This window comes from Puma concolor, chromosome C1 (genome assembly GCF_028749965.1).
Source record: "Puma concolor isolate L17-30 chromosome C1, mPumCon1.1.hap2, whole genome shotgun sequence".
NCBI classification, from domain to species: domain Eukaryota; kingdom Metazoa; phylum Chordata; class Mammalia; order Carnivora; family Felidae; genus Puma; species Puma concolor.
The window spans coordinates 220,955,679-221,098,053 of record NC_141674.1 but is presented as its reverse complement, the minus strand read 5'-3'; the positions used below and the strand labels follow the sequence as shown (position 1 = coordinate 221,098,053).

The 142,375-nt window shown below is 52.9% G+C and overlaps 1 protein-coding gene across 2 annotated transcripts; it reads right to left on the bottom strand.

The window, feature by feature from the left end:
- Positions 1-56,012: 56,012 nt before the first annotated feature.
- Positions 56,013-105,834, bottom strand: TWIST2 (twist family bHLH transcription factor 2). 2 transcript variants are annotated; one of them, XM_086720105.1, is made up of 2 exons: positions 105,113-105,833; positions 56,013-56,707 (listed from the first exon to the last, which is right to left on the bottom strand). In XM_086720105.1, exon 1 carries the CDS (start codon positions 105,628-105,630, stop codon positions 105,148-105,150), a length of 483 nt encoding a protein of 160 aa, XP_086576231.1. In that variant the 5' UTR covers positions 105,631-105,833; the 3' UTR covers positions 56,013-56,707; positions 105,113-105,147. The 2 variants fall into 2 exon arrangements, with proteins under 2 accessions (XP_086576231.1, XP_086576232.1); XM_086720106.1 differs by lacking the exon at positions 56,013-56,707 and adding an exon at positions 83,908-85,721 and having other exon boundaries at positions 105,113-105,834.
- Between the last annotated feature and the right edge of the window lie 36,541 nt (positions 105,835-142,375).

Below are 142,375 nucleotides of genomic sequence, written 5' to 3'. Positions count from 1 at the left end.
AGGAGAAATACACACATGCACACACATTTTTATTTTATTATTTTTTAATGTTTATTTATTGATTGAAAGAGAGAGAGGGTGTGTGCAAGTGGGGGAGAGGGGCAGAGAGAGGGGAAGGCAGAGAATCTCAAGCGGGCTCCGTGCTGTCAGCGCAGAGCCCAATGCAGAGCTCGTCCATGAACCATGAGATCAGGATCTGAGTTGAAATCAAGAGTTAGACGCTTAACCAACTGAACCACCCAGGAGCCCCACCACACACATTAAAAAAAAGCTTTTTAAAAATGTTTTATTCATTTTTTTTTGAGAGAGAGAGAAACAGAGTGTGAGTGGGGGGAGGGACAGAGAGAGAGAGAGAGTGAGAGAGAGAGACACAGAATCTGAAGCAGGCTCCAGGCTCTGACTAAGCCACCCAGCTACTCCCCCAACACACACTTTTGGTTTTTTTTGCTGGTAGGGATATATGTCTGTGTGTGTGTGTGTGTGTGTGTGTGTATACATACACGTGTTATGAAATCTCTCTTCTGCACATGCCGACCACAGCAGCGAGTTTGGAGGGTGGGCACACACACACACACACACACACACACACACACACATATATATCTACACATATATATATATACATATACACATATATGTATATGTGTATATGTATATGTGTATATATATGTATATATAAGTGTATATATGTGTATATATATGTATATATAAGCATATGTGTATATATGTATGTAATTTGGAAGTTATATGCTGAGACAAAAAATATAACATTTAAAAATCAAATTTCTACATATGCTTTTTAAAAAATTTTTTAAGTTTTTAAATTTACATCCAAGTTAGTTAGCATATAGTGCAACAATGATTTCAGGAGTAGATTCCTCAATACCCCTTACCCATTTAGCCCATCCCCCCCCCCACAACCCCTCTAGTAACTCTCTGTTCTTCATATTTAAGAGTCTCTTATGGTTTGTCCCCCTCCCTGTTTTTATATTATTTTTGCTTCCCTTCCCTTATATTCATCTGTTCTGTGTCTTAAAGTCCTCATATGAGTGAAGTCATATGATATTTATCTTTCTCTGACTGACTAATTTCACTTAGCATAATACCCTCCAGTTCCATCCACGTAGTTGCCAATGGCAAGATTTAATTTTTTTGATTGCCGAGTAATACTCCATTGTATATATATACCACATCTTATTTATCCATTCATTTGGGCTCTTTCCATACTTTGGCTATTGTCGATAGTGCTGCTATAAACATTGGGGTGCATGTGTCCCTTTGAAACAGCATAGCTGTATCCCTTGGATAAATACCTAGTTGTGCAATTGCTGGCTTATAGGGTAATTCTATTTTTAATTTTTTGAGGAACCTCCACACTGTTCTCCAGAGTGGCTGCACCAGTTTGCATTCCCACCAGCAGTGCAAAAGAGATCCTCTCTCTCCTCATCCTCGTCAACATCTGTTGTTGCCTGAGTTGTTAATGTTAGCCATTCTGGAGGGGTGAGTTGGTATCTCATTGTGGTTTTGATTTGTATTTCCCTGATGATGAGTGATGTTGAGAATTTTTTCATGTGTCTGTTGGCCACCTGAATGTCTTCTTTGGAGAAGTGTCTGTTCATGTATTTTGCCCATTTCTTCACTGGATTGTTTATCTTTTGGGTGTGGAGTTTGATAAGTTCTTTATAGATTTTGGATACTGACCCTTTATCTGATATGTTGCTTGTAAATATCTTCTCCTATTCCATCGATTGCCTTTTAGTCTTGCTGATTGTTTCCTTCGTGTGCAGACTTTTCTTTTGATGAGGTCCCAGTAGTTCATTTTTGCTTTTGTTTCCCTTGCCTCTGGAGACATGTTGAGTAAGAAGTTTCTGCGGCTGAGGTCAAAGAGGTTTTTGTCTGCTTTCTCCTTGAGGATTTTGATGGCTTCCTGCCTTACTTTTAGGTCTTTCACCAACTCACTCACTTTTAAAGTTTGTACTGACACGTCTCATGTAGGCCCAGCGCCACCGAGTTCTTCCTTGTCTTCTGCTACTCCACATTTATTTCTCCGGTTCCCCAAAACATAAGTACAATTACTCATTTACACAATCATAGACAAACACACATTCAAAATAGTTTCATAATAAATGGACTAAGTAATGTTCAAGATTTATACCCAGCAAAAATATCTTTTTTCTCTTTAGACTGAGGTTATCCTCAAAAGTTACTTAAACAAGTTCTTTTTCTTCCATGTGGTTATTGTTCTGAGTATATGTGGCTATGTAACAAGGCACTCAAACTTGAGGCTTAAAGATTTTTATTATTGGGGCACCTGGGTGGTTCAGTTGGTTAAGCGTCTGACTTCGGCTCAGGTCATGATCTCACGGCTTGTGAATTCGAGCCCTGTGTCAGGCTCTGTGCTGACAGCTCAGAGCCTGGAACCTCTTCAGATTCTGTGTCTTTCTCTCTCTCTCTGCCCTTCCCCCGCTCACACTCTGTCTCTCTCTGTCTCTCAAAAATAAACATTAAAAAAAATTTTTTTTAAAGATTTTTATTATTATCCCTGACCGTTCTGTGGGCTGGTGGTGCTCAGCTGAGTGATTCTTGCTCAAGGTCTCCTCTGGATGCAGATGAGGCTAAAGTCATCTGAAGACTCAACAGGACTGGCCATCCAAAATGGCTCCAGTGATCTTGCTGGACATATGAAAGTCCTCTACTGGCCTCTCTCCATTAGGGGAGACTGGGATTCTTACATGGAGGCTCTGGGCTCTGAGAGAGGAGGTAGACACTGCCAGATGAATTGGGGCATATTCTTTGAGCTGGCCGAGTATCACTTCTGCCATATTGGGTTCATCCAAGCCATCACAGGAACCTCTCTGATTCAAGAGGGTGGACATATAGATGCTACCTCTTGATAGGGGGCATGTCAAGGTTCATTGCAGAAGAATTTGTGGGTCAGAGATAAGGTCACAGTCGTCTTTGGAAAACACAATCTGCCACAGTTATGCCAACCACTTGATGTGGAGATGGGTTCATTTTTTTCTGTTTGTATACAATTTTAGCTTTTCTCCTTCCTTCTTTGTTGACCTAATTTAGTGTTTTGAATATGTAAAAAAAAAATTAACTTGATTCCAAAAGTCAAAAGCTAAGCAAAAGTGATATGGTATACTCAGAGAAGTATCAACCCCCCAAAACCCCCTGATCCCCACCCCAATGCCACCCCTAAGGATGTTGATTTCATTAGTTTCTGGTTTATCATGGTTTCTTTCTGCAAAATGAATATACATATTTTTTTTATTTCCCTTCATTTTTTTTTTACAAAAGTTAGCATACTACATACTAAGTATGTATATAAACATACTACACTTATTCTAAGTTTTAGACAATATTCTAAGTTTTAGACAAAAAACTTATTCTAAGTTTTAATGTTTATCTGTTTTGAGAGAGACAGAGACAGATAGAATGTGAGTGGAGAAGGGGCAGAGAGAGAGAGAGAGAGAGAGAGAGAGAATCCCAAGCAGGCTCCTTGCTGCCAGTGCAGAGCCTGACTCGGGGCTTGAACCCATGAAGCCGTGCGTTCATGACCTGAGCTGAAACCAAGAGTCAGATGCTTCACTGACTGAGCCCCACAGGTGCCCCTTCCATGTGAGTTCTTCATGACCTTCCTTACCCCACAGCTGCATGGTACCCCACTGTGCAGATTTCTATTCAAAACATTTATGTGTGGGCATGTAGGTTGTTTCCAATGTTTTGTAATTAAAAAAAAAGCCGCCGCCCACCCCCCCCTCCGCAATTTGAAATAACTCTGTATAAATGTGTATATGTATAGTTGGGGTATCTTTGCAGTAAATTCCTGGAATAGGGATTGCTGGCTCAAAGGGCAGGTGGGTACACAGTCTTGTTAGCTGGTGCTGCTTTGCCCTGCAGAAGAATGCCTGTTTTGCATTCTCACCAACAACGTGGAATGCCTGCTTCTCCACGGTCTCACCAATGCTGTGTGTTATTAAGCTCTTGACTTTTTTCTTTGCCAATCTGATAGAAAACAGATGGTAACTAGTCTCATTTTAATGATTGTTTTAATTGTCGTGAGTGAAACTGAACAGCTTTTCATATGATTCAGGGCCGCGTATTTTATCTTGAGTGAACCGTTACTGCCTTTACCCACTGTTCCACCAGATCTGTGGATCTTTTTTCTCTTGGATTTTGACGAGCTCTTTACATATGAAGGATGCTGGTCTGTTAGCTGGGATGCATGGGGCAATTTCCTTCAGTTAGCTGTTTATCTTTTCAACTTTTCTTTAATTGCATCTGGATTTTTTAAATGTTTATTTTTGAGAGAGACAGACAGAGAGACAGAGCTCAAGCAGGGGAGGGGCAGAGAGACAGAGAAGGAGACACAGAATCCGAAGCAGGCTCCTGGCTCTGAGCTGTCAGCACAGAGCCCGAGGTGGGGCTCGAACCCACGAACTGCGAGATCACGACCTGAGACGAAGTCGTCGGACGCTCAACCGAATGAGGCCCCCAGGTGGCCCCGCATCTGGATTTTTAGTCATGGTTAAGAAGCCTTCCCTCACCCATGGTTATAAAGGAAGCCACATGGAGTTTTTTCTAAGACATTCAGATCTTTGCTGATTTCATTCCTTTTCTCCATCTCCCTTCCCAGGGTGAAGACAGAAGTTTGAGGACACCTCCCCCTGGGACCCTCAGGAAGTGGGAAAGGCCCTTGGAAAGGTGTGACGCAGTTCCTGCACCAAGAGCCCACGCCTCCTTGGACAGAGCCCGTGGCCCTGGCTGTGTGTGGGACACTGGCGGGCCTGAGTCTCTGGACGGACGGCTCCTCGTGGAGAAGCAGCGAGCTGGAAGGAAGTGTGCTGGAATCAGCAGCAAGCAGCGTCTGACCACCTGACGCCCACGTTCCCCCTTGACGGCAGGAAAAGACACCCAAAACAGGGAAAATAATCAGAAGTGTATCATGAACATTCCCAAACCCATGTAGAAATAGAGAATGCCACGAACCTGCACGTACCTACCGCCCAGCTGCGGCAGACGTCAGCACTCTGCTGGCCTGTCTCCCAGAGAGGATCTGTCCCCCGAGGGCTCCAGAAAACCCCCATCGGTCACTCAGCGCCGTGCCTCAGTCCAACGGAGCACTGGGGTTCCGGCTGGTGACCTCAGAGAGGTGTTCGGTTCACTTCCTTAAGTGGGAAATAAAGATTCCGACCACAATGCATCAAAGTCTTGGCGCTGACAGCGGTGGCTGACGTCCAGTGCAGAAGGTGCACAACTGAGGCATCCCCTAGCTGGTCCCCTGCAGGTGCAGGAGTGGCTAGAGCTGTGACATCCAGTCCGCCTGGCATTACGGGTTTTGCATTAACGTCGGTTTTCCGGGCTAGCCTCTGACAAACCTAAGGTTTGAATTGAACAATAAATGACACCAGAAAACAAACAAGAAAGAAACCAAAGCCAGTGTTGACATCAGAGAGAACAATGCTCGCCAGTTCCAGAATTAAAGCCCCGAGAGACAGAGGCGCTATGCTCCATTTTCACTTTTGTGCGAACAGCAGTATGACGATTCCAGGCACTGGACGTCGGAACCTTCCGTCTCCGCCCCCCCCCCCCCCCGCCCCCGTCAGCTGCTAGAAAAGAATACCACCGACTGGGTCGTTTGTAAACAACCGAATTTATTGCTCATGGCCCCGGAGGCCGAGGACCTGAGATCACGGGGCCAGCACGGCCAGGTCCAGAGGAGGACCCACGCCCTGGTTCATCGTCAGTGGCTCTTGTGGTGCCCTCACGTGGTGCAAGGGGGCGGGGGTCCCTCTGAAACCACCATAAGGGCACTAGTCTCATTCCTGGGGGGCTCCAACCTCATGGCTTAAGTGTCACAATGGCCCCGCCCACTAATACCCTCACACTGGGCACTGGGCCGCTAGGATTTCAGCATATGAATTTGGGGGGGACACAAACAGTCAGACCAGAGCACGCTCACTGAACTGCTTTCACGTGTTCTCCCAATTCCTGTCCCCACGAGCACAGGACCTTTACGTCACGGGCACCACATAAAGGCCGTGGCGTTCCCCACTCTCTCTGGGCCCGGCCTCTCCGCTGCCATCCAAGTCCCCACGAGGCGGCCACAGTCTGCACGTGTATTACCCCTGGGACCTCCCCTGGCTTCAGGCAGGGAGCAGAGGGTGACCGTCTCCAATGCAGGGGCTCCAGAGCCACCACCCCAGGGGGACAGTGTTGCAGAGGGAAAATGTGAAAACGCTGGTGTCTAGGAGGGGCGGTGGGAACGTGTCCCTCCCTCTCAGGTCCGAGGAGGAGAGGGGGAAGGAGCTGCCCGAGCCATGGAAATCTGATCCCCAAAGCCAGGGTGTCCCCACCGCCAGGGACCACGCACGTGGCCAGGGCGGGTGACCTCGGTAGGACCTATCCCAAGACCTACGGAATTGCTGACTTGAACCAACATGAGGGCCCGGTGTCTCCAGCTCCGGGGCTCCATGCCTTCCAGGGCTGGAGAGCATGTGATGGCGGCTGACACTGGGTGCAGTTAAGGCCCACGGGTGGCCGAGGGCGAGGGCGTGAGCAGATAGGACGGGGCCAGTCTGTGGGAGCCTGGGGGGCAGGATGAGGGGTCTTACTGAGTCGCGGGCTCTGCACGCACGGGGGCTCCCGCGGGGACCCGTTCCTGTGCCTGCAGCTCTGCCTTCCAAAGGGACAGACCCTGAACTTCCAATCAAGGCGGCAGCAGCCTGCCCTTGGCTTTTCCGTTACTTGTAAATCCTGCCGACGCGGGATCTGCTGATAGGAGTTGATGCTCTGGTTTCTTCTTTGAGCTTCTACAACTTCTTGAGCCTGACTGGACCTCGCAGAAGAGGGACACAAAGGAAAGGGGGAGACAGAGGACCCGAAGCAGCTTTCCTGCTGGAACGCCCCCGGCGCAGGCCAGCCTGGGGGCCCAGCGTGGGGCAGGGCCGGCCCTCGGGTGCTGCCCCCCGGGGAGCGGGCTCCTGGCTCCTTCTTGCATTTTGCTTGATGACAGACCTCGGAGAGTTTCTGGAGCGGAGGAAAAGAGCATAATAAGCTTAATTTCGGAATCGTGAACGTTATTATTATAATCACTTCCCTCTGAAGAATTGTAAATAATTCATTTGCAAAACCCCAGTCGAGGCCTCTAATTAGACCCGTGTTGGGCACTAACGAAGCTCACTTCCTCCTGCAGTCGCGAAGTATATTTTGTTTGGGGTTTTTTGTTTGGTTTTGACCCCCTCTCCACTCCACAGGCTAAGAAATCAGCTTCGCATAGATTTTTATGTTTGCAAATTATGTTTCAGTAGGGACCCTGCCTCTCCCCGCACCGCTCCCTCGGGGTGGGGGGGCCCTACTGGGGAGGGGGGGGACCCTATTAATCCAGCTTTTTGCCCTTCTCACATGGAAGACATAATTGCACAGGGTCAGGGGGACACGGGCACAGCTTCTCACAGTGACTCCAGGCGAGGAGGCATTGGGCCTCCAATGAGACATAAAGTCCCGCCCAGGTGACTGTCCCCAGGCACACTTGGGGAATGACACAGGTGATGCCGCACTGGGGGTGGGGGGGAGACCTCCTCAGGTGTGCCCCACCGCCACCAGCTCCAGCTCCAAACGTCACCACCTGAGCCTCGGGCCGGGGGCACTGGAAGGAGGTGACACACAGGACAGTCTTGCTTCCAACCAAAGAGGACGCACGTGGAACAGGCCCTGCTGACCCCAAGGCACAGGAGTCCCAAAGGGGCTCTTGGAGGGCCTTCCAGGGACACTACCCATCCTGGGGGGCCAAGCACCCTCGGTGTCACCTCTGTCCTCGCCCCGCACCCCCTACCAGGTACCCCCTGACGGCGCCCCACACTGACCCACCCCACCCCTGACCCCATCGCTGTCTACCCTTCATCCTGGCTTTGCCCCTCCTCTGACCCAGCCCTCCTCTGGCCCCAGCCCACCCTGACCCCAGCCTTCCTCTGACCTCACGGCTGAGAGGGCAGGGGAGGAGCGAGTGGGGTCCTCCCAGGTGCCTTCTGTTCTCAAGTGGAGAGTTAGAGCTGGTGGGGACCGGCCGGCGGAGGGTGGGGCGGCAGAAGGGCCGTGGGGAGGACTGGCGTTTCCAGCCTGGCCGCAAGGCTGCGGACCGCGTCCCGGGTCCCGGGAGCCTCTCAGGAACACTGTCCCTAATGGCCGCTTTTGGGCTGGCGTGCGGTGAGACCCTGTGGCAGACGGGGACTCCCTGGGACCCTGCAGGTCCACTGGCAGCAGCTCAAGGACCCCACTACTGCCCTGCAGGCTGCTGAGCTCGCCCGTGTGCAAGGGACGGCCTTGCCCGGAGCTGCTCTCTTCGTGGCGGAGGGAGGGGCCGCCATCCCGGGCGCCCCAGCCCGAGCTTCTGTGTGACGCGGGTGACTTTAGACAATCGCCCAGGAGACAGCCGTGGGAGGACCACGGTCTTCCAAACACAGGCCGGCAGGGGGCCGCTGGATTCTAGCATCGGTGGCAGTGACAGTGGATCAGAAGCCTCGGATCTGGTGGAAAAGGTGCTGCCCCCGGAGGAACCTTCCAGGACTACGTGTGGACAGCAGCGTCTCCTAGAGCCTGGCCCTGGGCGTCCCTCGGTGGGCTCCTTGGGGACAGGCTCCAGGGTCCCTTCGTGCGGTGGGGGTGGTGGAGGAACCGGGGCCTGGGCCTCCGTCAGTGGAGATGGGGAGGACCCTCACCCCGGAGCGGGTGGGGACAACCTGGGGTAACATGTGGGCTGAGGGCTGGGCCCCGGCTCCGTGGTGGGGCCTCGTGCCCGCAGGCGGGGGGGAGCGGGCGGCCCAGATCCCCTGTGTGCTGCCCCGTGTCTGCCTGGACACTTGTCCTGGTGTGTTTCTCACGAGGTACCCTCGACCGGACAGCCCGCTTCAGGCCAGGACTGGCTGCGGGGCTGACATTCAGAAGCTCCATATCTTTCGGTACGAAGGCAGTGGCTTGTGGGGTGGAAAGCACGTACACCTGGCCCTACAAACTCCGGCCACTCCACGTTCCTCACGTGGTGTCACCTCTGTGTATGCACATCTGCCTGAAGTCACATACACAGAAACAGCCCCCAGGCAGCTGCCGTGCAGGGGAGTAAAGGCCCCTCCGGGAAGCGTGCTCGTCTGCTGCGAGGAGGGATGACGGTGCCCGCTCTGGAAGTTGCTCTGGCTGTCCAGCTCTCTAATGACCCGTGTCCCTGATCACTGTTCTGGAGGTCCCTCGGAGGAGTTCTGGAGGGACTGCTCTGGGCCGATGAGCTCCAGGAAAGTTCGATGAAAGCTAACGTGAAGGAACTCAAGCTAGACTTGTAGACAAAATGTCGTGTGATGTGTAGAGAAAAGCAGATGATGAGAGTTGTCAGCACAACTCAAAAGATGTATTTTTGAAGTGATGGTTAAGTACATCCTCATTTGCTTGGATTGTGGCCGTCTCAAGGTTCCTGTCCGTGTGTTCTTAGGAAAACTAGTCTTTTACTTGTTTTGCTCAAAAGTGAATGCTTGTGTCGTGCATTAGATGTGCCACATTCGAGCCGGCTGTGAGACGGGCGACAGGCCTTCAGGACCGGTTTCCTCAAACTATGGTCTACGCTATCCTAAAATATCTTCTCCCCAAACAAACAAACTTCCTCTCTTCAAATCACGCAGACCCCTTCTTGGAAGCCACGTGAGAAACCTCTAAACAAATCTGGATCCTTTAGGAATTACCTTCTCCTTCCCCATCTCTGAATCAGATGCCTGGTCCCGGCTTACTTTTACGGCTTAAAACACATCAGCCAGGTTAGGAACCGTGTGGGCCTCAGGCTTTAGTTTCTTGCTGCGGCACGACAGGCTGAATGTGCAAAGGGCCAGTGGCCAGAACCCTGGCCCACAACCCGCAGGGGACCGCCCCCTCATCCACGGTGACCAGCCCGGGAAGCCCGCCTGCTCTCCAGGAGTCGGACGTGTGCTACGGTGGTGGGGGTGGGACCTCCGTCTCCAGCGCCCATCCAGGAAGCCAGCAGTGTCCCCGCGACGGTCGGTCCCGAACGACCAGGACGTGATTAGCGCCCCCCAGCTTCCCTGAGGCCTGTCCCCACTTCCGACTCAGGACAGAGCCCAGAAAGCCGAATGCGCGCCCCGGGGCTGCCCCACTCCAGCCCCCAGGCCGCGGCCCCCACGCAGGGCACAGCCGGGGCCTCCCCTCCGTCCACCGCCAGGCTGCCCCGGGCCTCTGGCGGCCTCAGAGTCCCAGCAGACATGAGCGATGGAGGCTGACGCCCTCGGCAGAGCACGATCTCGGAGGGCGGCCTACGCTGTTCTCACGGTTGGTCCGTGTTTATTTCTGCAGGAAACAGTGCTCTGAGGGAACAGGGACCCGCTGGTGACAGCAGTGTTACCTGGTTCCGTAAGAGAAGAGTGGACGAGTTAGAAAGGAATTGCAGGAAAAATGCCTGTGCCGAGTCTGGTGCTTCATTTTACAGATCAGGTGTGCTGGGCCCAGGGCTCCCAGATGCGTGTTTGAGCAAAAATTATCCTGTTTCTGGGAGGGTGTTCTGGGCGAGATGAACATTTAAAAACCGAGAGACGAAATAAAGCAGACCGCCCTCCCTAATGTGGGCTGGAGGGGCTCGTCCAGTCAGTTGAAGGTCTGAAGAGAAAAAGACGCCTGACGCTCTCCCAGGGAAGAGGGATTCCTCTTGCCTGACTGCTGTTGAACTGGAGCATTATTCCCCCCACCCCCCCTGCCCCCAGGCCTTTGGACGAAAACACTGGCTCTTCCTGGGACTCGGACCCCCGGCCTGCAGACTAGAACTTGCATCACTGGCTCCCGGGTCTCCAGCTTACTGACTCGCCCTGCAGATCTCAGGACTTGCCATCATCCAAGAGGCAATTCCTTATCACAAATCTCTCATGTGCACACACAGGCACATCCTTCTGGGGGATTCTCTGCAGAACCCTGGCAGGAGTACCGAGGCATATCTTGGAGAGCATCCCCAGGCAGGCCGAGGCGGTCACAGGGGAAGGCGGGTAGGCACGGCGTCATCCACGGTTTCATGAGGGGCCACTCTTACGAGATGGGAATACCAAGGTGGGTTTATCTCAGGAAGGTAAATTTGTATTGATGTTAGCAGTTTAAAGGGGACGATGACCGCGTCATAGACTAGAGAGCAGTCGTGGTAAAATCCAACAGCCGCCTAAAACCGTTAGCAAACTCCAAGTCGGGGGGAATTTATTTTACCACGACAGCAGATTGGCCTGCATTTAAACACCATTCTTATTGGTGGAGAAACGAAAGCCTTTTCCTTAAGATCGGGAAGTAGGCAAAAACACTGTCACCACTCCCGGTGGCCCCGTCCTGGGGGCCCAGCTGGTCTGGTGAAGCCGGAAGCAGACAAACCACGGCTGGGCGGGAAGACAGAACCACGAGGCCCCACGAGCATCGTGATTGTGCCCAACAGCGCACGAGAAAGTGTCGGGTGGACTTATTAGAATTAATACGACTCAGACAAAGTCGGGTATAGAATCAGCAGAGAGGGGTGCCTGGTGGCTCGGTCTCCGTTGAGCGTCCAGCTGAGGTCATGATCTCACAGCTGTGGGACTGAGCCCCGCGTAGAGCTCTGCACTGAGCTTGGAGCCTGCTTGGGATTCTCTCTCTCTCTCTCTCTCTCTCTCTCTCTCAAATAAGAACAAAATAAGATAAAATCAACATACAGAAATCAATTACATTTCTACACTCATACGTTTCTGAAAAGACAAACAGAAAAAATATATTTTAAAGTAACATGGGGCGCCTGGGTGGCGCAGTCGGTTAAGCGTCCGACTTCAGCCAGGTCACGATCTCACGGTCCGTGAGTTCGAGCCCCGCATCAGGCTCTGGGCTGATGGCTCAGAGCCTGGAGCCTGTTTCCGATTCTGTGTCTCCCTCTCTCTCTGCCCCTCCCCCGTTCATGCTCTGTCTCTCTCTGTCCCAAAAATAAAATAAACGTTGAAAAAAAAATTTAAAAAAAAAAATAAAATAAAGTAACATAAAAAAAAGGCATTCCCAGGAGGAAGATAAAACAAAATGGGTAAGAATTCTATGGAAGGAAAACAGAAACTTTTACAAGGATATTTTTTCAACAGACACAAGTAAGTGGAAGGATACTTTATATTCATGGATCTGAAATACCTAACATGTAACGATGTAAATTCTTCCCAAATGCGTATGTAGATTTTATGCAATCTCCGTCAAGATGCCCACAGGTGTTTTTTTTTTGGGGGGGGGGAGGATGCGGAATTTGACACCAAATGCCACTGAAATGTATGTGAAAACATGAAGAGCCACGTAGATAAAGACGTTTTGAAAAGCAACCACACAGTAGGGACTTGCCTTCTGAAACCCCTGTACTCACCATCATGCTGTCATAATTAAGACAGTGAGGGGCGTCTGGGTGGCTCAGTCAGTTAAGTGTTCAACTCCCGATTTCAGCTCAGGTTATGATGTCACGGTTCATGAGATTAAGCCCCATGTCGGGGTCTGCACTGTCAGCACAGAGCCCGAGGTGGGGCTCGATCTCACAAACTGTGAGATCACGACCTGAGCCGAATCGAAGAGTTGGATGCTTAACCAGCTGAGCCACCCAGGTGCCCCAGGAGTGGTAGTTTAGATCACAGAGCAAAGATGAACCACAGTGGGTTGTATTTTTCAAAGGTGCTGTACCTCTGTATCTCCCAACTCCCATCCTTCCTCCAGGGTAGCACGGGTGCTCTTGGCTGGGTCCGTGTTCTCCTTCTGTGCGCCAACATATGCAGAAGTGACTCGGGGTGACTGCCGAGGCCGGGGCATAAAAGCCCTCACCACCTCCACCAGCCTGTCACTCTCTCTCAGAGTGTCTGCCCCCAAAACCCAGCTGCCAGCACACACGAAGTCAGAACCACCCCTCGGGAGAGAGCCACCCCACGCGAAGGGACAGACCCCCACCTCACAGCTGGCATCAGATGCCAGATATTTGAGGGAGCGCCCGCAGACGGTTCTTCAAAACCCAGACACTTCAGGACATCAGCCAAACCCACCGACAAGCCATCAAACAGAAACCCCTTCCCTGCTGTGCCCTTTCTGAGCCCCTCACCCACACCATCTGTGAGCACGATGTATGGCTGTTTTATGCCACAAAGTGTTGAGATAACTTGTCACATGGCCCTAGTAACAGGATAGACTCCTACCCCACATCACACACAAAATTCAGTTCCGGGAAGATCCGAAGCCAAAATCCAAGGTCAGAGTATTGGGGCTCCCGGGTGGTTCAGTCGGTTGAGCGTCTCACTTCAGCTCAGGTCATGATCTCACAGTGCATGGGTTCAAACCCCGCTTCGGGCTCTGTGCTGACAGCTCAGGTTCTGGAGCTGCTTCGGATTCTGTGTCTCCCTCTCTCTACCCTTCCCCCGCTCATGCCCTGTCTCTCAAAAATAAATCAACATTGAAAACAAAATAAACACGAAAACAGAAAATAAGGTCAGACTATAAAGTTTCCAGAAGGGTACATGGGAGATAACTTTCATGACCTTTGAGTAGGAAGTAATTCCTTGAATAAGATGCAGAGAGAATTACGCATTAAGGAAAAGGCAGTTCTATCAATCAGTCTACAATAAACGTAGGGCCCTTAAGCTCATCACAAGGTTTCACTACGGGAAGGAAAACACAAGCTACAAAGCGAAAGGTGGTATTTGCCACACGTGTGTGCACACACACGTTACAAAGGACTTATGCCTCAGATATACAAAGCACCTCTACAAAGTAATAATCACAAACACCAGAGGACAGAAATAGATGATGGCACTTGGTGAAGGAAGACATTCAAATGGCCAATAATGAGAATGTGGCCAGAGAAATGCAGATGAAGCCACAGGAAGACACGGCCGCACGCCCGCCAGACTGGCCAGCATAAAAAAGTGTGACACCACCAAGGGGCGCTGAGGGCGGGGCCCAGAAGGGGCTCTCGTGCACAGCTGAGGGAGCGCAAATGGTTGCACACCCTTGGGAGATGGTGGCATTGTCCAGTAAGGTGCGGACGTGCATCCCCATGAGCTTGTGCCCAGGGGCGCTGGAGGGCTGCGGGGGTCTTCCCAGAAGTACCCCTCACCATCCCCCCAGCCGCATTCCAGCGCGTAGTGGACGCATTGTGGTCTATTTATTCAAGGGATAAAGAACTTACCCAAGTACAGTTGCCGTTGAAAAGAGGGGGCCTTGCTGGGGCGCCTGGGTGGCTCAGTCGGTTAAGCTTCCAACTTTGGCTCAGGTCACGATCTCACGGTTCGTGGGTTCGAGCCCCGCGTCGGGCTCTGTGCTGATGGCTCAGAGCCTGGAGCCTGCTTCGCATTATGTGTCTCCCTCTCTCTCTGCCCCTCCCCTGCTCATGCTCTGTCTCTCTCCCTCTCAAAAATAAATACACATTAAAAGGAAGAAAAGAAAAGAGGGGGGCTTGCAAACATGTTGAGTAAAAGGGGCGGGATCCTAACAGTAGAGTTCCACTAACGTACATTCAGAACCAGGTGCACTGTACGTGTTTAGGGATAAACACGGAATGTATTCGAATACAGAAAGCAAGGGATGGGCAGTACCAAAGTTAAGGCAGCGGCCTCCCTAGAGGGTGGGTGGAAGGGGAAGGATGTAACCAGGAAAGGCTTCTGGGGGCTGATGGTGTTCTAGTTCTTGGTTGCACGGAATTAGCTTTGCAATTTTTTTTTTTTTTTTGCGATTACATTCATTTTATTTTTTTATTTTTTTAATGTTTATTTTTGAGACAGAGAGAGACAGAGCATGAACGGGGGAGGGTCAGAGAGAGAGGGAGGCACAGAATCCCAAGCAGGCTTCAGGGTCTGAGCTGTCAGCACAGAGCCCGATACGGGGCTCAAACTCATGGACCATGAGATCATGACCTGAGCCGAAGTCGGATGCTTAACCGACTGAGCCACCCAGGCACCCCGAAATTACATTCATTTTTAATGACAATTAGCCTTTGATTTTTTTTTTACAAGAGCACTATATGCTCATTATAGAAAATTAGTAACAAAAAATAAATGGAAATGTCGTATCCCATCACCTAGAGACTGCCACTGTTAACATAGTGTATCATATATCTTTCCAGATTTTTTTTTCTAAATATATGTCACACACAAATGCACTTTCTACCAAAACGAAACTATACTGTACATAATGTTTTCGCCCATTGAAGCGTACGATTCTGTGGTTCTTAGTATATCCGTGAAACTGTGCAGACATCACAACTATCCGCTTCCAGAAAGGAGCCTCATGGCCATTAGCAGCTGCCATCATCCTCTCTGCCCCCAGCCCCTGGCCACCATCCCCTTGGGTTCTGTCTCTATGGACTCTCCTGTTCTGGTGATTTCATACGAATGGCACCACAGTTTGTGGCCTCTTGTGTCTGGCTCATTTCACTCTGCATAGTGTTTTCAAGGCTCCTCCATCCATACTATGGCAGATGTCGTTGCTTCATCCGTTTTATGGCTGGCTAATGTTCCACTGTATGGGCAGATTACAGCTTACTTATCCATTCCCCAAATGGTGGAGAGTTGAGTGTTTCCCTGCTTGGCTGTTATGAATAATGCTGCTATGAACATACACGTACGAATTTGTGCGTGGACACGGGTTCCCATTGCTCTTGGGTATACACGTGTGAGTGAATTTGTCTGGGTCATATGGTAACCGTATCTGTAACATTTCGAGGAACTTCCAACCTGTTTTCCAAAGTATTGGCACCGTTTTATATCCCTGTCACAACATACAAAGATTTCTCTGCATCTTCATGGACACTTGTCATTGGCCATCTTTTTTTATACAGCCATCGTAGTAAGTGTGGTATCTCGTGGTTTTGTCTTGTAACTCCTAAAGGGCCAATGATGTTGAGCATCTTTTCATGTACTTATTGGTCATTTGTACATCTTCCTTGGAGAAACATCTATTCAGATCCTTTCCCCATTTTTAAACTGGGCTATTTATCTTTTCATTGTTGAGTTGTAAACATTCCTTATATATCCTAGATACTGGTTCCTTATGAGATAAGTGATTTGCTAATATTTTCTCCCAACTTGTGGTTTGCCTTTTTACTTTCTTTTTTTTTTAAGTTTACTTATTATTTTGATAGACAGAGCAAGCAGGGGGTGGGGTAGAGACAGAGGGAGACAGAGAGAGAATCCCAAGCAACGTGGGGCTCGATCTCACTACCTCTAGATCAGATCTGAGCCGAAATCAAGAGTCAGATGCTTAACCGACTGAGCACCCCAGCCTTTTTAATTGCTTAATAGTGTGCTTTAAATTGAAAAAGTTTTAAATCAAGTCCAATTATCTATTGTTTTCTTTGATTGCTTGTGCTTTTGGCGGTAATAGCTAAGAAACCATTGCCTAATGCAAAGTCATGAAGGATTCTCACCTACATTTTTTCTAAATGCTTTATAGTTTTAGCTTTTACACTTAGGTTAATTTATTTTCAGTTAATTTTTTTATATGGTGTGAGGTAGGGGTACAACTTTATTCTTTTGCGTGTGGCTATCTGATTGTCTCAGAACCTGCTGTTGAAATGACTGTTCCTTCCCTGTGGAATTGTACCCTTTTTTTGTATCCTTTTGGAACTCTCTATACATCTTATGCCTTTTTTGTGTCTCTATTCCTGCCATCTTTCACATATTTAACAGGTATTTCCCAGTGTGCTATTTTAGTTCCTCTGTCATTTCTTTTACAATGTATTTTTGAGGTCTCTTATTAAAGTGATCACCCTGAGAATTACAATTAACCTCTTTTTTTAACTAAAAATTTTTTTTAAGTTATTTATTGATTTTGAGAGAGACAGAGAGAGTGTGAGGAGAGGAGGGGCAGAGAGAAAAGGAGAATCTCAAGCAGGCTCCATGCTGTGAGCACAGAGCCCGACGCAGGGCACGATCTCATGAAACTGTGAGATCATGACCTGAGCTGAAATCAAGAGTCAGACGCTCAACTGACTGTGCCACCCAGGTGCCCCCTATTAACCTCTTAAAGTACAGCAGTCTTGTTCAGGTTACTAGACACTTCATTTCAAAAGTGTACAAAACTGGGGCGCCTGGGGGGGGGGGCTCGGCTAAGCGTCCGACTTCGGCTCAGGTCATGATCTTGCAGTTCGTGAGTTCGAGCCCCGTGTCGGGCTCTGTGCTGACAGCACGGAGCCTGGAGTCTGCTTGGGATCCTGTGTCCCCCTCTCTCTCTGCCCCTCCCCCGTTCATGCTCTGTCTCTCTGTCTCAAAAATAAAATAAAACATTAAAAAAAATTTTTTTAAGTGTACAAAACTGTTCTTAAATAGAAGTGTTACTTTCTCCTGCCTTTGTGCTAGTATTGTCATACAAATTATGTATTTCTACAGTGCAAACTCAATGACACAGATTTATAATTGTTGTTTTGTGCAGTTATTTTAACAATCAGAAAAAAAAAGAGTTACAAAGATACACACCCACTGTCTCTTATATTTACCAATAGGGTTACCTTTATGGGGGTTCTGTATTGTTTCACATGGATCCCAATTACTGTGTGTGGTCCTGACATTTTAGCCTGAAGGGTTTCCTTCAGTATTTCTTGTAAGGCAGTCGTGCTGTGGCCAAATTCTCTGAACGTTTTCTATCTAGAAATGTCTTAATTCCTCCTCATTTTTGCAGGCTGTTTTCGTTGCACGTGGAGTTCTTGGTTGGCAGTGTTTTCTTTCAGCACCGTGAGTATATGTCCTCTTGCTGTCTTCTGGCCTCCATGGATTCTGATGAGAAGCCAGCCACCAACCTCACTGAGGATCCCGTGTTTGTGATGAGTGGGTTCTTTCCTACTGTTTTCAAGATTTCTCTTGAAATGAGGACTTTGATTATGATGCATCTGCTTGTGGATCTCGTCCAGGATAATCTACTTGGAGTTAATTAAGGGTTTTCGCCAAGTATAGGAGTTTGGCCCATTATTTTTTAAATGTCCTCTGTTTCTTGCTCTTTCTTGGGACTCCCACTACGTACATGGTGCTCTATAGGGGCCTCTGAGGCTCTGTCCCCTTTTCTTCCTTCTTTTTTCTTTCTGTCCCTCAGCCTCGAAGAAGTCCATTAACGCATCCCCAAGCTTGTTGTTTCTTTCTGCTTCCAGCCCAAATGTGCTGGGTCCCTCTGGGGAAGCTTTTATTTCCGTTTCCGTACTTTGCAACTGCAGAATTTTGTATGCAGCTCTTCCTTTGAAATAATGTCTGTCTCCTTGTTTTTCTTCTCTGTTTGGTGAGACCCAGTTCTCATATTTACCTTTCGATCTTTAGATGTGGTTTCCTCTGGGTCTTTAAACATCTTTAAAATAGCTGACTGGAAGTCTTTGTCTAGTAGGTCCAACATCTGGGCTTCCTTGGGGATAGTTTCTACTGACTGCTTTCATTCCTTTCTCTGGGTCATCCTTTCTTTGCTGGCCTCATGCTTCTTTGTTGCAAACTGAACATTTAAAGTAATTTAATACGTCAACTCTGGAAATCAGACTCTGCTCCTTAGGATCTGTTGCAACCATTACCGGCTTGCGTAGTGACTCTTCTGAACCAAATCTGTATTCTCCGCCACGTGTGACCACCGCAGTCTGTGCTCAGTTAGTGGGCAGATCATGCCTGGAACCCCCCGGAACCAGCAAGTCCCCCTTCCTCTGCCAGGCGCTCTGTCCGTGTTGATGGCGATCCTGCGGGCCTCAGGCAAGCAGGTCACAACGCCGTGAAAGCCCCAGCTCCCCGCTTCCACAGAGCCTCAGTTCAGCCAGTGGTGAGACCCACGGCCTCGTCGGTCTTCCCTGTGAGCGAACCCACAGCCTCACACTTGCGCACAGCCTTCCGGATTCCGGGGAGTATGCCGGAGCGTTTTCAAAGCCCCCTCTAGACATCGCTTTCTCCAGCATTTCCTTTTAAGGGTTTTGGTCATCTTGTTGTTTGCCCTAATTGTCATGACCATCCCGGGCTGCTGCAATGATCCACAATTGTCCAGGGAACTGGAATGAGCAGGCCAAGTGATGACAATTCTCCGGCAACGGGGCTTTGGAGGGGCTCCAACTCAATGCTGCGGCTCGCAGCGGCTGCCAGCCGGTCTCCGCCGTGGTCGTGGGACCGTTGACTTTCAAGGCTGCTGCAGAACTGGGGGGCAGGGGGATGGGGTAAGGCCGGTGACAATGCCACAGCGCTCAGGGTTCTAACTGAGATCCAGCCCTTTCTTCTGGAAGAAACGCTCCCGGGATCGCCGCAAGCCTCTGGTTAATTTCCAGAGTTCTGAAAAAGTTGATTTTGACCATTGTGGCCAGTGTTCTCATTGCTTACACAGAGAAGGTTTTTAGAGGCCTTTACTCTGCCATTCTCACTGACATCACCCTGCAATTATTCTTAATTTTACATATGGTTTATGTAGTCATCTGTATTTATAAAAGGAAGAACAAAAACAAAATCAGCATTGTGTACTCCTGTGCCAGCCACGGTAATAAAGCGCGTCTTCTTGCCCTTGGAGTGTCCAAGTGAGTCTGAAATGTCACACGGTAGTCGATCCAAATTTCATCATTAGATACTTACGCCAATAAGTAACCCAGACGGACAAAAGGCCGTGTGTACAAAGATGCTCATTACGATACTGGTCATGAGGTAAAACATTACAATCAATCTTAAATCTGAATTAGGGAAAGGGTAGCTAATGACTGTGCATTCCCTCCCTGGTACGCAGCCGTTCTCGGAAATAATTACAAAGACTAAGAATTAACACGGAGAACTTTTTAAGATGCATTTATTGGAAAAAACAAAGCACAGCCTTCCATCTGCACCGTGGTTCCAACTGTGGAACAATTATATAGAAGCTTGTACAAGAGCCAGGAGGGAAGAGAGAAAAATGAACACAATTTGTTAGGGTGGAGAGAATTGTGGCTGTTTTTAAATCGGATTTTTTTCCATCTTATTGTTATGCTATGAGTACAATAAATTGAATGTTTACAAAAATAGGCCAATGTGTCTAACAGGAAAGACGAATTCCCCACGGCCCCTGTGTGCCAGCCATGGCACAGGTCAGAGGCACCCGTGGCAGAGGTTGACGGCAAGAGCCCAGGGTGAGTCCTTGTGATGTCACCTGGGGACAGATCTCTGCCTCGTGAGTCACAGACATGGGCTCCAGGGGCCTGGGAGGGGGATGGAATACAGCTCCCTGCCAAGCTTCTTGGAGACAGGGAGGAGGAGGAGGAGGAGGAGGAGGAGGGGGAGGAGGAGGAGGAGGGGGAGGAGGAGGAGGGGGAGAAAGGCCCTCTTCCCTTCCCCTCCTAGTAGAAAAGATATTTTTCCAATAAATAACTGTGGAATCTCAGCTGAAATATAAGCCTCATGAATTATTTGGCCCTTTCGGGATCCAAGAAACTTTCAGTGTCTGGACAGGGTCACAGAGGCTTCTGACGGATGCCCGCATCTCCCCCGGGGGGCACTCCCTTCCTGATGATAATGAAGTGACCACCCCATTCCACCCCTACTCCCGTCCCACTCCCTGCCCCTGAACTGGAGGGCTCATAGCTTGGCTCGGTTCTCCAGCAGCTCTCATCCTGAGTTTTTTTTTTTTTCCTGTTTTGTGTTTTGCCTCCTTGAAGCAGCTGAGGGAAGGAAGAATTAAGTGGAAGTAATTTATCAGAGCAGTTTTCCCAAAGTGGGTTGCGTGCAGCTTGACCAACCGTCCTGGCTTGCATGGGGCTGGAGTTTCCTGGGATGCAGGACTTTCACTGCCAAAGCCAGCAATGTCCTGGGCAAGTCTTAGGCAAATCCCAGGGTAAGTTGGGCACGGTAGTTCCATGAACCTCTAATTTATTTTTATTTATTTATTTTTTAAAAGTTTATTTAATTGAGAGAGAGAGAGAGAGAGAGAGCACATGTGCGTGAGCAGGGGAGAGGTAGACAGAGAGGGAGAGAGAGAGAATCCCAAGCAGGGTCTGAGCTGTCACTGCAGAGCCTGATGCAGGACTCCATCCCACAAAACGTGAGGTCAGGACCTGAGCCAAAATCGAGAGTTGGACGCTTAACCAACTGAGCCCCCAGGAGCCCCTGAATCTCTAGTTTAGTAGGATGCTCATAAGTATTGTACGAAAATTGTTCCATGATCGCATAGGCCGAACACATTGATTGAATCCATGAATCACATGGACTGAACAAAATGAAGTAGATATATTTGTTGTAGGACTTGTCAGAGCCTTTATATGTTAACATGGTATGAGCCCATACCTCCAAGACTCAGTGCTAATATAGGCACAGGCCCACACGTACTCGAGGCAAGGTGGCTCTGGTGTGACGGAGCTTAAAATCTCTCTCTTTGTGAATTGAAGACAGCAAACGCTGATCTGAGGAACTTCAAGGCTGCTGGGGCTGAGCTGCAGACATCTCGTGGAAGCAAGGGAATCAATACCCTATCGCCCCCTTCGCAGGAGTCAATACAGGCAACCTGCCAAGTGCCAGGATGGTCAAAGTGCTGTTAGGGGAGAGGAAGTCCTAGGGTTAGCAGACGTAAGGGCTCATTCCACTTCTGCGTGGGAGGGGCGTGCCAGGGGTGAGGCTCCAGGTCTCTGATGCCCAGAAATGTGTCCTGACGGCCCCCCTCAACCCAGCCCATCAGACGCAGGGAAAGGGTGTGCTCCTGGAGGGAGCAAAGCCGGCCCGGGTCTCCTAGAGTGGGCTCGGGAGAGGCACCCGCCGCCGGAGTGCCTGGGGGCTTTCGGTGGTCATCGTTGCACAATATCCCTACAGAGATGTGCCTACACGCACCTTCACAGGGTGGGGGTCCCCTGACTGACCACGCGTCCTCTCCTGTCTGCGGAAGACATGGTAATCCCTTCTCTCCAGGGGTCAGGCAGGAGCTGGGGAGGAGCCCCGGCAGAGGCCCAGGCACAGCCCCCCTTTGGCCCCCACGTTTCTGCACCTGGAGCCCACGTGGGGGTCTGGGGACTGGGCAGCAATCTGATTTCAGCTCCCAGAGGCAGGGCTGGGTGAAGGGGGCCCTCCCCAGACGAGGAACTCAGCCCTGCAAGGTTAAGGGATCCACAGGGGTTTCTGGGGTGATTATTTCTAGGCAGCCGCCGGGCTACCCCTGCCCTGCCCTGTCATTCTCCTTCTCCTGCGTCGGGGGTTCTGGAAACTGCTCAGGAACAGGCTGAGGTTTGCGCACTCCTCCCGCGGCTCCCGCCGCAGAGACATACACCAAGAGGCAGCTGACGGCCTCACGGAAGGCTCGTGGGCCCTGAGGAAGGAGCAGATTCCTGGGGCTTTGGGGACCCCAGCCTGGCCTGCGGGGGGCAGGGGACAGCTATGGGACAGCAAACGGCTACCACCAGGCTCTGGCCTGTGAGCCTCGGGGCTTCGCAGCCTCCAGCTATAGGGAGGAGACCTGCCTCTGCCCTAACTCCGCTGAGCCCTCCCCGGTCCTTGCTAAGTGGCCGGTGATGCCCGATGTCCTGGAGGGGGTTGCTGGGACTTAGGGTTCCAGCCCTAAAAGGAAGGCGGGGCCGAGTGGAGGACTGGTTCAGGCAGCCTTACAGGAGGGGCTCGCTGCCAGCGGCGGGGGCCCCGGGGGGAGTGCAGCGCGTGGCCCACGAGTCCCTGAAACACCGGGCCATGCGGTGATGACCTTCGAAGGCCACGGCACTTGAGGGGACTCCTGTGTCAAGAATTCTGCCCTTGGGGGCATTCGATGGCCCTTGCAGGACCCGTGTGATGGCGTCCTGGGGCTGCCGTCTGGAACTAAGATTTTCGAGGAAAGCAGAGTAGAAATCACTGGCCTCTCGGGGCCTTCCTGGGTGGGTTGGGGGCCCCAGGGGCACAGGCACCAGCTGTCCCTAGAGGTGGTCCGGGTGATAGGGGCCGAAGGTGTGCACTGGGAGCCAGGAACTTGTCTCCAATTTGTCAGCAGGAAGTCCTGAGACACACGAAGCACTCAGTAGGACAGGGCACCCCAGGGGCTGGGCACCGACAGTGGAAAGGGCGAGGAGCATCTTTTTGGGCCGACAGGACAGCGTTAACATCAAGGACAAGAGCCCCCCTTCCCCAATCCAAATCCGGGCACGGCGGGGGGGGGGGGGGGGGGGGCGGACACAAAAGCAGACAACCTCTGTCGGCAGCTGAGGAGAGGCCGGCAAAGTTTCACAAAGCTTCACAGCTGGGGTGAGCAGAGAGCTCCCCAGGGTCAGCCTCGGGGACCTGAAGGTGGCTCCCGGGGTCAGCCCCTTGGGCAGAGGGCGAGGCCTGCCGCAGTTGCAGATGGCAGCCACCAGGTGGCACAGGAGAGTCCAGCACCAGCCCGGGTTTCCAGGGCGGGCCCTGGAGGACTGGAGAGCCCCGAACCCCAGGTGACCCGCAGGGAGGAGGTGTGGCAGGCACCGGTAATGATCTGCAACAGGCATACGGACCCAGGCAGGGGTGGGCCTGGCCCCCCACCTGGCGAGGCCAGTCGTGCCCCGCAGTGAAGCCTAGCTAGGCGCTGGCTTAGGGGGCAAGCGGCAGCCAGGGCTCCAGGGACCGGGACGCCCAGCGTGGCACAGTGCACCCGGAGCAAGGACCCACCCGACCCTCAGCCTGCTGCATTCTGGGGGTGCAGAGTCAGGGAAGCCCCGCGTGGGTGCCCTTGCCCCACCCCACCCTGCCTCAGGTCATGCTCCCCAGCCCCAGACCCGCAGGGACTCGGGTCACCCTGTGGCCCCGGCTGCTCTGGGGAGGGACCTCTGCTTGTGCGCCCCTCCCTGGGGTGCCACTTCTGTAGCACCCCAACTTCCCCCAAGCGCTTTCTGCCTCCTCCCTTTCCCGCCTGCCCCTCCCGTGTGCTGACGCAGGGAAGGTCTGTGGGGATAGGGTGGATTCCAGGTCAGCGTGCCCCACTGGAGGTTCCTGGGGGCCCCAGGCTGGGGTCAACAGGGGCGGGCAGCAGGTGGCCGTGAGGTTTAGCAACTGTCAGTGTGCAGGTGGGAAGTCACCAGGCGGGGAGGGTGGGGAGCGCTGGGCAGGTAGAAAGACACTGAGCAGGTGGGGGTCAGTGTGCAGGGGGGGATCTGTGTCCCTGTCCCTCTGGACGCAAGTGGACTGTGGCACAGGACAACCAGTGGCTGCACCCGGTTGACATCGACAATAACCATGACGTGATCTGGTCGTCGTGTTCGTGGACCGTGTGCCAGGCGTCCCCTTCTGGTGTCATGTCATTTGATGACCGTAATGACCTATGAGGAAGGTGCTGTCGTGCCCGCGTCACAGGTGAGGAAACAGGGACTGTTCTTGTCTAAGGTCCGGACACAAGTGGAGACCCAATGCGTGAGCCCGAGACACCTTGAAAGGCACCTGGGGTTGAGGGTGGCCACGCCGGCCCGGTGGGTGCCCCAGGAGCCCTCCCCGGAACCCCGGGGCACCTGCCACAGAGCAGGAGGCCGGGGACACTGCCTGGCTCACAGGGGTTTGTTCCCAGCTCCTGTCTCCCCTGGTGACCAGCCACACGTGGGGTCTCAGGCAGCAGGGACACCCTCCTTGGGGTCCCAGGTGCAAACCATGTTATCCTCCTGTCCTGCGTGCAGGGAGGGGTCAGAGGAGTCCGTTCCCCTTTGACATTGACCTTCAACCTTTTTTGTTCATGCCCTTGGCCTGGGGCTCGGCCCTCTGGCTTGGCCTGGGAAACCCACGGCCTGAGCGTCAACTCCTGTGAGCCCTGAGTGTGCCAGGACGACCTGGAGCCCCTCCTCCACTTGACCCTGACACTCACCCTGACACACAGCCCACACTCACCACACTACCCCCCACACACGCATGCACACCACAGACACGCTCACCGCACACACTGGCCTTCCCTCCCCCACCTCCTGCCTCGGGCTGACTCAGGTCCGTCTCCCCCATTTCTGTGCCCACCTAAACCATCACTCGGAGGCCCAAAGCCCTGCCGGGACCCCCCAGTCCTGGGGCTCCAGACCTCATTCCCCTGCCCTCACCCACCCCACGCCAAGGTCCGGGTGAGGTGAGGCCACCCACCCTGGGCACCTGGGTGCCTTCTGGGGGCGTCTGATTGATTCTGGGCGCTGGCATCCTGGGGGGCTAAGGAATTGGTGAACGCAAATGTTTTGGAGGGACGGCGTGGGGTCCTGAGACGTGGATGGGCCTGAGCCCCCCGCCTCCTCTCACATGGCACCAGAGTGACACAGAAACCCCCAAAGGGAAAGGGAAAGAAAAGGGGGGCAACCTGGGACGCTCCTTCCAGGTGTCTATATCCCGCACCCGTGTTCTGGCCGCTTGGACGAGTCCTGCGGAGTCCTTTCCCGATTTTCCACATTGTTCTAAGTAAGTTATTGGACATTTTTCACTTATCAAAGAGGCATGGCACATGTGGGCACAAACTGTCAATTCTGATCTTGGCTCCAGCCTGAAAAGTCACCACATGGGCCACACGCCTGAGGAGGACGCCTTCTGTGAGGGAAAGGTCTGGGGCGGCAGGGCCGGACGGGCAGGAACGCAGGAAGGGATCCGGGAAGCAGCCCGGGACCTTGGCCGGAAGCCCGGGGAGGGTCCCACCTCTGCTCTGGGGGCCCGAGCCTGGACCAGCTCACATACCCCCCCTTTGGGCCAGCTCAGTGGAGGCGGCCGGTCAGGCCCGATTCCCTGGAAGGCCCGGTCGCATAAATTTTCATCTAGTGCCACTGCATTTTCATCCAGGGAGCTGTCAGGGGGTATTTTGAGAAGGAACAGAGAGGTCAAATGGTCACGCTTCAGCGGCAGCACAGAGGGCGGCTCGGGGCCGGGTGCCAGACTTGGCCGGGACCTCAGGGCCCTGTTCCTGCAGGTCCTCGAGACTGTGCTCCCCGAGCTCCAGCCGCCGCACTGGGTGGAGAGCCCCGGGCTGGACCCAGGCCACTGCGGGCTCCAATCACACCCCTCTTTTGTCTACGGCCCGCAGATAGGAGCCCAGATGAAGGACGCCTCCTATTCCTATGAACGTCCTATTGTCAAAGCATCTCCTCACACCGTGTCTTTGGGTCTCACGGCCACCCTGCGAATGAAATAGGAGAGGACAGACGTCCCCTTTGTACAGATCTGGAGGCTGAGGCTTCCTGGAGCTGGGAGAGCCCCCAGGGTCATGTGATGGACAGGAGCCAGAAGCTTCCAGCTGCCCCCTCACCTGTCTACAAGAATTTTCTCAGGGTGGGGCACCTGGGGGGCTGTCGGTCTAGCGTCCGACTTCGGCTCAGGTCATGATCTCGTGGTTAGTGAGTTCGAGCCCCACGTCAGGCTCTGTGCTGACAGCTCAGAGCCCGGAGCCTGCTTCAGATTCTGTGTCTCCCTCTCTCTCTGCCCCTCCCCTGCTCGTGCTCTGTCTCTGTCTCTCAAAAATGAATAAATGTTAAAAAAAATTAAAAAAAAAAAGAGTGATGCTCACCCAAAGTCACTGTTTCACGTACATCGGTAAAACTGGACAGCAGTCTGCAAGACGGGCTCATTTCTCTGCAGGATGGTGAGGCAGCCACAGGCTGGAGGGAGTCCTCCCTTTCTCCTTGGGGCCCACGGCCACCTCATTAATGAGGGAGGGTTCCCTAAGCCGCCACGGCGCTGGCTCTCTCTACGACACCCCACCAGCCCTCGTGCTATTTGATGTTGGGGTCTGTGCTTGCCTGGAATGCTGGGTTTGTTCTAGAACAGGGAGTCACATGCTGTGCCTCTTCCACACAGGAGATTAAATTCACCAAACTGTATGGACGTGAACTTGCCGGACGGGCTGGGGTTAGAGCTGGATGGAAACGCCCTGTGACGGGGAGACGGAGGCTGAGGGAGCGTCTGCCCCGAGGAACCCAGGAGGGTCTCACGGAGGAGGCGTCCCAGGAGCCATGCAGGGAGCCTGGGCCGCGGCCGGCGGAGGTGCTGGGGAGGGCTGGGCTGAGTGTAGCGCAGAGAGCGGACGCCGTGAGAAGCCGTGTTTTTGTTGGCAGAAATGCTACTAAAGCCATTTTCAATTTGGACGGCTGCATGATAGGGGAATGTAGGTCAGTGGGTTTAAAAAAACACTTCCCCGGACTCTGTGTATATGTGAGTGTGTGAAGAGAGACTAATTGGCTTGTCTAAGAGTCGATGGGGATAACATTGTCTCTGCTTAGAACGAGTGGAACCGTCCAGGCCTCTCGGCCGTCCTGGCGGGGTGGAGACGGATGGAACTGCAGAATCAGACGCCTGCACCTGGAAGCCACAGGCTCAGCGCTCCGACCCAGGAGCGAGGTGGTGTGGACGTAACGCTCCTGGCTCAGGCAGCAGCTCAGGACGCCTCGGAAGGAAGGGAATGTCCCGGGTGAGCACATACAAACAACAGAAGGGCAGAGTCCCCGGGTATGGAGGGCAGGAGAAGGCAGGGGCGGGGGGTCACGGACCACGGAGAGCCCCAAACCCGGCCACAGGCACAGAACCGCACGGCAGAGCCACGTGGGCCTGCGTCAGAGGACGAGCGGCCGGCACCGCCAGTTTTAGGCGAAGACAGAAGAGACGTCTGGACAGAGAGCCCAGCCACGCGCTTAACAGAGAGATCTGGGCGTCCTTTCAATTCGGGTGAACTTTCTAGTCCTGTCCTGGCACCAGCTGTCTCACTGTCAAAATGCGCCCCCTGGAACCGAAGGCTCGAAGCCCCTGGCGGCCTCGGAACCCGTGATCAAACAGCCGGGCCAAGCGCCCCGACCTCCACGGTCAGCGAGCGAGGGAGACAACCCTGCCTGTCCAGGACTCCGGGCCCAGTGGACACTGGTGACCTTATGATCCCTGCAAAGTGGGGTCGCAGGGAGCCGATCCCGGCCGGGCCACCCACCATGCAAGCCAGCCTCTGTCTCCTCACCTTACGTCGGGGTCACGGGGGTCCCCTCCCGGGGGCCCCGAGAGGAGGACTCAGCACAGAGCCTGGCTCTGAGGGGCGGGACCGGTGCCAGATGCTCACTCTGCCTCTGGGACACGAGGCCACTTCCCCGCCCCAGACGTGGCTCTGCCCTCCGTCCCCGGCCTTCCCCTTCAGAGGAATTTCTCGGCTTCGGATGGGAGATGCCGTAGATAAGAAACACGCCTCCCCGAATACCGCGAATAACCCTGCGAGTTAAATCACCTTGGTGGGAGTGCCGCCCCGGCTTCCCCGCTGAAGTAATTAATGGGATGGGGAGAGGAGCGCAGCGAGCCAGACCCCCGCGGCCGCGAGCACCGGCGATTTACAACACATTATTTCAGCCGTGAGGAGCCCTCGGGGCCCTTCTACTGCAGGTCAGCTGGCACGGATGCCGATCCCGGCCCGGCACCGTATTTACTGAGAAAATATCACATGCCTCCCCATCTGCTATTACGCTTAATATCTGAAACCGATCCACGCAAAAACAAGGGGATATTCAGTAACGGGGGCGGGCTTTCCTCCGCACGCAAAGGGTGTCTGATCTGCGGTTCCAGGAGCCTCCCGCGGCCGATTCCTTCCCCTCCAAGGAGGCGGGAGGGGCGGCCAGGGAGCGCGCGGGGGGCTTCTCCCCCACCCAGCCCACCCGCACCTCCAGCCCTGGCCGCTCGGCTGCCCTCCTCTCTGTCTGGCACCCTCGCCCACGAGCCTGCTTTCTGCCCTCGGACTTCTCGTTCGTTCGTTCGTTCGTTCGCTCGCTCGCCGATAGTTACTGTGCGCCTACCTACAAGCTGGCCTTTGTTCCAGAAACTAAAATAGACCAAGACCCCTGGCCTGGTGGACTTTACGTTCTGGCGGAAGAAGGGGGGAGGCTAATAAGCAAGAAAGTCAGTGAACCACAGGCTGTGTTACAAGGTAGGGGGTGGGCACGGTGGCGGCCTGGGGCTCCGGGGAAGGTGACGTCTGAGGAGAGAAAGTTCTTCCTTCCGCCTGGAAGGAAGGCCCCGGGTGGACCTCTGAGAGCAGCATTCGGGCTGGACACTGGCTCTGCCTGGAGGAAGAAGCGGGAGCTGGAGACGGGGAAGACTAGGACCACGAAGGGCCTGTGTGTTCCTTTCCTGGGGCTGCCGTAACAAATTACCACAAACCGGGTGGCTTAAAACAACAGAACTTTATTTTCTCACAGTGCCGGAGGCCAGAAGTTCAAACTCAAAGTGTCGGCAGGGCCTTGACCCCTCCAGAGGCTCCAGGAAAGAGCGCTGCGCTGTCTCTCTCCAGCTTCTGGGGCTGCGAGAAATCGTCGCGGACACGCGGCCCAGGCTCGGCCCCCTGCTCGCGGCCTCCATCCTGGTCTCTCCTCCGTTGCGTCTCCTCTTGTAAAGACTCTCGTCCCTGAGCTTAGCCCCCCCCCCCCCCAGTTAATCCAGGACGATTAAGATTCTTAACCCACATCTGCAAAGACCCCCTTTTCCAAATATGGTCACATTCACACACACCAGGGATTAGGACTTGCACACATCTTTCTGGGGGCCCAGGACACGGGATACACAGTCTCCTGGAATGAATGGGATTGGAAATCTGTGTGTCCGGGTTGGTTGGAGGTGTTCCGGGGCAGCAAGGTGGGAATCCTCGATTCTCAGACGGGCTGTAGTCCAAAATGTTACAAGCCCACCCTAATCGGATCTTTGGATGAGCGTGGGTGCCGAGTCCTGTCTTGGCCTCCCCTACCTGCTGGACAGGTGCACTCAGGATACAAGGGGGGCCTGTGCCAGCCACCTCCCATCCTCAGACACCCCTGGAGGCTTCTGTGCAGTGAGATCACCCGTTCACACGCTCAACAGACAGCAGCAATGGCGGCCACGTGTGGGCACTTCGATTATCAGAACGGGTGGAGAAGCCCCGTCCGACAGGACAGGAGAGCCCACACTCCACAGGGGCGGTGATGGGGAGGGCTTGGGGCAATGAGGGGAGTGGGCTGAGCCTGCAGAAGGTTGGGTGGGGGCTCAGCACGGCCCCACACAGGGGTCCAAGGAATGGAGTTTGGCCTTGTGTGGGGCACAGAGGTGAGAGTGGTGTTGGGGGTGAGGCTGGAGAGAGGAGCAGGGGCTGGTCTCAGGGAGCAGGCCCGGCAGGGCTGGGGTGGCCCTACCCTGGAGCCATGGATGGGCTCCAAGGGGGCGGCGGTGATGTGGTCAGGTTCGCTGCTTAAGAGTATGGTCGCCAGCAAGGACTGTGCAACATGCATCTGAGGTTAAGGGCACCCGAGGTCCGTGGTCACATCAGGAGTTTCGAATCACAGTACGATGCAGCATGGCTGATGTCCAAAGCGCTTTCCCACTGTGGTCTGACCTTCCCTCTGAAGCCGTGCTGGGAAGTGAGGAGGGCTCCATGCTCTTCACGGGAAGTGGGGAAAGGAGAGGGGTCAGAGGAGTATTTTTTCATTTTCCTGCTCAGACACCTGGGTGTTCCGACCACGGGCAGAATGTCAAGAAGTTGGAAGTCCCATCCGTGTTTGTGGCCAAGTGGCTGAATGGAAAGTGGGGTCAGGAGGCTCCCAGGAAAGGCCCAAGGCCTGGAGGTTGGCACAAAGGCCTGTCTTGGGCAAAGTGCAGATTTACTTCCTAACAGCTGAAGAAACAAACGTGAAGGAGACAGAGGAGAAAAGTCCACGGGTGGCCAAGAAGCACCGAGCAAAGAGCTTCCTGTCGTCATCTTACACGAAGCCAGGACAGAGAACGACCGCTCATTGTGTCCTTTTCCGTCAAGTTCTTCAAGCAAGTGGATGAACCGTGTCTTTCCTGCTTCCTGCAGGGCAAGAATCAGTTGATGAAGTGGGAAAATTTCTCAGGGGTCACCCAGTGCCAAGTGTGGAATAGGACCTATCACCTCACCTGTGGACCTGGGGACCATCAGGACAGGTAGCCAGGATCCTCAGCTGGCTCAGAACCCCAACTCACCAGTCCCAACACCTTGGGCACCTCACGCACCTTGAATCTTGGTTTCCCCCTCGGTAGGAGCACCACCTTCTCAGGGTTGTTTTGGAGACTAAATGAGACAACGCATGTAACAGTTGTAGTGTGTTGTCTGGAAAGCACTGAACAAAGGCCATTATTATTATTACTACCATTACTATTTATATGCCAGTCACCGTGTCAAGGGTTTAAGGCACACCAATGACCCAAACTTCCCCCCGAGAGTTTCGAAATTTAGTGAGGTGGACAGACATGAAATAAATGAGTACATTCATGCACAAGTCACTCTGGGCTTTCAGATGAGGAAATATTGAATTCCTTACCGTGAGGCCAAGAAAAGGCTCTGTTGCAGGCTATTGAAAGAATAATGAGGTGAGAACAGCACAATCATTTAGGCATGGCACGTATATAAATGAGCCAACTATGACCCTGAATCCTCAAATTCACTATTCCCTGCTGGGGTCAAAGCTGCAAACAGAGGAAAATTCATAGACTTAAATACTTTATATATGAAATAAGGAGGATGATGATCTAATACAAAGAAATTGAACATTGGAATGAAAAGAAGACCAAATATGTAAAAAGTAAGGAAAGAAAAATAAAAGAATTTAAAAATCCCGAACAGGAAAAAAAACAAAAAAAACAAAACAGAATTGATAGATAAAATTCAAGAGCTTGTTCTTTCAAGTAAAACCAACAAAATTGATAGAATTGCTGGCTAGACCTATTTTAAAAACGAGAAAAAAGGGTCACTTGGGTGCCTCAGTAGGTTAAGCAACTGACTCTTGATTTCAGCTCAGATCATGATCTCACAGTTCATGGCTTCAAGCCCTGAGCTTGGGACCTCTCTCTCCCTCTCTCTCTCTCTGCCCCTCCCCTGCTCTCTCACTCTCAAAAAAAGTAATTAATTAATTAATTAATTAATGAACTTTTTTTAAAAAGAGCAAAAAATCCAAGATAAGAAAAATTAAGAATGAAGGAAACAATGAATTCTTTTAAAAAGTGGAAAATGGTATGCTAAAAAAATTAAATCTTTATGAAATGGATGATTTTAAAGGAATACACAAATTAAAACATCAATTTCAGAAACAGCAAAATTCTAAGTAAACCAAAAGCATTAAGATCAGAAAACATCGTGAAAATGTTATCTCCAAAATAGGTACCAAGTTCAAGTGGTTCAAGGGAGAATCATTTCAAATAGTAATTAGACATACATAATTCCCGTGTTACACACGATGAAACATTAGCAACAGACAAAACCTTCCCCAATATATTTTACAAGCCCATATAATGTTACTCCTCAAAATTGACAAGGATAGTGCAAGAAACAAGACTACGTCGCTAGTGACGGGAAGCCCAAGCATATGAAACCAAATATCTGCCAACCAACGTCTCAGTGCGTGAAACAAATATCACACCCTCAGCAGGAAAGGTGTGTGGTGCAGAAATGCAGGATGATTTTACAGTGGAAAACCTGCCTGCTTCCCTTTATTAAAAAGTCAAGGAAGAAAAAAATGCAATAAGGAATCGGTTCACCATGGACAGAAAAAGCCAAGAATAAAAATAAGAAGAAATGTGCGCAACCTTGGCCAATAGGACCTCAGCTCTTTATTGTGAGATAAAAGAATGGGGGGTACCCTTGTCCTTGAATGGGAAGACTCCATTTTGAACACATTAAAAGTTCCCCCCAAATTAACCAATAGAGTGTTTGCTATTTGAATTTAGGTCCCAGTGCATTTGGGGAGAAAGAGAAAAGGAGAAATTTGATAATCATGTGAAAGTTCATTCATCAATTCCCGCCCCCCCCGCCAGAAAGGGCTCACCGCACATCAAGAGCTGAGGGGTTTTGCTAAAGGAGCGTGGGGACTGGGACCACGGGTCTCTGGGGCAGGGAGAGGGCAGGCTGTGGAAAGCGGTCAGGTGGTGCCCAGGAGCTCTGCGGGCGGTCGGTGACCATGGTACCCGCCGTCTGGCCCTCCACCCAGAGGAGCTGGTCTCTGCCCGCACCTGCCCCTCACTCCTGTCTGCACAGCCTCACCCCCACCCCCCAGGCTGTGTATCTCTGCTTTCCCGCTTCGCTGACCCCCGTGTGAATGTGTGTGGTTAATGTCTACGGCCAAGGCTGTGAGGATCAGCAAAGCACCGTCAGAAAGGGGCTCATTGTCACCTGTTGGAATGAGCACTGGGCATTGTGTGGAAACCAATTTGACAATAAATTTCATATTAAAAAAAATATATATATATCGTTAGATTTTTAAAAAATAAAAAAAAATAAAAGAATCATCATGTCTCCTCCATACCCTAGCATAAAAATATAAAACGCCGTGAATAAGTTTAACAAAAAATGTACAACACTGTTGTGCTGAAAAGCACAAAATATTCAGAAGTTAAAGGAGCTCTACCTTTTGGAATATTATACTAGGTTCATAAACCCGAAGATTCAATACTATTGAGGTGGAGATTCTCTTCAAACTGATCTATGATTTAATGCAATCTCAATAAAAATTCTAGCAGCTTTTTTTGAAATCACGGAGCTGATTTTATATTTCTTTTTTTTTTTTTATTTTTTTTAACGTTTATTTATTTTTGAGACAGAGAGAGACAGAGCATGAACGGGGGAGGGTCAGAGAGAGGGAGACACAGAATCCGAAACAGGCTCCAGGCTCTGAGCTGTCAGCACAGAGCCCGATGCGGGGCTCGAACTCATGGACCGTGAGATCATGACCTGAGCCGAAGTCGGATGCTCAGCCGACTGAGCCACCCAGGTGCCCCCCCAAATTTTTTTTTTAACGTTTATTTATTTTTGAGACAGAGAGAGACAGAGCATGAACGGGGAAGGGGCAGAGAGAGAGGGAGACACAGAATCGGAAGCAGGCTCTAGGCTCTGAGCCATCAGCCCAGAGCCCGACGCGGGGCTCGAACTCACCGACCGCGAGATTGTGACCCGAGCTGAAGTCGAGCCGAAGTCGGCCGCTTAACCGACTGAGCCACCCAGGCGCCCCTGATTTTATATTTCTATAAAAAGTACAAAGACCTTCAATAGCCAAAATAATCTTGAAAAAAAAAAGAGTGAAAAGAACAAACTTGGAGGACTTACACCACATGATTTCAGGGCTTTCTATAAAAACACAGAAATTAAAATGCAACATTGGCATAAGGTAACCATACGGATACAGAGAACAGAATAGAGAACCCAGAAAAGGCTCAAGCAGAAACGGTCGCAATTCTTAAGAGACACCAAGACAACTCGTTGGAAGAAAGGGCGGCCTTTTGGCAACGGTGCTGCATAATTGGATCTCTCCATCTAAAGAGGAGCCGTCCCCTTACCTCACACCATACACAAAGTTTCTAGCGTGACCAGCCAGGTGTTGTGCCTTTGAGTATTTCCATCTCTATTTCAGTGGGATGCCTGAGGAAGTCCTCCCGCAGGTTAACCCTGGGTTTCACCCCGTGCCCTGGATGAGGAGGCTGACGATCAGTGAGGTCAATGCACTTGTCTAAAGGGGAGATACCCCACTGGACGTTCAGTGTCCAGCTTCCCGCCTCCAGGGTCAGCAGGCTTTCCGATGGGTCATTTTGCTTTCTGGGACCCTTGCAGTTCAAAGATGACCTCCCGGGGGGCCAACGGGGGCCAGAGTCCAAGGGGAGTCAGTGAGAAGATCTGCTGACATGGTGTCTCAGGGACCAGCAGGCCACGAGGCCTGGAGTGCCAGAGGGGAGAGTGTCTGCTGTCCCAGGCAGGTGGGCACGGGGGGCCAAGAGGAGGCAAGATGCGGGGAGGGGCCGATTCTGAAACTCGGCCGTGGAGACTGCTGGTGGGGCCTGCGACCTGGGGCCCTTGCGTCAGACCCCGGACGATGCACCCTGATAACTCTAGTAAAGAGATCTTCAGAGCCCAGGCTGGGGGCCAGCATCTTCACCCCCAGGGGACCCTCAGTGTCCCAGCACACGCCTGCAGACCCCAGCGAAGCCTGGACAGGCCGGAAGGGGACACTGTTCTCAGGGCTTTGCGGGGCTCCAGGGACCAGGTCATGGCAGACCTGCGAAGCCAAGTGTGTGTGCGTGTTCCTGAGCTGTCGTGCCTCTTGGAGGAGACATTTATCCACCCTAGGAGGAGAGGGGAGGGTAGACATGTTCCAAAAGAGCTGAGTGCCTTCTCCCTGGTGGGAATTTAGGGCTGATTTTCCATCTTGGGTTTTTTTTGTTTTTTTTTTTAAAGGAAGGTACTTTTTTATTGTGTTCTTTGAACATCGCAGTCAGCTGGGGAAAAAAGAAACAAAGTTTGCACTAAAAGCAGGAATGTCTTTTATGACAGGAAGAGGACCCGAGAGAAGTGGCCGCCAAGGATTTCTGCCGCAGGGCGGAGCTGAGGACCAGAGACGAAGGAAAAGCCAGCGGCCGGGCCGGTGTGGAGGCTGGAGAGGTGCGGGGTGGGGGACACGGCTCCTGGTCCTGCATACGGAGCCTCCGGTGGACGACTGGCCCACAGGCTGGCGTCCTCGGTCCGGTGCCCGAGGGGCAAACATGCCTGGGTCGGCACAGATCGGCATGAAGAGTCCCTCTGCCAGAAAGACGGCCAACATTCCCGAGAAGCCTTATGGTTTTCAAAGTGTTTTTAGTAGCCACATAGAGTTGGAGAGAAAGGGTTTCACGTGAAACCTTACCCGGGGTGTCAGTGGGGGGAAGGAGGGTAGGAGTGGGCCAGGTGGTGGGAGGGGTGGGGAGGTTTGTGGACCAACCCAGGAAGTAGCCATTGAATAGCTGAGGCTGAGTAATCTGGAAGGTTCTCTGGGGGCAGTGCTGGCCTGCCTCAAGCCGGCAGAGCAACAGCCTCCAGGGACCGTCCCTTCCTTGGTGCTTCTGTAGAGGGCACCTGCCGGGCATGACCTGGGTGCTGGTTGCCAGGGACCCAGAGTTAAATCTGCAGACACCTGAGACCTGGGTGGTTTAGTCAGTTAAGCATCTGACTTCGGCTCAGGTCATGATCTCACAGTTCACGAGTTCAAGCCCTGTGTGAGGCTCTGTGCTGTCAGTGCAGAGCCCGCTTCAGATCCTCTGTCCCCCACTCTCTGCCCCTCTCCCCCCCTCGAAAATAAATAAACTTAAAAAAAAACCCTGCAGACATTTGGTTGGCAGTGAAGGGCACAGTCTGAGAACTATCACAATCACAGAGAAGGATCGATTTCCCACGTCAGTGCTGACAGAAGGTGATCGTCAGTCCATTGGGAGACAGTTTGGATTCATGAGCGTCACCAAACATAGGGGGTAAAGCTGGGACATCAACCACACCAGCAAAGAGGACCCTGGCAAGGCAGGTGTCTTAGTGGCACTGCTGTTCCGTTTGTCCGTTTCATGTGCGTGCGTGGATGTCAGGGTCCGGGGGTCGCCGTGATGAGTGACCGCAAGCCGCACGACTTACAACGAGAGAAACTCATTCTCTCGAAGTTCTGGAAGTCAGAAGTACAAAATCAAGGTGTTGCCAGGGCCACGCTCCCTCCAAAGGCTCTGGGGGAGCACACATTGGATGTAGAGCCCAACATATACTCAACGTGATCTCACCTTAGGATTCTTACCTTAATCACATCTGCAAAGATCCTATTTCGAGATACAGGCATAGTATTCTGGGTGAATATGAATTTGGCGGCGCGGGGACGGGGACGCTATTATTCAACCCATTGCAACAAGATCCCTGAGTTTGCTGAGTATCTGTCTCGCCTATATTTGTACCAAGACAGAGAAAGTGGTATATACCCAACCTTTCCTCTGGGCCGTGTTCATGAGGGCTGGACGGTAAGATTCTTGGGCCATATTCATCATCAGTAAACAGTAACAATAAACTGCTGGTTTAAGGGGGGCTGGTGAGGCTTTCTCCAGGGTTTTGCGGGGCTGAGGTCAGAACCCTATCCCAGGGCCAAGGAAGCAGTGAATGGCAGGATCAGGGAGGGAGGGCTGGGAAGGGCCCGCCTGGTGGTGGCACCAGAGAGCAAGTCGGGAGCGGGGATTCCCTGCGCTTGCCCCCGGAAAGGAGCTCAGGAGTTTGCAACCTGCACCCAGGCGTGGGGTGCACGCAGGGGTGGGGTGGAGGGGAGGGGTCAATCCCTGCCAACCTGTAGCCCTCACATTAACATAAAAAATACGCAAGGGGCCTTTGGTCCCTGAGAGGCAAGATCTGTGAGCTGCCCAAGCCCATGAGATCTGCAGGCGGGATGCTGGTGGGATCTGTCCCCGTCCTGGGGTGTCACATCACAGCACCATTGAGAACTGAATGTGCTTGTGGCAACAGCTGTCTAGGGAAGGTGGGCGGTGGTTTTTATCGCCCCAGTACTCCGATGAGAGCGCTGAGGCTGTGGGCCCCAGCGCAGCCCAGTCGGGAGCGGTGGGGCCAGATTACGTGGGATCTGCCTCCTCTTGCTTTTGAGTTCTCTGATTCTGCATCTGGAGCTGTTTCCACGCTGGTGCAACGTGCTCCCTGCCTCATGGACGCGGGGCGAGGGATGGTGGCTTGCGTGGGGAGCCCGCCTGCTTTGCCCCCGAGGCGCCGTGTTCTCTTAACCACTAAAGCTCCCAGTGGGACAGGCCAGTCCCCACATACCTGTGCCCACCTAGCTTCTAACGCTCCAGGACTCTGCTGTCCCCACTGCTGTGGGCAGGCCCCCGTCCGTAATGGTGTCTCCTCCTACCACCCCTGGCCCACAGGGGACAGCCACCACGGAGCCTCCGGGATGCTGGGCCCTCCCCGGCACGTGCACATGGCTGTGGTAAATGCCGCGTGGTCGTGGCCTTCTTGCTTCTTCCAGACTCTCGATGCCCTTTCTCTGTCCACCACAACTTTCCTCACCTTCCCCCTCTCGTGTGGACCAAGATTTCTCCAAGCTTCCGGAGGGCACATCCGTGGTCACTCCTGAGTGAACACACGCCCCCTTCGCAGACCTCCCCTCCCCACCCCCATCTGGGCCCGCAGGGCCCTGCCGCTCCTGTGGGAACGTGTGGGCGAGGTTCAGACCCCCGCCGGGCGACGCTGTGACTTGGCCGCGTTTATTGCACTGGTGGCAGGAGGGAGGAGGTGGGTTCTGGGACGCACGTTGTCCCCCAAGGAGAAGTCTGTGCGTCCCCCTCAGGCAGGGAGACGGCTTTGGTTGTCCAGGAGGAGGGCGGGCCACTTGTGCAGGCCCAGAGCTTCAGGGGAACCCAGCCGCCACGTTTTCTAGGGCGTCCACTTGGCTGTCCCCGTGCACGTCTAAGAGTCCCAGTGCTTTGCTCCAATCAGGGCCCCGACCTCAGTTGACAGGAGGGATGGCCTAGGTCTAGGCCGGTTGGACCGGGCACATGACATGTCCCGGGAAGGACTCAGTCACGGTGGGAGCCTTGGCACGGGGAGAGGGGTGAGGGTCTGAAAAGTTTTGTCTCTGCCCACTGACATACAGTCTCATGAATTCTAAACTAAAACAACCGCCAGAGTGGAATGACTGACATTTGAGGGAAACGAAACAGGACAGGAACAGAGGACCCCGGGATGGCCACATGCGAGGACACACCGACACCGGCAGGCAGAAGGGCCACAGCCCTCGTCACTTTCTCTGGTCACCAAGCAGCAAAATGTGCGTTAGTGACAAAAATGTGAACTCGGCGCCCGGCCGCTTGGTGACAGAAGACACGTCCCCTGGCAACAAGTGGATGGAGGAGGAAATGGCGACCACGGCAAAACACGTCTGGAGTCAGGAAACGGGGAAGAAATTGCAGAGAGGTAGAGGGACCGTGGCTACGGCAGCACCAGGGAGCATTTTCAGGATTTGAAACGCCTCCTTTACCAAAACGGGAAGTTGAGCAATTGGGTCCCCGATGTCCGATGTCAAGAAGGCCTGAGGAAATTGGAAGGAAAAATAATAAAAGTGGAACTAGGTGGCATTGGCAGGTCACATGAACAGCAGACATAAATGCATTTAAATATGAAAAGAGTCGGGGCCCCTGTGGCTCAGTGGGTTGGGCATCCGACTTCGGCTCAGGCCATGATCTCGCGGTTCGTAAGAAAAAAAAAATCTACTTTTGTTTAAAACAAAAATCGAATAGGGGCGCCTGGGGGGCTCCGTCGGTTAAGCGTCCAACTTCCACTCAGGTCACAATCTCGCGGTTTGTGAGGTCGAGCCCCGCGTCGGGCTCTGTGCTGACAGCTCAGAGCCTGGAGCCTGCTTCAGATTCTGTGTCTCTCCCTCTCTCTGCCCCTCCCCTGCTCATGCTCTGTCTCTGTCTCAAAAATAAATAAACATTAAAAAAAATTTTTTTAATATGAAAAGAGTTGAAGCCAAGAGCACATCCAAACAAAATAAGTTAGAGGCACGTTTGGAATTCATCCAAAGCATCTCTCAGCCTCGGCACTCCTGACATTTGGAACTGGATCATTATTTGTGGTGGGAGCTGTCCTCTGTGTTATGGGGGTGTGGCCACGTTCCTGCTAACACCCATCCCCAGACGTGATCACCAAAACTGTCCCCAGGTATCACCAGATGTGCCTGGGGAGACATGGCCCCTGGCTGAGGGCCACTGCTCTAGAAAACACAGAACTGAAGCCCACAGACCCTTGCATCTGATGGGTTCCTGATCGATCTTAGCCTCTCAAGGAACACATCATTTCTGTGGTAGGTAATTTGCTTCTGAAAATTCTTTGTGCATCTCACGTGATAAGAGAAACTGAATGAGTTTAAGGTACAACATTTTTATGTGGGGACATAGAGACAGCAAAGGCCGGCTGGTAAAATATGCTTCATTTCCAAGCAGGAAAGGACCCAAAGCTTTGGGATAAGCAAGCTGGGAAGAGTGGTTTCTTGTTAATGAGTAAAGACAATAGAAGTACTGCTAACACAACATCTTCTAATTGATCACATTTGGAGGGAAACACCATAAAAATGTCACCCAAACGAGGCCAGGAGTGAGTGCCCTTGGGCCCCAACAGAACCACATTACTGTGAGTGGCACCAAGTTCCTGCACTCGCCCTGCTCTGCAGGGGGACCCGTGACTCTTTCCGGAGAGACCCTGTCTGGTCCAGGCGCCCGTGGCGTCTGTCTACCACGGTTGTTATCTTCTGCTCTGGCTCCTTCGTTGGAGGGACCTCCTTCCCCATAGCTGGGAGGGCTTCCCAGTCCGTGCTGATGCACTGAGAAGAGCTTTGCCTCCTGTGTCCACGGAGCTCTAAATCCTGCCACCTCCAGGAAGCCATCCCCAGAGCCCGGCTGTGCTGGGCAGAAGTGGGAATAAAGAGCTCCCTGACTAAGCTAGAGCGGCTACAAGCTCTCGGGACCGGGGTTTCCCAGTCCATATAAGTCCATCAGAAGGGACCTCAGCAGGTGACAGGCAGGGGAGGCCCCCTGACCTTTTCTGCACCCTGCCCCATCCGTGTGGCCCTGTCACAGCACTGCCAACAGGCAGATGCCAACCTCACCGGCTGTTCTGCACCCTCTGCAGCCAATGTCAAGGCGTCAGCCTCCCTTTAAAGGAAAGTCGTTTGTTCGTTTGTTGTAACCATCCTCATAATTAGTTTAACTGCACAAGCAGCAGTTCAGCTCTTACTGGGAGCATCAGATAGGTAGGGACCGTGACTTTGGTCTATGTCCCGTCCTGGTGTGATCGTTAGTACCGTCACTCTTAAGAGTGTCTTGCTTTGTTCGATCCTCTGTGCCCACCCTTACCACTCGTGTGGACACACACGTATGTCACCGGCTGCCGAAACCCTTTCAACACATCTAGCAAACTTGGTCCTTTTAAACACCAAATCATGCAGGCGGTTTAGGGACATTTGGGGTAGAAATCCAAAGGTCGCATGGAGTCAATCTTTCTAAAGGGAGCACCTTTAAGAGGCACGACCTTGATGACCCCGGATCCTCAACCTTCCTCTGCGCCATTCCAGCCCTGATCTTCCTCTGCCCCATTCTAGCCCCTGCAGCTCACCTGGGTCATTGCAAGAATGTCTTTTCCTCCAATATACTGCCTGCGTCCAACTCCTCCATCCACCACACCTGCCAGAGTAACTTGCAAAGCAGATTATATCAAGCATCTCCCTGTGTAAAGCCGCGGCGTCTTCCTTGGCTGGGCGGGCAGGTCCCGCGTTGTTCCACCTCCCACCCCCAGCAGGTGCCTCACAGTTCCACGCCCCCCACAGTGGGTCTTATGTGGCTCCACGCCCCCAGCAAGCCTTAGGTGGCTCCACCCGAGCCGTTCCCACGTGGCTCCACCCCGCAGGAGGTCCCGCGTGGCTCCACCCCCAGCAAGTCCTCTGTGGCTCCACCCCCAGCAGGTCCCGCGTGGCTCCACCCCCAGCAAGTCCTCTGTGGCTCCACACCCAGCAGGTCCTCTGTGGCCCCACCCCCAGGAGGTCCCACGTGGCTCCACCCCCAGCAAGTCCTCTGTGGCTCCACCTCCAGCAGGTCCTCTGTGGCTCCACCCCCAGCAGGTCCCACGTGGCTCCACCCCCAGGAGGTCCTGCGTGGCTCCACCCGCCCCCAGCACAGATGCCAGCTGGCCCTGAAGACACGGGCTCCCGGGATGGGCGACCCTTGCCGGGGAGGGCTTCAGGAGGGGCTCTGTGCCCAGAGGCAGGAGTGGACAGGGCCTCGTGGGGACCCACCAAGCTCAGGCAGGCTTTCTGGGTGGAGGCGGCAAAGCACCGCTAGTCTTGGAAGGTGCGGGGAGTGGCCAGGCAAGAAAGTGCCTGAGGAGGGACCGACGGAGCACAGCCAGGTGAAAGCAGGGTGCGTTGGGCACGCGTATGGGAGGGGCCGGCCGGGGCTGGAGGCTGGGACTGGGGCTGGGGTCAGATGTCCCCACTCTCTGGTCCCATGCCACCAAGTCCGGTTTCCCATAAAGCCACAGATTGCTTTCCGAGAACGTTGCGGACTAGGGTAGAGTGGCCCGCCCAAGGCAGGGCCCTCCCAGCCTGAGACACAGGACGGCTTCCAGACGGGGTCTGGGGGCTACCGAGGAGCATTGTGGGGCAGCAGCCAGAGTGGCCCGTCCTGAGGGGCGCCTGGCGCTGGCTGTGTCCTGAAGAAATGGGGCTCATTCGGACGCGAAGCCACTACAGGAGGAAAACCAGCGTTCGCCACGCCAAGGGGGTCGGCCACGGCCACTCACAGTTTCCTTGGTTCTGAGTTGGCAGCCGAGACAGGTAGGCAGGCAGTCAGTTCTGAATCCATAATCCCGTCCTGGTTGTTGGAGGCCGATGGTTACAGGCGATGTGTGGCTTTCTGGGCTGTTACCAAGAGATGCTGGTCTATCTGCGGGCTGGCTCCCCGACTGCTTTGGGCAGGGCGTGGTCCAGGCTGCTATTTGTGCTTATGGTCTGACCACTGCCCGTTTGTATTTCAGTCTTTCAAGTGAAATTGGGGGGCGCGGTATTTTGGACATGATGACCTTCACACCAGAGACACCGGTACAGAGCACCCTGTGTTTCCGCACCTGCTAGGCTGGGGTTGGCTCGGAGCCAACAGGGGGCAGGTCTAGCTCAGCGGCGGGCAGAAACCCTGTCTTGGATGCAGCACAGCCACGTATCAGGGCGGCACGGGTGCACGGGACCGTGCCAAGAGAGGCATGCGCCCGGGTCCCCCCGGGCCCAGGTTCCGTGAGAACCGTTTTATTGAGACAGATGGTATGCAGTGGATTGAGAAACTGCCACAGTTGGGGAAACGGCGAGAAAACCTTCCAGAAGAAAACACTGAAGAGGCAAGTGCCAGATCGAGGGAGGAAGGCAAGTCTGGAGCATGTGGGAAATTGCAAACTAATTTAAAACAATGTGAGAGGTGGGGAGGCTTGCGCGGTCCCAGCGCCAGTGCCGGGGGATCTGGCCGGATGGTGGTTCTGACTGCGTTTCAAGTGTAAGATATACTTTGATTAATTTCTCTAGACTTCACCAGAGTTACACCAGCAAGTCCCAGAACACTAATTAAGGCGAAGAGGCGGACAGTGACTCACGCTGGAAAGAGCCCAACTGACGAAACCCTCCCAGCCCTCGGAAAGCATCCACGGTCCTCATGCGATGGGAATTGCCTTGATCAAGACAGCTCTGGCACGAGGTCAGCACGATAATGGAGACAGAGCTCTGATTAATGGGCGTGTGTGTGTGAGAGTGCGTGCACGCATGCGTGTGCACACACACATGTGCACAGGCTCTGGGTGTGTGTTCCTGGGAAACGCTGGCAGGGCCATCTGGCCGGCGCTTCCTCGCGGGGTCACCCCGCAGGAGACTGATGGGATGGCCGGGCGCTCTGGGGTTTGGATTCCCGGGAAAACAGCGGAAGCCCGTGCAGAGGGAGATGCGGGGCTCCCCGGGGCATCACCTCCTCCAGCTGGACGCCACCACCCAAGGCCCCCGCTGGCTGACCAGACTCTCGCTTCAAGGCTCGAGTGGTGGAGGACGGATCGGCTTTCACCCCCCGGAGCACGGTGGGGAAAGCGGACGAGAAAGCATCCGTATCCTGGCACAGAAGTGGGTGTGTAAGAAAACAGAAGGGCACCCAAGCAGGTATTTTCTCTCCAGAGGCTTCAGGCTCTGCCGTGACCGGCCACTGTGGCTGCGGGGCTGAGGGCCACCCGGCGGGGCCACCAAGAGCCCACGGGCTGGGGGTCACCCACGTTCATTGTTCTCAGTACAGAGTGGGAGGAGACACGTGGCGAGATGCCGTGAAGGGCACCTCGCGTGCAGACGGCCCAGCGGAGCTCCGCACGGGCAGTCCGTGGGTGTGCACAGGAACCCACGGCCCTCCGTGTGGATCTTAATACCCGATGCATTATGCCTGCGCGAGGCAATTTATCTTCACCCTGGGTCCACGTGCAACGGTTTGAGGGCAGATAAAAACCAGCTCGCTATCCCGAGGTAACTTCTTCTCCAAACCTGTGAAGGCCCGAAAATGGTGGGTGCGTCTTTCACAGCTGCAGGGTGTGTGCGTGTTAAAAACGGAGGCAGGAAAGCCTGCGGGTCAAGAGCAAGAACTCTGAATCTCTCTTCTGCCTGTCCTGCAACTTCGGGCTGGTCACAAGCTGTGTGGGTGGCCTCAGTTCCTCTGCCAGAGGACAGCGAGTGAGAGCACCTGGGCCAGGGGCCACGGGAGCCACCGCAGGAAACGGATGAGAGAAGGCACAGCCCAGAGCACTGAGCCATCACTCCGGGATGTAGTCGGGCTGGCGGGACGCAGCAGGGCGGACGGCTGGGGGCGGCAAAGTGTCACAGCGCACAGGGCTCGAGGAAGCCCCAGGGGCGCGTGGCCCGGATTCAGGAACCTTTTCCAGTTTGTAACCAGAGCACCGACACAGGAATAAAAAACGCTAGCACAGCTCCTGGGGCGCCTGGGTGGCTCGGTCCATTAAGCGTCTGACCCTTGATTTCAGCTCAGGTCATGATCTCGTGGGATCGAGCCCCGTGTCAGGCCCCTCGCTGAGCATGGAGCCTGCTTGGGATTCTCTCTCTCCCTCTGTCCCTCCCCCCTGCTCATGTTCTCTCTCTCTCTTAAAATAAATAAACCTTTAAAAAGTATTTTAAAAACCACTAGTACGGTTACAAAGACATCTTAAATTCTCAACCTGTGGAGAGGTTGTGAGAGTTGATTTTATGTGTCAACTTGATTGGGTGAAAGGATGCACAGTGACCTGCAAAAAGCAGGATTTCTGGTTGGGTCTGGTTGTGTATCCTGAGGAGATCGGCTCTGGAATCAGCGGACTGAGTAAATGGCCCTCACCAATGCAGGCGGATACCATCCCATCCCTTTAGGGCCCAAATAAAACCAAAAGGCAGAGGACCGGTGAGTTCCTCTGTTTGAGCCGGGACAGCTGTCCCCTCCCGCTCTCAGACACTGATGCTTCTGGGTCTCTGGCCTCGATTTGCGTGGAGTGACACCCCCAGCTTTCCCGGGTCTCCAGGTTGCGGACGCAGACCGTGGAACTTCTCAGCCTTCACAATCACGTAAGCCAGTTCCTGTAACTATGTCTCCGGACGTGTCCCATCGGTTCTGTTTCTCTGGAGAACCCTCATGCAGAAATACTACGGTAAATAAAGGAGTTCGCCTTAAAAAGGGAAGGCGGCTGGATGGGAACGGTCTGAGAAATGTGGACACCCGTTGAATGATGGGCACAGGACCAAGACGGAGAACACAGAGGAAGCACTCCTAAGGCGACACCTGTGGATCCTGGGTCGCGACGGGGACGTTAGAGTGCAAGGTCGTGACCTGTGCCTCCGTGTTCCCCCAGGCCTCACTCGGTACCCCTGTGCGCATGCGCTTTGAATTCAGCCGATTTGATCTTGTTGGTGCAAAACTCTACAACCTGGCGTGAGTGTAACAGAGGGGCACGCACTGGTTGTGCAGGCAGAGCAAATGCACGCTCGGCCCACCGCCCGCGGTCAGCTCTCCCGGGAGAGGTCGAGCCCCTCCCTTGCATTGGGAGCGCCCGCCGGCACACCCGGCCGGGTCACACGTGCATGTGAGCCCACGGAGTCACCCCTCACGAGCGGATCCTAGATGCCAAGGGCTGTGCCAGGGCCTGGAGGGCCGGGGGGGGAGCAAGGTGACAATGGCCCGGCCCTTGCGGAGCTTAAGCCGCACTTCGGAGACAAATCAGGCAGAAGAGCAAACTCAAGCTCCACCCCTCGTCCCTTGTGCCCCACGAAGGAATGTTTCTAGTAAAGAAACATTGCTGTGACGTCACCAGCGCCGACCCTGACGTCACCAAGCACAGATGCCTAAACTGTGCTTCCAACGTGGCGGAAAAACAACTGAAAAACGTTGGAGGTTTTTAAACTCGTGATGTCTTTCACGTCTCGCACAGAAAGGGGGTCACCCAGACTATGACAGTGACCAGCTGAGGGCCGTCCCCAGGGTGCAGCCGTGGCACACACAGGGCACGCCCGCTTGCCCGCGTCAGCCTCTCTGCAGCCTGCTGAGGGCTCTCGGCCGCCCCACCCCTCCTGAGCCCCCACCGGGGCTGCGGAAACACATCCTTCTGGCTCTACCCGCCCCCCCTGCCCCGGCCAGTGAGATCAGGCTCCACGCGCCCCCACCCCCAAGGGGACCCCGCTCGGCCCAGCTCCTCGTGCCAAGGCCACCCGGGCCACGGCCGCGGCAGCTCAGAGGTTGGCTGCGTTGGGTCCGGCATCCACCCCCCTCCGGCCGGCCGGGGAGGGGGACGGGGTGGCTGTGCGGAGACCAGGCTGTTTACTCGGAAGAGCCGTGGGCAGGAAGATACTATCGACACGGAAGACATAAAACTGAAGGCGGGGAGATTTTCCTTTTGTTCCTTGTGAATCCTTACAAGTCCCCGAATGGACAGTGGGAGGGGCTGGGTCCTCAGGGTCAGCAGGACCATCCAACAAACAGCATGCGCAGCTTTTTCCAAAGTGATTGGCTTTGCGGTCTTTCTCTCTCTCTCTTTCTTTCTTTCTTTCTTTCTCTTTCTTTTTCTCTTTCTTTCTTTTTCTTTCTTCCTTTTTCTTTCTTTCCCTTTCTTTTTCTTTTTCTCTTTCTTTCTTTCTCTCTTCCTTCCTTCCTTTCTTTTTCTCTTTCTTTTCCTTTCTTTCTTTCTTTCTTTCTCTTTCTTTCTTTCTTCCTTCTTTCCTTTCTTTCTTTCCCTTTTTTCTTCCTTCCTTCCTTCCTTCCTTCCTTCCTTCTTTTCTTTCTTTTCTTTTCTTTCTTTCTCTTCTTTCTTTCTTTCTCTTTCTTTTTCTTTCTTTCTCTCTCTCTTTCTTCCTTCCTTCCCTCCTTCCTTCCCTTATTTCTTTTTCTTCCTTCCTTCCTTCCTTCTTTCCTTTCTTTCTTTCTCTTTCTTTCTTTCTTTCTTTCTTCCTTCTTTCCTTTCTTTCTTTCCCTTTTTTCTTCCTTCCTTCTTTCTTTTCTTTCTTTCTTTCTTTCTTTCTTTCTCTTCTTTCTTTCTCTTTCTTTGTTTCTTTCTCTTTCTTTTTCTCTCTTTCTCTCTCTCTTTCTTCCTTCCTTCCCTCCTTCCTTCCCTTATTTCTTTTTCTTTCTTCCTTCCTTCCTTCCTTCCTTCCTTCCTTCCTTCCTTCTTTCTTTCCTTTCTTTCTTTCTTTCTCTTTCTTTCTTTCTTTCTTTCTTTCTTTCTTTCTTTCTTTCCTTCTTTCTCTTTCTTTCTTTCTAATCTGTGAATTGTTGGGTCAATACCAACATCATAAAGAGGCAGCTTTTGTTAATCTTGGCATCAAAATGATGTGTTTTCAAAATCTGAACCAAACCAAAGAAGTAACAAGTTAGAGAAGTAAGCCTGAAGAAGCAGCATACTGTTTTGTGGGGAGTCTGCAAAAGAAAACAAACAAACCACAACCATAATCGGGGGAAAAAGCAGTCTGCTGCGGGCTGAGTAAATGTCTAGCCCCACACTGTGGGAAGCTTGAAGGCTTTCGTCCGAGCTGAGCATGGGAAGACGTGGGTTTTAAGACGGATGCATCAGCCAAGGTTCTGGCCCGGCCGCGCTCTCCTCGTCTGGGATGTGGTTCCCACCCTCCCAACAGAGGGCTGCTGTAGGGTAGTGTTGCCCACCCACAGATCAAGAGAAGTGTGGGAACAGCCTTCGAGGACCTTGACCCCGAAGAATGTTTGAGCGTGTCCATCAGAAATGGAAGACCTGTCCACCTGTCAGTGGACGACCCCAAGCCACATGACCTAAGCTGGGACATTTGAATCCAGGAGCACGGAGATTGCAGTTAGCTTTTGACACCCATCTGACGTTTCTTCCCATCTCTGGGGATCGAAAAGGGGGCACATCAACACAGCCCCAGGAATGACGGCCAACGTCTGACTTGCTCCTGTGTCATCACATGTACGTTTCTCGAGAGCCCTGCACGTGTTTTTCTTCTTTGATTCCTTCCTCGCAGAGGGGGAAACAGAGGGAAAACAGGTCATTTGTTGTGGTTTTTTCTTGTGCTGGGTTGTGTCAAGTCGGAAAACTGTCTCTCTGTTCTTCTTCCAGCAGTGGAACAGGAAGACAGGGAGGCCTTTTCAGCCCCGGTGGCTGTGAAGGTGGCCCTCGTGGTCACCTGGATTCCTAGAATGTTACGTCTGGCGGTTTCCGTTTTCCTCAATGTCATTGTAAAGGTGACTGTTTGAACGTGGGTTGTTATGATGTCAACATATCAGAAAAGGTTTCCCTCTCCTCTCATAAAGTTCTGCACGCGTGACAATTGTTAGCAAACAATGATCTAATTCCTGTTTTGGTGGAAGTTTTGAGCGCATTATCTCAGGGCTTTTTACATCATGAATGGACAGGCAATCCAGTTTAAATGGATGTAAACGACTAGGACAGAGTACTTTGGGGAGGGTTCGGGAACCTTCAGGAGAAGTTTGGTCCAGCAGCTCTGTGATGCAGAGGGACAGAGCTCCCTCAGGCCCCCGGCTCCTCCTGCATGGCAGGCGGAACCACAGGCTGGCCGCCCCCTGCTCTGAAGGAAGGGAGTCGTCCCCAGCTGGATTCCTGAGGCTCACTGAGCCACCTCTGTGTCTTTCTTGACCCTGTGCTATTTTCTTCAAGTGTCCTGGGGCCCCCAGGTGATGGGCTCTGGTGGGGCCACGCATCAGAAGGCACCTGTCTGGAAAGCCACTTGCTGAAGGGCTCCCTGGGAAGACCCCGGGGTGGATGGCTCTGAAGAGGCATGCGCCCCGCAAGCCATTCCCCTCTGGGCCTGGAAGATTCCCAGAGAGTCCCGAGCAGGGACACCTCCAGGCCAGCTGCTGTTTCCAACCCCATGGGCCCGCTGACCCCATCCTCAAGTCACCAGGTCTCCACCCTGGCCAGCTCAGCCACCCACAGCCCCCCGTGCTCAAGCCCAGCGCTCTCATCGGTCTTTCTACGGCGCCCTCCGAGCTCTTCAGGCCCAGACGATGGACGACAGAGAACTGTCCACTCTCCTCTTGGCGGAGCTCTGTGCCTTCCCCTCCCCTTACCTGTCTGTCCTCCTCCCATGCCTCCCCTGTCCGCTCTCGTGCACCACACAGCACAGCCGGGGGCTCCCAGTCCCCCCGCCACTGGCCGCACACGGACTTCCCTGCGGCCCCCACCCACCCCTCCTGGGGTCAGGCCGCCTGCCCTCTGCCCTCCACATCCCAGCGGCAGGTGGGTTCTCCGGGGGTCACAAAGCCCCCACTCCTCTTCAGCCACGCACCCTGCCCTGCGGCACGGTGGCCGCTCCTCCGTGTCTGTCCTGTGCTGCCACTGCCTCGGCGGCCTCTTTTGAGCACAGCCCCAGGTTGCTCGCTTGTGTAGACATTCATCTGAGCTGCGGGCTTTGTGGCCCTGGAGCCTCAGCCCTGCCCGCTCCCAGCAGTGAAACCACCCTTGGGGAGGCTTGTGGGCTGTTTCCCTGAATATGGGGGTGCCAGAAAGGTGAGGGAGAGGAGGGGAGGGCAGTGGAGGAAGCTGAGAGGCATGGGAAGAGGAGGGGTCTCTGCTGGCCTTTCCTGTCTTCATCACTTTGAGGACCGAGGACGCTTGGCTTAGCTGAGCTTCTGCTAACAGCACGCTCACTCTTTTAAAACAGAAACCAGTTTGGGAGTTGGGGTGTGCCCAGAGAAAACATCGCCCCTGGATCTCCGCGCTGCATGGGTGGGTAGCCTCGTGAAGGGGGGCCGTGAGGCTGGCGGCCCTGGTGTAGCCCCAAAACCAGCCACAGGGAGCCCTCGGCATGTGTCATCCACCGTCCCTTGACCCCAAGCCACCGCAGGCTGTGTGGTGCGCTCGGACAAGCAGGCGGGTCTCCCCTTCTGCGCGCAGCCTGTGCGGACGGCCCTACTGTGCGACGACCCTATTAGGAGTCAAGCCACGATGACACTATGAGAAAACGCAAATATGCAGATTACCTTCCTGTCATGAAACCCCGGGAGAAAGGCCCGACGGGGGTTTCGTCCCATTTTACAGCAGAAGAAATCCAGACCACAAACCCAGCTTCTGACGGGACCCTGCCCCGGCTCGTTCCAGGAACATGATGTGACACAAAGCACAGACGACAGTTGCACCAAGAGGGCAGGAAGAAACCGCTGGTAAAAACAGAACGGAAACCAAGCCACGTCTCTTCAAGGCCCAAACTGCTGGCAGCTTGGGATGCGGCAGGAGAACGTTTCTGATGCTCGAAGGGAAGGCCGTAGGGGGGTGAGGCCGGCTGGGTCCTTCAGGGACGAGGGTCCTGCCTCCTCTGTGGCCTCTCTGTCCGCCCCGCCGAGTGTGCATCCGGCCCAGAGTGGGAGGGCTAAGATGTTCTGGGACCCAGACGGGCCACGCCCCTGGCCCTGGCCGGCGGTGCCCTCCCCGCTGGGGAGCCCAGGATATCTGGAGGGGTTCCCTGCCATTGCCCCAGTGCCTGTCACTGGCCTGGTTCACCTTGCAGGGCTTCCCCGCCGCCCACGTGGGAGGCACGCCGATGCCAGGGAACAGCCCCAAGCCCCTGGCCAAAGCACGCGGAGTCCTGCCCGCGGCAAGCAAGTGAGGAGCGTGGCCTGGCGTAGAGTTTGCCTCTGTCGTGCAAGGTCCAGGTGCCCGCAGCCCAGCGAGGAGCGGTGATCTGGTCCTTGTCCACCATGTTGGATGCTGTCCTCAAGGCCACGTCAGTACCTCTCTGGGTTGACCCTCCTGAGCGCCGAGGCCAGGCCGTGGCTGGTGGAGGGGCCAGGAGGTGGGTTTGGAACGGCCGGTGGGACGGACCCACCTCCATCTTCAGGAACACCTGCTGACGCTTTTCGTTCTCACACTGAGGGGTGCCTAGCCAGGCCCTCAGAGGGTTTCCCAGCCCAGGCCCGTCTGGCTCACCACCCTGAGCCTCTTCTCTGCGAGTGGTGTCTGAAACCTCTCAGGACTGAGCCCCAAATGGGAAGCTGCACCCGACATCCAGTCCAGAGAGAAGTTCAGGTGGCTGGCGCTTCCCCCCCCCCCCCGCCCCGCCCCGAGCGTTCCTGGGGCTGCGGCGGGGAAAGTTCGCGCACAAGGAAGGGGGAGGATTAGCGTCCAAGAGCTCACGGGTCACAGGGGACACCACACAGGCAGGCGGGTGGGGACCGCAGCCTCCTTCCTCCTCCTCTGACGTGGGGCCTCGGGACTCCGGCAGGCTGCTCTCCGAGTGCCTTTCGATTTTGGAGAGGGACCCAATCTGCCTCATTCCAACTAGAAACATCGCGAGTGTAAAAATACCTGAAGGCAGGGTGGGGTCTGATGCTACTGGACCCGCAGCTAAAGCTGGCCAGCTCCCTCCCACCGGTCAGCCTGCGTTAAGCCCCGTACTTTGAGAAGCCCTGAGTTTCTGCGGCCCCTGCAACCACAAACCTTGATTCTGAAGCCCGAGATGAATAGATTTAATCGACCCGAAGGGGCCAAGAAACCAGTCAGAAAGGCCAGCAGTCCTCCACCGCGGCTCTGAACACACAGCGGTCAAGGCTCAGATGGCTCACGCCATCTGCCACCCCCAGAAAGGAACTCCGAGCCGCGGTGACCTTTCCAGAAGACTTGAGAAGCAGGAGCCCTAGCGGGCGGGGGTAGGACTGTGCCTTTTGCCCCCAGTGGCGCATCGTTAAGTAGAAGCCCGGCTTGTGGAGGGTTTGTACGTACGCCTGGCTTGTGTTTGCTCTGAGCTGGGCAGCTCGCTTCTACAGGAGCGGGGAGCAGTCAGGTGGCGGCTCGTCCGGCTGGGCGCAGCATCCCAGGTAGACACCCAGACAGAGGCCCTGTCCTTTGGGCCGTAAATCGGCAATTAGCCGAGAGCCCCGCACTCTTTCCGTCCGGTCTCTGTGGAGGGTGGCGGTCTGCAGGCAGAGGGCTCCCAGGAGGGGCCTGCCCCTTCCTTCCCACAGGCGGAGGGGGGAGGGGCAAGAGGAGGGGCCGCGCGTGCCACCGTCCCTTGTGTCCCCGGGTAATTGTGTCCCCGGGGTCGGCACCACCGGGGAGACCGAGAAACCGCCTCCCCATCATCCGTTCTCATCACCGACGTCATTGTGCCGTCCTGTCCCCGTCTGCACCTTCCCTCCTTCGCTCCTGTGGGGAAGCCGGCCACGGGCAGTGACTGGTAGAACCCGAGAGTTCTGCCCACCCTGCGTTTTTAAGCTTGGGAAGTAAGGCCAGCCCCCCTGGCTTCTGGCGTTTCTGGTCTCACTTCACTTTCCCATTTTATTCTCAACAAAGCAAACACGGGGGCAGGGAGCTTTCCAGCTTCGTCTAGGGCTGCCCTAACACATGGGGCAGCTTAAACACTGGAGACGCGCCCTGTCTCTCTGTTCTGGGGCGGGGAGGTCCCAGACCAAGGTGTGTGTGGGGTTGTTCGTTCTCAGGCCACGAGGGAGAACCTGTTCCAGGCCCCTGTCCTTGGTTTATTGATGGCCATCTTCTCCCTTCCTAACTTCCTCTTCTTACAAGGACACCTGTCATATGGGATTGAGCTCACCCTAATGACCTTTTACCTGATTACCTCTGCAAAGACCCCAGCTCCAAGTAGAGAGTCACCTTCTGAAATCCTGGGGGCCAGGACTCCAACGTATGATTGTAGGGGACATAATTCAACCCGTAACAAACCGGAATGGCTTTTACAGGGCACCCCGTCCACCTCTGTGGTTTATAGAAGGAGAAACTGAGGCAGAGAGAGAGAGAAAGTGACCACCACCAACAGCTCTCCTTCCGGATGATCGCTGGGTGCCAGGAAGCATGTTGGGTGTCGTTCACGTGTGGCCCCACCCAAGCCCACCCTGGAAGCACGTGTGTTGGCTCCCGGATGCAGATTATCTGGGGCACCGGCATCTGGAACAGCGGCGAGCAGAAATGCATCTATGTTTCCTATCGTGAGTTCTCATTTCTATTGTTATGGGAATCTTTGTCTCTTTGTTCCTTTTTAAAAAACGTTTATGGGGGCGCCTGGGTGGCGCAGTCGGTTGAGCGTCTGACTTCAGCCAGGTCACGATCTTGCGGTCCGGGAATTCGAGCCCCGCGTCGGGCTCTGGGCTGATGGCTCGGAGCCTGGAGCCTGTTTCCGATTCTGTGTCTCCCTCTCTCTCTCTGCCCCTCCCCCGTTCATGCTCTGTCTCTCTCTGTCCCAAAAATAAATAAAAAACGTTGAAAAAAAAAATTAAAAAAAAAAAAAACGTTTATGTCCTTATTTTGAAAGAATGGGAAAGAAGAGAACAAGCATGGATGGGCAGAGAGAGAGAGAGACAGAGAGAGGCGAGCCCAAGCAGGCTCTGAGACGTCAGCAGAGAACCTGGCACAGGGTTTGAACTCACGAACCATGAGATCACGACCTGAGCCGAGATCAAGAGTCAGACGCTTAACCGACTGAGCCACCCAGGCGCCCCTCTTTGTTCCTGAACATCACTTATCACTTGCTTGTCTCCTCATTTGGTAAAGTCTTCTGTGGGGTGACAGCTCCCTGAGGCCTTCCCTGGGTCCCAGCCTGGCTTGTGTTTTTCACGTGCACCCCCAGAGTCGCAAGATGTCTGTCACGGCCCCTGCGCATGCCCCTGGCCTAGCACCTGCCCGCTGTCTCCGGGACTTACCTGTGATGGGAGAGTCATGTCTTAATAAAGAAACCACCTCACGCCAAAATAATCCAGGTGGCCAGTAGAGTTCCGGGAAGCTCGTGGCAGGGAGCTGTCTCCCCAACGCGTGGCAAGAATCTTGACGCTTCCCTGTCCACAGCCGCTCTCGGTGTCCTTGGCAATGACTGCCACTGCTGCCCCGAACTCGGTGCCCCTTCCTCAGCCCTCCATCCCAGGCCGTGTCTCCCCACTGCCCCATCCCTGACGCTCTGCCACGAAGTGTAGGCACTGACAACACCCGGGACTTTAACTCCAGACATTTCTACGTCCCAGACAAGGAAACAGAGGCTCCGTTGCTCTACTCGGCTTGGGTGGGTCACGGAGTCAGGACGGCCTGAGGTTCTCAGGACTCCCAAGTCGGGCCCTCCCACCACCCTCAGGCTGGGAAGGAGGGGATCGGGCAGGGTTTCTGATTCTCCTGGGCCACAGTCCAAGGCAGACCGCATGTCGACAAACGGAGTATTCAAGCGGATGGACCGAGAGCACACGGTCAGTGAACAAAACACGAATGGAGTCAACGTGCTGACCCCAAGCTAAAACGCACAAAGTGTAAAGGTGAGTATGTTGGCTGGAAAGAAGTCCGTGGCCACACTGCTCCTCAGTATTAACGATTGTTTCTGGTCAGTAGGGGAGGAGTTAATCCAATGGGCTCTATTCCTTGCGCGAGGCCAGAGCAGTTGGAAGAGGAGTTCTCCGCTCATTTTTAAATGAGACCTGGGGGCACCCGGGTGGCTCAGTCGGTTGGGCGCCCGACTTCGGCTCAGGTCATGATCTCACAGTTCGTGAGTTCGAGCCCCGCGTTGGGCTCTTTGCCGACAGCTTGGCGGAGCCTGGAGTCTGCTTCAGATTCTATGTCTCCCCCTCTTTGCCCCTCCCCTGCGTGTGCTCTCTCTCTGTCTCAAAAATACATAAAAACATTAACAAAAAATTTTTTTAAATAAATGAGACCTGGGAACATAAATGCTTTATTCAGGGCCTTATGGGGTCCAGGGACACAGCGGGGTGTCCCAGGTCCCAGGATATGACTTCGGTCCTTTCCTGGGGTGCCCTGCCGAGACCCTGAGCTCCATCCCCGACTCTCCCACGACAGGCAAGGTGTCTTCTCTGGTCTTCCCTCGGTCCCAGCACCCTGCTGTGGTCACGCCCGGCCAAGCCCTCTGCCCCGCATCGGAGGCAGCACAAATTTTGCAATTTGGAAGTCAAGAAAGAAACTCTTTGTGGCCACCCCATCTGCACATTTGATGTGATAGCATTTGCTATTGTTTTCCTCTTGAATCCCTTCAAGGCAAGGTGCCGGAGTATCTAATGGCCTCTGCTGGACCCGGCAGGACAGCGAGAGGCAGTTCTGGACTCTCACTGCCAGGGCCCCAGCTGCCCAGCTCTGTCTTCCCGAAACCTCTACAAGGGATATAGTTTTGTGTGTGTGTGTGTGTGTGTGTGTGCACGTGCACGTACACGTGTCCACTCTTGTCTGTGATCAGTGCTGGGGCTCATGCTGCAGGGACCAGGCCCCCAGACAGGTGCACAGGACCCCTCTAGTTGGTGCCAGTCCTGGCGGAAGCTGGTGCTGCCTCAGGGTCACTGCAAGGAGCCAGCCAGGTGATGGACGTTGAGGTCTGGCTGGTGTTCTGAGGGTCTGCCCTTCTAGTGGCCCCGGGCAGTGGCAGAAAGGGAGGAAGAAGATTCACAGGCCGCCACAGCCCTGCTCCCGAGAATCCTGTCCGGGCGCTGGGTGGCCTCCGGGTGGCGCCGTGTCCTCAGACAGCTCTGTCCAGCAGACCTCGTATCAGTGTCCCCCCGACCCATGCCACTGGTGGTGCAGGGAGGTGACCTGGTGACGTGCGGCTGCCCAGCTGGAAGCCCTTAACCTGGGGCTACCCACACCCGCCCTGGTGCCCCCAGACATGGCGAAAGGCTCAAAAGGCCAGCACATGGGGTGCGGGGCTCCCCGCCCCTCCCGGCGATATGTCTCCCCAGTTACCCCGCCCACCTGGACCGGACCCCGGCCAGACTCGCCTTCTTAGCTGCAGACTGTGACCCTTCTGGGGTTTCTGGGCAAGGGCTCCGAGCTCCCCTGTAGATACAGGTGTTCCTTCCTTAACCTCCCCCTGCTGGGTGCACAAGGCTCTGGGGGGCCGGACAGCTGCACGCGGGGCCCAGGGTTAGACGTATTCAGAGCAGTATGGGTGTGGGGCTGAGGCTGTGGGGAAGGCTCTGCAGAGCCAGGGGTGGGGGGGGGGTAAGGGGGAGGCTGGCCTCGGCCTCGGAACGGGGATGGACACAGGATGCACAGTCTCCACGTCACAGGCAGGAGGAGGTCTGGACAGCGGTGCTGTGTAGCCCCGGGGGCTTCGGGGGAGGCCAGACGCACGGAGGGGCCCAGGTCAGCCTCACCCGCTTTCCCAGGCCTGCGTCCATAGCCCTCTGCACCGCGTCAGGGACGGCAGCTTCTAGAAAGTTGTACGACTACCCATGGCACACTGCCTCACACCCTCTCTTATCCCTTCTAAAGCAAAGCAGTGGTCAACTCTGTGACCTGGTTCACGTTTCTCGGGCCGATTCCTTGCTGTGAAGTACAGAAGAGGAGAGGGAAGGCCGGGCTGCAGGGACATCTTTATTATTCCTGGGAGGGGGCAGGGTACACAGCCACGTTGCAGTCACCGAGCTTGTTAAAAACATCTCAATAAATAAAACAAATAAGCAACATATACACTGAAACAGAAAATATTTTAAAAAATGGTTAGCTGAGCAAATCACAAGAGAGAGAGAGAGAGGCGAGGGGTGAGAAGGAGTCCAGGCTTGCTTGGAACGATCATGCAGAGGCTGGGGTGGGGGACGGGGGGGGGGCATGCGAGGTTCTTTGTCTGAGAGCCTTGGTCCAGTTTAAACAGAGTTGTACAGGAATGCATTTCTGTTTTATTAAAAAAATATACATTAAAAAGGCACTTAGAGGGAAATACAAATCCAAAATTTAAATCCTCGTAAATGTTCCTGAATCTAGAGATTTTCAGAAAGAACAAATCCCCCCTCCCCGCCAAAAAACAAAAAAAAAACAAAAAAAAAACCCAGAAGGAAAATCCAAACAGTGGCAAGGACGATAATGACCATGTCACCAGCAGGGACCGTCTCGGGGGAGGAGGTGTGCGGCCCGGGGTCCTCTATCCAAGCCGCTGCTGTCCCCGTGTCTGGACGCTGTGCCGGGAGCAGAGCTGGGCCCCTTGAGGTTGCACAGGTGTCAGAAGTGACAGACGTGGAGGTGCCCCGATTCCACTTGGGCCTCGGCCCCGCAGGACAGCCTGGAAGACAAGGGAGAGGGAGCGTGAGCCCTCACTGCATGCAGGTGTGCATGTGTGTGTGTGTGTGTGTGTGTGTGTGTGTGTGTGTGTGTGTCTGTGATGTGTGTGTGCGGTCCTAGGCCCTCTCATCACGCGTGGATCCCGGCACCCCCCACCGTGATCAGGGCACACAACCGTCCCGTCTCTGAGGGCTCACAAGCGCGTGTAAAGGTCTGCCGGAGCGTGCGTGTGACGTGCACAGCGTCCTGTTGAAAGAGTGTGTCCAGGGGCCACCCAGGGCACCCCCTCCCAGCCCCCCTGCCTGACCGTGGGACCGGCCGGCGAGGCGCCAGGTCAGGAGCCCAGCCCATGGACGAGGGGCCACGCTCTCCCAGAACCGCCACGGCCTTCCTGTGAGGAAGGTGGGCTCACCCAGGGGGCCTCGTCGCCTGGAACGTGGCGGGGTTAGGACAGCGGTGGGGTCCCCAGACCGCGCCCACGAGTCCCGCTCGAGAAGATGTGCTTCCCGGAAAGAAGCTCAGGTGGGGTGTGATCTCCAGACTGTAGACAGACGTGGCCGCTGTGAGCCACGGTCACCAGTCACGGTAGTGGGAAGCCCAGGAAGACGGGGGTCCTGCTGCTGGGCATGGGCGTCTGCTCAGGGCCTGTCCGCCTGTTGCAAAGGTGCTGCAGGTGCCAAGGGCGAGGACGGCTGGGCCCCACACCTCGCTCCAGGGGGCAGCTCGCGGCTAGGGCCACTTCCAGCCCGTCGCCGGCTGTTCTGGGGCCGAGGGCTGCTGATGGCCTCGTCCCGCAGGACCCCCGTCCCACAGAACGCTTGGCAGCTTGCAACCAATCCCGACCTATGTCATCCTTCCCAGGAGCCCCTGAACTTTGTTAGGGATTCTTTAGACTGGCTGGTGGGCACTCCGGCTCCCCGTGATCTTTACCGCCTACCCCAGGGCCCGGTGCGCACAGCACGCACCTCCTCATCTGGAGAACAAACAAAGAAATAACCAGATCAACTTCATAACCAAAGGAGGCAAGTCCATTCATCAGAGTCGTCTATGTGCTGGGGCCACCTGGTCCTGGGGCAAAACGATGCTTGAGGCAGGCCTTTCCCCTGCCCCCGATGCGCCGTGGCCGGGGGTGGGGTGGGGGGCTGCCGGACCCAAGTGCTGAGACAGAAGGATGAGGTTTGCAATGAGGCCGGCAGGGCCTGGGGGTGGGGAGGAGACAGGAATGGCTTTACCAAGGAGAAGCCTGAGAGGAGGGTCACTGTAGGAACTTCCCTCCAGGATAAGAAGTCAAGGATGGGCACCCCAGGTCCTGGGACCGTGATGTGTAAGGGTACAAAAATACAGAAGGATTTTTGATCCGGTGATGGGTGACAACTTCCACAGTGTGTTGTGGGTGTGCATGTGAGTGTGAGTGTGTGTCCCTCATACTACTGGGCAGTTGCAAGCAGGAAGCTTACCCCTCTCCCTGCACCCCCAACTCCCTTCCCCCAGATCCCTAGAGAATTCTAGAAAGCCCCACTGGGCCAAGACAAAGGGCTCAGAAGTTTAAGACACATTTTCCCTGAGAGAAACTCATGTGTGTGAAAACATGCACACACACACACACACACACACACACACACACACACACACACACTTCTTTTCTTTCGAGCCCAGAGCACTCCAAATATGTACGCCTTTCTAAGTGGTCCTGGGCAGAAAGTCAAAGGCTGCTCTCTCTTGGAGAATGTGGTTGTAATTAGATAATTAATAAGGGGGGCAGCTAGAGAAAGGTAAATGGAAGCCGTCCTCAGAGGGAGGAAATAATTACAACAGTTTTTGATATATGAGCCGCACCAACCCTCCAAGGGGAAATACAGTATCATCCATGAAAAGCCAAAAATGACAGAGGCCGTCCCCCAGTAGTGGTGAGTTTCAGGGCTGCTTCGTGTACCCGCGGGGCCCAGGGCTCAGGCAGAAATGAGCAGGTTCATTCGTCTTCTTGACCGAGAGCCTGTGGGCCTGGCCCCCCTGATGTCACCCTGACCCCGGCCATGTCTGCTGACATGGGCAGCGTTCTCAGCAACAAATGTAAAACATGTGGGGCCCAGGACTGCCTCCCGCGTGTAACAGCCACCTGAAACCGTATGCGTGTGCCCTGTCTGTAGTTCACTCCCCACATCTGTCTGCCTTGCAGAGATTGGGGGGGGGGGTGGTGACGGGCAGAGCGGCGGGGCAGCGGCTACACTGAGAGGGTGACTTTGCTTCTCTCTGCCACACCAGACCCTTGGGCACAAATATGCAGTAAAGGGTCTTAGTTGACTATTAATTCCAGGACTTAACCCAGGGAGTGAAACAACAATAAAAATTCTCCAAAAGGTGAGGCAGGGGCTTCAGGGGGAAGATTTTATTAAAAGGCCTTCCATCCATCCACCCATGTACTCACCATCCATCCATCCGTCCATCCACCTTTCACATATCTACCCCCCACCCTTCCTTCCCTCCATCCACCCACTCATCTATCCACCCACCCACCCATCCATCCATCCATCTATCCACCTACCATCCACATATCTACCCCCCACCCTTCCTTCCCTCCACCCACCCACTCATCTATCCACCCACCCACCCATCCATCCATCCGTCTATTCACCCACCTACCATCCATCCATCCATCCATCTGTCCATCCACCTACCATCCACATATCTACCCCCCACCCTTCCTTCCCTCCACCCACCCACTCATCTATCCACCCACCCACCCATCCATCCATCCGTCTATTCACCCACCTACCATCCATCCATCCATCCATCCATCAATCATCCATCCATCATCCATCTTCTTAACATGTATGGAGCTTCTATCATGTGCCAGAAATGCTAGTAGTTATTTAAAAAGCCCAGAAATGAAACAGAGAAATCTAACAGGGGAGAAGAAACCTGTTTGTAAGCAACTAGAACACACAGTAGACAGTGGCAACTTTTTAAAGAAAGTAAAGGCAGACTGTGCAGCCAGAAAGGGAAGGGACAAAGTACCTTGAACTTTGTGGGACACTGCCAACAAAAGGCAGGGTAGGGAGTAAGGGTGGAGGGGAAATGGGCACAGATGTGTGATCTCTAATCAGTACAGCACACGCACACGCGCACACACACACACACACACACACACACGCTCCTGAGATTTTGCCAGTGGAGATGGGGGGGGGGTTGAATGTGAGTCTCAGGAAGGCAGGAACTGCGCACAGAAACCCCGGAGCATGGCCACCTTGCAGAGCGTGGAGCAGATGCCCTGAGCCTCACCCAGGCCCTCGTCGCCCCCTTCGGCCTGAAAAGGGGAGGAGTCTGCCTCCCTCAGACCCGACATTGCCCAGCTCACTCGAAGGAGCCACCACCGGCCAGTCCGCACTTGCTGCCACTTGTTGTTTCTCCCCTCCCAGTCACTATGCCAAAAACAAAGACCCCCAGCTCCTGGGCTCCAGAACACCGGGACTGGGGGGATGTGCCCTATGCAGATGGACAGTAATGAACCCAGCGGTGGAGCTGATGGCTGCCACCTCCCTGGAGGGTCTTGCCCATCCCACATGGGCCAGTCCCCCTGCTTGGGCACTCATCGAGCACCGTTGTTCAGCTGGGGCCCGCCGTGCCCTCGCCAAGCCTGGACGCAGCCTTCTGACCATTTGAACATGGCTCCTCGGGGTTGGCTGGGGGCATAGAACCCACTTACTAACACCAATCAGACGTGCCATAAATACGAGTGGAAACCATGTGATGCCTCACATCGGGCAACTGGGGACCACGGCGGGGAGATTAGCAAGCCAGGCGCCTCACAAGTGGCCCAGAGCACGAGGATCAAACTTTCCGGACGGTGGAATTTACCATTTGGAGAGAAGCCACGGGGAGTCTGCACGGAGAAAGTAAGGCTGCTCTGCTTTCAGAGAGAAGGAGCAACCAGGAAGTAAGAAAAGGGCTCTTGGAAATCGCAAAACGTCTGGAAGTGGAGTATTTCTCAAGTAATGGAAGCAAACTAGCAAAACAGACCTGATAAAAAACGATCAATAAATCAGAGACTGACTCATGGAGGTCTCCAGCATCTGAGCAAAAAACAAGGAATGTGGAAGGAGGGAGGAGAGGCGGCCACGAAAGAGATATGGGGGAAGACGTCCCCAGGCTCAAGGAAGATTGACGGTCCCAGACTAAAGGGACATAGAGTTCTGGAAAGAAGAGCTGACAACACGGGTAAGCATGCCACATCACAAGGAAAGTTCTGGATTCTGAGTACAGAAAGCCTCCTACAGGCTTCCAGACAGAAAAAGAAACGAAAAAGCACCCGACGAAGGCCACCCGCTGACAGCCAATCCCAGGATGTCCCGTGTTCCTGCGGAAAGGGGTCCATGGACCACATCGGGGAGCAGAAGAAATGTTGAGGCATATACGGCTCCCCCCCTCCTCCTCCAGGAGCCACTTCTGGGCAAATACTACTTGAAAAGGTCTTTCCACCCAGATGAAGAGTCACTAGGGCTTCTGTCTCCGCAAGTACAGCAGCAAATAACGCGACAATCGTCCCACCGCAAAATGAGCAGGCAAACAGGAACTGGGGGAGGAAAGCCTCAGAGGTCAAAGGTAAAGCAGAGGCCACATCTGTGGGTCCCCAGCCAGCCCGAGCTCCCGCCCAGCCAAGGCCACAGGACCGCACACCAGACAGCCCCATTCATTCATAACCACCACACCCTCCGATTTGCACTCTGCTTACCAACCTCACTCAAGAAAAGGCAGGAAATCTGAATGTATCAACATTTGTAAGATAAGGTGACCAGGCTACCCAAGATCCGTATCTGCCCTACAAAGAACCCGGGGCCAGATTCTTTTACAAGAGCATTAAATAGAACCTTCTGTGACCAGGTCATTCCCATCCGTATGACTTGAGCTGTTCCAGAATTTAAAGACGAGGAAACACTTCCCATTTTGTTTTTATTATTTACTTTTCTGAAGGTTATTTTTTAGAGCGGTTTTAGGTGCACGGCAGAATCGTGGCGCAGGTAGAGAGGGATTCCATGCGCCCCCTTCCCCCCTTCCCCTGCCCCATGCGCGGCCTCCCCCATAAAATGCCAACGCAACACAACTCGGGCCCCCGTCCAAACGGCATCAGAACCAAAGGCCAGGTCATGCCACTCGCGCCTCTGAATAAGACATCAGCAAGCCAAGTCCCGTTACGTAGGTGAAGAACCCCTTCCACATAACCAAGCAGGGTTTACTCCAGGAATGCTGGCCGGTTAACACTCGGAAGCCCGGCACAAGACGGGGCCGTGAATGAATAGCTCAGTAGACACGGAGACCTGTAGTCAAAATGTCATGAGCATTCTGGAAGCTCCCGGTAAGACAGGAACCAAGAACACCGCCTTGAGCCAAATCCCAGTGCCGCGACCCATGGGCAGTCCAGCCTTAGGAAAGCGGCCTCACCTCTCTGGGCTTCACCCCCTCCCGCCGAGGGTCACGCCAGGCCTGCCACCTCGGTGCTACGGGGGTCCGAGGAGCCACAGCAGACAAAAGGCCCGGGGCCTCGCCTGGCTCGTGCCCGGCTCTCTTGTCACCTTGAGAGGTCAGGATGCTGCTTCTTCCCCAGCTGGGTCTCCACGGTCTAGACCAACACCTGGCACGGAGTAAATGCTCAGTAAACCCCTGTCCAAAGAGGCCACGGTGAAGAGACCGAATAGCCCCCCCCGTGCAAGGCTTGTGCAGGCGCAAAGTGCTGGGTCCACTAGAATCACTCTCACGCCTTCTAAGTTCCTGCCACTCTGACGGTGGCTGCTGGCCAGCGGCACCTGCATCAAACCAGAGCTCGTGAGGAATTCGGGGGCAGGCCTGGCCCTGAACCCGGGAGTCCACCTCTGCACCCTGGCACGTCCCCAGTCCCCAGCTCGTCTGAGACGCTTCTCGAGAATCGGGAATGGGAGAGCATGCTCAGTCCGCATCGTTCAGTCCCCGGTCAGCAAGGTCAGCCGCAGCCTGGACACGGCGTGACTTGCCAGAGACACGGCAGGTTAGAGATGAGGCTGGGCATCCTGATGCCCCTGGGGGGGGCCGTCCCCCCTGCAGGCAGCCAGGCCCCGAGGCTGTGCCCGCCGGCTGCAGTTCTGCCCCACGCACAGGTGGGCGGGCGCGACACAAAGCGGACACGGCTGGGCAGCCGGCCTAGGCCTCCCGCCATCGGTCACCCTAGGGGTGCCAGTGACAGGCCCTGGAGGCTCTGAGAAGGTTACACTGCCCAGCTCACGGGGAGCTCCTTCCTTCCTGGTGAGGGCTCTGAAGACAGCCTTGGCTCTGGGTATAGGCTGGCTCTGCCCCGCCCCCCGGCCCGCCAGCCCGGCCGGCCTGGGCCGTTGCCAGTGAGCGGCCCCCATAACGCTCGCTCTCCCGGAGCCGCCTTGCCCCAGGGGCTATCTCTGCGACTTGTCCAGAGACAGAGGAATAAAACAATTTGCCTCCAGACGAGACGGTGTGCAACCTCCTTCCAGGTCGGATGTGCGGGCAGCCCCAGTCAGGCCGCAGGCAGGACCGTCCCCGGCAGGCAAGTGGCCAACCCCTGCCAGCCTCACCTGGCTGACCAGAAGGGCGGAGACCCAGCTGCCCTTGCTGGGTGCTGGGTAGGGAGAGGGCAGCACGCGGGGGCCCCCAGGGGGGTGAAGGGGGGCTCAGGCCCCCTCCCCTGCCTGCCAACCCCTGTGCACCTGTCCTGGAGGGGCAGAAGGTTAGAGGCAAACGACAGAACACGCCCCCGCCCCCCGCCAGCGAGTGCAGAAGGACCCACGTCTAAGTGACAGGGCAGGAATTACCGCTGGTCCTCCGGGGGGCTCGGACTCTATCGCCTACGACTGGGTTTCCTAAGGGGTGTCACGGGACACAGGGAACACTCTGTGGGATGCTGGTGGAGGCAGGAGAAGACAGACAAAGGCTAACCGTCGTCACTGAGACAAACGCAAGTCAAGAAGCCATCGGACTTGTAAGATTTTTACCAGGCTCCTCTGGCTGCCCGCCCATGCCCCGGCTACCCCACTCTCCCAGCCGCGTCCCCCCGCCCCCAGCGTCCCTGCCCCGTACGGGAGGGCCTGTGTCCCATCCCTGGGTCCAGCAGTGGCTCTGACAGGCAGGACGCTCTGGTCCCTCTCTGCTGGTCCTGGGGCCCTTTTTCTAGGAGTTAAACAGAGGCCACGGCCACGGGGTTCTCCTAGGCTATGGCGCTCTCCAACGCAGGCCAGAGTCCAGATGCAGGAGCTTCTGTGCTGGGCAAGGCCTGGCCCATTCCCCTCTGGACGGTCTGCTTTCCCAGGAATGGGTGGGTGGGCAGGTGGGGTGCCCCCTGGCACCCACAAGGCTCCCAGGACACCGGCGGGCTGCTAGGCTTCTGCCGCTGGGGCGGAGAAGTGGCCGAGGCACTGCGCTTGGTGCGGCCCTGGCGGGACCTCCTGGATTCCCGGGACCGGTGGCCCTGTGCGTCCAGGTGGCAGTGAGACCGCTGGGAAGGCTGCCGGGAGGCCGGCGCGGGCAGGTGTCCCTGTGTCCCCTGCCTCTCTGCTTCCGCGGCAGGCCCCACGCTTCCAGACGCCAGGGCCTATGCTCAGGGCCTGGGGCCTGGGGGCAGGGGGAAGGCGGGTGAGAAGACACTGTGCCCCTCTCCCCTCAGCTCTGGGACTCGGGAGTCTGACCCCCGGCCTGCCTTGTGCCTGAGAAAGAGGAACCCCATCTACGGTGACTGTATTTATGATGCGGGGGCTCACCTTCCACGGCTCCCCACCATCCACGATTCCCACCGTCCACAGCTCCCTGGTGGCTGGCGGCCGAACTGTTGGCCTTGCTCCTTCAGGGGAGTGAGAGGCTCCCACCAACTTGGAAGCAGGGCTGTCTCTCGGTCCCTGTGTCTCTCTCCTTGGGGCTTGGTTTCGGGGATTCAGGCGGAGTGGCCCGCCTGCCAAGGGGCTGGCCTGAGAGCGACCTGGGGGAAAAGGCAAGTTTGCCTCCCTTCGCAGATGTCTCCTCTGCAAGGTGCCTCCCAGGCTCTGGGCCCCAGAGGGACGCGGCCCCCGGCTCTCCTGGCCAGCGCTCTCGGATCCGAGGGGGCTGGCGCAGGAGGCCCAGTGTTCACCCTCAGGATTTACCCCGTCCGCCTTCCTCTGAGCGAGGCCTCCCCACTCGTCCTCCATGAGTCACGGGACACTGCAGAGGGAAGCCCCAAGCTCAGAGGTGGTGAGGGACAGCAGGCCTGAGTCACTAGATGCCAGGAGGGTGCGGCCTCCTCCCGGGACACGGGGCCCCCAAACCCAGGAACTACCTGGAGTGGCGAACCGTGATTTCTCCAGATGGCACCAAGCTTGCCGACAAATAAAACCCATCGGCCGAAGAAGGCGGTGTTAAAAAAATCACCCTGTGGGGCCCTATTTCAGGCGCAGGAAGTGCCTGTCACGATGACCCATCCAGGGACGTCACCCCAGAGACGAGATGGGGCCCGTGGCGGGGGAGGGGACTTGTGCCAAGCCACCGGGCAGGTGCAGCGTCGTCACCAGAACTCAGGTCAGCGAAGGCCCGAGGAATCCCCATCCCACGGTCCTCCGTCCCACAACACCAGTCACGTGGGTCCAGACCCGCGAACGCTGACTTAGTAAATGTCTTTGCACACTTGACAAAGGAGTATGTGAGGACACACCCCTCCCCGTGACAGCAGCGGTGGCTCAAGAGGAAATTCACCGAAGGTCCGCCGATGTCAGGCCCTCTGCTGGCCGACCGGCTAAGGCTGAGGACAGCTCGGTCCCTGTCCTAAGCCAGTTCACTTGGGGACAGATGGCAGAACACGTTCTGATTACAAGTATGTGCTAAACGTTCTAACAAAGGCACAATAAAAGCACGTGGGATCTACAACTATTTTGCTACAAACGTAAATAGTTAGAGCAAAACATAGAGTTAGAGTAAAGGTATGAAAAGGCACATAATAAAGACACAGAGAAGCAACAGTTAAACCTCTGGTCAGGTGGGTGGGCTAGCTAAGGGGGCTTGGGGGGCAACGGTGAGCTGTGACTCTGGGGAGGGGCCCGGGGTGGGCAACGGGGGTCCGTGAGAAGCGCAGGGGGCACTGGCATGACCGGGCCGGCTTTGCAGGGGTAACTGTCGGGTGGGCCTCGAGGACCGAGGCTCGAGGAGGTGAGACCCCCCCCCCCCACCCACCCACCGACAGCGGGTTCGGGCAGGGCACGTGTGTGAAGCGACAGGAGGGGTGGTGACCCGGAACCGAAGAGGGAAGAGGAGGGAAGGAGCCTTGGGGGGAGCCAGCAAGAGCAGAGCAGGTGGCAATGAGCTGGAGGTGGGGTTCACTTGGCAGGATACCCAGCTCGGACCCCAGAAGGGACTTCACACGCACTCTGGGCGAGGCCATCGTCCCCCTGCCCTTTGAAGGGAAAGGGAACGGCTGCTTGCTTTCATCTGGATTCGAACCCAAACCGGGGGCTCTGTGCTTCCTGTCCTCGACAGACCTGGATGCCGGAGAGGGGGCGGGCAGGTGAGGCCGCAAGAGGCCACGTGTGGCGCCCCCTGCTGGAGGGAGGAGAACGGGGCGGGGGTGGGCGGTCCCCGCACCCGGCAGGCAGGGGTCACCAGGCCCAGCAGAGCGCCCACCGGTGCTGCGGGTCAGGGGGCAGGGAGGGCTCCGAGGGACGGTCTTGAGGACCTCCGCGAACGGAGGCAGCCCGCACCAAGCCACGCTGGCCGCACAGCAAAGGAACCAAGACCTGGGAATTGAACCCAGAGCCCCGGGCTCTGGGTGCCACCTCGCCTCAGTGCGAGAGAACGTCTCTCAGGCTATTTCCTTGAGCAGTGGGCAACGGGGGCGTGCAGCCACTCCCGGCAGTGAGTCGGCTCTGCCCACGTGCACCCCCTGGCAAGGGCCACCAGCATTCACTTCCCAAGATCAATCTCAGAAAAAGACGCAATTTTCAAAATGAGAAACCGCTGACAGAAATAAATCTATTTTCTAGACCTATTTTCTTGGACACTCTTTTTAAAAATACTTTGTATTTATTTTTGAGAGAGAGGCAGAGACAGAGCATGAGCTGGGGAGGGGCCGAGAGAGAGAGGAGACACAGAATCCGAAGCAGGCTCCAGGCTCCGAGCTGTCAGAAGAGAGCCCGACGCGGGGCTTGAACTCACGAACCGCGAGATCGTGACCTGAGCCGAAGTCGGCCGCTTAACCCACTGAGCCACCCAGGCGCCCCTGAACACTCCTCTTTTTTTATTAATGACCCAGAGAAAACATGCTACTTTAGAAATATCATGCACACGCTCGTGCATGTTCGGAAGAATGCTAAGTCCCTACTTGGTAATGGGAAGAGCCCTACTATGCTCCAGTCATCAGCCCTCACAGCTCTGGGCTCCCTGGTTTCAGCAGACGCTGCAGGTGTGGGATGCGTCTTGAAATGCCAACAGCACACGGGGTCTGGTGCGAAGTACGCGTTTCCAGGCGCCGCGGACATCCCAGTTTTCAGGAGCACGGACGTGGTCTTGGCTCACACCCCCCCTGAGCAACAGGCACAGAACCTGTTGCTCCCCAAGCTCTGGACTCAGTTACTTTCAGCCTATGTCACATCCTCAACCTCCAGCACCACCCGAATAAAACTGGCCTCTGCGTGGAAACACATCATATTTAGAAACCAACGAGCACACACTCAAGCGTCGAAGACTCTGTCCAGTGCGGCTGAAGTCAGCGCGTCTACAGACGCAGGCGGGGTGGCACGGGCCACAGGGCTGCGGGGGGTGCGTGCTGAGGCCGCAGGAGGACCGGCCATCCTGGAGGTGGCCTCGCGGCAGCTCGCTGGAGCCAAGGCTCTGGGGTCTCGAGGGAGGGGGCGCGTGGCTGCCGCGGGACGGTTCCACGAGCGAGACAGAACGCGCCCGGGTTAGCAGCCAACGAGAGCTGAGACCGGATAAACCGTCCAACTTCACGGACACACGGAAGAAGAAAGGATAAACGGTCCACAAACAGACCTCAGTGTCCCATCGCAGCTGCACGACCTCTCTCACACGCGTCCCATACGTTTCCCGTGCTCAGTGGCTGCGAATTCAGACAGACATCTTGCAAGGGCTCAGGTCTCTCTAGGGACAGACTGGAGAGGGAGAGAGGCAGCGGGGACCCAAGAACGGCAGGGTTTGCTGGACCGGCCATTCCGCCTGGAACACGTGCACACCCTTGACCCCCCCGGCTCCCAGAGTGATGGTACCATCAGCCAGCGGAGCGTGACCCCTGGCCTCTGAACTTCCACTTTTTCTTATCTTGGGGCCTCCGCGCCCTTTTCACGACCTCGCCTCCTTCTTGCTGAGTGAAGGGGTCCCTCTCCAGTATCCACCTCTCTCTCACCCTGCAGCGGACCTCACACCTGGGAGCCCGCATGCCACAGGGACAGCAGACAGGGAGACAGAGTCCAGGCTGAGATCCCGGTGGCGCAGAGAAGAGGGTACGGCCCCGACGTGAACCCTGCAAACCCCGAGTTAGGTCCGGGAAGATGCCCGGGTCGGTGCCCCGGCTCAGCACCAGCCAGGACCTCCAGAGCCCGTGGGGGGACACAGAGATGCTCCGCTGTTGGCTAAGAAGGGGCCCCAGCCCTGCGGACACAGTCAGGGTCGCCCTGCCCATCTTGAAGCACTTGACCTTGGCATCGCCCCTGGAAGCTGTGTTTGGTATTCTCTCCCGAAAACGACATCGGTCAGACTCTCTCAGACAAAGAGCTGTGGTTCCCAACGTTTTATTTCTGAGACTTAACGCTTCTAATTTCACGGTCTGCCAGTCCATGGGCTTCCCTTGTCTGCCTGGGATCCTGAAGGATCTGGGAGTATGGGTGGATGTGCACAGACCCGTATCGGCCCACAGGGAAGAAACACTGTCCCCTTCCGTGGTGGGTGGGTGTCGTAGGGTCTGAAAAGGAGTCACATGTCCTGGTGCTGATCCGACACGGACGGGGCCAGGGCAAGAGATACAGGAACATGGTCTTTATCGCTCAAGTTTTTCAACATTCACTATCCCTGGGTTGAAATTTCCCATACTCAAATCTACGACTTTTTTTTTTTTCAAAATAATTTTCAATAAGAAAAAAATGAGAAATGACTGTGCATGCACATTTCTGAAAAAAAATTGGGGTGCCTGGGGGGGCTCAGTCGGTTGATCGTCTGACTTTGACTCAGGTCATGACCTCGTGGTTCATGAGTTCGAGCCCCGCATCGGGCTCTGTGCTGACAGCTCGGAGCCTGGAGCCTGCTTCGGATTCTGTCTCGCTCTCTCTTTCTCTGCTCCTCACCTGCTCGCGCTCTGTCTGTCTCTCTCTCTCTCTCTCTCTCTCAAAAGAAATAAAAACATTTTTAAAAATAGTGAAAAAAACCCTAAGGGAGACACCATTTCCTTGATTGTGCGGTGCACAGAACGGGTTCCTTCAATTTGACAGGTTTCGTGAGATCCCTGGCTGGCTCCTGACCCCTCCCCCATGGGGACTGTGGGAGCAAAGCATCTGAAAATAAACAAAAGCATTCCCGGGATGTCATGATGAGGGAGCCCTGACTTTTGCCTGGCTCTTGAGGTTTCCCGTCCCGCTGCAGCGGCTGTGACCCAGACCAGATGTTGCCACGTCCCGCAAAGACCCGTGACCAGCGTCTGTGAGTGCACAGCCTGGCCGTGCCTCCCTTCCAATTGGTGTCTCACCTATAAAGCGGGCTGGGTCCGCCTGCGCCCCAGGTGAGTGGCCAGCGGGCGCGTGGCAGGTGCTCGAGGAGTGTTAAGAGATCCGCACGGAGGGCACTCAGGTGCGCGGCGGTTACAAATGAGGGTGGAGGGGTGTGAGGGACAAGATCCTACTCTGTGTCACGTACACTGACTTCATCTGGGTTTGGGGTGTCTGGACGCTGCAGGCAAATAAATCAGGCAGCCTGATTTATGGCACAAATATAGACAGAAATTTCTTTGAAATGATAGAAAAAATATCTATCGTGCGCAGTGTGGCTGGCTCTGCTTAGACTCGGGAAACAGGGATGGACAGAGCACAGCTGGTTGGCATTGACTTTAGGGCTTTGATGTTTAGATATATTCGCTATTTGTGCAACTGGTGCACTTCTAGAGTAGGTGTGTGTGTGTGTGTCACAGTATCACATACCGTACGTACGCACATACACGCTCCAGACACACGTCACATATGCACACGCCGCATATAAACACATGCACACCCCCGCCATTCTTCCCTAAGGGTCACCTTCGTCCCAAGTTTGCTCCAGTCCTTACTGGTGTCCCCGTGTGGGGGCGGAGGTCATACACCCATGCTGTTTCAAACTGGTCCGTCGCACAGGAGCCGGTGTGTGCTCAGGGTGTGGAATGACGCTTCCGCCACACCTGGCTGGTCCTGCCGCCTGGCTTCTGTTTGCCCCCACAACCCTCTGCTGAATACGGCACTTCAGGATGGCCAGGATTTGGGAGCGGACGGATAAGGAGCCTCTCTGCACCCTGGACCTGCCATAGCGCCAGGAAGCAGGTAGCCAGGAGGTACCCAAGGAAGGCACTGGAGTCCCTCTTCTTAAAAGAACATTTTTCTTTTTTTTTTAATTTTGTTAATGTTTATTTATATTTGAGAGAGAGAGAGAGAGAGAGACAGGGAGAGACAGAGAGACAGAGTATGAGTTGGGGAAGAGGCAGAGAAAGAGGGAGACACAGAATCTGAAGCAGGCTCCAGGCCCTGAGCTGTCAGCACAGAGCCCGACGTGGGGCTCGAATGCACAAACCGTGAGATCATGACCTGACGGGAAGTCAGCCGCTCAACCGACTGAGCCAACCAGTGCCCCAATTAAAAAAACATTTTTCATCACCCGTGTGTCAAAGAACACTTCTGGTGTCTTCCTTTCTGGAAGCAGCATCAGCCTGAGCAGTCACTGGGGGGGCTCACAGGTGCACAGGTGCCTGTATAGCTGTGTATGTTCCCAAATTTCCCTGTGTCTTTTTTCATGGATTGCAACAATATTCCCGAGTTTGGAAGCCAGAAGCGACCGCTTATATTTGAAAGACAACAGAGCAAACCCCTGGCAATTATTCTCAGAGCTGAGTAGCTACGTGTCCAGATACTTGCTGGGGTATTTTTCAGCTAAATCCAGGCCTGCTGTTTAAGTGCAGACCCCCCTTCCACATTGTTCATGCATTTAACTACCATTTGAATTCCAGCTTAACATCCCATAATAACGTCTTTTGCCAAGAAAGACCCCCAGTGTCAATGGCAGTGTTTACAAGGGGATTGGGACTTCCACTTTCAATCCTAAATCCAGAAACCCACTTTCCCTTCTAGACCCTCTTTAATGGAGTTTTGTCAATAAATAGATGTGATGCAGATGTTCTGCCGAGTCTTGAAGAATTCAGGGTGAATCCACTTTAAAATAAAGTGCACGGGAAGAAAAGTCAGTAGACACAAGGAAGTCCCAACAAAACCCAAAACGGAGGCAAGGGCCTCGAAGACAAGCCAATAATACACCTTGAGCCAAAGATCAGAAGTCAGATAATGCTTAGGGGCAGTGCAAAACGATGAAACATTTTCAACATCGACTATAAGTTATTTCAAGGAAATCTGGTGTACCGAGACCCACGTTTAGTAAACAAATAAATGACGCCATGGTTACACCCTTTGTAAAGTTTTATGATTTATAAAAAGCTTCAGGGAAAAGTGCCTTCAGAAACCGGGCTTCTCTAAAAATGAACGTGGAGCGACTCACTTTAGATAATTTTTCTAAGCACACATCCATTTTACAGAGCAGGGCATACCTGTCTAGGGCCCTGCGGCAACACAAGGGAGACCCATGAGCGACGCCAGATCATCTGCCCTCTTTTCTCAGGGTGTTTCCATCAGGGCAAGTGAGGCTTTGCTGCGATGACAAACAGACCCCCACAACTCACTGGGGTAACACGGTGGTCATTTACGTCTTGTCCGTTCTTGCTTGTTCGGGTCAGCGGGGGCTCCTCTCCACACAGCCTCCCAGGACCCAAGTTGGCAGGGTCTCTGCCATCTTGTAGATGCGTTGTTTGGGACACACGCCTTCTGGCCCCTTGGGGCAGCAGCGGGGAGACTGGAGTCGCACACTGGTTCTTCCACACTTCAGCCTGGAAATGCTATTGTCCCTTGCTCCCAAAGCTCATTGGCTGGAACTAGTCACATGGCCTTGCCCAGCTGCAGGGGTCCTGAGGAGCATGAGGGAGATAGCCACTGAGTCCGCCTCAAAGGCCAAAGCAAGGTTTTTTAATAAAGGCGTGTCCAAAACACAAAATAATTTCCCTTGAGAAGCTGTCTGATAATTTAACTTCACTAATCTCTACCAAATGTTGGGATCAGACTTCTGAAAATTCACAGGTAGCAGAAATAATGGCTGGGGACGTAGGGTAGGGAGAGGGTGCAGAGAGCAAGATGCTAAATCAACCAGTGAAAGGACTTAACTTTTAAAAAAAGTACTCATTAAGATCAACAGAAGGGCACAACACCGAGATGAATACGGTGATATGTATTCGACCTGAAGTTGGTGCCAGTGGGGTCCTAGTCGCTAGCCTCGGTCCTTGTTTGGTTGGGGAGAGGTGGGGCACTGAGGGAAGGCGGGTTATTACTGGAAAGTGCCTCCTCACTCTCCTCCCCCTCCTCTGAGTCATGGGCCACCTGGTCCTCAGGACTGCGGCACAGTGTCCTTGGTGTGAAAGTTCCACTGGGACCCGTGACTCCGGGAGGCCCGCCATGGTGCAGTGAGCTGCCATGTTGCGTCTAATGGCACTAGACTTCCAGAGAGGCTCCTGTGCTGCCCTTGGAAGAAAGCTCCAAGGTGCTTCAGTGGACTGGCCTTTCACGGAGTCTTCTTGGCATCTGTACCCAGGATTGCTGGGCATTGTTCAAGCACATTCTTGGATGTGGTGAATCCATCTACTCCAAGTTCCGTCTTCCAGGGCTGCCTGGACACAACATTTCTCCCTCTCTTTCCCGGTTCTCTTTCGGAAACTACACTTCCACCACGATAGGAAGGTTTGGCAACGGGAGGTCACTCGGAGCCTCCCTCGTGGAGCAGCTTCTCTTGCTGCTGGGAATCCGTGCTGAAGACAGAGCTCCCGCTGACCCAACACACAACCCCTCCACTGCCGCACGCCTCCCTGCCTTCCCTCTGGACCCGCTCGCCCCGTTCAGCTCATAAGCATCATACAGTCACACACCAAGATGGCAGCCAAGAGCACCACACACATGCAACAACCTAGGGGCTCCAGGAAGCATTCTAGAGGATTGCTTTCCCAAATGTTGAGCAAGGTGAACTCAGGGCTGGATGAGGGATTGGAGCAAGGTGAACTCAGGGCTGGATGATGGGGTTGCCATGTACACTGGGCTCATCTTTGCTGCACCGGTGACCCTACGGCACCCTCTGGGGAGAAATCTGAGTTCTTCCGCGCACCTTGTGCTGTGGACCAAAGAAGCAGAAATGGAAATGTTTCAGTGAACCAAAAGGATGTGGACAGAAACCATTTTCCTTCCGGTATAGTCTAGCTTGAGTTTTAGGTATTAATTGTGGAGTCAAAGACATAATTGACACTAAGCAAAGCTGTGACCTTGGATATTTACAGGGGCGCAGGGGCTAATGTTTCACTAGCAGCTGGGGACTCAGACCCCAGAAGAGGGTCTTGGCAGGCGTAAAACATGGGCGCCTTTCTGTTGCTCTTTAGAATACATTTCACGTCTTAGTGGGAAACTCATTAGCGATATGATTGCGAGCTAAGATTACCAGCATACTCTAAGAATGTAAAAACCACCTTGGCTGCCTTTCCAAAATGATCCTAACATATTCCAAAAGCCCCTTCATCCCCCCAGGGTGGTGCAGAGCCGTTACGAGGAGGTTTTGCAGGATTCCTGGAGATCTCGAGGGGGAATTCTCGGCCTTACTCCCAATTCTCAGACAGAACCTCACCTGCTTGACACATACCAACCCCCAGGCCCCGGGCAGGGAGGGTGCCCAGACCTCCACACGCTCCGCGGGGCCGTGGGCTGGTGCGGCAGACAGAACACCAGACAGCCGCGACAGGCAGAGTCACAAACAGAACACTCTCCCCAGGTCAACTGTGTACAACAAACCCCCGAGAGGCCAGTTTTTCATTGTCCACCTCTTCGCCAGGACCCAATAAAACTGGGCGAACCAGGGCCTCGGCGGGGTGCCGCGTGGGCCCTGGGAGGGAGAAGGTCGGGAGGAGCAGGGGACCCTCCAGCCCCACAGCACGCCCTGAGATGGCCCGAGCGCTACAGGGGACCCCGAGAGGGAGGTGGCGGCCCCAGGGTGTCCCGGCCCCCGTGCCGTCTGCACTGTTTGGGACAGACCTGAGAACTGACGGGCCAGGAGGCTGGGGAGGCTCCCTCGGGCTGGACTGGCCCCAACCTGCTCCCAGCTTCTCCGGGAAACATGTCTTCATGTGTGTCCTTCACTGCCACGTCTCCTCCCACAGAGAGAAAGCTCAGTCGATGAAACCCTGGCCTCCCCCTGCCTCCTCCCCTGCCCCAGGGAAGCTGGAGAAGTGGCCAATGACTGATTTGGGAAGAGAAAACGGAGTGCATTCAGCACAGGGTCTGGAACCCTCCGCCAGGAGCTGGAGCTGGCTGCAGGGACCAGGCGTTCCCCGTGCACCCTTCCAGCAGGTTCCCCACCCGGCGGACCACAAGGGGGGGCCCACCTGGGTCCAGCTCCGCCGGCACCGCGGGGGAGTCGGCCTGCATCCGTGAGAAAGGTGATACTGCACCGGCCTTGTGTGTCTCCAGTCTCCATGCCCGGGTCGGGGGAAGGGCACTGCTCATTCCACCCCTGCCCTGCTGGGGGGCACGTGCGAGGGAACCACACCCCTCCAGCCTGGTAAGTAACCAGTCTGAGGCCCAGGATGCTCCTGGCACCCACACCTGGGCACCCGTGGTGTGGCCAGCAGGGAGTGGGGTCCACCGTGCACCAGCTGGGGCTTGCGAGACCTCCAGCTGTAGAACTTGCCATGGGGCATGAGGCTGCTTCAGAAGGAAGCTTCCATCGGGCCAGGCTGAGCCCACCTGCCTCCCCTCTGCCACCTGCCGTCTGAGTGACCTTGGGCACATCTCTCCAAGCTGGTCCTCACTTCTCCCAGGTAGAAATGGGGGGGGGGGGGAGGTGCCTGGCTCAGGGGTCTTCATGGTCCCTGGGGGCCTCATGACTTTCTAGAAACTCAAGGAGACTGGAGGGCTCCCTCACACGTTCTGTCCAGGGGCACAGATGGCATCTGATATACGTGTTCCAGAAAACGGGGTGAAGGCGTACCGTCCGTTGTTGGCCCACATGCTTAGCTCTGAAGGTCCTCACGGTCCTTCTTGGGGAGGGGCCTGGTGTTAGCAGAAGGATTTCTGAACAGAAGAGGAGGCTGGGAGGGAATTCAGAGACACCAGGCCGGTCCCAGGTGTCCTCCCGCCCCGCCCAGGGCTGGGGGACAGAGGGGCGGCGACCAGACCCACCGCTCTTGCCCCCGGCTTCGTAGACTGACCTTCCCCGGCCACGTAATACAAACGTGTGGCGGGTGCTCCAGGAGAGAAAGCCACAGTCATGTACATCATGCAGCCGGGAACCAGCGAAAACACAGCCCCGTCAGGTTTTCGTTCCCCAGGGCCACCTCCCTCTCCACAAGGCAGAGCCAGCACGCCCTCCGCTGTCCTTTCTGAACGCCCCGGAGGCTGGGATCCACCTTCCTCAACGCCTCCACGCACTCAGGGTGCCTCCCTGGCCAGGCTTCTAGAAAACTCTGCTGCTCACACACTGTCTTCCCTGCCCTGTTTTCAAATTCCCATTCCCTCCCTCCTATTGGAACGAAAGGGCCATGTGGTCGAGGAGGGCCGGGCCATCCCGCCTCCGTCACTTCCCTGGTGTCTCCTGCCCCTCCCCCTCCACCGTGCTCCCCCCTCGTCTGCCCTGTTTAATGTCAAGAGAGCCCGCCCAGCTCCTCAGGAACAGCAGCTGCAGAAGTGAGCACGAGTGAATTTCACATCAGCAGAGTTTTCCCAGTGAGTAATGTGGTGAAGCCATTGTCTACACTCGCATGGGTCCTGCTGGCCCGGCCTGTGCTCTCGGGACAGTGAGATAGAGCAGGCCAGGAGAGGCGGCTCCCATGGGCAGGAAACGTCCTCTGCCCCATCCTCACAAGCAGGCAGGGTCCAGTGACCGCCACGGTGCCCCTCCGAGGTCCTTGAAGCGCGACAGGCAGAAAGTGAAGGTCCCAAGTCCCTCCAGGGCCACGCTGACCACAGGCTGCCTGGCCCTGTCTGAACACCCTCAGGCTCACCGTCTCAGGATGGGGAGACGTTTGCGCTCGGGGCAGCTCTGTCCGGCGGACATCGGCTCAAGCCTTCCCCGGCTCTCTGCCCCCGGGGCCACGGTGGACAGGCCACCCCCAGCACCCGGCCAGCTGCACACCAGGGCAAGAGGTCAGGCACCGGGAAAGCCGTGGGGCCCAGACGCTGGTCATCCCAGAGCCCGCTCTCCCCTGAGCCCTGCCCATCAGGAACCGGGTCTGCCCGGCCCTCAGCTGCCCTGGGCGGCCAGGACTGCCCGGGTCTCTGCAGCGCTCAGAGAACACCCTTCTCCTCTGTAAAAAGCAGCTTTTTGCTCGGCCAACACTCAGAAGTGGGTTATCACAGGGGTTTGGCTGCCGGAGGGCCCCCTCGCCAGGGCAATCTGAGTCGCACACAGCTCTGCCCCGCAAGAGGCTTTCCTCCCGAACCCAAGTGTTTTCACAGCCCATTAACCCTGGTGGCGAGGCCAGGGCAGCGCGGAAGCTCTGTGGTGGCCGCTGCCTCGGACGGCCAATCACCGCAGAGGTGAAGAGGCTCTGAGATCATAATAACATGAGTCAACGCGAACCCAAATTAAATTCACACATGCTTCGCGAGCGCGGTCTGTTTTGCAAGGCAGGGCACACCGGCACGGCCAAGGACGCACGGCCAAGGACGCACGGCTCCTGGATCTGTCGGGGCCGCGGCGCAGCGGGGAGAGCAGTGCTGGTGTATTTCCCAGCCGCCAGGTTGTCGACTGCCTGTGCGGTCCTGACCCCCCGAGCACGGCACTGTGTGTGTGCGTGCAAGAGTGTGTGAGGGCAAGGGCGTGCGTGGTGTGTGCATGTGTGAGACACAGATGGACCCAACGACAGAAAGAGATGCCGTGTGGCCCAATGGCTCCCACGGTTGGGAGAGCCCAGGCGGGAGGTGGGGGGGGGGGGCTTCCTGGGGTGCAGCGCTCTCTGGCACTTCCTGACACAGATGTTCACAGATGCAGACCACGGACTGGGGCGACACACAAGCCTGGGCTGCTGAATGGAACTGAGCCAGGACAGGGATGTGAGCTCACAGCCAGGAAGGCAGGCTGGCCAGTCCAGGGGCAGCCCCGGCACAGGTGAAGCAGGCCCGGGAGGGGGCCCTCGAGGAGGGAGGTGAGTGAGCAGGGGGGCCGAGAGGAGCACAAAGGGGACCCTCACTCTGCTCTCTGTGACCCCCCCGTTAGCCAGGGCTCGCTGAAAGAGGCAACACCAGAGATCACTGCTCTGGACACAAGTGCCCCTGACATTTACTAATAAAATCTCCTTGGGGCTCCCGGGTGGCTCAGTCAGTTAAGCGTCCGACTTCAGCTCAGGTCATGATCTCGTGGTTCGGGAGTTGGAGCCCCGCGTCAGGCTCTGTGCTGATGGCTCAGAGCTTGGAGCCTGCTTTGGATTTTGTGTCTCCCTTTCTCTCTGCCCCTCCCCTGCTCGCACGCTGCTCTCTCTTTCTCAAAAATAAACATTAATAAAAAATTAAAAAAATAAATAATGCCCCCATTCCTTCCTTAACACGCCATAGCTTGCCACCTGGTCCCTGGTTCTGGGGGTGAGAATCAAGGGGGAGGGATTTTCAGCACATGCCTCCCAATGGGGAAGAGGCAGCAGGGAAGACAGCAGAAAACCCCATGAGTAATTCTAAGGCACAGCCTTCCCTAGAAAGCAGCAGAGCTCATGAGTGTGTGCGTGTGTGTGTGCGTGGACCCTATGATGCGTCCCCTAAAGCGAGCCAGTTTTGAGAGTGAAGGGGGCAGTTAACAAGCAGACTCAGACACGGGAATTAACCAGGACAGTCCTAGGAAGATGGACAGGGGCGGTCACATTGATGGGGCGCTCTTCACCCCCACTCAGTCCAGTGGAGCCCCGATGATGATCTCTTCATCACTGAGCCCCCATCTCTCCAAGATGCCCGGGCTGGGGTAAGACAAGGGCAGAGACCCCCACCCCCACCCCGAGGGGGGCACAGGCTCAGCGGGGAGAGAGCCTGGAAGCCGTGTGTCCAGGCTCCCTGCCTCCCTGTGCCTCCCGGAGTCCGTCTCTGCATGAAGCGCTCACTGGACTGGATGTCGTATGATCAGAATTCTCGTTAAATTACGGTCTCACTTTTCATTACTTGGGCGTCAGCTTTTCTATACGATTACATGCCCTCCGTTGGTATGTTTAATGGGCGAATTCTTGCCGCGGCCTCCAACATTAACATTTAACAAAACGTTAAAGAGAAAAGTCAGCTCTTGGAGGTGGCCGGCATAACGAGAGCAGGTCGCGTGTCCAGCTGGCGGCCCGGCCGTCACTCGACTCGGCTCCTGGGCCCGGGTCTAGGATTCAGTCTGCACTGTCACTCCTGTCTGGGGGGACATGTCTTCATTCTGTGTTATCTCCTGGAGGAACAGACGCCACATGAAGCCGGGGGTCCTGGCCTCACCTGGAAAACCCATCAGGCGGGTGCTGTCACCTGCACTGCGTCAGGGTCCCTGCGAGCTGCTCTGCCGTTGCATTTAACTCCAGATTCACTGCAGAAAATTGTAGCTCTGTCTACAGGTGTCCACGTGGACTCTGATAAGGGGACACGGCCACGGCCAGGCCTGCGCCCCTCTGACGGCAGAGACCCGCGCATTAACAACTCACTCGCTGGCTCACGGAGAAGGGAGGGGTGCGGTCAGGGAGGAGGGCACCCCAAGAGTTAGGGGTCACAGCTGTGCACAGAGAACTTTGGTCTTTACGACCTCTAAGGCTGTTCTTGAATAGACCTGCCAGACCCCAGCCTTTTTTGGGGTTACCCTGGGAATACCGCTCGCGAGAACCGTCCCCTTCCCCTGCACCTGAGTATGACACACGTGCAGGTTTTTCCGGAAGTCTCTCTGGCACTATTTCATTCGGTTTCCTTCTAGTCCTCACCCTGCCCCCGACCTTCCAGTGATTTCCATGCCAGGGCCCGGAGACAGATAGCACCTCTGCCAGGGACGGCCCTCCCGTCCGCCCCCCTGCTTTGTCAGACATTCTCCGATATGTCTGCGGTCTTACTCTTCCATATATACTCCAGGATAATTGTGTCCAGTTAAAAATCATACTAAATACTTGAGTTAATTGGGGAAGGAAATGTCACGGCCATGGTACTAAGCATTTCCAAACAGCATCACAGTCACAGAGAGCTCCTCATTCAAAACAACATTCTGCTGGACTCCCCTATCTCATAGTTTTCATGAAGGATTATACATTTTTGTTTTCTGGCCCCTTGGATTTCATTACATGGTCTAATGGGCTATTGCTAGCATGCATGAGAGTGTTTTCAAAAAGCATCTTCTCTTAGTAACTGGCCTCCATTCTATATGGTTTCATCAGTCGTAAAGGTTTTGGAGGGACGTTTTTGGTGATGGGGTGGGGGGCAATGTTCCTAGTAGACAGTATCTTTTATTGTTCTGTTTTCTGGTAGACCTCATCATTATTTCTTTTTCTTGTTTTACAGAATCACTTAAAACGTTCAAAGCAATGTTATAGAACAGTATGTTGGGGAGAACAGTCTTGACTTTGACACAAATGACTTGACTGTCACTTCGGCTTCCGAGACGCATACTCTAGGAAGGGGAGGAAGAATCTTTTTATTGTGGCTTCTGAAAATCCTAAGTACGAGAGGTTAATGTCAGAAATACATTGAATTTTCTCAAATGCCTTTCCAGCATCCACCGAGATGATCCTTTCTCTTCTGACCGTGGATGTGACGAACGGCATACAGAGCAGTGAGGGTCACGAACAATTTCAGTGCTGTTGACAAATACTGCCCGTGTGCCAACGCCCAGGAAAGGACCCAAAGGTGAAATCACCCTCATCGTCCATCAGTAAAACCTCCATGTCGTGGGTCTTACACTTTTGAAACATCACAGAATTTATTTTTTTAAGTTTATTTATTTTGAGAGAGAGAGAGAGAGAGAGAGAGAGAATTCCAAGCAGGCTCCTAGCTGCCTGCACAGAGCCCGACACAGGGCTCGAACTCATGAACTGTGAGATCATGACCCGAGCTGAAGTCAACTGATGAGTCAGAGGCCTACCAACTGAACCACCCAGGTGCCCCAGAGAATTAATTTTTCTTGTACTTTACCTGGAATTTGGGTTAAGTTCCTAATGAGATGGGCCTGCTTGCTTTGTTTTGTTTTTCATGTTTCACGGGTTTTGGTATCACAGTATGACAGATACCCTGTGTGTTGGGGGCTGTCCCCAAAGGGGGGGGGGCTTTCCACAGTCCCCAGGAGGAACGGACCCACCAGGGGTGCCTATTTATTGCCTGAGTGATCCTTGAAAGAAGAAGGGAGTCATCCAGAGAAAACATACTTTGAGGCTGATACCATTTGAGAAGTAGTTCATGAAACATTTTACAGTCATTTCCCCAGGGCTTTGTTCTTCCCAGTTTCAAAATTCTTAGGAGTATAAAAAGTTACGAGCCACTGAGAGTCCCCGCCTCGGTTTCCCTTTGGTGAGGGCCCAGCGGCTGCCGGGCGCCCTCACGTGCAGCTCAGCACCGGGGCCCCACTCTGCCAAGGCCCCACGCCCACAGGCGGCGAGGGGGTGAGGATCTGAACCTTACCCTGCGGGCCTCGGGGCCCCCGCCCCCCAGCCCTGCCCGACGGGGGAGCCCCACAAGGGGCCAGTTTCCGTGTCCTTTACTTACGTTTTCTCTGTTGCACCCGAGTCTCCTGCAGTCAGCCTTCGTCGGGGCCTGAGCGGCGCTGGTGCAGAGGTCTCGGCCAAGGATCTGTGAGGTGGTCTTTCCATCTGTTCACCTGTGGTTTCGATGCGTGGGGACAGGGGAGACATGCACAGAGGCCCGTGGCCCCCGGCATGGGGATTTGTCTGGCTCGATCTACGGCATTCCTGTGACCCTGGTCAGGCAGCTAAAGTTCACAGTGCTTTCTTGGCTCCCATCTGTTGCTGGACGTCCAGCTCGGGGGAAGCCAATCCCTGTTTCAAGGTGACGTGCAATTCTGCGGTTTCTAGCAAACGACAGATGCCGGCCGTAGGAAAAATAAAGCGTTGGGGATGAGCCCCTTCTCAGAGTGCTGGGCCGCCATCACACAGACTTCATTTTCTCTTCTCTGTTCTTTTGGCCAAATCCATTTCCCCCCACGGAGGAAGCTGTCGGAAGAACAGCAAGGAGCCTCTCCCAGGGGGTCACACTGAAGTGGCCTTCTCGGGAGGACCCGCAGCTGGGTTCGTCCCTCTTATCTGTCATCTGGGCTCCTTGAACGGCCAAGCGTCCGCCTTGCCCACTCCAGAGCAAAGAGCTGGGTCCACTGTGGGCTGAGACAGTGATGTCCTCCAGATGTCCCCTGTCCCCAGCCAGGATTTGCCCGCTTAGGTCAAACCATTTAAGAGGCGGGAGAGCCAATGAATGTATTTCATATTTTCTGCATTGTTTCCTGAGTCTTCTGGTAGTAAGAGAAAGTAAATCCACCCAGGCTGCGTGAGCTCCGCCTCTCCCCCGTCTGACTTTATTTATTTTTGTTCCTTCGTGCATTCTACCCGAAGTCGCTGATAGAGCCTAGCTGACTGCAGGGGCTCCACAGCGGGGGGCATGGGGAGGGTATCTCCAGTGTGGTAGAGACAGACAGACGAGGACACAGAACCCCACTCATGCAGCCTCGCTTGCTCCCGGGGGGGCTCGGGGGCCGGGGGGGGGGGGGGCGGCCAGCGCAGGCACGTCTCCTGCCTGAATCACAGCTGGCACCCAGGGGATGTTCACCTCGATCTCCAGGGGAGAGATGTCTCTGCTCCAGAAGACGAGGAAAGGGCCGGGATTTATGTCCTAAAAACAAAAATACCTGCTGGCAGCCGGAGAAGGACCGGGCCAGGGCTGGTGCGGACCAGCGTCCAACAGGGAGACAGTCAGCGGGCTGCTGTCCAACGGCGACACAAATCATCGCGAAATGTCAGCGTCTTGTAGCAGCACGGGGGTCCGGGGCCAGCTCCTTTGCCAGCATCCTCACATTTTCCCCATTCTTTTGCAAAACAAAGACACTTGGTAACTATATCGCACATCTTCAGCTCCGAGAACGTGGGACTGAAGAGAGACACTGCGTGTGCAATTAAGATAACCACAGCAGCAGGCAAGGTGGGACTTTTAGGCAACTCTGGTTTCCATTTTTTGGACTTGGTCACAGACCAAGTGTCTGGGCCATCGTGTTCCCCAAGTGGCTGTTCCCCTTGACAGATGACGGCCGCCACCCCCCCAAGGTGCCCACCTTGGTCTGTGATTCCTCTTTGGGGTCTCGTAACTGGGGAAGATGGTCCCCACCCCTCACCGCCCCACCCTGGGCCTGGGCTCTGCCTGCTTTGTGCCCGGTGTCTCCCAGACAGGTTGTTAATTTCCCCAAGACACGGGCCGTGTCTCCGCAAGATGCAGAACTGCAAGTGAACCATCCTGGTTTTCTTCAGCAAATATGGATCAGTGAGCTGAGACAGAGTCACCAACACGGCTTTGAGCCCGTGCACGACACAGTCCCCGTTCCCGGGCTAGGTTGGGGGACAGGGACAGCAGACCAGGAGATGAATCACAGGCTTCCAGCTTCTCTTGAGCAAGACCTGAACAAACACATTTTATTATTTTGTTTTTTGGAGCTGAGACGTTCCAGAACATTCCTTACAGGCTCACTTATCAAGTCTTTCCAGACAATGTGACTTTGGGTCAAGTTTTGCTTCTGTCCTGCCCTGACAGGGTAGCTTTGCAGGACACTACGTTGTGTTTGAGAATGTGTACGTATGGACGTCCAGCTGTCTTTAGCTCCCGGTCTCCCCCTGCTCCCTCCAGCCGCCTCACCCTCCTCGGCCCCATGCACAGCCTCGCAGGGCAGAGCCCTCACTGCATTCAGATCCACTCAAGAGAAGTCACGAGCAGGTGCCGGGAGACAGATGAATCCACGCCTTCCTGGTTTGCAAACCACCATGACCCAACACTGACACGTGGTATCGTAACCGGTGGCTTAATCTAGTTGTCTCCGTGGCTGGACGGCAAACCCTCCACAGGACAGACCAAATCACCCTCACCTTTATGTGTCCAGCACCAAGCATAAGACTGCAAACAGTCAGTGCTCAATAAATGTGAGCACCACATAACAGAAAAGCTCGGAAAGAATAACTCTGTCGCGTCAGACCAGCTATTTGGAACCACCCACTGAGTGGGTCCTGCTGGAGGTACGTCCATGACCTTCAGATTTTCCTTCTTCAAAAGGAGGAAACACTGGTCATCTGTCCACCAACCTGCTCAGGTGCCTACGGCCAAAAGGGCATCTGTTGGGTGTGACGTGCCCACGTCCCCGGTGAGGCCCACCTCCCCCCAGGCATGTATGTGCTATTTCATAATTCACAGTTCCTAGAGCCTCTGGGAGCTTTGTGTGCGTGACCTTGAAGATGCAGTTATCAAATCGGCAGATGTGTAATCCAACTCCTAGAAAAGAAAGGCCATCACCTTTTCCTCCACAGACTGGCCAAATTAAGTTACTAAGTCTAAACACAGGCAAACAAAAAAGGGGCTCTAATTTCTGTAAGGCTTTGGACTCAAGCCTGTCTCTGAAATCCGTAAGAATCACTTGTACCTGGAGGGTGCTGGAAGCCCCGACATACGCAGGGCCATGCTCCTGAGACCCCTTCTCAGACCTGCTGGGCCCCGCTGGGCGGCCAGCTTGCTCAGGGAGTGGGGGCAGAGAGGGCCTGGAGTGAGGGGTGCCCAAGAGTTGTTCCCCTCTTCCAGTTACTATCGCAGGAACGCCTCCTGAAAGTTCTGTTGGGTTTTTTTTTTTTAATGTTTATTTATTTTTGAGAGAGACAGAGAGAGAGAACAGCAGGAGAGGAGCAGAGAGGGAGACAAAGAATCCGAAGCAGGTTCACTACAGAGCCCGACGCGGGGCTCGAACTCACAAACCATGAGATCCGAGCCAAAGTTGGATGCCTAACCGACTGAGCCACCCAGGCGCCCCCTGAAAGTTTTAACTGTAAGAAAAAACACAGGTGCAGCATTATTTACTATCAGCAAGAAACGGAAGCAACCTAAGCATCCAACGATGAATGAATGAGTGAATGAAAGAAACGTGGTATATACACGCAATGGAATATTATCCAGCCATAAGAACAATGAAACCCTGCCATTTTTGATGGTGTGGATGAGTCTTGAAGGCATTATCCTCAGTGAAATAAGTCAGAAAGAGAAAGACACATACAGTATGATCTCACTTATTTGCGGGATCTAAAACAAAAAACACCTCACAGATACGTAGAATGGATTGGTGGCCACGAGAGAACAGGGGTCAGGGGTGAATAAAATGCGTGCAGGAAGTCAAAAGGTACAAAGTACACAAATCCTGGGGATGTCACGCACAGCATGGTGACTACAGCTAATAACCCTGTCTTGAATATTTGACCGTGGCTAAGAGATAAGATCTTAAAAGTGTTCATCGCTAGAAGAAACAGTGTTGTAACTATTACCGTGGCTGATGTTAACCAGACTTACTGGGGAGACCATTTCACAATATCCACAAATATCAAATCGCTGTGTCCTACACCTACAACTGATACAATGTTATATGTCAATGACGTCTCAACAAAAAGAAAAAAGGCCTACATCTGAAAGTTGTAAAAGTCAAATGAGATGATGTATTTAGGGTACCTGGACTGAAAATAAATGTATATTCCTACCTTAAAAACACACACATGGCACAAATTTTACCACTTTTGTCATTTAAAACAATTTTTTTTAATCTTTATTTATTTTTGAGAGAGAGACAGCGTGTGAGCAGGGGAGGGGCACAGAGAGAGAGGGAGACACAGAATCCGAAGCGGGCTCCAGGCTCTGAGCTGTCAGCACAGAGCCTGACATGGGGCTCGAACCCACGGACCACGAGATCATGACCTGAGCCGAAGTCGGACGCTTACCCCCCTGAGCCCCCCAGGCACCCCACATCTTTATTATCTTCAAGTGTACATCTCAACGGTGAATTAGAACGTCCACTTTATTGTGCAACCGATCCCCAGAACTTTTTCATCTTGCAAAACTGAAACTCTGTTTCCATGAAACATTCCCCATTTTCCTCTTGCGAGGCTTCTGTCTCCATGCATCCGACTCCTCCAGGGACCTCATGTAGGTGGAACCATGCATCATTTGTCTTTTTTGTGACTGGCTTGTTTCACTGAGCATCAATGTCCCAGGTCCCTCCACGCTGTGGCGGGTGTCCGAACATCCTTCCTTTTAAGTTGCTCTACTGCAGGGGTAGACCACGAGGGGTTGATCCACCCAGCCCTCCAAGAACATTTCGGCTGCTTCCTCCTCTTGACCCCTGTCATGAACGCGGGCACACACATCTCTCTGGAGAGACCCAGCTTTCCATCCTTTTGGGTGTATGCCCAGAACCAGGATAGTTCGACGTTTAACTTTTTACGGAACCTCCACGCTGTTTTCCGCAGTGGCTGCACCAGGCCGCGTTCCCACGCACACCACACGAGGGTTCCCCTTTCTCCACGTCCTCGCCAACACCTCACCTTTCTGTCCTGATGGGTGCAAGGGGATAGCTGTGGTTTTATTTGCATTTCTCTTGCGTTTAGGGACGTGAAGCACCTTTTCTTGTACGCGTTGGCCATTTGTAGACGATCTTCGGAGAAATGTCGATTCAAGTCCTTTGCCCTTTTCAAAAATCAGATTATCCGATTACAAATCAGATCACAAATTGTTAAGCTGTAGACATTCTTTACGCGTTCTGGATGTTAACAAATTTGCAAAGACCTTCTCCCATTCTGCGGCCAGCCGTCGTCACCCTGTCCATTAGGGTCGATAAGTCCCATTGGTCTATTTTTGCTTTTGTTGCCTGTCTTCCGAAAATTTTCCCAAGAGGGCCCAGACTGTTCTTTCTGCAATAAAGTTCCAACCCCGTGGTGGTGAACAAGTTATGGCAGTAGCCTGTGGCCATCACCTCTCTGAAAGAGCTCCTCACTGCCGTCGACGTGCCTTCCCGCCCTGGGTGGACAAATCCTCATCACTCACTTTTCGAGTGGGTCTGGCACGCATTGGTATCTCTCTGTGGAGTCCTCCCCGGCCACATCCTTGAAGGAAAACCACTTGAAGCATCAGACATCTGCACCCCACTCTCCCCCCTAACATGATCGGACAGCACATCCAACACCGCCTCGTCACGCGGCATTCCCTCAGTCACATGTCAGTCCCCGCGCCTGCCGCTCCCAGCAAGGCAGGACCCCTGTGCACAGCATCCAGCTGTGGCCGTGCTGAGCCGTCACATTTGTTCCTTCTCTATGTCCGCCCCCCCCTCCATCTCCAAACCAGCCGGAATCTCGCAGATGTCAGACACCCCTGAGAACACAGGTCAGGGAACGATTCTCTCTTCAAGATCACAGGCCCCTGAAGACTGGGGGAGAGGCACCACCGTGGGGTCAGAGCGCATAAATTCAACCCCAATCAGCCCCCAGCCAGCACACGGACTGGGCCTGATGGGTAATGACCCCTCTGAGACCCATACTCGGGTCTAGAAAATGCGAGGAGTAGCCCCCACCCCAGTCGCTGGACTGTCGTGGGGACTTCATGGCTGCTTCAGGCCCCTGTACTGTGCCTGACATGCAGGGAGTTCCTAAGTACTTGCTCAGCCACTAGAATACGTCCCCTCCACGCTGTGCCAATCGCCACACCGAGCCCAGTTGGCCATGTCTGCGCCAGTGGGCACCCAGGACGGTGTGGGGAACCTGGTACCGGAGAATCACCAGCTCGGAACGCGGTGATCCAGACAGTCTCAGCCAGGGATGCTCAGCTGCCCACCCTGGAAACAGCATCTTTTATCTCCTGAGGGGCAGCTAGGGGCCCTGTGGTCCAGCCCAGCGATGGCGTGACCGAGTGATGGGGGTGGGGGTGGCTGGGTCTGTGCTGGCCACGCCCCCAAGTGCTGTGTGCCTTAGACGGCCTCCTCACCTCTCCTCGGAGCCAAAGCTATGGGTCGTGTGCGCATTAAGTCTCGCTCGGCTGCAGAATCACCGGGAACACAATGTGCACCAGAGTGAGGGGTCAGATCCAGGCAGATGGTGAGCTTGCAACCCGGGGTTGCAACCCCCCAGCCTCAGCCCTGACCCAGGAAGGCTCCGGGGCCCCCCAGAGCTCCTTCCGAGGTAGCTGTTCCGGGGTCGGCCGAGAGCCTCCAGTCCTCCGGGAGCCCCAGGCTGGTGCACCCAGGGGCGCGGTGGCTCAGGCTCAGGTTGGGGGGATGGAGCCCACGATGACCTCCACCCTCCCCTGACTGCAGCTCCCGGGGTTTCCATTACCTTCAGCCTTCCACTCAGCCACCTGCTCACGCCCCACATGATGGGACAGCCCCCCTCAGCACCCCCCCCCCAGTGGTGCGCGCACGGGTCCCCGTGGTCCACCTCTCCACGTCACCTGGCCCTTGGGGGTGCAGGGGAGGCCTCGAGAGATCCCTTGCCCCCGGCCTCCCAGCCCACCCAGCAGCTCCCTTCTGCTGAGGACACTACTGCATGTCCGTGTTTGGCTTTCAGTCACTTCATCTGCAACACGGGCCCCCGTGCTGCACTCAGTCCTTGGATGCGCTTGTTGGCACGCGGTGGGCAGGCTGGGGGACGGCGCTCTTTCCTATTTTATTGAAAGGTACCCAGCCACGACTCTCCCATCGGGGCCCAAGCATCCCAGGAACCAGGCTGGGTTCTTACTGACCCCCACACCCCCAAAGCCACTAAATAAAGCCTGGTGAGACACGGGCACTTCACTGAGTGTGTGAGTGTGTGTGTGTGTGTGTGTGTGTGTGTGTGTGTGTGTGTGTGTGTGTTGAGGCCAGAGGAGATGACATCGCACAGAGCACAGCATTTCACTCCACAAATCCCCGCCCCCCCCCCCCCCCAGATCGACGTGTGCCTCTACCCCTGAAGATCACCCGTGTTAGGACGCACTGTGCCAGGTGCCCTCTCTCTCTCTCTCCACCCTCTTCTTCTGCAGAGAGCGACTTAGGGGACACGGCCCCAGGAGCCCCCAGCCTGCAAACTGCCACTGGCTTGTACAGCGGACAAGGCCCTCCCAAGACGAGGCTGACTCCACTCTCAGCAGCGAACTCAAGGCCCGCAGGCTGCCAGGAGTGTTCTCAGAAGCAGCCGGGGAAGGATAAATCACAAACGCTCTTTCCTGCCCCGGAGAAAATGTGGTTTTGGATCACGGACCCTGCATGAATCCCCACTATTGCATTTCTGCAACATGCAAACACGTCCCACGTACAAACCAGGGGCCTGGCTGCGGACCGGACCCGGCGGTCGTAACACACAACCAAGATGTGGTCCCGAAGCTGCTCCCAGGGAAACGGGCAAGCAGGTGCCTGGAGGTCATTACTAGGGGCGCACCAGACCCGGGGAGCTCGGGGTTCACCTGAAACACTGCAGAAGGACTGCCAGGGCCACCAAGAAGGAGGGGATGCCGGGCTGGGTACTGGAGGGAGGTGTGGAGGTGGGGGCATGCTGGTGGAGGGAAGGCCGCACAGAGGCACCGAGAGCCAAGAGGCGACGCGCAGAGAGGCAGGTGCCTGGATCGCTCATCCACTCTGCCCCTCCTTTGGACCCCTGTCCCCTGCTGGTCCCTGCTGCAGTGCTGGGTGTGCTGCGAAAGGGCAAGACCCCTTCCCCGCCCTGGGGAGCTCATCTGGAGGATGCCTGGGGATCAGAAGAGCAGGGCCCGCAGCCACCAAGGGACCAGGGCAGCCCCACGGTGGGGCTGGCATAAAGGAGCCGGCATTCGACACGGCCCAGGGTGCCACACACCATGAGGGGCACGTGACGCACGTGTTCCACCAACCGCTTACGTGGTTAAATCAGACGTGGCCTGGGAAGGGGCCACTGGCCGCTGGTGTGAAGAAGGCACCGCACACCTGTCGGAAGAGCCCGTACCCGGAACGCCGACAGGACCGGCTGCCGGCGAGGGTGTGGGGCGAGGGGGCCAGGAGGGACGCACCCGGGACCGCACGTGGAAGGCAGCCTGACGTTTCTCACCGAAGGAAACACTCGCGCCATGCACTCCAGCGCGTGCACTCTTTAGCAGGTACCCACAGGAGTTGCATGCTTACAGCCACACCAAAACCTGCACGCGGTTGCTTCTGGCAGCTTTATCCGTGACCGCGAAAACTTGGAAGCACCCAGGGTACCCTTCGGTAGCTGGACGCACGGACGGTGGCGCACCCGGCCGATGCTAGGAAGAAATGCGCCATCGAGCCACGAGAGGCCACGAAGGAACCGGAAACACGTGTTATCAACTGAAAGAAGCCAGTCGGGAAAGCCTGCAGGCTGCATGATTCCAACTATGGGATCTTCTGGAAAAGGCAAACTACAGAGACAGTAAAAAGGTCAGTGGTGGCCAGGGGTCGGGGGTGGGGGGTGGGGGGGACAAGGGGAGGAGCAGGGGAGGCACAGAGATTCTTGGGGCAGCGAAGGGACTCGACGACAGCACAGCGATGGCTCCGTGTCGCTACACGTTTGTCCACGACCACAGAGTGCGCACCACCAGGAGTGAGCCCTCGTGTGCACTGTGGACTCTGGGCGACCGAGACGCGTCTGTGCGGGCTCATCCACCGTCACACGTGTACCCCCCACCTCTGGTGGGGTGCTGCTAACAGGACAGGGCGTGCCTGTGTGCAGGTGGGGGGTGGGGCGCAGGAAATCTCCCTGCTTTCCCGCCATTCTGCTGTGAACAAAACGACACTGCTCTGAAAAAGTCAAGTCATAATAAAATATTAATAAATTGCAATTCACAGCACGGACGGACGGGAGATGTTCCACTATCGGGAATCACAGGCAATCACACGCCCGTGTAATACAGACGGGGGGGTGGGGGGGGGGTGACCAAGAACACTGAATCTGCGTCCTTTCTTACGCCATGTATTTGTAAAGGGGGTGTGGTTTCTTTAAGCTGGAAGAAGGTTCGAGGCCTCCTAGCAGGAAAAGAAGCTCCAAACCAGCAAAGTCTTAATAGCACGACCCCGAGATTCCCCTTCTTCCCTGGCCCTGCAAGTTCAAAGGTTTAATCGCTGGGCATGAAGAGCCAAGAGATGCCCGGGAAAGGAGAGGGGCAACCTGCCCACTTCTGGCCCCGGGGACCCCGCTGTCCAGGCTGAACAGCACCCGGCCTGTCTCACCGAGTCCTGCCAACAGCAAGCTGCACAGGTGCGGGGGCGGCGCGGGGGGCGAGGTCAGCCCCCACCCGGCAGCGTGAGCTGGCTGGGCCGCCCACGAGCAGAGGCCAAGGGCCTAGGAAATGCCACATATGCTGGGCGGGGCCTCTCCCCTCTCTCTCTGAGGAACTGCCCTGCTACATTTGGGGACCACCAACCACCTTGGCTGAGCCAGAGACGCCCAAAGGAACAGCACGGCCCCAGAGCAGGAGCTGGGCCATATTTGACACAGAAGGGAAATCTTCGCTCCTAGACAGTCTGCTGAAGGCCCAGACGGCCTCAGTTCAATTCCTGCCTCTGCCCGCTGCTGGCTGGGTGCCCTTAGCTGAGCCACCAAAGCCCCTCAGTTTTCCCACCTGGGGAGTGGCAGTTAGAGACCCAACCAGACTGGGTTGTTTTCAGGATTAAAATAACACTACAGGCCAAGTGCTGTGGTCAGGGGGCGGGGTGGGCCAGAGCCTCAGCTGTGGGCACTCAGCGTCTCTGCCCGTGTGCTCTGCTCTGCGCACCCCTGCGGGGCGGAGTGCTTCTGCCATAGTCGCTTACCCCCGCTGCCAGTCTGGAGCGGGACACGGGAGCTCCTAAGACCCCTCTGCAGCCAGGTCTGGGTTGGGTGAGACCACCCGGTCCCCCCTGAATCTAGGTCACCCCAGCTACACCCTGTGAGTTTTCCAGAGCCCCCAGCCTTTCCCCCCTCCCAGATCCTGAGGCCAGGCCCCGGTGCATGCCTGACACTCTCCACCTTACAGAGGGTCCCAAAGGAGTTGGGAAATCCCAAGGACCGCCTTCCTGAGTGCACAGGAGCTTACTGAAGGGCAACTTTGTGCAGGAACGTCCCCAACAGGCATTTCTGAGGGGGGTTGGAGCGCAACATGGACCCCGGGCCAGGGTGGACCCTGGCCTGGCATCTCTGAGCACCCAAGGCCTGCACTCACCACATACCCCCCCCCCCCGACCCCTCTGGGCCCTGCCGTGGCCCCATGGGCACCAGCCTCCACTCCAGTCCCACGAGCGTGTGCCCACGCCCCCTCTGCCCACGCCCGCCCTCAGGAGCCTGGAGCCGCCTCTGCCCTGTGCTCCTGGCCTCCCATTCAAGCCTCCCTGCTGTTTACTTGAACAGCCAGAAGACAGAAAGCCACGGCTCTGAGTCACCCGCTTTGCTCCACGGTCGGCTCTGATTCAGGCAGGAGGCCCACGGCGGGGACCAACCCGGCCGTTAACCTCCTGGTTTCTCTGTGTCGCGACAGCAGAAGGTATCTGTGGTTTCGGGTTGAGGATTAACGCACGGCTGGCTTGGCAGCCTCGGCGTGTGGACGGGTGTGCGGACAGGAGACAACCTGGAGCACGCACACGCGCGGGGCTCTCCCTCCCCGAGCCTCGGGCCGCTTCACCGGCCGCGATGGAAACTTACAAATATTTCAGTCATGTTTCTGAAGAGGGTTTGGTCATCTGGCAAGTGTGGTCCCAGAACTTGCCAGAAGTATGCCTCAAGCGCAGCCCAGGGGTGAGAGAAGGCAGGCCTAGTGCAAATTAGATTATGGCTGAGGATCCGAAGGGGAACGTGAAACTAGGAGCCCGGGGGGCTGTGCCTGGGGACCCGCGGCTGGTGTCAGGTCCCCAGGGAGGTGGAGGTGTGATTCAGGCACTAGGGGCGGGCAGGGCTCTGCACAACCGGGCCTGCTGGTGGGGGGACGAACGCCCTGGCCCACCGGTGTCCCCTCCAGTCCCGAGCGCTCACGGGCCACCACACAAGGCCAGGGGCTAGGGGGGAGCGGTTTTAACTTCTCATTCCGATCATCAGTGAGCACAAACGCCTCCAGAAGGTAAGGGGGCTTCTGTCATATTTCTCCTCCCAGTTTGGGTTAGGAGAACAGTCCATGAGTTCGTTGTATTTCTCCCACTTACTTCTATCCATCTGAAGTGGTTTGTGATTAAGAACATACATCCCCAAACACATGGAGACGAGTTTACAAAATAAAGACAAGTGAGGGTGTTGTTAGCAAACGGGGGCGGGTCCCACTGGGGGGCGGGGACAAGGACAAGGACAAGCGAATTCCCGAATTCCCGTCATCGCAGGAAACTGATACACAGCCCTGCTGCCCCAAACAAACCTGCAGGGCCATGTTCATACGTTCTGGAAAAGTGTATCAAATTAAACTTCCATTAAAGGCACTGCATAAAAATAACAGTCAGGGTCTTGAGCCAAGGGTTGCAGAAGACAGAAAAATAATTATTTTTTCTTACGTGACTTCAGGTGGCACCAAACCTGTAATATTGAGAGGAGGGCCCAGCGAGGGTAACAACAGGCTGGTCCCTCAGGAGCGGGGCTTTGCGATGGGCACGCAGGGGAGGGGTCAGCAGAGTCCAGACCAACGACTCGCTTGCGCACACCCTTGACTCTGCGTTTAAAAAGCGCCGTTTTCTTGGAGTAAGACCCTGGCATTTGCAGAACATTTGGGAAAGAAGGAAAGCCAATGAGAATAATAAGGAGAGGAAGATCTCTGACTCCCGCTTTGGCCGAGAGGCATTTGCTCTTGTGACAGATGCACCCATGCAAACGCACACTCTGATTCTGCAACCTGGGGTCAGAGGATCTGCTCCACTGGGGGGCCATTTCCCTCGATGACCAAGTATTTGCTTACAAGACACAGTTTTCTGGCTGTGTAGTGTTTCAGTGGATGGATAAACCACAATTTATTCACCCTTTTCCCAGAACATTTGAAGGATCTCACTAATATTAGCAAAGCTGATAGGAATCTTTTTGTTGCTGGTCAGATTCGACCATCGTTCGCTCAGGATAATGCCTAAAAGCGGCCTTGCTTGTCTCAAAGGGCATTTCCAAATTTTAAATCTTCTCTTATCCATTGTCAAAATCTCTTTGCAAAGATTTTACAATTTACCTTCTCACTCAGAGACGAGATGGCCTGGTTCCTCACGCTTTCCTTAATACTGAGGGTTCTCATCTTTCCAATGTAATTAAAAAATGGTATCCTCCTGCTTATTTTCCATTTCTTGGATTATTGCTGAAGTTCAACACTTGTCATGTGTTGACTGGACAACTGAACTTCTTCTTTCGTAAATTCGTATTATGACCCTTATTTTCCACTGTTTTTTTTTTGTTTTTTTTTTTTTTTTTTTTTAATTTTTTTTTCAACGTTTATTTATTTTTGGGACAGAGAGAGACAGAGCATGAACGGGGGAGGGGCAGAGAGAGAGGGAGACATAGAATCGGAAACAGGCTCCAGGCTCTGAGCCATCAGCCCAGAGCCCGACGCGGGGCTCGAACTCACTGACCGCGAGATCGTGACCTGGCTGAAGTCGGACGCTTAACCGACTGCGCCACCCAGGCGCCCCTCCACTGGGGTTTTTTAAGTTTATTTATTTATTTATTTATTTAGAGTGAGTGAGCGAGCACGAGTGAGGCAGGGGCAGAGAGAGAGGCAGAGAGAGAGAATCCCAAGCGGGTCAGCACAGAGCCCAACGTGGGGCTCTATCCCACGAATTGTGAGATCATGACCTGCGCCAGAATCAAGGGCCAGACACTTAATGGACTGAGCCACCCAGGTGCCCCATTTTCTTTTGGATTTTTAAGGGCTCTTTGTCTAGTAAGATTCACTGTACCACACATTGGTAAGTACTTCCTTCCTGGCTCATGAAAAGTTTCTGATTGTCGTAGTTTTTTGATATATAAAATATCAAATTTTAATTTAGTCTGTTATTTTTTCCTTCGTATCTTGGGCTTTGCCACGCTTGGAACGATCAGCTTCAGGAAGCAGAGGCCGTGAGGGGTCCCCATTAGTGAGTGTCACTTAGGTCCCCTGAATGTTCGCTGTTGGCTTCTGTGGGACAGCGACCTGGGTGTCCCCACCGCACTCCGTCTGTGGCCACACGCTGCAGGTGATGGGTGCCGCACGAAGCATGGGGCTTCGATGGGGTAAAGTGAATGCATCCCCTTGGGTTCACCAGGAAGCCTGATTTTCTATTAGCTTCGACAGCAGATGCGGCCAGGGAGTTAGCTGAGTGGGTGGACATCGGGACACCGAGGCCTGACCTGCTTTGGGGACAGTAAGAAGGGCAGGTGAGTGGGAGGGAGGGGGAAGTCTGTGTGTTGCTCACCCAGGGGCACCAAATTTGGTTCACGTCACCTGGATGGTATGTCTGAAAACCAACTGCACAATCAAGGGCCAGAGACCCCCGCTTTGTGCCCTATCCTGACCGGAGCGCGGGCCCCAGTGTCCCGAGGCTCGCAGTGCATGTGGATATGCCCGAGGCTCCTGTTCAGGTACTCGGAAGCAGGAGACAGGAGAGCAGAGGGTCTGGGTGCACAGCGAGGGTGCGTAACCCGCTGACAGATCAGAGTGTGGCCCCTCTGCAGCCGGGAACCCACGCGGGGCTGACGGATGGGGACCCTGACATAACATGTGCCGGCTCGAGGTGACCCAGGCTCCCGGCAGGACAGGCGCACAACCAGGGGTGCGAACAACCAGGTCCCCTCCTGCAGTCTCTCCCTGGAGCCCTCCTTGTCAGCACGTGGGGACTCTCCGTCTCTCTCCCTCCCTCCCTGGTGGCCGTCCCTCTAGTGGGGCAGGGGACTGGGAACGAACAGACAGCAACGTCCTTTGCTCTGGGCAACCCCACTCTCCTGGGAAGGTTCTCTGGGACCTGCTCCCAGTTCTGAGCCCTTCTGCCTGGATTCCCTAGACGCTAACAATCCATGAGCCCAACACGATCTTTGTGGTTTCTGTGAGTGTCTCAAAGTGCTGACTGTGCAACACCATGAAGGTGAGAGTGTTTAAAAAAGAAACAGAGCTGGATCATGGCCACGGAAGCCCCGGGAAAGCCACTGTGCCGCCCCCTCCCTCCGGCGTGGGTCCCGAGGGCACAGGAGGCTCAGGAGACACAGCAAGGTGGACGGATCAGGGGAGGAAGGAGAGGAAACACCGCCCCATTGGCCGGAATGACCTCGCGCCACCGTCCTGCCTGCACGGTCTCTGGGGACAGCACAAGAGCACACGCACCACCCTTTGTTCTATTCCCAGCCCCGGGGGGAGAGGGATTCACTGAGAGGAGCAGCCCTGAGCCGCAGGCCCCGCTTTTCAGGAATCATCATGTCCCTGGTGGCAGCATCGACCTCTCCAGGGTCTCTCTGAGCCTGAAATGGTCTGACCCACCGACAGGCCCAGGGAGACCACTGCTGGATGGGTCAAAATGTCCATGGACCACCCCCCCCCCCCGCCCCACTACACATGGGGAAAATGCCCCCTGCTTTCGGCTGGGTGCACTGCAAACGACGCACAAGCTGGGGCCACCCCTTCCCCATCCGTCACCCCCAAAAGTGCGAGAAGACTCAGTCCATGGAGGGGCTTCCAAGAGATAACTGACGGGCCACCAAAACCAAAGGGTGGGCAACGAAATGTCAAGTGTGTTATCAGAGTTCTTGGACGTATTTTTTTTTTTTTTTTTTTAGGACCACATTAGGAAATAGATTTCCAAAGAGAAAGAGAAACGTTTTCAGGCAGGGATAACTTGAAGGCAAGGATAATGTGGTAAGCACAGAATCACGTGGATAAACCGAATAGCGCCTCTGGAAAGGGGCGAGAAGCTGAAGGTTTAACACCTCCCCCCACCGTCGGCCCCGCCGCAGTCCTACTTGTTACCAGAGAGACCCACGGTCTGTGTCACAGGATATTTTGGGGTTTGTAAAATACACATTATTGACATTTATCGTTTTGACCATTTTAAAGTATAAAGTCCAGCAGAAGTAAGCGCACAGCCCTCACGCTGTTGTGCAAGCATCATCACTATCTATTTCTAGAACTTTTTCATCACCCCGAACAGAAATCCCACACCCGTTAAGCAATTCTGTTCCGGGCCCCCTCCTCCGGGCCCTGGAAGCCACAGATGCACTTTGGCCTCTTCCGGATCTTTCGTCCACATGGAATCCTACCACATTCGGTCTCCTGCGCGTGACTTCTGAGACTCAGCGTCGCGTTTCCAGGGTCCGTCCATGTTACAGCAGGTGCCGGCGTCTCGCTGCTTCTTACGGCTGAACAACATCCCACCGTGGCGCTAGCCCGCATTTTACTGACCCCGCAGCCGGCAGACGCCCGTACCATTTCCACCTTGCGGCTCTCGCGAGCGGCGCTGCAGCGAGCACACACGCGCACGTTTTGCGGTGGAGACCCTGCTTTCGATTTCTGGGGGGCGTACACCAGCGGGGAGTAGCCTGGTCACACTGACTCGCAGAACACTGACAGCTGCAGGGCATCAGAAACTCACTCCCTCATTCACATAGAGGGAAACTGAGTCCCGGAGAGGCGACGCCTTACCCAGGCCACGCGCAACCGCAGGCTGAGAGCAGGAGCGTCCTCCAGCCCACGTTCAGCTTCAGGAAAGTCTCGTTGATCCCCTAGACCCAAGACAAAGGGTTTGCCCAACAGATTAACTCGGGGGCCCAGCCGGCTCCTACAGAGGCCACAGACTGTGGTTTCCGCCTAATTAAAATTTCCCCAAACAGAAAAATGCCGCGCAGGAGGCGTTTGCTAAGGGAAAGTATTCCATACGGTGTCTTCTGGGAACAGTGACTTCAATAAATCGCAAAACCCACCGTGGAGAGTCACGCTGGTTACACGGAGCCACGGGCGCTGGAAAGCCCTCCCAGTGTGCGGGTTATTGGTTCCCGTCGTGCAGGATCACGCAGGGGAAAGCAGGTGGGCGCCCCGGGGACCCAGAAAGGCACCCCAGCCTCGCCCTCTGTCTGTACACACTGCCCTTCCCCTCGTGCTGCTTGGAAAAAGGAACGTTATGTAACTAGCAGTAAACGAGATTTGCTGCATCTTTCAAAAAAGAAACGTACACCACAAGAGACGGGTTTGGAGAATCTGCACACGGCACTGTCGTGCCAGTGACAGTGGCCGGGCACTTTCCTGACGCCCCTTGGAACAAAGTCAGAGGCGAAAACACTTGTAAAGTCACTGTGGCCTGGGTGGCCTCCTGCCTGGGGCGTGGAGGCAGAAGAAGAATTGAGGTGGCCTTGCTGGGTGTGAATGAAGCGTCCTTTTTCCGGGAAGGCGGGCAGTGTGTTTATTCTGATAAAGCATTTTCCGCTCCCTCCCGAGGGGCCCGGAGGGAAGAAGTGATCCGTGTGCCTCCAGCAAGCAGCACAGGGGGAGGCATCGCGGCACCCAAGCCCGGGCCTTGCGTTTTGTCATCAAGGGGCCTCCACCCGCTCGGTTGCCCCGTCACCTTTTCCCTTTAATACATCGCGAGACGCTGGATTCACGTGTGTGGAGCCTTCGGAGACCCACGAGGAGAGCAAATGGCTCAACGATGAAATTATAGGAAAGCGTCCATTTCTGAAATGTCACTAAACAAAAGTGGACGCAGCATAAGAGCTATCCCGAGATGAGTCAGCAGGTACATACATCACGGCCCTCACTTTGTGCTTATTGAAGGAGAGGATCCCTATCCTCAAAAAGGAGTCCACAGGGGAGCTTTGGAATTGGCAGTGATTTAACATCCAGCAAAAGCGCCTTAAGTTAATTCTTCCCTCCGAGTGTCTCGCCGTGTGGACCCTTCCTCACACCTCAGCAACTCCACCAGAGATGAGCTCTGTGCGCACGGAGAGCCGCCTCGGCCCCTACCGACGATGCCACAAAACACCAGTGTGCGCTCATGGGGTCACCATGCGGTCCCCGGGGGGTCTGGGGCGGCTGAAGCCACTCAGGTTGCACGAGAGAAAAAAAAAAATAAAACCAGGATAAATCAGGTTTTCTGGGGTCCAGATCTCTGGCACACTTCTGTTCTGGAATCACTGGAGCAGCTTTCTTAGGAAATAGTGATGATGGGCAATTAAGGACAGGGAGTCACCGAGCCCGGGCGGGGGGGAGGGGGGGGTTTGGGTGGACCTCGTTCACGAGCTGCACCAAACTTCCCAGACCCACAACCGCCCAATCCCGGCGTGTTTCCTCGCCATGTGTGGTTGTGCTGTCGCTGGAACCTGACGATGGGCTTTCTGTTCACCCTTTATCGCTTATCATAATATGAAAATGTACGTGGGCTTTGGATAACAGTAATAACAACACAGAGGAGCCCTCAGCTAAAGAAGACAAGAAAGAAAGCTGGGTGTAGGGGTGGGTGGTGAAGGGCACGGCTGGGGAGGAAGTGCTCACCGGGCAGGAAAAAATGTGCAGAGGATCAAATCCTTCTCTCTGGGTTTCCCACCCACGCACGCAGACATCACAAAAGAGAGGAAAATCAGTTTTGATTATAGTTAGGGACCCATTTCTATGTGGTTCGCGTTTGCGAACGGTTTAAATTCGGAAAAACCCGTTTTCGGTGAGGATGCTGTTGGTCTGTGGGGCTCAATCACGTGAAGGCAACACGTCTCAATTGGAGACAGAAAATCATGCCTTCCCCTCCCTCCTTTCCTTCCCAATTTGCAGTAAATCAGGCGTTTAAATCCCAGAGAAAGGACAGACACCTCACAGGCGGTCTCATAAGAACGGGATTCTCGGTCCACGCAGCCTCCTGGAAGTCAGCGCAGGACCTCCTAACCCCGCAGGCCAGCCTGCCTTCGGTCCTTCCACTGAGCCAGACGTCTCTGGCTGACAGGCACTCTGCACCCCCGGGTCCGAAAAGTCAAACAACGCAAGTGGCTTTTGGTTTCTGATCCCCCTGCACACCCTTCACGAGCCAAATCTACTTTAAGAACCGAGATCAAGGAAAGGAAATAGCAGTTTGATCTTTTATTTCTAGAGCTCTCGTTGGAAGGAAGACGCTGCCTGCTTCTTCCAGAACGTTAAATCAAAGTAGAACACACAAAGAAATCCACCGTGGCAGTAGACAGAGTCAGAGACTGTAAACTATGGGCCTGTGTTTTCTTTTAGGGAGTTTGTTTATTTTACAAGCTGTCCCTTCTGGAGCCCCCACTTGCCACGGAAGCAGGGGAAAAAAAAAAAAAAGAAAGAAAGAAAGCAAAGAAAAAAAAAGATCTCTTGAATCTCTTAAGAGACATGCTCAGAGAAAGAGAAAAGTTAGCGTGGCATTTTGTTTGCTTAGCAGTAGTAAAACAGCATTAACAACAAAAATGTGGGCATTTTTTTTTCCTCCAGGAGGAAACCGGCTAAAGTTTCCCTTCCCGATTCCTCCCTCCTCGAAGCAAAAGGCTAAAAACCTGCCCTAAGTTGTTCTGTGCTGAGTGGCCCTGTCTGGTGCTCGGGAAAGTCTCAGGGTGGGACCGCAGACCTCGGCTACGGGGTTGGGATTTGATGTCTGGTCACCACCAAAGGGTTAATGAAAACCAAGGTTTCTGCCGAAATCTTTCCTGAGTCAGGCACACACCAGATCTCCACGTTCAGAAAAACAAATGTGAACTCTGTCAAAAACGAAACAGTGGGACATACAAATCTAATGCCAGACAACATAACTAAATTTACCATTTCCACCCCCCCACCACCACCAATGATGCTGATGACTATTTTTTTAAAGGCCGAATGTGAGCTAAAAAGAAAAAGTATTTTCCAGTAACTGAAAGCTCTTTGGGTTACCCTTCCTTTCACTGATGGGGAAACTGTGATCGAAAGAGAGGTGGATGTGCCAATTTTAAAGGTATTGGTCTCAGAAGTTGAGAAGTAAAGTTACGATCCTATAGAGGAGGTCACGAGAAGCCGGGTCCTCTCCATTCCCCACCCCCCCCCCACCCCGGTCAAGTAACAGAAGAAAGCGTATCGGGATGGGAAACCGGGTTCTAAGCACCAAGTGTCCACAGACCCCACGCGCTGAGCTCCCTCAACCACGGGCTTCATACACATAATCGCAGGTGTGTTACTCTGAACCATCGAGCTGCACGAAAAGCAATACCGATATTCAAAGCAGGCAAAACACTATTTTGGTTCAAAACGACTCTATCTTCAATTAACCATTAGAAGTTTCTCTCGTGCCTGCCGGAATGAGGCTGCCTGCTGGCTTTCCCAGTTTCTGACTCAAGTCTCCTAGAGCAAGACCACCCTTAGTAGTCACTGAAGAAAAATCCCATTGTGACCTAGTTTACATCAGCATGAAAATCACATCGTTAATGTCACTGTATCGCATTCCAAAACAAACATTAAATTAAGGCACATTTAATATAACTAAATTGCATTCGAAGGTTTACCACTGAACCAAACACAAAATATGTTCCTAGAACAAACAAATATTACTTTAAAACAACCATGACTGAGTTTAGGGTTTGATCTCTCCCTCTCCTTCTCTCTCTCTCTCTCTCTCTCTTTCCTCTTCCTCTGTGTATGGCTCTAAATACTAAAACTTCAATCTCTACACCTCTTGGTGAATAATTTTTACAAATCGCGGGGTTTAGAATTATGTGTGTGTTTCACGCATGTCAGTGTAGATTTAGTATCTTAAAAGCAAACGCTGGGTCCGTTTGGGGTAAATATTTCATAAAATTTATTTGAAAAATATTTTGTTTCTGAGGATAGGAATAAATACCAGGATTGATTGGTATTTCTCCTCTCAGATTTTCCGGGATTCCACTCTAAGAATTACAAGGAACCGCCTTTAACTCTACATTGGAAACACACAGGGATTCTACACATTCTGAAAACAAGTACAACAGGCAAATGACATCAAGAAAAAAAATGGGCTCAAACCACATTTTTAGTTTATTACCCCAAGACGAGGCATAATAATTCCTTCTATAATGTGCTTGTTTGGATATATGAAAAATTTTTAATTCTTGTGGAATATCTTTCCTTGAAACTTTTCATTCTGAGGTAACTGTAGATTCACATGAAGTTGTAAGAAATAATACAGAGAAATTCCCTTATACTCTTTACTTAAGTTTCCCCCAATGGTAACATCTTGCAAAACTATAATGTAATATCGCAACCGGGAAATTGACACTAAGACAATTTCCACGACTTAGCTCACATTTCACCAGTTTTATGTGCACTTGTGCGTGCGTGCGTTTCATTCTATACAACTTTATCACACGTGGACACTCAGGTGACCATGCGGAATATCTTTTTAAAGAGTTTCTGTTTGCAGTATTCCATCTGGCCTTTACTTTTGAATGCATCCTGTCTGTATCTCTTAGGTTAGATTCTCCTTCTCCTTTATGGCTGCTTCTTGGCTACAGTAACTTACTCACCTCTTCTTTGAGTTTTATTGCCTCATTCGTGAACTCTTTGCTGGTGGAGAACTTTGTATTTGGTTTGCTTTCTGCAACACATTTATCCTTTCCCAGGAAGAGACACATACATAAACAGACATTCCAGCATGCATTCACGGAGTTTTTAAAGACACCAGTGAGAATAGATTAATATAAATACTAAGCTTAAAAACTGTCATAAAAGTTCAGCCTTTAAAATTGGCTTATTAAAATATTTGTTTTTTTTTTAAGCCCAGATTTAAACTAAACTTATGAGTTATAGTGCTCTGCTCAGAGAGAGTTTACGTTATGGTCTTTTTGCCAGGCTAGAGGAATCTGGCATCTGTAATGTCCGTCCGGAATAGAGTGGAACAGGGAAGATGGAAACTCCGTTCTTTCGGGCTCAAGACTTGTCTGAAAACAGTATGGTTGTCAGAAAACCTCAATAAAATACTGTATTTCAAACGACCTCAAGCAGCCACTCTCAAAGCCCCATCCCACCAGCCCCCGCTCCGGCCAGATGCATCAGGCAAGGTTGAAAGCGGAGCTTCAGATACTTAGACAATACCCACATCTCGGAGGTCAGCTTCCTGTACCGCATCTTACTGACGGCTATTTTTTAACAAAACATCACTTCTATTTCTGGGAGCTCAGTCTTTTGGTCCACTTCTTCTGATCAATCAAAAGCTCCCCTGGGATTCTGCACATACATTCTCCACGGGGAATTAATTTTGAGATCGGTTAGCATTCCAAATAGAGCAGTTAACAAACACCTCCAAGAAGGAAGTGCCCAAGAGGGAGGAACAGGCTTACACACTTTTCAGATGGTGAGAGGGTCATACTCTGTTCTGCAAAGTGAGTACAAGTTCTCGGGGGGCAGGGAGCAGGGATAAAAAGTAGTTTGTTGAGTACAGTAACCTACTGAAAATCTGCGTATTGCACGAGTTAGGGAAGATGTTTTCTTTAATGACAAAGCAGAGAATAGGAAAAATGTCTGCTAATCGTCCCCTTCATCCAAGCCAGGTGCCTCTGACCCTGCTTCTAAGGAGAATACTAAAAGTTTCTTTTGAGTTTTGTCCGATTCGATGAACCCAGCTGACCGTCCAAAGACACCTGATTTATTGTGTATTTGTGTGTTTAAATACCAGGCCAAAGAAGAAAGCCAGGGTAAATACTAGCACCAGCTGAACCCTCCACCATTTTCTGTGCTTCTCTTTATATCAAAGGACAATTTAGGCTTTTTACGCTTGCTGCTGTTCGTCTGGACACATGTGAAAGCATCTCATGTTAAGACATTAAAATCACACGCGATTTACTGGAAAGTCTAGAAACTGTTTGCTGATATAGATAACTAACACCCTGTCAGTTAAAAATGTTGCAAATAAATAACAAATGTCATTTAGCAACATTTTCAGGAAGTCAAACCAATCATGATTGTATTTCTATTCACAGTGTGATAAAAACAAACAAAAAATACAAAAACGCTTGCCTAACGAGTCTGATTAAGTAAAAACAAGGTGCATCCATGATCATTAGTGTATCAAAAATTTACACCTGTCCCTTCTCTTCTCGTAGAGCATGGTTATCTCCCTAAAGAAACTGGTTTACTAGAATTAGCCTGTTACATCCGAGTATATAAAAATAAAAATACATGGGCCCCCATGTGATCATTTGCTCTCTAGCTGAATGTGTTATCTGCTATATTTTAAGCATTTTCCCCCCAAAAAATCAACACTTTTAATGAACAAGGTGCTGCCTTTTATTTTTACATAACCTTTACTTGTGATCTATGTCTGATTCTCTAAGTTGGAGGGATGTAATTATTTTTAAATGAATTTTAAATGATTTTACTAAATTTTTCATTAAGGTAATGTCTCCTGGAATATGCTTTCAATAATTTTCTGGAGGGAAGTCTTACTGATAATTCTGTTGACATTTCCCTTAAACAAAGCTACGCATGTATGTTTAACAAAGATGACATCCCTCATCTGTTTGTCCTTTCTTCAGATGTGATGCAAACTATGGATGGTAAAAAGGGTAAATGGAATTAGCTAATGGAAGCTCATAATTTAGGCAGCAGAACCCAGAATTAATGTATTAACCCCCTGTAGCATTTTACTGCTCAGCCAATCCAAACTTTCTTCCCTAGGAAAATATGTGATTGAGAAACTTTCCATCTGTTTTTGACAAAGGTAGGAGAAGATACCCGTGTTATTCTCCACTAAAAATCCTTTTTTAAAAAACCTACAAAACAATCGTTACCTTAGGGGGCTGTTTCAGCAAAAGAATTTTCAGTGGCACAGAAATAAGAACTTTTTAAAAATCCACCTGTGCTGGATCGGCCTTGCGTGGCCACAGCAAAAACACTTGGAGATATTAGAGACCCACATAAAAAAAGAAATAGATATGTTTGGGAGCACGGGCGGGGGCACGCTCAGGATTAATCTAAATTCCTTCTGTGTGAAGTAGAGACTTAGAAAAACACTGCGAGATGAACAATGAACACGAAACCAAAGCATACGAGGTAGTGAGGATTTCTACCCTCCCCCCCCCATACATCTTGCACCCTCCCATTGCCCAAGAGGGTCCTTTGGAAGGGAGATGCCCACCGGCCTCACCGAGCCTTCTGGAAAGGACGGCGCCTCCGGAGTTAAGCTGGTCTAAAGGGACTTCCAAGGTGTCTCCTGAAAGGGAGCCGGTGCAGGGCGCCCTGAGCGCTCTTCCGGAGCAAACCAGAATTTCCAAGGCTCTCGGCGGCTGCGTCCCCTCCGCCTCCTCCCGCGCGGGGCCTGGCCCGCCCCGCCTGTCCCTTCCCGCAAACCCGCTTCCCAGCCCGGCCCCGTCGCGCGACGCTGCGAGGCCGGGACGCAGCGCGGGCAGAGCCCCGTCCCGGACTCTTCCAGGTTCAAGGCTGGAACCAGAGGCTCCCGGCTCCACCTGCCTGCGGGCCACGGGGTTCCGACCCCCCGCCCCCCGCCCGCCACCGCCTCGTCCAGGGCCGCCCCGGGCCCAGGAGCTGCGGTCTCGGCGCCCCGGTCCCGGCCCTGTCTCCCGCGCTCCCGGGCAGGGCCGCCCCGGGCTGTCCCGCCGCAGCGGCCCCGGAGCCTCCAGCGCAGGACAGCGTCCTCCCGCCCTCCCTGGGACAGCCTGGCCGCCGGCCCGCGGCTCTGCGCCCCTCCCGGCCGGCCGGGCTCCCGAAGTCCGCGAGAGCCGCGCGTCCGCACCACGAACGCGCCCCGTGGCTCCGCGGGCAGAGGGCGAAGCCGCCGCCCGGCGCAGCCCGGCTCCGGCAGCCTCCCGCGCGGCCTCGGCCCCGCAGGGCGCACCGGGCAGAGGCTTCCCGTCCCTCCGCCCCTGCCGGCCGCCCGGCCGCGGCTCCTCCGTTGCCCTCTCCCCCGACAGTCCCCCACAGGCGCCAAGGATGGGGAAGGACGCCTGTCACCGGCCGCCACCCCACCCCACCGCCGACTGACACCCAGCGGGGAAGTCTGCAAGAGGCCGCAAGGGTGCCCCTGGGACCCGGGAGCTTCCCGGCCGACCCCCATCTGCCGCCGCGAGTCAACACGCACCCCGAGCACGCGGCCGCGGGCCGCGGGGCCTCCCCGAGGAGGGCGGCACGGGCCGCCCGCTCCCCCACACCCCCTCCCCGCCCCACCCCCACCCCCCACCCCCGCCGCGGAGGGCGCCGGTCGCGCGCGCAGCACCTACCCTGGCGCGCGGGTCCGGACGTGGGTGGCGCGGCGCTAGTGGGAGGCCGACATGGACCACGCGCCCTCCATGCGCCACACGGAGAAGGCGTAGCTGAGGCGCTCGTGGGCCACGTAGCTGCAGCTGGCCACCTTATTGTCCATCTCGTCGCTCTGCAGGACCTGGTAGAGGAAGTCTATGTACCTGGCGGCCAGCTTGAGCGTCTGGATCTTGCTGAGCTTGTCCGAGGGCAGCGTGGGGATGATCTTGCGCAGCGCCGCGAAGGCCTCGTTCAGCGACTGGGTGCGCTGGCGCTCGCGCACGTTGGCCAGGATGCGCTGGCTCTGCAGCTCCTCGAAGGACTGCGCGCTCGGGCTGCCCTTCCTGCCGCGCTTGCCCGGGGTCGGGCTGCCATCTTCGCTCGACTTCTTGCTGTAGCGCCGCTTCCGGCCGAAGCGCTTGGGCTGCCTCTCGAGCTCCTCCTCGCTGGTGCCCAGGCTGTCCACGGGGGACACGGGCGAGCTGGAGCCCTCCTCCATGGCGCCCGCCCGGCGCGCTTGGGGCTGGGGGCGGGGGGCGCGGGGCGGGGGGCGGGGGGGGCGGGCGCCGGGCGCCGAGCGCGCGCCGCTGGCCAAGCCCGCGGTCGCCGAGCACACGCTCCCGGAGCTGCTGGAAAGGCTCTGATTTCAAGGCCGGCTCGTGCAAAACCGAGGTCTCCGGGAGAGGAAGTTATTCTAACTTTTTTGGAAACTCTAGCCGGGCTGGGTTGCTAAATAGTTGTCAGGAGCGAGGGCGGCGCGCTGATTGGCCGCGGCGGCCGGGGGCAGGACGAGCTCTGGGGCCTTCGCCGGCCGCCCCCGCCCCCCGGCGCGGCACTTTCAGTTTTGCCTCCCCCTTCGGCCCCGGCCGCGGCGGGCACCCCGGAGGCCGGGCCCTCTCGCGCGCCGCGCGCGCCCCCACCCCGGGATCCGACCACCCTCCGGCCGCCCGGCGCCCTGGGCATCGCGGACCCGCTTTGTCTGCCGCTTAACGCGCAGATCCGGCTCCGCCGAGGCTGCGGGATCTCCCGGGGGCGCGAGGGCGCGAGGGCGCGAGGGGCGCGGGAGCCGAGTCCTACCCTAGAGGCGCTCCCAGGAGGTGAGGACCAGGCGGGGAGCCCCCGGGGGTGCCCCGGCCTGTGCGCTCCTTGGCTGCCCAACCCCCGCCCCCGGGCGCGCCGCGAGTCCGCGCGGCGACCCTCACCGTCAGCCCGGGGTGGAGGACGTGCGCGGCCAGGGGTCCCGGCGCCCGGACTACGGGCGTGCGGACACCCGGGAGCCCGCGGAGATGCCGCTGGCCTCGCGCGCCGGCTCTGCCCAGGCTTTGTGTCCGCTGTGGTTTCCCACCCTGACTTTCTGGGGATCCCCGGCCCCGACGCCCTTTGCAGACCCTCCTTCTAAGTGCTTTCTCACTGGAGCGCCGCAGCAGCGAGCCTCTGCGGGAGCGCCCGGTGCCCACCGCGCCCACCTGCTCGGCCCTGCCCGCGATGCCGGGTGCGGGGCGGGCGCGACCGTCAGGCCCCTCGCGCGGGGTCCCAGCCTCTGCGCTCCCCTTCTGCTTCGCGCGCCGGCGTGGGGACGGAGGGCAGTGTGGGGAGCTGCGCCGCCTCCCCTGCGCCGGGCGCCTGCGGGCAGGAGGGCGCGGGGCGGCGGGAGCGCGGAGCCCGGCCTCGGCGGGCGACACCGCGGACCCCGGCCCCGCGCCATCTGGACGCCGCGCGCGGGCGCGTTTGAAGTGGTCCGGGGGGCTCTTTGTTCGCCAGGCCGCTCTGGCTCCGGGCCTGGAGGTGGTTTACGGCTTTGATGCCTTTGAACCTATTCCCAGGTGACCCGGGCTCAATTAGGCCCGGGCCTGAGCCGGGCTGTCAGGCAAGCCGCGTGATCAAGGGCGGGCTGGGCCCTTTTATTGAAGTTGAACTCGGGGCGGCGGAGCGCTGGGCCTCCGCGGCTCCTGGGCCGCCGGGCGGGCCGCGACCACCGCGTTAGGAAACCCGCGGGCCGCTCAAGGGATCATTTCCCTAGCAGTGAGCGGAGCAGAGGCCTGGGAAGTTCAGGCCCTCGCACAGAGGTGGCCGTTGGCAGTTTCTGACCCACCCGCTGGCTTCTTGATCCTGTGACTGAAGGGTCCTGCCCAGTCGGCTCGCGCAGCCCCACCCCGCCAGACCGCCCCTTCCCCTGCTCTGGGAAGGCCCGCAGTTGATCTGGCTTTCTATATCGTTCTCTAAACTTAGAAAGTAAATGTGAGGGACCAAAGAGGCCAAGAGGGAAGCCTGCTTCCCACCCGTCCTGCCCGCGAGGCACAGGCTTTCCGGGGCTTCCTGCTCCTTCCCAAACCCGCCTTGCACCCTCTGCCTGGCTCACCGCAGGACCTCAGCGATCTGCTGCCCTTTTCCAACTCCGTGTGTCACTAAGCCTGGGGAGGCCGAAGACCCAGGCCCCCGTGTTGGCCCAGCTTAAATCAGCCCCGTGACAGACTCCCCACGCTGGAGGCTCCCCAAGCTGGAGAGAGCAGATCCTGCCCTTGGAGTCTGCCCCGCCCCCTGCCCCCATCTCTGTGTCTCTTCCTGGTGATCCGCAGCAGAACACCTTCTAGAAGTCAGGTCTAAGAGTCAGTCATCTGCCTACATCGCAGCAGTAACCCAGGCAGGCTAGAGGCACACTGACAAAGGGCTGAAACCTAATGTCCACGCCACACATCCCGTACAGGCAAGAGTCTCGTTTCAAAAATGGCCTTAAGAACGTCCCCCTGAGACATCACTCAGAAGCGCCTCTGACAAGTGTTGGTGATAACACTTTCTGCTTCTACCATTTCGACACTTCCTCCCCGTGCATGTGGCAGCTGGGTGCCCACTCTCCTTCCATCGTTCTTCTGTTGCTTCTCAAACCGCGGGGCATGGCAGGCCAAGATGACCTTCCTCCGACCTTGGCAGGCCCTGGGCTGCAGGAGCACTCTGGTGGCATGTGCAGGGGGAGGAGGGCCGTCCACTCTGCCCAGTCCTGTAGTCTGGTGCTGGATGTGTTTGGCTTTGCTGGGCAGCACAGCGTGTGGTCCCCTGGATGCCTAGAGTTTGGGTGTGAGCATCAGTTTTCAGGAGGGAGCATGGCAGGCTTGGCCCTGCCAGGGCAGCAGACCCCGGATTCCAGGGTGGTTCTAGAGCCACTGTTTTCCGGGTGCAGTAAGGCAAGAGCCCCAGTGCTGCGGCACGATGTGGAAGTGAGCTCGAGCTCTGCCCCGAGCCTGCTTACTCAGCTCCCTGGCAGGTTTAGCGTGGCCTCTGATAAGTCACTTCCCGTGTGGACCAGCCAGTGCAGGCCGGGCCATTCTCTACAAAGGAGCCCTGCCCGAGTCCCCACCCCCCACCTCTGGACTGGGGTCTGGAAGGGGTACATTAGGGCCCTCCCCAGGACGTGCAGGTTCTTGACAGCGTTAACGTTCACTTGTAATGTGGGCTAACGTTGTCCTTTGACACACTTGTGTGCCTTTAAGATCAAATCAAAGTTGTTCTTGCAACAAACTCACCTTATGAGGTTTTTTTTTGTTTTTTTTTTTTTTTGTTTTTTTGTCTTGGGATATACACCACGTTTCAATAAAACACCACAGTGGAAATAAATGGCATAAATAGAATGGGAGAGAGAGAACAGGGTGTTGGGGTCTGGGACACAAGCCAGGTTCTTCTGCATACACTTTGTTTTATAAATTTGACTTTGGCATCATACGGATGTTTTACATAGTTATAAAAAAATTAAATCAGAATGAAAAATATTTTTTAAAAACCCTACAAGTCCAAAGCAGAATCAGACAATGTAGCTGATTTTGTATCACCTCTGGGGCTCCGCCTGCGCACAGGAATCACTGAAGGTGGCTGTAAACATGGGGAGTTGACTTTGTAGCCCTAAGGGCATACACTGCAAAGGCAAAAAGGACTTCAGGTGTCCTCAGCGTTCATGTTGCTGGTAACAATATTGCTGTTGTCATTCTGAACCTGTGAGCTAACCCAGTCACCTGGTATGTTTCCGTCTGTGGGAGTCAAGATCTCCAGCCTAAAAGAAAAGAGATACAAATATGAAATGAAACAAATTAGGCAAGAGCGTCCCATGTTGGAAGCATCGGTATGAACTCATGATGTGTTATCTCTTGAAACAGTGCATTTCCTGGCCCTGACCACTGGAAAGACCTAGAAAGGTTGATCCATCTGGTGGCAACCAGAGCCATGAGTGCTCAGATAGTGTTCTCTCCTGGAAGAAATGGCTGACTTCAGGTGTGGGGAAAACATGTGCGAGATGAGCGGAGGGTATCCTCCTGCGCCAGAAAGCACGGACGCGGTCACGGCAGGACTCAGGAATGCGTCGAAAGAGGCCTTCATTGGCCAAAGACAGTGCCGGGTAGGCACCGGTGAGAGCAAAAACTACGACGGGCAGAAACACAGCAAATGGTAAAAATCCATGCGTGTATAATGTCAGTCAAATAAAAAACTTACTGGCCATCTTTGGCCGGTGATGGGAAATGCAGTCGTGATTCTGGAAACTGGGAAGTGCAGGAAGAGGGGCAGCACCTAGCCAGGCTTTCTGACCAAATCACACTTCAAAGTCACAAGAGCCGATGAGCAAAGTCCTTCAGATGTCCCCCAGATAATAAATGAGAGTGGAACAGTAGGATTACATCATCGGTTTGCAAACCTCATCCATGCCAACCAACATGAGGGATTCCTACCAAATCGCCAGCCTCCGGACTTGGCGGCCAGTGCCCAGGGATCCAGCGCAGGCTCCTTGGACAGGTTAAATGGTGTCACAGAGACGCAGTCCGGTCTGACGCTCCTGTTCTCAGAACCCCAAAAGGGCCTGTCTCACTTTTTGTAAAAGCCTGTGGTTACCGCGATCCGGAAGGCTGGTCAGCGTGACAGTGATAATGCCCTGTCACCGCCCTGATATCCTGTCCTGGGGCTCGGGCTCACTCCACCCCTGTCCCCACACAGCACCTGGACTCTTGCGTGAGCCTACCTGGAACTGTCCGCCCCGGGGCGGCCACCTGGCTGGCTTCCTCACAGCCTTCAAGGCAGCATCATTTCTACTGTCACATGGTGAACCGTGCACGAACTTAGCGACTGAACATGCCGCCCCTTGCCTTCGCCCCACCTGAGCCGGCTGGCAGAGCGCACTGTGTTCGGCTGGGTGGGTTTTGTCAGCCCTGCCTGGGGTCCCCTCGTGGCCCTTGCCTGAGACGCTTTCGGTCACAGATCCGCTTGAGAGGCCGTCAACTCTGCTCTCCAGGTGGCTTCCGCAGCAGGTGGCTTCCACCCATTCTCACTGTGTCCTCGGGACTCACCCACAGCGTTCTTCAGCCTTTGCCTCTATGGAATTTGCCGATCTCCCCCTGAGCTAATGTCAATCACACGGCCGAGCCCAGATTCAAGAGTTTGACTGAAAAGTTGATTGGCAGCTCTGTGTGTGTGTGTGTGTGTGTGTGTGTGTGTGGTATGTGCATGTGCGTGTGCCTCTGTGTGTCTGTGTGTAGGTGAGGCCCTGTGCAGGTGTGTGCGTGTGTGTGTGTGTATGTGCCTGTATGCGTGGCTGTATGTGTGTGCGTGTGTGTGTGTGTGTGTGTAGGTGAGGCCCTGTGCAGGTGCGTGTGTGTGCGTGCTGGTCAAGGAGCCTGTTCTCGCTCCTAGACTGACTCTAGGACAATCAGCCGGGGGCCCGGTCACATCTGGGGGGCCCCAGTATTCGTCACTGTTTCCTTTCTCTCCAGAGAGGCCTTCTTCTACCTCCTGCCCTAGAGCCTCAGCCTGGGCTCCAGGGCCCTGGTGTGCAGGGAGGGAAAAGGCCCAGGCTGAGCTCCGGCCATTCAGAATGTGGATTTTCGCACATTTGCCTGTTTTCAGTGCAGACCCTCCCACTCCCTCTCCTCTCCTCTCAGCACTGCCTGGCACCCCCATCTGAGCCCTGTCTGCCTTTGATTCTCCAGGGTCACATCCAGCTCCCTCCAGGGTTGGGGAGAAGGCCTGCCCTGGCCAGTGCCCAGGTGTGTGCCAGTGCCCTGGCCCGTGCCCAGCGATCCAGCGCAGGCTCCTTGGACAGGTTAAGTGGTGTCACACGGATGCAGACACATCTGCTCTTGACATTGGCTGAGAGGTGGGGATGCGTCTGAGGGGGGCTCAGCCAGCTCGCTCTCCGGGCTGTGCCCTCCACCTGTGCTCTGGTCTCTGTGGTCCACTGAGCCGGTCGACACTAGTCCTTCCACCTGCCCGGACAAGCCCGCTGTGGACCCCTCTCCTGTTTTCTTTGCAATCTCGGTTTTCGCCTTTTCTGTTCCTTTAGCCCAATTTATAGGGATTTAAGGAGAGACCAGAAATAATACGTGCAAGCTGTTGTTTTCAATTGGAAATTGCTTGAGATCGTTGTTTAGGAGCTAAAATGCAGGTGCAGAGAGCAGGAGGCGGGAAGCTCGGCCCTCTTCCTGCACACCTTGCAGGGTTCCAGGGGTTGCCCTGGGCCCCTCGGCCTCCACAGCTCTGATCGGCAACTATTCCCCGCCGATCCCGTCAGGGTAGGAGACCCGGTGACATGCAGCAGGCCGCGGCCAGAAGCGAAACCCCACCTAGCGACCCAGGCTGTGAAAGCCAGCCCCTCCCTCCCCCATTCTATTCCGCCGACAGGCACTCGTGTGCCCGGTGGTGCTGGGTACCCTCTGCCCCCCGCCCAGGCCTGCCTCCAGGTGCTGCCAGAAGGCTTGCAACTGCGTGGATTTTGGGGTGACCACCCACTGTTGTTCAAGCGGTGGCCGGATTTAATTTCACTTAACTTTAATTCACGAATCAGGAAGGCATGCTGTCCACCCCCCAATTCCCTTGCAAGAAATGCAACTAAGAAATGCAAGTCCTGATTATCCGAATGGAAACCTCATCTCCGTGGTTTAATATCACGTGAATAGAAGTTTGCTCAAGTAGTTCAAGTTCTCACCGTCCCGCCCTGTTTGTTTTTAACCTTCAAACTGGTCGTTCACATCTTCTGCCTTCCCTTCTCCCTCGCCCACCCTGGCCCCAGCCTCTCCTCCCCAAACCTCACACTTTCAGACGGAGACCAGCAGAGGCTGTTGACTGATGGGTGGACAGAAAGTAGGACTCGTGGGGGACGGCTCCCCTCACCCCTGTACTCTGGTTACTCCCTAGTAAGAGCACACACCTCGTGGTGCACTGGGGGAAGAAATTAACAAAAGACAGGAGATTATTTATTCAGTGCCTTTAAATTAGGTCTCACTCTGTGTTTAATAGGGTGCTAAGAAGTGCAGTAGGAACCACATAAACAGAGACTGTATGCAGAGTGCAGCCCCTTGAGGGGCGTAGAAGAGAATGAACCAGACTGCGGAGAAGCCTGGGCGAGTGGGACAGGTGGGTGTGGGGAGCCGGGAAAGACATCAGCAAAGGTGGAGTAAGTTGGCCATGAGAGGAGAGAGAAGTGCGTTCAGACAAAGAGATAAAAATGTGTCAAGACCCATAGGGGTGAAGTGCAGTGGTGTCCCTGCAGTGGGGATGTCCCTGTGGCTGAGAGCTCAGGGGCTCAGTGGCCAGTACTCCTTGGTCTCAGGTGATAAAAATATACCCCAAACCTGCTTAACAAAAAAAGGAATCTGTTGGTTCACTACTGAGGAAGCTCAGGCTCAGGCTGGCTTCAGGCTTAGCTGGATCCAGGAGTTTCAATGCTGTTGTGTCTCTTCTCCTTCTGTCCTTCAGCTCTGCTTCCCTCTGTGTGAAGCTTGCTCTCTCTTGGTACAAGAGGGGTCGTCCTTTGTGCCCCAAGATGACGGGCACGTAGGGTCATATCCTCCAGGAACAGCAATGCTTATTAAATATAATCTTCCCTCTTGTTCCAGCAGAGAAGTCGGGCATGGGACCCTGACTGGTCGGGCTTTCCCCATGTGTCCTGGGGCCTGGGAGACCTAATAAACCAGCTGGGTTGTATGCTTGCTGTCATGATGGGATGGGACCAGAAGAGCAGGTTGGGGGCCCCTGTGGGTGGGGGAGTTCCCACTGGGAGAGATGCGGGACCCACGAACAAGGGGAGTCCACTGTGGTGTGCAGAGGCACCACAGAGGAAGCTTGAGTGAGGCCAGGCTCTCAAGGGTCTCATAGGACCAGCTACTGAGTTTGGATTTCCTTGTGGAGGCAATGCGAACCAAAGGAGGGGTCTAAGGAAAGACGTCATGACCAGCTTTTATTATGGGAGCAGCTGAAAGATAACAGCCGACTAAGAGGCTGTTGCAAAAGCCCAGCGAGCCTACCAATGAACAGAGGAACCCGGGAACCACAGAACCAGGGAACTGAGAAACTGAAGAAGGTCAGGGCCAAGGTGGGGCAGGGGCAGGACAAAGGAGGGTTTCAGAGGGAGAAGCTGCAGGATTTGACTTCTGTTACCATGATTCTGAATCCCCCCAAATTAGGTTTGGAATTAAGCAGGGAGGTTCCATACACCCATTTCTCCTCTTGCTGTCTATAATTATGCTTCTGTTTTGAGATACACTCGTTAAAAACTGGAATCTAAACTTTATCGTGTTAGGAACGATAAACACACACACATGCACACACACACGAACACACTCACATCTACACATGTGCACACACATTCACACTCATGCACACACACACGAACTCTCTATAATCCCGTCGTTCCTCTCTGGCCCAAGTTTATCGTGATAAACTACTTTATTGTGTAAGGAAAAAAAGTAAAAACTCAACCACAACCAGGCTGGGCAGAAGGGCAGAAACAGAGCAGGATGGAGAGGAGTTAGGATTCTGCTTTCTGTCCACGACCAGGGGATGGCACCCTTTCCTCTCTGTGGGACTCAGTTTCCCCTCTTGTGAAAAAAAAATGGGTTGGGTGAATGATTCTCAAGGTTTCCTTAACATAACGATGTCTAGAAACTGAAATCTGTTTGGGAACTTAAGCTGCGTGCCACACTCCGATATTCAGGGGTGTTTTAGAAAGGGTGGGGGGCGCTTCCAAGCCTTGGGGAGTGTGATTTTCCTTAATCTGCCTAAATAATGTGCAGGGGAGCTTTTGGTGACCGCACATGCCCTGACCCCTCATAAAGTCCCTGCCCCATTGTGGCCTGGCCATAAACTTTCCTGAAAAGGTCATGTGAATTTATCGTCCCGAATACTTTATAATTAGAAATTATGGTCTGTCTGCCACACGACACTTTTGAGCTCTGGCAGATCTTAAATTAAGACTGTAGAAACATTTTAAAATGTCCTTCAGAAAACTTTCAATTCATTCGTTGAAATTTTTACTTAAGTCCTGAACACCTACCGAAATAAACATATAGGTTTGATCTTCAGTGTTTTAAGGACTAAACTTGCAATCAAACTTGTCTGTTAAAACTCTGATGATATCTTGAATATAAAAACACATGGGAGGAGTCTGCCCGGGGGATGGCTCTGGGCGCATGGCAAATTTCTCTTTTATGGAGGTCACCAGAGCAGGGGGAGCCGCGACGCAGAGTTCTCCCAAGGGACCAGGACAGAGAGCAATTGGATGTCTGTGTTTAAAGAAGGAAACGCGTGTGTGTACTCGTGTGTGCATGTGATTGTGTATTCGTGTGTGTGCACGTGGGAATGTGTGTGCACGTGGTTGTGTTCATGTGTGTGCGCGTGCACACGTGAGTGTGTTCGTGTGTGCATGTGTGTGTGCATATGCATGTGTGCATGTGATTGTGTATTCGTGTGTGTGCATGTGGGGATGTTTGTGTGCATGTATGCTCGTGTGTATGTGTGCATGTGCATGTATGTGCATGTGATTGTGTATTCGTGGGAGAGATGTATGTGTGTTTGTGTGCTCGTGTGTTCGTGTGTGTTCATGTGTGTGCACATGTGTGCGTGTGAGTGCGTTTGTGTGTATACGTGTGTGCATGTGCTTGTATGTGCATGTGATTGTGTTCGAGTGTGAATGTGTGTGCACATGTGTACATGTGAGTGTGTTCGTGTGTGTGTGCATGTGTGTGTGTTTACGTGGGGATATGGGGTGAGACATAACTTCTCTAGGCTACACATTTTTAAAAAGACTGTTCGTTATTCCACTTGACTCCATTTTCTGACTTTATTTCTTTATCTTCCCAAAGAAGGCGAATAAGTAACAACCCAGGAGCCCCCTGGAGGGAAATGGGGGGTGGGGGGCGCGGGAAGTGCTGCGGGGCTGTGAGACCCGCCTGGTCCAGGCTTCTCTCTATAATCCCGTCTTTCCTCTCTGGCCCTGATGACTTTTCCTTCCTCCCCCTCAAAAAGGCTCTCGTGCCTAACCTCCTGGGAGATATTATCTAAACTCTGAAAATAAAGTGAAACTAGCTAGCTTTATTTTATTTGTGTGACCGATTCTTTTTTCCCCCTTGAGGAAAAATTAATGAACGCCAGTATCAAAGCATGAAAGTAGCACCTTTATTTCCCTAAGCCAGACAGGAATATTCCGTGTGTACAGTGTGTTGTATCTTTCCGGGCGTATGATTGGTGTTGATCCTCTACCTCGGGCAGCTAGCTCACGACCGAGCACTTCATACCATGATCATTCCTATTTGGGCTGTATGGAGGTTTGCAATTTCAGAGCAATAAAATGATTGCACTAATTTTCCATTTTAAAACTTATTTGTGTAAGGAATCTGGAATATTGTATTTTCTTCTAGGAAAGTTCCACAAGCAGTATTCTGATATCTCATCAATAACAATACAAGACATGGGAATCTTCAAATAACTAGATTTGTTTTAATGCTCCAATTTAAGGGGAATGGTCAGCTCCATGAAAAGGAAGCATTGTTGCAGGGAAGAGAACCCGCCCCTGGTTTCCCACGTGATCACAACTTCCTCTACCTTTCTTGTTGCATGACTTAAGACAGGGAGACCCTCCTCAAGTATGTTCCACAGACTAAATCAGGGAAGAGTATATGTCTAAAGTACGGGATGGAGGGGCACCTGGGTGGCTCAGTTGGTTAAGCATCCGACTTTAGCTCAGGTCATGATCTCAGGGTTCGTGAGTTCGAGCCCCGCGTCAGGCTCTGGGCTGATAGCTCAGAGCCTGGAGCCTGTTTCCGATTCTGTGTCTCCCTCTCTCTCTGCCCCTCCCCCGTTCATGCTCTGTCTCTCTCTGTCCCAAAAATAAATAAACATTGAAAAAAAAAAAAACAAATTTAAAAAAAAAAAAAAAAAAAAAAAGACAGGGAGACCCTCCTCAAGTATGTTCCACAAACTAAATCAGGGAAGAGTATATGTCTAAAGTACGGGATGGAGGGGCACCTGGGTGGCTCAGTTGGTTAAGCATCCGACTTTAGCTCAGGTCATGATCTCAGGGTTCGTGAGTTCGAGCCCCGCGTCAGGCTCTGTGCTGACAGCTCGGAGCCTGGAGTCTTCTTCGGATTCTGTGTCTCTGTGTCTCTGCCCCTCTCCTGCTCGTGTGTGCTCTCTCTCTCTCTCTCAAAGAATAAATAAACATTTTAAAAATGTTTTTAAGTATGGGGTAGAAAAATGGGTCTCGTGGAATCAACCCATTTTTCAAGGCATAAAACATTTACACCAAAATGTACCCATGTTAAGTTTAAAATTGGTTACTTTGGGGCAAATATGGAACCACCTTCACAATCAAGAACATTTCTATCACTCCAGAAAGTTCCCTGGTGCCCTGTGCAGTCAATTGCACCCCCCTACCCAGCCAATAACAACCACTGATCTAATTTATGTTCCTGTTTTGCTTTTTGCAGAAAGTCATAAAAATGAAGTCACACAGGACAGAGTCTTTCGTGTCTGGCTTTTTACACTTAGAATATTGCTTTTAGGATTCATCCACATTGTTGCATGTATCTACATTTATTCCTTTTCATTGCTGAGTGTCCCATTATATGACACCACAGTTTGTTTATCCAGCCGTCAGTTGATGGAACTTCAGGTTGTTTCCAGGCTTTGGAGATTTGTGAAAAAAAAGCTGCATTCTGGTCATTGTTTAGACATGTTTCCTTCTCCCTCAGGTAAATTTCTGGGAGCAAGATCACGGAGTCCTATGTACGTGTGTGCTTAACTTTGGGAGAAACTGGCGAGCTGCTTTCCAGAATGGCTGGATCATCTGCTGTGTCCCACCAATGATGCGTAAAGGTTCAGGTGCAGATGGCTATGATCAGAAAATAGACACTCATACGTGTTGGCAAAGATGCGGAGACATCGGAATGCTCGTGCTTTGCTGGTGGGAATGTAGGATAGCACAGGTAGTGTGAATGACAGTTTGGTGGCTCCTCAATGAGTTAAATATAGAATGACCATAAGATATAGCAATTCTACCCTTGAGTCCATCCTCAAAAGAATTGAAAACAGGTGTTCAGACAAAACCTTGTTCGCAAGTGTTCACGGCACCATTATTCACAATGGCCCAAATATGGATATAACCCAAACGTCCCAAATGGACGGTCAGATAAATAAAGTGTGGTGTAACCCTACAGTAGATTATGATTCAGGTATATGAAGGAGTGAGGTGCTGACTCATGCAACAGCATGGACGGAACTTGAAACCATTGTGCTACATGAAGGAAGCCAGGAAACAAAAGGTTACATGTCACAGGGTTTCCTTTACATGGATTGTCCAGAACAGGCAAATTTGTAGAGACAGAAAGCAGATTAGTAGTTGTCAGGGGGTGGGAGGAGGAGGTGTTACTAATCACGTTTTTTTTTTTTTTTTTAATTTTCTGTATTTTATGATGCTTTGACATTCGGGGACCTCAGGCGGGGAGGATTGCCCCTCCCAGAGAGTTATCGGATTCCTGAAGATGGCAAACAACTTGTCTGAGAGTAGGTACACCTTTGATGTGCAAACCAAACACCCTGAGGGCATCCCCCCCACACACACACCTCATTTTTATCAGACTCCGGGTCTGCAAGGTGTTCCTTGCTCCAAATCACCCAGGGCCAGTTACTGACAAGTAGGGACCTTCTCGATGGACCAGAGCCTGCTCAAGTATTAAACTATCCAAGCCCAACTGGCCAGCTTTTTGACCCAGCCTCACCTTGCCTTTCCTGCAGAAACCATAATAAAGGCTCTTGCCCACGTCCCCTGCCCCAGTTCTGCCTCCTGGCTGACCCTGGTGCTTCCCCCTGTGGCCCTGCATGGCATGCCCTGCTTCTGTTTCTATAGATCTGTGAGTGTGGAAACCTCTTCCTTCATGACAATCATTTCTGTCTGTGTGTCCTACTGAGTAAATAAATCCCAGGAACATTTTGTTTTTGGGAGGGGGGGTCGAGGGGCAGAAAAGGAAGTGACTGTTTAACGGGTATAGGGTTTCCATTGGGATGATAAAATATTCTGGAATTAGGTGATAGAAATGGCTGCAGAACACTATGAATGTGGTAATTGTCTAATGGCAGATTTTATGTTATGTGTCCGTAATAGTCATCTCCAGAGAAACAGGACGTATGTATACATCCAAAGATATTCATTACGAGAAATCGGCTAAAGCAATTATGAGGGTTGAGAACTGCCGCGGTCTGCCATCCGCAAGCTGGAGACCAGGAAAGCCGGTGCTGTCGTTTCAGTCTGAGTGTGAGGACAGGAGGCAAAGGAAGTTAATTCCTCCCCTCCCCCACCTCTTTGTTCTGTCCAGGCCCTCAGCTGATTGGGCAAGGCCCACCCACATGGGGAAGAGCCATCCGCTTTTCTCTACTACTTCAGATGCTAATCTCATCTGGAAACACCTGCACAGACACAGACAGGAATCATCGGAGGGTATTTCACCAAGATGAAAAAACGAAAAAACAAAGTCCGCTCCTCTACGTCTCCGTCAGCACTTGCTACTTTCGGCCTCATCCATTTCAGCCATCCAGTAGGTGCATCGTATCTCATTGTGGTTTTAATGAATCTTTCCACAATGACTCGTCAAGTTGGCATTTTTTTTTCCTACCAAATGTCATTCTTACTCTGAAACAACTTTGGATCCACATAAAAGTTGCCCAGAGTCCCCTCTGCCTTCGATTCTGTTTCCTCTAATCTTACAAAACCTGGGTGTGGTTGTGGAGACCAGGACGTGGGCATTGGTACACTTCCATGAACTAACCAATCTAGAGACTGATTCGTCTGTTTTCCCACTAATCTTCCTTTTCTTGTCCAGGATCCAGTCCTGGCTCCCACCTCTCATTTAGCTGTCAGATTTCCTTGATTTTCTCTAACCTGTGACAGTTCCTCTTTCTTTGGCTTTCCTGACTTCAACACTTTTGACGAGTTCCCGTCAGTGATTTTAAAGAATGTCCCTCAAAGTGACCTCTTCTGATGTCTCCTTATAACTAGACGGTGTCTGTGCATGTGGGGCAAGAATACCACAGGAGTGATGCATGACGTTGATGTGTGATCCCTCAATCCAGTGGCATCTACCACATTTCTCCACTGTCAGGTCACTTTTTCCTTTGCAAGCAAATTACTCACTCCAAATTAGTAACTATCTTGTGGGGAGACGCACAGAGACTAGGCAAAATCCCATGTTTCTTCATTGTTTTCACTCAGCAACTCTAGCATCTATCTATGCTTCCTGCCTGCAATGATTATCATATTATTCACATAACAGTGATTTTCTATTTCCCTTATGTCTTGTACAATTATTAATTAGAATTCCACTGTGAGGAAGGGCAGTGTCTTCTCCCCCATTTATTTATTCAATGTTTATGTGTACTGGTACTGACTCGAGGGTATTTACTTGACACTGTGGGTTATGATCTAATGCTACTACTGTTGATTTGACTGTTCCAATTGTCCCCACTCTGTCACCGGGGCCCCTTCACACCAGCTCCTCCTTCCTTGGCTATGGCCCTGTCATTTTCTGAGTGCCTCCTTAGTTTTCCACATTTTAAGTATTTCCAGACCTGATGAACGTCTTTTAATGTACTTACTTGTCATTTGTGTGTCTTCTTTGGTGAAGTGTCTGTTCAAATATTTTGCTCATTTTTGATTCGGTCATTTGTCTCTTTACTATTGAATTGTAAGAAATTTTTTTGCCATCCATTCTGGATAGAAGTCCTTTCTTTAATATGCATTTTGCTAATGTTTTATTCCAGTTTTCATATTGCTGTTTCATTTCTTAACAGTGAGTTTCAAAGAACCAAAGCTTTCAATTTCAATGAAGTCAAATTTATTACTTTTTTATGGTTTGTGCTTCTTGTATCACATCTAAGAAATCTTTGCCTGACTCAATGTCAAAAAGGTCTTCTACACATTCTAGAATTTTTACTGCTTTAGCTCCAGTATTCAGGATTCATGTGATTCATATCTCATTACTTTTTTTTTTTTTTTTGAGAGACAGAGAGAGAGAGAGTGGGATCCGGAGGGGAGAAGAGGAAGAGAGAATCTTAACCAGGCTCCACATTCACACAGAGCCCAACTTGGGGCTCGATTCCATGAGCTCTGGGGATCATGGCCCAAGCCAAAATCAAGAGTTGGACACTCACCCAACTGAGCCACCCAGGAGCCCCTAGTTACTTTTTATACACTCTGTGAGGTAATAGTTGGGTTTACTTCTATTGCATATTGATGTCTAATTGTTCCAGTACCCACTACTGAAAAGACTATTCTTTCCCAATTGATTTTCTTTGCAAATTGGTCAAAAATCAAGGGAGTGTACATGTGTGAGAATATTTCTAGACTCTATATTTTGTTCCATTAATATGTACGCCTGTCTTTACATTAATAACACACTGTCTTGGTTTCTGTGATTCTTTTTTTAATGTTTATTTATTTCTGAGAGAGATAGAGAAAGACCAAGTGCAAGTGAGAGAGGGGCAGAGAGAGAGGGAGGCACTGAATCCAAAGTAGGCTCCAGGCTCCGAGCTTTCAGCACAGAGCCCAACGCGGGGCTTGAACTCACAGACTGAGAGATCATGACCTGAGCCGAAGTTGGACGCTCAACCGACTGAGCCACCCAGGTGCCCCTTGGTTTCTGTGATTCTAAAGTGAGTCTTAAAGTAACGTAGTGGGAGTCTTCCAGCTTTGCTCTTTGATTTCAGAGTTGTCCTGACTCTTCCAGGTCCTTCACATTTTCATGTAAACTTTAGAATCTGAATTTCTACCAAAAAAAAAAAAAAACCTGCTGGTATTTTGATTGAGATTACACTGAATCTACAGCTCAGTTTGGGGAGATCTTAACAACATTGAGTCTTTGATTCCACGCCCTTGGAGTATCTACATTTATGTAGGGTTTATTTCATTATTTCACCAGTATTCTGCACTTCTCAGCAAACAGATCTGGTACGCATATTGGTAGATTTATATCTATGCATTTATTTATGTTCTGCGTTTTGGTCTGGTACCATTGTAAATAGAACTTTCAAAGTTTCTTGTTTTTGAATTGTTCATTGATAGTATATAGACATTGCATTGACTATTGTACGCTGATATTTGATCTTATGGCCATGTTAAACTCACTCCCTGTTCTAGGAGCTTTTTACGTGTAAATTCTTCGGGATTTTCTACATCAACAATCCTGTTGTCTGTAAGTTGTTCCCACTCTTTCTTATCTATGTGTCTTTTGTTGAATTTTCATGCTTATTGCATGGAGTAGGACCTTTAGCCCAAGGTTGAAAAAAACAGTGAGTGGAAATCCTTGCCTTTGTCCCACCTGCAGAGGGAAAGCTTTCAGTTTTTTTTGCCGCTGAGTATGATGTTAGATAGAGGTGTTTCATGGATTATCTTTATCGGGTTGAGGAAGCTGTCTTCTATTTTTAGCTAAGAGTTTCAACGGTGCATAAATATTGAAGTTTACCAGACTCCATCTATTTGAGTTGATGATACTGTTTTCTCTTTTTAGTCTGCTAGTATGGCAAATTCCATTAACTGATTTTTGTTTTTGTTATTCATTGATTTTTAAATGCCAAACAAACCTGCATCCCTGGTATAAACCCTGTTTACACATGATATGCTGTCCTTTCTGTATATTGCTTGATTCAAGCTGTTAATATGTTATTAAGGGGCTTTGTATCTAATGTGGTTTATTGGTCTGTTTATTTTTTTTTTCTTCATAATACCTTTCCTTGGTTGGGGTACAGAGTAACACTGGCCTCACCAAATGGGTTGGGGAGTGTGTCCTCCACTACTCTCTTCTGGAAGAGATTGTGTAAATTTGTGTTATTTCTCCCTTAAATGTTTGGTGGTATGTGTCCACGAAGTCACACGGGCCTATGCTTTTCTTTGTGGAATCCAAAGAATTCAGTCAATGATAAATTCAGTTTCTATATTAGATGTAGACTTATTCAGGTCATCTGCTTCTTCTTGGGAGAATTTTGGCAGCTTGTGTCTTTAAAGGAAGTGTCCATTTCGTCTGAGTTACACATGTTATTACTGTGAGGTTTTAATAACCTTCTCTTATCATCCCTTTCATTTGCAATCTGCCTCATTTCTAATATCTGTACTTTGTTTTCTTTCTTTTTTCTTATTTGGCCTGGATAAGTGGTTATCAATTGATTACCTTCACTGATTTTTTTTCCTGCTGTTTTTCTGTTTCTATTTTGTTTACTTCTGGTATTATCATTATTCCCTTCCTTCTGCTCGCTCTGGATTTGATTTGCTCTTTTCCTTTTTTATAGTTCAGTAAGATGGAAATGGAAGCAGCTGATTTCTTTCCTCTTTACCAATGCAAGTAGTTAATGATATAAGCTGACCTCTAAGCCCTTCTTCACCTGCAGCCTACAGATTTTGATATGTTGTATTTTCATTTTCATTTTTTTAATTCCAATATTTTTCTCATTTATCTTGTATTTCTTCTTTGACCTAAGGACTACCTACTGTTTAATAGCCAAATATTGGGGATTTTTCAAGTATTGTTCTGTTGATTTCTGGGTTAACTGCACCATGGTTAGAAAATGTACTTTGTGCTATTTAAACCCTTTTCCTCTTATTGTGTTTGGTTTATGGCTCAGACTATGTTCCATCTCGACAAATATTCTGTGTGCACTTTCAAATAACATTGGCTGGAGCATTCTGAAACATGCCCAGTTAGGTCACGTTGGTCGATACTGCTTTTCAAATCCTCTGCAGCCTTACTGACTTTGTATGTGTTGTTCCCTATCAGTTACGGAGAGAGGAGCTGAGATCTCCAACCACCATGGTGGATTTGTCCGTTTCTCGTCTTACGGCTCTCAGCTTCTGCTTTATGCATTTGAAGCTTCGTCAGCGGGGGCAACTAGAATTTCCATGACTTCTTGATGAACTGACCAGTGAACCAGTTTGAAATGCTCCTCTCTCTGCTTTCTCCTTGTGATGGTCCTTACTCTGAATTTTAGTCTTTCTGATACTGATAGAACCACTTCAGCTTTCTTCCGATTAGTGTTTACATGTAATATCTTATTCTATCCCTTTACTTATAACCTCGCTGTCTTTGTATCCTAAAAAGCTTTGTAAAGCACATAGTTGGCTCTTGCTTTCTTTCCAATATTGGTTTCTGATGTTTAAATGGAGAGATTACATTCAATGTCAGCAGTTATATGGTTGAATTTAAATCTATTATCTTGTTTGTTTTCTATCTATTCCATCTGTACCTTGTTCCTTTTTTCCTATTTTCTTGCCTTCTTTTAGATTTATTAAATGTTTTTGTGTATTCAGTTCTACCTTCCATTTGGCTTATTTCTACAATCTCTCCCTCCCACACATGGTTGTCCTGGAGATCTCAGTATGCATCTTTACCGCAATCTATCTTTAAATACTGTCAACAACAGTACGCTTCCATTTCTGCCTTCTTTTTGAAAAATTTTTAATGTTTATTTATTTTTGAGAGAGAGTGAGCAGGGAAGGGGCAGAGATAGAGAGGCAGACCCAGAATCAGAAGCAGGCTCCAGGCTCCGAGCTGTCAGCACAGCGCCTGACGCGGGGCTCGAACCTACAAACTGTGAGATGATGACCTGAGCCAAAGTCAGAAGCTCAACCGACTGAGCCCCCCCACAGGGCCCCCCCATTTCTGCCTTCTTACTGTTTGTGTTTTTGTGTCTATACATGTTTTAAATTCTACCGCACGTTGTTACTTGTTTTAGATAATTGATTATCTTTGAAAAAGGTTAAAATATAATTTTACGTTCACCCATTTTTGCCAATTCTGAGAGTCCTCATCCATTCGCGTAGATCCAAATATGTGCCTGATACTGCTGATCTCATACCGTGTCTGCCTGAAGAACTTCCTCTAATATTTCTTTGTGGTGCACGTAGGCAGGGAATTAATTCACTCAGTTTTCATCGGTCTTAAAAAGTGTCCGTTTTGCTTTCCCAGGGGAGATGGTGCCCCTTCCTCTCCCCTGAGGCAGACCATCTCTTCCTGGGCCCTGGGGGCCAGCCCTGTCCCAGCTTGGCCTTTGCTCCACAGCAGAGAAGACTCCCTGAAGCAGGAGGAGAATCGTCCCTGTGCCTCGCTGAGGACATTCTCAGGTCTGTTTCCCTGGCCTTGATCTTTCTTGAAAGTAAGCAGTAGAGGCCCAGAGAAAAAAGTTGGTGATTGAGCACAGACTCCCCTTGTGCCTGGAATTATCAGGGAGTCTCCGCTGTCATGTCAGCACAGGGTACTCGTTCATAGGGCCACTGTGACAAATCACCACACACTTCATGGTTTGAGACGACAGAAATTTATTCTCTCAAAGCCCCGGAGGCAGAAGTCTGAGATGAAGACGGGCCGTGCCCCCCACGGAGACCCCTCTCTCGATGCTCCTCTTCCAGCTTCTGGCACCTGCTGGCATCCTTGGGTTTGTACCTACACAACTCCAGTCTCTGCCTCTGGCCCTGGCCCCTCATCACCTTTGCCTCTGTGTCCTTCCCCTCTTCTGTGTGCCTTATAAGGAAACTTGTCACTGGGTTCAGGACTCACTCGAACAATCCAGGCTGATCTCCACCTCAAGATCTTTAACTATTACATCTGCAAAGACCCTTTTTCCAAGTAGGGTAGCAGATTCCATGGATCAGGACACGGGTAGAGCTTCTAGGGGGCCGCCCTTCAACCCAGTACACCTACATTCAGCATTTAAGAGCTCACTGGATTTCTGGGGCGCCTGGGTGGCCCTGTCGGTTGAGTGTCCGACTCTTGATTTCGACTCAGGTCATGATCCCAGTGTCGTGGGATGGAGTCCCATATCCGGGGCTTGGGATTCTCTCTTTCCCTCTGCCCTCCCTGGCTTGTTCTCTGTCAAATTAAAAAAAAAAAAAAAAAAAAAAAGGAAAGCGACCACTGGATTTCAGCAGTTTCTTTTCTGCCTGCTCGTGTGCTAAGTACACCCTTCGATGCTCTACCCAACATGAACTCACCCACGTGCCCCGACTCTCCTCAGGAGGTTTGTCACACTTTGCAATTTAGTTTACCCATTGCCTTGTGACCTCAGCTATCTGGGGACTGAAGACTAATTTTGATCCTGTAGACTACCTGCCTTCTTCTCATGGTTGGAGGAGAGGACATGTTCTCGTGCGCTTTTTACAACACAAGCAGAAACAGAACTCCCCTCATTGAATCCTGAAGGCCTCTCCAAATGAGGCCTCACCACAGCTGCCCTCCTGCTGGCCACTGTCCCACACACGTGAAGATATGCGGCGTGGCTGCCTCACCAGGCCGTGACTGTGCATGGCTAGCAGAAGCCGTGAGGTCATCTTCTCAATCACTCATTGCAAGAGCTTTTCTTCAACTTGTACCCGATGAGTCTCTCTGTCAGGATAATGTCACTAGTCTTAGGGAGAGATAATTTATAAGTTCTTAAAGGTGGGACTCCTGGGATTTTCCAAATGCGAATTCCTTCCCACCAAAATCTAGTATCATAAAGTGCCTCCTACCCCTACACTGTGCATCCTATCCAGGACCCCTATGGACAGAGCCCTGTCCACCTCTGTCCATGCAGAGGGTGACTCAGGCATATCCGTAGGGAGCCCCAGTCTGTCTTTGTTCCTCCTCTTCTATCTCCAACACCAACACAGGACTGGCACCTCATGGGTAGTGTGAATCACATCCCGGTATGAGTATGAGAGCATTCTCATTCACTCCCAAAAATGTCATTTTGAATAATAAGTTAAATAGACACCCTACTCCAAGGGGATCCTTGGAGCACTGGACCACACTCACCCTGGCTATGATCTGCTCTTGGAAGCGGCCTTGGGGAGGTCCCCTACTTGGTCCTTTCCCTTGTGCCAGCTCGTGTGGCCAGGGCCCTCCTGGATCTAGTCATGGGCTGGTTCAGCACTGCCAGAATGAAACTAGAACGCAGAGAAGCTGAACTCTTACAACTAGAGTCTGCATTGAGTAGGACCGCTAGCCCACACATTTGTGGTTTATCCTGGAGTCTGTATTTGTTTGAGACCCGGTACATAGATGGTGAACAGCACCTGTGAGTTGGGTTCTGTATGGACCCAGGAGCCATCAGGCGTCTTTACTTCTTTCCAGAGAAAGAGAGGAGAAGCCAGTGCTGGTCCCACGGCAGCTCACGCTTGTTCTTTGCCTCCTTTCTTCTTTTCATTCCAACATTCCTTATCTTTTTGGATCATGAAAATATTTCATCCTGTGTAAATTTTCCTTTGATTTTCCTCCTTTTCTTCGGTGGAGCTGTGTTTCCCCTCCTCTTCTCTGTAGGGAAGGGAGCCCCAGAGCCCTGAACTTTTGGAAGGACATCCTACCATATTAGAGCACGCACACACACCACCTTTGATCCGTTCACTGACACATGGCGCATTAATCATACTTTACAAACTTGCATTGTCTGCAGCTTACATCATGAAGCATGGTCCTGTGAAAAGACTGGATCTAAAGAGCACATGAAACAGAGAATTCACGTTGTCAGATTGATTTAGACTAAGAGGAATCAGCAGGAAATTGTTGGCGTCATGAATCATGGGCTTACAGACCTTTGTATCACAGGCAAAACGCATCGTTCCAGTATCTGAGGGTCTTGACCTAATGGTTCCTTCCAGTAAGGTCATTCCTCTGCAAAGTGCTAATGAAAAATGCCTCCTTTCCATGGAAAGGATCTTCTTTCACGATCATCTTAAGACTCTTTTTTAGACGAGTTGTTGGGCCACAGAAAAATCGAGAGGAGGAGATTCCCAGACATCCCTGCTCCGCACCTGCGTAGGCACACCCATTATCATCATCTCCCACCTGAGTGGTACCCTCGTTACAACTGGTAAACCTACACTGACACATCATCATCACCTAAAGCCCATAGTGTATGTTAAGATTCACTCTTGGTGTTATGCCTTTTATGGGTTTGGACAAATGGATCGTGAAATGTATCCACCATTAGAGTATTTCCACCACTCTCTGCTTACTTATCCCTCCTCCCCAGCCCTGCCAACCATTGATCTTTCGACTGTCTCCACAGTTTAGCTTTTTCCAGAATTATATATAGTCGTGATCATACTGTATGTAGTCTTTTCAGATGGGCTACTTTTATTTAGTAGTATGCGTTTCAGTTTCCTCCAGGTACTTTCATGGCTTGCTAGCTCAACTCTTTGGAGTGCTGGATAATATTCTATTGTCTGGATGTACCACAGTTTATTTATTCATTCACCCACTGAAGGCTTCTTGATTGTTCCATTTTTACAATTATGAATAAAGCTGCATAAACATTCATGTAGAGGTTTTTGTGCAAACATAAGTTTTCAACTCATTTTGGTGAACACCAAGGAGCATGTTTACTGGACCACATGGAAAGGGTATGTTTTAGCTTTATAAGAAACCAGAAAACTGTCTTCTAAAGGAGCTGTACCATTTTGCATTCCCACCAGCAATGAATGAGAGTTTCTGGTGTTGTTGTTGTTCTAGATGTTGGCCATTCTGACAGGTGTGTGGTGTCTCAGTGTTTTCATTTGCATTTCCCTGACAACATGTGACATAGAGCATCTTAACTTATTTGCCATCAATATACCTTCCTTAATGAGGTGTCTGTTAAAGTCTTTGGCCCATTTTAAAAATTAGGCCATCTTTTTCCTTATTGTTGAATTTTAAGAGTTCTTTGTGTATTTTGAGTAGCAGTTCTTTATCAGATGTTTCTTTTGCAGGGGCATTTGGGTGGCTTAGTTGGATAAGTGTCTGGCTCTTGATTCTGACTCAGGTCATGATCTCACAGTTGGAGAGATCGAGCCCTGTGTCGGGCTCTGCACTGACAATGCAGAGCCCTCTTGGTATTCTCTTTCTCTCTCTGCCCTTCTGTTCTTGCAGATGCATGCTCTCTCTCTCACTCTCTCTCTCAAAATAAATAAATAAACATTTAAAAAGTTGTCTCTTTTGCAAATGTGTTCTTTCAGCCTGTGGCTTATCTTCTCACTCCCTTCATAGTGTCTTTTGTAGAGCAGAAGTTCTTACTTTTGATGAAGTCCAGCTTATCAATTCTTTCTTTCATGCACTATGCTTTTGGTATTGTACCTAAAAGCCATTGTCAAACCAAAGTCATGTATGTGTTCTCCTAATACATTATTTTCTAGGAGGTTAATAATTAGTTTTGCCCTTTTCTTGAGGTTTATGACCCACTTCAAGGTCATTTTTGTGAAGTGTATAAGGTTTGTGTCTAGACTGACTTTTTTTTGCATGTGGATGTCAGTTTTTCAGCTCCATTTATTGAAAGAACTATTTTGCTCCATTGTATTTCCTTTGTTTTTTTGCCAAAAATCAGTTTATATTTGTGTGGTTCTATTTCTGGGATTCCTCTTTTGTTTCATTAATCGATTTGCCTATTTCTTCACTAATACAACACTATCTTGATTCCTGTAGATTTATAGTAAGTCTTGAAGTTGGGTAGTGTCAGTTCCCCAGCTTCATTCTTTTTTAGTATTATCTTGGTTTTTCTGGATCTTTTACCCTGGTATATAAACTTCAGAAAACATTTGTTGGTATCCATAAAATAACTTGCTGAGGTTTAATTAAGATTGAATCTATAGATCAAATTGGGAAGAAGTGACATGTGGACAATATTGAGTCTTCCTATCCATGAATATGGAATACCTTTATTATTTAATTCTTGGATTTCTTTCACTGGAGTTTTATAATTTTCTTCATATAGATCTTATACATATCTTGTTGGATTTATACCTGTATATATTTTTGGAGTGCTAATGTAAATGGTATTGTGTCTTTAATTTCAAATTCCATGTGTTCATTGCTGGTGTATAAGAAAGTGGGGCTCCTGGGTGACTTGGTCGGTTAGGCATCCAACTCTTGATTTCGGTTCAGGTCATGATCTCACAGTCATGAGATTGAGCCCTGCATCGGGCTCTGTGCTGACGGCGTGGAACCTGCTTGTGATTCTCTCTCCCTCTCTCTCTGCCACCCCTCCATGTTTGCTCATTCTCTCTCTCTGTCTCTCTCCTCTCTTTGTCTCTGTAAAAATAAATAAACATTAAAAAACGAAAATGATTGGCTTTTGTGTTTTATTCTTGTATCCTGCAAGCCCTCTATAATTGCTTATTCATTCCAGGAGGGCGTTTTGGTAGATTCCTGTGGATTTTCTACATTGACATTCATGTCGTCTGCAAATAAAGACAGATGTCTTCCTTCCCAATCTATATACCTTTTATTTCCTTTTCTTGTCCTTTCCTTGCATCATCTGGGACTTCTGCTTCCATGATTCTGAAATATTTAAACTCACCATAAAAGGGAAAGATTCACATTCAGTCATCAATTTATATTTAGGCCCTACCACTTCTGACAGATGCAATCTTTGGCAAGTAACTTGGACTTTTGTGGACTCTATATCTTTTTCTATACATTGGGGTAAGAATGGTACACCCTCAATAAGTTGAAGTAATGAATAAGATAAGGAGTGCAAAAGAGTGAAACCTAATGCAGGTATTAGATAGTGTTCTCATTTTCATTCCCACATGAACTTCCTTGAGTAATCTAGGTCATTCCTTTAATGACTCTGTTTCCTCTCCACAATTGATCCCACAGTGGTCCCTGGGACTAACAGAACTTCACTTCCCATGATTCCTCTCCCAAAAGGAGCAAAACCATCCTTTAAGTTAGAACACTCTTCATACGGAAGCAGAATAATGACCCCCTATGATGTCCACATCCTAATCCACAGAACTTCTGAATATGTTACCTTCCACGGAAAAGGGGCTTTTTCAGATGTGATTATGTTAAGGGTCTTGTGATGGGGAAATGATCCTAGATCACTGAGGTGGGTTTAGTGTAATCACAGGGAGGGAGGACAGTCTGAGTCAGAGAGATGGCAATGGAACAACAAAAGCAGAAGTCAGATGATGTGATGTGGCCATGAGCCAAGGAATGCAGGCGCCTCTAGAAGCTGGAAAAGGCCAGGAAATGGATTCTTCCCTGGGGCCTCCAGAAGAAACACAACCCTGTTGACCCCCTTGATTTCAGTCCCATGAGACTCATTTCAGACTTCTTACCTCAGAACTGTAGGATAATACATTTGTGTTGTTTTAAACCACTAAGCTTGTGGTAATTTGTTGCAACAGTGATAGGAAACTAATACAGTTCCCTTCTGGGCCAATATCATAGGGTAAGTGCAAAGCACTGGGATTGAGTGTTTTAGTGTTTGCAGCCTCATTCATGCTGGTTTCTTTTCTGGTTAAGATCTGGCATCTTGCTGGGGATCCCTGGGAAGCCTCTGTCCAAATGTCACAACAATTTTGATGGATATATATGAAGCCTCATTAAGATCAATAATTATTCTTTCACTATCAAAATGTATTTTTAAAAAAGGTGTGATTGGGGGGCGCCTGGGTGGTTCAGTCAGCTAAGTGTCCGACTTCGGCTCAGGTCATGATCTGGTGGTTCGTGGGTTTGAGCCCCACATTGGGCTCTGTGCTGACAGCCCAGAACCTGGAGCCTGCTTCAGATTCTGTGTCTCCCTCTCTCTCTGCCCCTCCTCTGCTCACACTCTGTCTCTCTCTGTCTCTCAAAAATGAATAAATCGTAAAAAAAAAAAAAAAAAAACTTTTTTAATTAAAAAAAGGTGTGGTTGGGCTGGCCCACGATACCTTCAAGTTGTATAGGCACTGGCCTTGCTGGGCGTGAGACTGCAGAGAAACCCAATTCCACATCTTTCAAATGCTGTTTACGTAATTACAGCAGAGCCAGTCCTGAATCTTCCAACCTCCAGGCAGAGTAGTGGAATAATTTAAGAAATGGTCACTAGGACATTTTAGGACCTGGGGTAAAGGAAGCGGTAAAATTTCTTGCCACCAATAAATCCGAGTTGCTCATTGTTGGTTAAAAAACCACTTTGGTTTGCTCTGGCTTTGACATTCAGAGTTGCTGTCTGAGGTATAAAATTGAGAAATCTGAAGAAAAAAAACCCTTGCTAACTTTAGGGGTTGACGATTCCATGAAAATACTAATGGAGGCCAACTCAACATGAAAACTTGACAGTGGGATCTTGGTGCCAGAGGGATGGGTCTTTTCGAGATCTGACATGTCTCTGTGATGACTGGATCGGGAATTTCCCAGTGGTCATGTGACCTTCATCCCTGCTTAGAGGCTGCGTGCCCTCCCAGCTCAGGGCCAACTCCATAGGCTGCAAAGGTAACGGGAAACCTGGCAAGAGGCAGGCAGAGGCAAAATATTTGTGCAGATTGGAACGCAGAGATTGGCTTTGGAGAGTGCTTAGGTTGTTCCCATTCTAAGGAGTTAAAAATGTCCACGGTCGCAAAGCTCGTTTGAGATGAGAGCACTGAGTCAGCCTCAGGCCCAAGGTCAGAGCCGCCTCCTCCCCTTTCAAGGATGGTATTTGATGTCAAATATCGGATGATATTTGAGGTCTTTTCAGTCAATAGTTACATGAGGGCCGGCCCCTTCCAAGGACACTGAACGAGAGTGGCTACTAACATGTACTGACCATCTGTGCCAGCAACCTCATGAATCTCAGAAATGCCTTGAAAGGGCTTGATGCAAAGCAAGAGCCCAGTCAGTGTTAACTACTGTTATTCAGATGATCTCGATTACTCCAGATGATCCAATGTGAGGCGGTCTTGTCTTCACCACAAGGCTATGTGCTTCCTGAAGGGGAAAACTCATACCCCCTAGACACACATGCTCCACACCCCCGGCAAAAGGTACCAAAACACTCACCATACGTAGGTGCTAATGAAACTCCTCTTGAACTGAAATGGGGTCAAATGTACATTGCTTTAGAAAAGTCCTCAACGTGGACCAGGAAGTGTTTGTTCAGAATTAAACGCCAGTGGTTCTGCCCGGGTCCACTTGGTGTTTGTGAACGTGTGTGTGTTTAATGGGCTTTGTTACCAAGGAGCTGGTTTATCCTTTCTGCTGAAACTAAAGTGAAATCCCAGCTCTGGGTCTAGTGAGCTCATGCTTTCCATTTTGGGCAAATAAAGACGTTTTAAAAAAAAAAATGTTCTCTTCAAAGTCTTCTTTGAAGAACCAGTGAAGGAGGTTGATAACAGAGGAGGATGGAATCCGAGGTGAACTGTGACTTCCTACCTTGCTTTTGAAAGCTCTTGATAAGCCCCCTTTCCTGGGGAAGGTCTTGGTGACTAATCTGACACCTTGTAGATAGAAAGGCTGGATTCCTGGAAATAAAAGAGTCTGTGGAGGCCAGGGTGGGCATGCTGCCCGGTATTCCTCTCTCATGCCATCCACTCCCCAGATCACCAGTCTGCATCACAGTGCTGAAGAGCAGATGGCCTGATCTCGATCCTTTTGTGGAAAGGCCTGGAGAGAGCAAGCCGCTTTCCTAAGCTCTCACAGAGCCAGTGAAAGCCGGGATCCATTTGAGCCAGAGTCTCCCAACTACTAACCTTCCTCCACAATTCTGAGTGAAACAAAAAAAAAAACTGCAGATGTCTGGATCAGTCTCTTGGAGTTTTGAGTAAGCGAATGTTTGAATGCTGGAGTTATAAGTCACGTGGGTAGACCCCCAGTCCTCTGCCTTTCTCTCTGGGTTGCACATTTCTCCTGCACATGGCTAGGACATATTCTCATGCCCTTGAACATGATAGATTCACCATGGTATGAGGACAAGGTGTAGGGGCACCTGGGTGGCTCAGTCGGTTGAGCGTCCAACTTCGGCTCAGGTCATGATCTCATGGTTCGTCAGTTCGAGCCCTGTGACGGGCTCTTTTCTGACAACTCAGAGCCTGGAGCTGCTTTGGATTCTGTGTGTGTCTCTCTCTCTTCCCCTCCCCTGCTTGTGCTCTGTCTCTCTCACTCTCAAAAATAAATAAACTTTTAAAAGATTTTTTTTTAATTTTAAAAAGAAGACAAAGTGCCCAGCGCCACATAACATGTGCGAGCTCTGTGGGAAACACCATGTCTCACAGCAGGTGTACCTGAGGGAGTGGGGTGGCTTTGCTGCAAATTGGGGGAGTTGGGATATGAGAGCACTGTGGTGGTGGTTCTTGCATGAAACTCTACTTAATACAAAGAGAACCACACCATAGCATGAATTATGTTCAGTATAATTAATCCTCAATTAGCCTTTTGATATTGGCCGCTATAACCCAATTCAGTTTACCATTTAAGCCTAGATCGGCTACATAAAGACTGGAAAGAAGTCAATTCAGTATGGTATAGAGTAGTCCTTTTTTTTCTCACTAGATACAGTTACACATAGATACAAAAACTAAGACCCAGACATTAAATATAGACTTTTTATCTGGAAGTTTAAGGAATGAAATAGAGAAGGGGTGTAAAATGCCAACCCAGGTAACTCTAAAGCATCGTTACTAGAAGAAATGGAAATAATTGGGGGAATAAAAATATTTTAATGAATAATTTCTGTTTTCAGAGTGAAAAAATATTTTCGTCTTCGAAACAAGAACAAGATGATTCAAAAAGGAACAGAGAATGAGAGCGAGATCTTAGACAACAGAAAAGTAACCCAGCAACAATACACGATTCCTGAAATAAATGTCTCAACAGAGCATTTGGAAGGCAAAAGTCAAGCAAGTCTCTGAGAAAATAGAACGTGACAAAGAAATGACACATAAGCAAATGAGAGCTGGGATTCCGCCAGGTTGCTCTGGATCAGCTCCTCCCGCCCGGGGTGCCTGGGTTGATGTCCTCACCACCACCCTCCACAGTGCTTCTCCAGTGGATAACTGCATAGCATCACAATTTGTCAGTTAAGCCCCAAACTTGACCAAATCATCCTTCTTCTCAGTGGTGGGCCTACTCTGCCTGTTTTATCTCAAGCCAAGATCTTGGGCTTTATTTCTGAGAAACAGCTCAGCACACACTGTTAGGCACACACTTTTGCCCACATTTCCCCATACTGAACATTTTCAGCTTTACCTGCGCTTCACGTCGTCAGATTCCCACCTGTCCCTGGTGCCAACGTCTTGTGGGCTCTCCCTGGCTCACCTCGTTAAAAGAGAAGCCCACATCTGGTTGGATTAGGTGGTCCCGACGGTGGCTGAGCTGCAGCCGGATGGCCCAGCCCAGGGAGAAAGGTCCCAGGGGGTGTTGGGGCCCACTACCCCTAGGGCTGTCTGCGATGGGGGCCTAATGTCTGGGGCTGCCCTGGCTCCTGTGGGGGCTGGGCACAGAGGAAACACCTGTAACCACTCACTGTGCTTTCCCGAGGTTCACCCCTGTCACATGCTCCCAGCAAGAGGGGATGATTCTGATGTCCACAGGGACTGAGGACACATCATCAGAGCCCCATCAAGGAGGAAACGATGCTGACTTGGCTGCAGCTGGCTCAGAACTCTTGCCAAGGACGTGCTGTAACCTCAAAGAGACTGTGAACTCCAAGCGTAGGAGGGGTGTGAGGGCCAAGGCCAGCGTCCACAGCCCCGTCCATCCCATGAAGAAACGCCAGCAACCTGTGCACAGACTCCTACCCCCACAGGCCCCTCGAGGCAGGGCTGAGATTCTCTCCAGTTTACAGGTGAGGAGAAGGAAACAGCAGTGTGGTTGCATAGGTTCCCCAGGGGCCATGTGGAGAATAAGCGTCAGAGCTGGGTTCTGAACAGGCTCCCGTAAGTGCTCAGTGCAGGGTAAGGGGAGGAGGGGGAGGCTCAGACCCCCATCAGCCCTGGCCCCACCCCCTCCTGCTCAGGGGACCCCCGGGACCACAGAAGCTCTGAAAGCAGGGCTCAGGCTTCCTAGGACAGACGGAACGAGTGACAAGTGTCCTGGAAACCAGCCGTGCGCCCCGTACATCAGGGAGGGCGCCCATAAGGGCAGAAGGGCTCCCCGAGGAGCCTCGGTCAGGCAAAGGGAGGACCGAGAAGTTGTTGTTGGGGAGACGGAAAGAGGCCAGGTGCCCTGACCACAGCAAGTGCTCAGACTGGTTGGCAAGAACAGCCAGAGCACCACACGAGACACCTGAAGGGCCGCAGGGGCGACGCGGGCAGCGCATGCCGAGAGCCCGTGTGTCCAGTGCATGCACTGGCTCCCGAGGCGGGCAGCCTGGGAGCAGGAGGAAGGCAGGCAGGAAAGTCCTCCAGGGACAGGGGCAGCCCGCAGTTTCTCCTGGGCGACCAGGCGCGTGGTGGAGGGGCCAGAGGTGTCCTCGGGATCGTGAGCAGAGCAATCCCCTAGGAAGGGGGCTTGGTGTCGGGAGCTGGAGGGAAGTGGTCAGGATGTGGGCAGGGTCAGACTTGGGAGGGGTGGGATGCCGGGCCCAGGCGGTTGAGCTTGATTGCCTAAAGATTGCGAGAAGGAGTTGCTTCTGGTAATGAGGGTTGGAGGATTTAGACGAGGAAATTCTGGAAACAGAGGTATTGGCTGAAGGAACTATGATAGCCTGGGGCCGGGGGAGCAAGGGTGTGTGAGCTTAAATGAGACCAGGACGCGGGCGCAGAGGAAAGAAGCAGAACGGTGAGTGGAAGAGGAGAAAGGTGTGAAGGCATAGTCTCCGTCCTGGTCCCTCCCCGCTTCCCAGCACAAATTACCCAGCTGCCATATACCCCCGTGGCTTAGTCTTCCTCATCCTCTCCCTCCTCCTCTCCCCCTCCTCCCTCCTTCCCCCTCCTCCCACTCCCCTTCCTCCCTTTTCACCTCCCCCTCCTCCTCTCCCTCCTCCCTTCTCCTTCCCCCTCCTCCCTCCTCCTCCTTCTCCTCTCCTCCCTCTTCACCTCCTCCTTCCCCTTCTCCCTCCTCCCTCTTCACCCTCCCTCCCCTCCCTCTCCCTCTCCCTCCCCTCCTCCTTCCCCTCCCGTACGGAAGCGTTTCACACTTCATGGAAGTTGGAGGTGGGGATCCAAGCCCAGTAGCTGGCACACGGCAGTAAAAGAATTGGAAGCAATGAGCTCTGTGATTAGTACTCAGGAGGCTGCAGCAGGACCTGTGACCAACTGTCTGAGGCCGAAAGCGGGGTTAGGGGTGGATCGAGACACATTTACTGGAACCAAGGGAGGGACCAGGGACAAGCCTCAGGTGTCAGTCCCACCCAGATGGCTTGTCACTAGGATGGACGCGGGGGAGGTGTGATTTCCTGCTGCCACCTGAAGGCGGGAGAGAGTCACGCCCCGTCCCACGCACCCCGTCTCCCAAACATCCAGCCCTGCAGCTGGAGAGCTGGTCAACCGCACCCGATGCCAGCAGCAGCCCCTGGGGAGAGCTGTCCCCCTCTGGAAGTTTCTTGTTCAGGCTTCCAGACAGAAAGACCAAGTTGCCAGGACCAACTGTCTGTCCAGGGCCATTTCCTCGGCGCCCCTGGCTTCCAGAAAGGTGGTTCCTTAAACAGAAACCATGCAAGATGTGTCTGTCAGAGCAGAGACACTGCAGTCCCTCTCAGGTCTGGAGTCGTTTCTGTCCATACTTGGACAGGCGTGATTAAGGACACAAGACATGAGTCCAAAAGGGCGCTGGTGTCTAAGGTGACAAGGGGTGGAAATGGAAAGTTTGAAAGCACATTTGTTGGCTGAGTTGGCAATGTGAGATCACCAATCGCACCGTTTAAATGAAAGACCTCCGAAACCTTGCATTCAGCGAGAGGCTCTTGTAACAACACGAATCTGCTGTATGTCCATCCGTTTCCTTTTCCTTTTAATCTTTGGCGATTCTGATGTAATCAGCATTGTTTTAGTTGGGAATTAAAAGTGAGGATGGAGAGAAGGAGGAAGGGTGGCTGAGCAAGGAACGCGGAGCGCGGTAACCCTGGTTCAGTCCTGTCGTAAAGGAGGAAAAGCCAACACCAGGTCGCCTGCACTTGAGGTTGGAGAGTAAAGGCTTAATTGCAGCAGAAATAGAAACACATTTGTTCATTTGGCTTCAACCATCTGCCAGTCAGCACATCGACGGTTTCCTCAGTGTCTGTGCGTCATGCTCTTGGTGTCTCATGTTTTCCCTCCGCCCCTATTCAGAAATATTCGAGAAGATTCAACAGATGTGGTTCTATCTCTGTTTCCCTTTGTTATTCAAATCAGGCAGGAAAGCAAACTTTTAGGAAATGGTTTTAATTAGCAAATAAAATAACAACATCTTATACTTTCAGACCAGTCGATCTGAAATTGATTTGCAAATAGGAGTTTCCTTAATCCTTCCAGTGTTTCCCTAAGATATGGTTGTGGAAAATGTTATTCTGCTTTTAATAGGAAAAGCCGGGCTCTGTGAGAAGCAAGTGGCCATATATTAAAGAGGACTCTTTGAGAGGCAACCACTTAAACTCCTTGTAAACATCACTTGAAATGAGAACCAGAACGAGACTGCCTCTTCGTGAATCACTAGCACCCAGATGTGGCAAAGTTAACTGGAGAACTTTCTCGGTCTGATTTCCAGATGACTTAAAAGAAAGGAAGAAAGAAAGAAAGAAGAAAGAAAGAGAAAAAAGAAAACGTGGTCTATCCTCGGAGTGCATCCCATCAGCAGTAGGAGACAGATGCACACGTCTTGTTGCACGCAGTGGGGGCAATGTCAGAATAGAACAGGCTTTCGGTTTCAGAACACACGCTAAAGGTCAATGTCACGCTAGCACTTGAAATGCGGGTGTTTGAGCATCAGAGTCAGGGTGCAGCAGCCATGTTTAAGCATGGCCGACTGAACAAAGATTGTTTCCTAACCAGACTGCTCGTTTCTTTGTCAGGGAGGCACTGGACCCCAACAGAGGTCCTACCCAGAACTCCAGGCTCTACTTTGGGATCTTTAAATTAAGACCAACACCAGCAGTAGCGGGAGAGGCCTCACGCTTGGCCTCGCCATCAAGCCGTCCCGAGGGATGGCTTGTGTATTTTAGTGGAAGCCCCCAAAGGCTCACTGCGAGGAGGTTATGAACCAGGGCTCTCTGGATCCCGAGGGTGGGGCCAACCCATTCCGAATGTACAGTGTTTCTGGAGGCTTGGTTTTGTGGCTTTAAACGTGCGTGATTAGGGGCTCCTGGGTGGCTCAGCTAGTTAAGCGCCCGACTTTGGCTCAGGTCATGATCTCATGGTCCGTGAGTTGGAGCCCCGCATCAGGCTCTGCACTGACAGCTTGGAGCCCGGAGCCTGCTTCGGATTCTGTGTCTCCCTCTGTCTCTGCCCCTCCCCCACTCGCCCTCTGACTTTGTCTCTAAAAAATAAATAAACATTAAAAAAAATAAAATAAAAAAAGTGCACGATGATCAGCGAAAGATGTTTGCTGCCTTAGGAAGTGAGGTTTGCAATATGGGATAGAAGGACGTGGTGAGAAATAGACCAGTTTAAAAGCTATATGTAAGGTATTTAAATAAAGGTATGACCCAAGTCCGTTGATACTTGGAACAAACAGTAACTGAAACACTAAAGGAAAACTCCAGTGGACGAACTTGCAGAACACGCAGGAGAATCAGTGAACCTGAGAAGAGGAAAATAGAAATTATTCAATCTGAACCACAGGGAGGAAGTCAGCCTGCGAAGCCCCACCACGGAGCCTCAGGGACCCTGTGGGAACACACCAAGATCGAATGTGGGGGACACGGAACTCTCAGGAGGTGAGAAGGAGGAGGAGGACCCCAAAAAAGGACTCAAAGAAATAATGGCCGAACGTTTCCCAAATTTGGCAAAATACATAAACCTAGAGATTCACGAAGCTGAACAAAAGCCCAACCAGGAACAATTCAAAGAGCCTCCTGCCAAAATGCATCACAACCAAACTTTAGAAAACTAAGGACAAAGCAAAAGTCTTGAAATCAGCACAGGGGGATTGATTCCTTACCCAGAGAGGGGGAGACAGTTGGAATGACAGAGGGCATCTCACCAGAAATCCTGGAGACCAGCAGGGAGGGGCTCAGCACCTCCGAATTCATCTCCGGCAAGATTACCCTTTAGGAACAGAAGGGAACCAAAGATGTGCTCGATGAAGGAAGACTCAGGAGGTTATCGCCAGCACAGCAACTCTAGAAGGATGTTCTCTACGCACAAGAGTGTGGAAGACACGGAACATCAGGAAGGAGGCACCAGGACAGGGGCAAATACATGGACCGTGCTGTTCCAGAGGCTGAGCACCGAGCGAGGACTGAGCTACTCTGACACTCTGCCATGTGGGACACAGAGGGGAGGCAGGGAGAGCCCCAGTGTGGCTCCCTGACCCTGGGTGTCCACGCCGTGAGTCCCCTCCTCCTGAGAATGGGCCACACCTTCCAAAGGGAGATGATCCTGGACGGGCCTGACCCAATCAAGTGAGCCCTGGAGCAAATGGTCTAGAGGCCAGAGAGATTCTCCTGCAAACAGCCATTTGGCGAACTCCCACTTCTAGATGCTGAGAAGCTTAGTCCTTCCCCTGCAAGGAACTGAGTTCTGCCATCAACTAGAAGGAGGCGAAGAGAGGACTCTGGATGTCTGCCAGGAATGCAGCCCAGCTAGGAGCGTGTGTAGCACCAAGAGCACCCTGGGGCCTCACCACCCTGTCTGCGCCCCATCGGCGGCTGAAGTTTGCAAAGTGGGAGAAAGAGGGAAGCCGGGGCCGTGAGATGGACGTGGTGCTCCCACCCCTGAGGCTGGGGTTGCCCCTTATCTTACCTCAGGGCACTTGCTGTCCCATCGGTGTAAGGGCACCACACTTAGATTCCTGGAACTATTTCACTGGGGTGTGGGACCGGGATGGAGGTGTCCTGCCACTGTATATAAAATCTCTCAAATGTAACTTCTCCTGGGAAATTCTGTCGTGGGACAAGAAGAGAGCTCAGAGCCTAAGTGGAACCCATCACATGTTGTCTGGTGCCCACTGATACCAACGGTCCCCTCTGCCACCAAGTGGCTCCCCTGCCCTGGGCACCCCAGGAAAGTCCACGGTCAAGGGGTCAAGGGTGCTGAAGGTCATGCTCTGCAGGTCTACAGAATCCTCCAGGAGGAGGATTAGGACAGCTTGGGAAGGCCAGCCGTCCTGAGCACCTGCCTCCCAGAAGCGGTAGCATGTGCCCAACGGTAATTCTTCCCTTGGACAAGCAGAGAACCAAGAGGGGGTGGGGATTGTTTCCAGAGGAGATGACCCCTCTTTACTAAACATTCATGACCAGGGCACCTGGGTGGCTCAGTCAGTTAAGCGACAGACTTCAACTCAGGTCGTGATCTCAGCTCAGGTCATGATCTCCTGGTTTGTGAGTTTGAGCCCCACGTCGGGCTGCTGACAGCTCAGAGCCTGGAGCCTGTTTTGGATTCGGTGTCTCCCCCTCTCTCTGCCCCTTCCCTGCTCACGCTGTGTCTCTCGCCTTCAAAAATAAATAAACATTAAAAAATTTTATAAATAAAACAAAATTAGACTACATTTTCAAGTAGCTCTTTCTAATACTTCCCTCGTCGTTTTTCAGATAAAATTTTGCATGTAACAGTAACCCCCACAAGATGAATCGCAACTGTTCAGAGACACGGCTCACACAGAAAGTGAGCTCAACATCCATGTGCATTTTGGAAAAATAGAAGATAGAAGGTTCCTCGTCCCCATGTGGATAATCTGGCTTGGGGGTGAAAATGCACCCGTACAAGACCCGATGATCCTTTCTCAGTCCCCTAAAGTCACTGACGACTCTGACATTCACTGGCTGGCCACCCTTGCTCGTGCTTTTAGAAGTTCAGATTTTCCTTCCCTGTTTTAAATAGCAAGGCTGCTATATGTTTGAAGCCCCCTTTATTTTATTTTTTAATGCAACAAAGCTAACACAAACCAGCTCTCGGGGTTTGTAGGAAAATCGCCGTATTTCTTTTCTCAAGTCATTGGATCTGATCCCATGCCCTCAGAGACACAGCAGGGACTGAGTCTGTCTCACGAGGCATGTTTTCATCAGCATTAAAGGACCTCACAGAGGCACCGATAGAGTATGTTTGAGTTAACTAATCATTTCATGTTCCTCTGAATATGTTTTAATTGAACACGACAATACGATGGGTACAAGGGGACTTCCAAAAACTTCTAGAAGAAGCTGACTTCCGGTCATTCGAACAGGAAAAACGTCCTTCTAAGTTCTTTAAAATGGCCAAGTTAACTTTACATCTCAAAACGTACTAGGTAACCTATTTCTCTCTCTGGCCTTTCAATTTCACGTTTGAAGAAGCAGTGGTTCTACCTGAGGGGGAGAAAGAGGCCATTCTCTCTCTCCGGTTAGCTCGAAAATACTCCAAGTTTACAGTGACGGGTTTCATCAGCTACCACCCCGCTGGTTTCTAAGGTATGAGCTCTTTTTTATCATTTTTACTCTAATGCTAATAACAGCGGGTCCAAAGACAGGTGAGGAAATTTTGTGAGAGCAAGCCGCTATAAATTTTCAGACTCCCGGTTGCCCCCAGACGTGAGCCAGCAGCCTGTCCGTTCCATGCAGGTCTACACCCGGAAGGCCCAAGAACACTCCTGTGGGAGCACAGATCTGCTGGAAAGATCACCAGCACAGCTGGGGAGGTGGTTTCTCGGTCTTCGTTATTAATGATCTCTGAGACTGCCAAGTCCAGGCAAGTATTTGGTGACAGAATGTGTCGGGCTGGGGGGCAGAGGACGTGGAACAGTGAGGGCCAGCGACAGCATCCCCGAGCTCGGAGTAGGAAAGTGCATCACTTCTGCCTTATTTCTCCTTTCAAATTGCCTCCCAGAAATGGTGGAAACCCTATAAATATCCCCTGGGAAGATGCATGGGAGGAAGGGCCAGTGGTGAGAAGGGGGTCAGGGGAGTCGGGGGGTGAGCGGAGCTCTTTGACTCTCATTCAGAACCAGGCGCTGCAGAAGCCTGCTGCTGCGGGGCGGTCCCTGCACAGAGTTCCTGAAGCTTCCACGCCCATGCCCAGCTCATTATCTCTGCTCTTTATCTGCAGGCGGAAATGGGAGCGTTGTGTGCAATGCTAGCTCCATAAATAAATGTTGAGGTCTAATTGCCGAGTGGGCACCGGCCCAGAAGGCTGTGGGACACTCTCTTGTCTCTTTCATCTC

Bases quoted from the DNA above. Each gene is read 5' to 3' on its own strand.
- TWIST2 (XM_086720106.1), bottom strand. From the start codon at position 105,630: ATGGAGGAGGGCTCCAGCTCGCCCGTGTCCCCCGTGGACAGCCTGGGC.